The sequence below is a fragment of the Serinus canaria genome, chromosome 7, assembly GCF_022539315.1.
Source record: "Serinus canaria isolate serCan28SL12 chromosome 7, serCan2020, whole genome shotgun sequence".
NCBI lineage: Eukaryota > Metazoa > Chordata > Aves > Passeriformes > Fringillidae > Serinus > Serinus canaria.
In genome coordinates, this window is record NC_066321.1 from 25771616 (window position 1) to 25897461 (window position 125846).

At 40.7% G+C, this 125846-nt stretch overlaps 1 protein-coding gene across 1 annotated transcript; it reads right to left on the minus strand.

Annotated features, from left to right (window-relative positions):
- Window positions 1-463: 463 nt before the first annotated feature.
- Window positions 464-105787, minus strand: BMPR2 (bone morphogenetic protein receptor type 2). Its single transcript, XM_009088075.4, has 13 exons — window positions 105126-105787; window positions 53068-53241; window positions 51647-51826; window positions 25653-25763; window positions 25045-25136; window positions 22813-23043; window positions 19694-19808; window positions 18058-18218; window positions 16744-16891; window positions 15664-15800; window positions 11890-12062; window positions 9560-10821; window positions 464-7879 (listed from the first exon to the last, which is right to left on the minus strand). Exons 1-13 carry the CDS (start codon window positions 105199-105201, stop codon window positions 7629-7631), a joined length of 3111 nt encoding a protein of 1036 aa, XP_009086323.2. The 5' UTR covers window positions 105202-105787; the 3' UTR covers window positions 464-7628.
- Between the last annotated feature and the right edge of the window lie 20059 nt (window positions 105788-125846).

A 125846-nucleotide genomic window follows, 5' to 3' on the forward strand; every position in this document is an offset into this window, starting at 1 on the left:
ATCCCCAAGTGCCAACCAAAACTGCAGGAGAAAAGCATTTCCTTTAATACCTCTTTCTCCTGTTTTTCTTCTTTTACACTTAGCAAGCAGACAAAGCGTGACAAGAGGTCATGCAAGGCCTGCTGCCCTGAAATGTCTGTAAAACCTTGATCAGCTCCAACACAAGCACCTGACCTGGCTGGACAGTGAGAAAGGGGGCAGAGAGGAGCAGAGGCACTGCACTAGCCCAGCAAGGGCAGGCCCCAGATTCCTAATGCACAGGACAACCTGGGAACAAGGAGGGTGGAACCTGGTCATGCCAAAGGTGCCTGGAAGTCCTATTCAGCCCTTAGCAATCAAGGAATTCCTTATCCTCCAACCAACCAACCCACACAGCTGCAAGGGGGGGTTTCCTCTTCCTCTCATTCCTGGAGCATGTTAATACTCGTGGCCAATAATGATATGAACCACCAACAAAAGACCATGCTTTTTGTCATTAATATGATCTTTAATAAATGGAATAATGCACCATTTTTACAGCAAGCCTTTTCTCTCAGGCCTAAAGAACAGCCTTTTAAATGTTCTTATCCAATGTCTCTGTATCAATACAATCTCTTTATTTAGGTTTATATATAACAAAGCAATTCTTACAAGTATTCATAGAAAACTCTGTAGTGGCTTTAACAATGTCAGCTTTCATAGTGGCATCCACAGATGATTAAAAACCAAAAATTAGCTTTTTATTTCATACTCACACTGTTCCATGAAACACAACTTATACAGCATAGCAAGGGTATTGCGCAGCTTATACAAAAGAAATAACTGAAAGCAATTATTTATAAATTCATACATGATATTTCCTCAGTCGTTTGAGAGGAAAACCGAAAATACCCGTTAACAAAAGGGTTCTGATGAGACTCCATATTCTAGGATTTCTCCCCCTCTTCCCCCAGAAAAGCTCGCTCAGAAAGTAAATGCTCTCTTTACAGTCTTTCATAAGGAAAATGGCAGTTTCACATCTTCTTACTTCAGCCTTTACAGAAGACCAAACCCTAAAAATTCATTCTTGCCATGTTTATTTTCCTCTTATACTGCATTTGGGGGGGAAAATAATCAACAGCGATTGTAAAACATTATTCCAGCTTATATAAATGTGAATAGAGCACGCTTTCCTCTAGAGACAAAAAGCAGACAAGAAACATATACATACAAACCGTTTTAAATACGTTTCAACAGTGTGAAAGAGAGAGAAGAGTCACCAATCAGGAAATTCAAAAGTGACAAATGAGTCAGCTATAACTTGGACTTGCCTGTTTGTTCTTGTGACTTCTTACAAACTACAAAGACCAGAAACATTAACTATTTTCTGAATAAACAAGACTGAAGTGTAAAACTTCATGATACAGTTCTGAAGCACAAAAAAAGAAAGTGAATCAAGTGCTCTAGAAATAAACCTCACACATGTTTTTTCTGTCTTAAAAACAAGTGAATGGGCTACAAAAGTGGAGGTTTGGGAGACCTTGGAACTAGAAAGTTAAAAAGGCTAATTATTTCTGCTTTAAAAGTTACCAGGTGAGATGCTGTGCCACGATGGACACGCTCCAGTGATACATCTGCAGAAGCCTGTAAGGACTGGGAAGAAATCCTTCCTTCCTGTGCTGTGGAAGCATGGTGTATGCACTGAAGTTAACCAACTGAATGACTTGCAAATTCAAACAATTGCTGATGAAAACAGCAATAGGCTTTGAAAAATAGCTGATGATTGAGCTAAGAATTAGCATAACTCCAACTAGTTCCTGCTTATTGTGCACATGTGTGTGTTAAACCACAGTGAACTAAACAGAAATGGCCATGAGAAATAACTTGTATTAATAATGCACTGCTAACACAGAGCTGCATGGAGCCCAGATCAACATTAAAGGGCCTTGGTGTAAATGAGGATTTATCTTGAACCTTCCATTCCCACTCCCCAATGCAGTTCCACTTCTTGACAAAGCCACAGCTGGCCTGTGCTGACCCAGCTCCACAGCCTGAATCCCCCAACTGCAACACCCTGCAAGGCTCAGGAGCCAGGGCTGCCCCTGCAGTCCCACATTCCACAGCAGCTTTCCCAGGGCTAATCCTCCCCAGAAATGTTTCACAGCAGGGCCAGCAGAACCCACCCCCTCCTCTGCCCACTCCAAAGGCAGACTCGTGCTGGATTCCAAGAGCACTGGGCTCAGCCATGAGCCCTTGAGGTGCCCATTCCCTTGGGAACACAGGTGCTGAACATAACATCCATTTGGATTTGCAGGAGCACCAATCTGTTCTTGCAGAAATGGAAGTTCTGCCTCCAATTTTACTCAGTAGAAACCCCAAATGAGAAATCTGATTTGCTACTCCTTTATGTCAAAACTGAACCTACTTGGGTGATGGATGAGATCAAAAAGGGATGTATTTCTATAGCTACAGTTTCATATGACAATATAGAAGCCTAAAATGTAATTTGATTTAATGGACTAAAATACTATGTTTAAATGGCAACCACACATGTAACTATAGCTACTACATAAAAAAGCCTTGTAAAAATTATCATCTTTTAAGTGTTTTGGGTTATTTTTTGATCTTTGAGAGAGGTATCTTAAATTACACAGCTTCAGATAAAGCTTGTCATGTGCATTCCCAGGTTTCTCTCTCTCTCTCTCTTTCTCTCTCAAATCCATTCCACCCAAACAATCAGTGACAAGTCTGTCACAGGAGATCCTGAACTACTGGACTGTGTGTCACAGTCTGATCCCAGCTTAACTGTGATGCACTACAGACAATTTTAAAATGGCATATGAAAAAACCCCCCCACGTTATACTTTCTACCAGTGCTACCATCTGATGCTGTAACTCACAGAATTTAATCCTGGAACTTACACACAACATACATATGCATCTAAATACACACAGAGTTTACATAAAAATATATATATATATATCTGGCTTCACTGCAATATGTATAGTTTTTTCACTGAAGAAAGGCTTGAGGTTGAACGAAAATTAGTAAGCATTTTTTAAAAAGAAGGTTAATAAAGTCACCTGTTAAAAAGGGTACTGGGAGACCAGACAGAAAAGTTCAAGTAATTCCAATTTATGCAAAATATTAAGTTGCCCAGTCTATGATCTTTCAAAAACTGATCAATCCAATTTCATTTTACTTTGATGAGCTGCTACAAATCTTCCAATTAGACATCAGGTCATTTATATGCTACTGTGCTTGGCAATTATTATTTTTATGGCTTAAACCCAGCCTATTTCAGCAATGGGAGCAGCCATCATTTTTATACAAGTAAAAATTACAGCATAATTAATTTCTAATGTATAGACTAAATATACCAATTTTAAAATTCACCCTAATTAGGCAAGAAATGTCCACAGTAAACATTTCCATGGAAGAATGGTTGGGAACTTTTGTGTTTTTCATTTAAAGAAAATAACAATCTGAACATCAACACGGTAATGTTGTATTAGTGGATATTTTTTAACATTTAAAAATGGAATATCATTAGAGCAAAATGCACTGAACACTGGAACTGGGCCATATACAATGTATACATATGTATTTTTAAGTAAGTATTCATTAAGTAAGTATTCATTACTATTAAATTTGGGGCCAATAATTTATTTCATACAATTAAAGAACTTCCTTATTCTCCTCTCTTAGGCAGGTAGGATTCCAGGTTTCTTTTAGAGAAAGCTGACAGGTAGGAGGATGTGAACTTTCTGAACATATTTATGAGGTGGGAGTTTTTTGTTGCTTGTTTCCTGAAAATTGCCAGCATCTATCTTGCATTGTTTTGTGCCCAGTGCACTGAAAAAAAAAAAAATCAAAATGTGTTGCCTTTGAAAATCAGGTAATTTTCTATATGAAAACTAGAGACAAACGAGTGACACTAAGAAAAGCAAAACAAGAAGGGAAATGTTGTTTCTGAAACAGCTGTGCAGTGTGAGTGCATCTGGAGTTCCAAGAAAGGCCTTGGTAATACTAACTGGCTAGCACATCCAGCTGTAAAGCTCAAGAAGCAAATCCAGGGAAGTGTTGCAGATAATCTGCAATTTTAGAAGACTATGAGGCATGTCTGTTCAAAGGGCTAGAACTCAACAAACCACGTTATGTTGGTATCTCTATTACAGGAAACAAACAAGAGACAATGCATTAACCTAAACAACTGCCCTGCCTTCTGCTAGCAAACCATTTCCTGTACCCAGCAGGATGGTGGATTCTGTCTTCTACAGAAAAACACTTGAATTCTCCATTATAAATTATGTAACAAATTTTCTACTATTGCCTATTGGACAGTGGCACAATTAATAGGTATTTACACTACCATTCTATTTTAATTTTGCTGTATTTATCTTGTCTGCAATATACATGAGAAACTGACAGAAAATTATCAACTTTTAGAACTTTCCTTTTTTTCAAAATCAAATATGCAAAACCATAACTCACAAGGAAATAAATCACATTTGCTTTCCTTGTTTATTGTATAACAACCATCCCTGTGTTGGATTTGTAGAATTCTTTCTCTTACATGTATTTTGTTTGGTTAAGGACAGTTCCCTGCAGCATGAAAATTCAATTTCATTTAACTTACAGAGATAGTATTCTATGGACACTGGATTATGTGCTGTGAAGAAAAAAATGGCATTACTAAATAAAACATTAAAACCAAACTCCTAATCTGATTTAATCTAGCTGTGCAGAATTACAGTATTTTGGTACCTACTTTAGAGTTTGCTTTGACTGACCTTTAAAATCAATTCTTTTTTAACTGTTTAATCTATAGGGTATTTCCTGATAAAGTACATTTTTCTATCATGTTACAAATTATATTTATCCCTGGTAGATTGCACAGCCAATCTTGCTACTAATTATAATTAATTCCAAAGGCCCTCCAGCAACTAACAGAAATAGACAAAGGAAAGAAAAAAAAGTATTGTTTAAGAATGTTGAAGGAAAACTGCAGAATAACATCTTCATCTGGTATTAAAGTTTTGATTGCATTGATCACAAAAAAGTTGGATTTCTTGCAAAGGCATGGCCTGCAAAGAAAGGCTAAAAGACTGGTGCAATTCTGTCTCAGCAGAAAGAAGCAGCAGTCAGAGAAGTCATTTTTCTCTCCCCAGAATAGTCTGACTTAGTAAGAGTCCTAAATATTGTTTTCAGCCCACATTCTGAAATGCTGATGGATGATCCAACACAAGGCAAAGAAAAGTCATCGGGACAGGAGTGAAGAATCCTCAAGACCACAATCAGTGCTCACCAAAAACCACCACCAAGCCCTCCAAATGGAGACTCCCAGGAGGCCAGAGGAGAAGAGAGCCCAGTGAGCAATATGAATAGAATGCCAGAAATTCTGATTCAGGTCTTGAAACCCAGCTGAGCAACTGGCAGGTTTTCAACATCTGGGACGTGAGACTGCAGCAGATGGGAAGCCAGAGAGTGAATGGAAAGTCAGACCAGAAGAAGGCTGTTTTTAAAAAGGGGTGATATAACTGCATTATACAGGGGGAAAGCATAATTATGCCTCAGAGACAAGAGGTACTATTTGAACTGGTGCTTAAAGAACACAGGGAGCTCAAAATGTGCCTTGTGTTTCTACAACTACATTTACTCACAGTCTGCATTTATAGTGCTATCTCTTGGAGATATATAGGAGAATCTAAGAAATGTTAAGAAGTTTTATGAGAGAAAATCATAGCAACCAAGAACAAGCAAGGAATTTTGGGGAACAGCAAGAATCATATGAAGCAAGGCATGTATTAGATTAGCTGTATCAGCAGATAGAGAAGAACAGGGTTGGCAAAGTTTACCTCAGGGGGGAAAAATGGTAAAACAGCAAGGAAACAAATGAGCTTAAAAGCAGAGAGCATCTGCTTCAGTCAGCTGAAAGGAGACAGGCTGGGGGAGGCAATTGTTTGCTGCCAGTATCCTGCCACAGGAGTCTGGCAGGCTGACTGAATTGATTTTCTTTCTTTGAACATCACCAGTTTTCAGATGAAGTGATAAATCTTTGCTTGTTACCAAAGACTGATGTGTTACACCTTTTTATATCCAAATAGTTTTTACTGAAGTGTTTTCAATTGGAAAGAATGCTTTTCAGGTGGAAGGCTATTTCTTAGGTGGAGGGAGGTTCTAACTAATAAGAAAATTATTTTCTTTCAGTAGACAGTAAAACCAATCATTCCAAAAGAGGGAAGGGTTTACTTGAGATAGTGAATAAACAATTTATCTCAATACATATTACATTCACATTCACTGACAGCTAAAATCAATGTGCATACAAACTGAAAGAAGGGACTAAGCAGAGGGGAAAAAAAATCCCCAACCCTTCCCCACAAACACCCATGATTTTTAAAAGCATGCAATAAACTTTAACAAGATGAACGAGGGCCTCTAAGAACTCTGAAGGGAGGACAAGTTTCAACTTGGCAACAACAATCAATTAGGATGCACCTACCTGCATAAGTAATCAGGCTCATTTTTACCCCATCCTGTCTGTAAGGAGGTAAATCAGGAAAGACTTGTGACTCATCACCAAAGTGTTTTGTGCCAAGTAAGATCGATGGTTTTTTTCTTCTCTGTGTAAACAAAATACGTTCACAACCTATCTTCACTCAAGCTTTTAAGTATGACAATTATTAATATTTCTGAATAAAATGTATTTTGCAATGTACATCATTAGTGATCTAAATAAGGTTTTACATAATACAGGGGGTGAAACTGCACACAAAATAAAATGGAAAAAATGGCTGACACTGTCTCCTTACATTTGTTCAACATTTTGTTACTCAGCTTCATAGGCTGGCATCTACTACTATAAAGGAAACACATTTTGATTAGGGAGGATCAAAAGAAAGGTACAGAGCTCAGATTTTTTTTTTTTTGTTCCTTTTTAAAGCCCTTTCAAGTTGGGGAAAATTCATGCATCATCACCTCTGAGCACAATGTGATATTGGCAGCTGCTTCAAGCTGGCTACGATGTGCAAAGTTCACTGTCATGACCGGCTGACTGCTCAACTGTCAAGGAAAAATTAACAAACACAAAAATGGGAACATGTGGCAGTTTTAGAAACACACTTTTCAATAAAGCCTACTGTGAACTACAGACTATTGCACATTTCAACATGACACGAGGAAAAGAAGGGGTTCAAAAGAGAATACGCTTTGTAACATAGAAATATACAGACTAGCTTGTGCACAGAAATCAAAACATGGTTACAAGACACCACTGCAGTCAAACCTGTCTTATAGTCTGCTTATGTTCTTAGTGACCTTAAGAAACTGGTCCAAACTGATTATCAGCAATACTTTTTTTTGTTACTTTTTTTTAAAAAAATATTTTGAGACCACATCTTTGATACACATATATATATTCCGTGGTCAAAACAGACAGACTTAACTTTAGCGATACTAAATAAAAGTGCAAAAACGTTCAAAAAATAAAACAAAATAAAAAAATATGGAAGCATAAGCTAAAAATTTTCTGCATAGCTGAAATCTATTTAAAGCGAGTCCTTGGTAGGGGTTGCTGACAGGAGGAGAAAGCAGTTTTTTTTTTTTCAAATGTCTTCTGCAGGTTTGTTTCAAACAACGCAAAACAAAGGTCGGCTTTTGAAGCACTTCACAGGCAGTTCACCCCTGCGTCCTTGGAGACCATGGTGGTGGCAGTGCCCCCCTCTGCGAGGTACACAGCAGTGCTGGACTTGGGGGGCACTGCCAGCTCGCTGCCGTTGTTGTTGACCTCGCAGGGCAGCGGCTCCGTGGAGATGACCCACGTGGATGGACGCCACCGCTTGAGCGAGTAGGGAGTTTTCACACGCTTCTTGATCTTCTCTCCTGAGCCTGATTTGCCATCCTGTGAGGAGTCACCTACTGAAGGGAAAAAAAAACCAAACCAAAACAAGAAAACAGAACAGAAAAGAGTATTATGAGGAAGGCGAGATTAGACTGGAGTCCAGGGTTGTTACTTGTGTGAAACAGAAAAAAAAAGAACAAAATCTATAAACACGGAGGCAACTGTGGGGCAGAGGCATGGCAGGTGTATCAACTACAACAGCTGCCACTGAAACAAGGGCTCTGTTCTCTGTGAAGTAATTTGTATTACCTGGAGTACACATTGGCACCAAACAGGAGAATCAGCACTTGACATTTGAAGGGTTTTTGCAATCATAGTATCTTATATTACCTGCTATGGGAGGTACAAAAGAACTGCTACTACAGGACAGCAAAGGCTAACACTTAAATACTGCAATGTCAGGCTTCCTAATCCTACTCCACCTGGCAAAGCATTTGACCTGAAAACAAAATAGTCCATTCTCTGTTAAGACATTAAGTCAGGATTTGGAATGCTGGGTTGTAAAACTGGCAACCTCAACTTTAACTGTGATAAAACTTCTGCAGTTGAAGTCTGATTGTTAAAAAAACTTTACACAACCCCTTCTTTTAACTTAACCTTCAATTAAAGAAAGTTACTGCAATAATATTTTTTCTTTATCTTGTTAAGATTTCAACTCACATCAACATGTTAAGACAAAATTTAAGGTTTGCTACTTAAAAGGAAGGCTTAAACATTCCATTACTGAATATTCAACTACATTTCTTGAAAGATATGTTCTCGTTTGGTTTTAAACCTTTTATTTCCAAAGATGCCTGGCATCCCAGTTTACTCCACCAGTATCACAGCATCTTCCTAAACACAGTCATGAGATTTGCAAGCACCTTCCAAGGCTACAGTGACTTCTGGAAATGTATTCTCTTTAAAATGCACACCAGGAGATCTTTCCAATAGCTCAAACAGGCTCAAATCCAGAGGATGTACCTAATTTAACTACAACTATATGATTACATTCTTACTGTAAAAAGGAGAGCTCCATTGTAACCTCTTAGACCTCTGGCCATAAAACCCTCAAGGAAGTTATTCTGAAATAAGCTATTAAAATCAATTCCTTCTCTAATTACTTAGATTAATTTTTATGTACATGGCAAACTGATGAAGAATTGCTCTAATTGTTGGAGCTAGGACAGCAAAATAGAAAATGCCTGACCCTCCATTTAGGCTGGGCTAATCCAGTAAAATCAGTTGCTTTAAAATCATGTAAGTAGTTACATATAGTAGTTCAAGCATATAAGTAGTTACTATAATAAATTATTTTAATCAATGCATTTTAGAGACACCTGCTCTTGAAAGAATGAGGAAAAGTAAGGAAAAAAAGGTTTAAAGTGCCCCTGCAGAAAAAAAAGGACACTTTTCCAATATGTTTTGCAGCTATCAAAGGAGGAGCCTTGCAAGGAATAATGAAAGTTAGGAGTGGATGGGTTAGAAAGAGACAGATTTTTTATTCTGTGTATGTGGAAGGATGATAGTGATCTAATATACTGGAAATGATGAAGACAGGACTTGATCAAAAAGACTGAAGCTGTGCTGAGGGAAATTACATTTATATGAGATTTAATGAGTATGCTTTGAGGAGCAAGGGGAGAAGGAAATAATGTCTGTTCAAGCAGATATATGCAGTTATTAGCTAGAGAGGTGTCAGCCCTGCAGGCACTTACACTGCATACTACTGCTATCCAAACTACTCGTGGCTGACAGATCCAGCGAATTGGGCCTCTGTGCTCTTCTGCTCTGGGTGTGCCCGGGATTTCTCACGACATTCTGGACAGCGGCCGCAGCAGGCTCTGGACACGGATTGCTGTTGTTGTTGTTGGCGTTTGTCCTCCCGCTGTCCAGCGCTCGCTCCCTCCTGTCCACCAGGCGGTCCAGAACGCCTTCATCGTGCCCAACCTGCTGCTCCCGCCTCAGCAGGGGCTCGTGCTCGTCGGGACTGGAGTTGATATTCAGCCGGCTGTCCTCGCCGCTGAACTGGTTCTGAAGCATTTCCTGGGCCCTCTGCGCTACCGAGCCGCCGCTCTGGCCAGAGGGCACCGTGCCGTTGGCGTACTGGGCTGTGCCAGCGTGAGAGTTCATGCCGTGGCTCCTCCCGGCCACCCCGTTCATGGTCACTGTCACCACGTGGGGCTCTGCGGCGTTGATGGTGTTCATCTTGGCAACGCCCGTTTCCACTTGCTTCAAGTTGGATTTGTGCTTGCCGCCAAATTTTAACCGCGGCTCCTTTGTTGAATTTTTGGTGTTTAGAGGGAGGCTGGTAGGCCTCTTGGGAAGGTTCTGCTGCTTGGGGAGAGGATAGACCTGAGCAGATGGGACGTCCGGAATCAAACATGCCTGACCGTTGGTGGCTTGTGTGAAGTCCTGCTGCCCTGTCACCTCTACTGCCAGTTTTATCAGGGGATAAAGCAAGCTGGAACTAGTGCTGCTCAGCGGATCTGGCCCACTAAACTGCTTAAGCGAATGTTCCATCAGGTTCTCATCAGAGCTTTCTTTCAGGTTCTTATCCACTTCTTTTGGATCCAATTTATTTGTCTCCAAGTCCTCCTCTGTTAGCTGCAGACAAACAGGGGTGGGCCCCCCCGGCTGCATGACATTTGTCGTGTGTAAGTTTGTCTCATCCGAGTAAGGCATTTCGGAGATGGTGGTCATGCCGGTGCTGGGAGTGAGGCCAGCTGTATTGGTGGTGGACAAAGTGGTGACGCTTGTCTCGGGGCTGGGGATGCGAGCTTGTGCTTGCTGCCGCTCGTAGTTAATGGAATTTCTGTTCTTTTCCCCTGAAGTCAACGGCGTCGTGGACATTGAATGTTCAGAAGAAATGTTCTTTACTATGCTGTCAGTGTGGTGGATTGAATCTTCAATGTAAGAAGAGGAAGAATAATCTGGATACGGCCTTATCTTTGATACGCGTCTGTGATGCGACAGATTCCTTCAAGAAAAAATAAGGGGTATTAAGATCATATATGTAAAAATCACCTCATACTGTAACACCTCTCATTTAAGAGAGCTGCTTGTCTTTCTATTTATTTTCATGCATAAACTAAGGATAGATACAGTACAAACTGAGGTATTTCAGCAACTTCCTTGAAAAGTGCTGGGGATAAGAAAATTGGTTTTACTAGGGCAAAATTTAATCAGGGATGTTATTTCCTAGGAGAACAGTAATGTTCTATTTGTCCAATATGCTGTTTGTCCAGCTGGCAAAGTACTGCTAAGGTTCTGCTCTAGATGCAGGGAAGTGATGCTGAAGAAAGTCAACAAAAACGCAACAGACTAAATAAAGAAAGAGATTCTGGGAAAATGTCACAAGGTCCTAACCCATGAAAACACTACTATTTTGACAATTTAGGTATTTTATGATTTGAACATAATATTTTTTTCATGACAATGAACAGTGTCATGTACAGCAACATTATTCTTCTCTCAAATCTGGATTTCTAGAGTATACTATTAAGCACTGAAGTCAGTTCTGCAAATTCTCATTCCCTCTGGATCATATATAAGGAGAGAACATGCAGCACTTCTCTTGCTGAGGTCAGAATAACAACAACTTAAACAATGGCCCTGCACTTTGTTAACTGAAAAACCACAGGTTTGAGACTTGGTAATTTCCTGAACTCATACTGACTGCAAATTCAGTTTTTGGCAGAACACTTTAAACAGAAGTTTGATGCATCATTTAGCAAGTGTACTTAAAGACAATTCACTCTCTCACTTCCCATCATGGTAAGCCTGCTGAGACAGTTTGCCTAAGCAAAGGGCCCCTCTGAGAGTAATACAGTTGTATCCATAAAAACTGCCTGACTTCTGGGGACACACAGGAGATCTTAAGAACACAAGCAATTTGGATTATGCCATGCAGTACCCATATGCAGACCAGGTTATGTAACACACATCACTTAATGGGTGCAACAAGCTGTAGCTTCTGCCCTGGAGTGAGCCAAGCGCTGCACTGGGCATTTCCTGCTGACTAAACCCAAATGTGCTCTCCTCTTACCTCTCATTTTGCATGGCAGTTGACATAGGATTGACTGTTGGACTAACTGATTTATTCCTCTCCCAAATCATCATGAGCTCTGCCATTCTCTCCTCAGCACACTGTGCTGTTAGTCGAGCTTCTGCATCTTGATCCCAACAATCTTCAATTGTTTCTTTAAGTGACCTCACAGCCTGCCAGGAGACAAAACCCCTTTAAGTTATTTTACCTTTATACTGTGCTTCTAATTTACTGTTCTATGGCAGCATTTTGCATGCCTGAAAGCAGTCACAAGCTGGTGGAAGAGAGAAACAGAAGATACACAATTTCATTCTAAGGTAATTTAACATAATCCTAGCAATGTGCAATTTATTATCACCACACCTCACATACACAGATGGACTGGGAAGACACTTAGCAAAAGCTACATCCACCAATGTCCATACAACCTTCAGCCAGCCCTCTGATGGGATGGGTGCTCTGCTCACTCTCCTGGCCTTATGAGAGCTGTGCACTAAGGACTGCTGATGTTGGAAATGCTGCCATGGTTATTCTCACAGTTCTGCTAATGGTCACTGCCTTGCTCCCCTGCACTGTGTGCAAATAACAGCTGTGCTCACTTCATCACCCTTGTCTTCCTGTTTAGCACAGTGACATCCAAACGTCTTGTAAGTATCAACGACTTTGTCTGCGCCATGGGAGGAGATTTTTGCTGCATTTGTTTTACAGGTGGAGAAACAGAAACACACACGTGCTCCTGGCATCACACTGTGGGATGAGCTGCACAGTCAGGATTAGAGCTCAAGACCTCCAAAAGGTGCTGCCATATGTTGTGGGAACTGGAGAGGAAACAACTGAAATGACGAGCACTGAACACTTCTGTCTGAGCTCCATCTGGAGTACAAAAGCCAGGCAGACATTTATGGGCCCCTGCTGCCAGCCCATGGCCAGGGAGAGGATCTGCTTTGCCAGCACAGCTCACATCAAAGCCCAGCTCTAACCTCTCCAGCACTGAGGACTGTGCAGAGTCCCAGCTGGGCACTAAGGCATTCAGTGAGTCCTGCTGACTGTCTGTGTGCCAGAACTGCCTTGTGCCCTTCTGGCAGTGGAAGCCAGGACCAGCTCTGAGCGTGAGCCAAGAGCTCCTCGCCCACAGAGCGAGCTCCTGGCATGGCTTGCATCTGGCAATCCCTGCTGCTTGGTGATGCAGCTCTGGCTGCACAGGTGGGGATGAGCTCCCCCACAAGCAAACCTTTCATCTCCCTTCCCTCAGCAGATCCCACGGGGGATAAGCCAATACCCTCCCCTTTGCTGAGGGACACGAGTCAGGGTACTGGCTCAATTTTCTCTCCCACAATAAAATGCTTTCATTCAGCTTTTAGAACTTGCTTTTGTCACCATTCAGACTAAGTCAGTGGGCACTCTAATCTCCTGCCTTCCCTCTTTGCAAGACTCTCTCTACAGGTTTCATCAGCAGCAAATTCAACCAGTGTTTAATTGAAAACTCTGTCCTGTAGCAGATCCTTTCCTTCTGATGTGTTAAGGATCCTTAAAGGACACAGCAGTGACTGTACAGACAGTTATCAACACTGGAGTTCTTCAGTGTCACATTTACCACAATTATCTGTTTTCTATGAATTTCAGGTTAAAAGACAACTATGCTAAAATGAATTATTTACAAGTACCAGCACTCATCCAAAAGACAGAAGGTACCAGAAATCTGCATGATTCTATTATTCTGTTAATATCCTTCAGTGCTGACCCCTGAAGTCAAGCGTGGCCCCACTTTGGCAAGTGAGACAAGAGTATAGCAACATCTCAACACAGTTTAAAGCCTTTTAATTCTTTTGTGTACATTCTCTGCTCAGGTTGTTGTTCTATACTATGAAAAACAATGCTGCTAATCAAGGTCTGTAACATAACACAGATGCTTCCAGAAGCAGACTAAGACTGCATAGCTAATCACAAATGAGGATTCCACATCTTTTGAGTACCTTAATTATGTGATGAGAAAATAAAAACATTATTTTTATTTGTATTTCTCAAATGAAAAGGACAAATGCATTTGTTTCATAGATGGATTTGCATGAAAGTGTTATAACCCAACGTAACAGCAGAGCTTTAAATAATGGAGAAAAGTCTTTTATCCCATGCATTAGATACAGGAGGTTAGGATGTGGGTCCACAGTGAGGTCATCTGGAGCTTAATTTTCTACACAATCTGCCCTAGAGTGCTCATTCAGATATTATCCTAGACTGGCACAGGGTGCAGGAAGTTGCTTGACACCTGAGATTATTCTTCTTTTCTCTTAAAGCAATGGTGTAGATCAATTCTTAAAGCTGGAGCTATCATCACCATTTTGATTAGACAGAACACAAAATTAGTAACACCACAAAGAATGTGCTAGGCATTTTAAATATGGGGATCATCTAATAATGCTGGAGTCTATCAGCTTGATAGAATGTAATTAACATTTAAAATGGCAGTCTGCAAAACAAAACAAACCTCGAACTGTTTCAGTTTTAACTGTCTTCAGAAACAGCTGTCAGGCTTGGTTCTTCCAACCCTGCATTTGCCAACATGGCTATAGTTAAAACAGCTGTTGTTTGATTTCCTACATAGTTAGTGCACGGATGTCTCTTTTTTCCTCTTCCCCCTTTGCCCCTAAGATGGGTGGCCAAAGGTGTGTAATAAAAGCACCTCTCTTGGAAGCTCAGCTGGGTTCCAACATGTTTTACTGCAGTGCATCACTGCAGGCTATGCTCCTCTCAGAGCAGGCTCCTGCCTATCCACAAGTACCAGCACCAGGTGAGGCCTTGGGCTCCTCCTTGTCTGCACAGCAGCTACAAACTTATCAACCACCAAAGTCTCTGAAGATTGAAGGGCATCCTTTCAACATGGGAATAACAAGAAGTATCTTTCTAAATAACAGCCAAGCACACCATTTTCAGAATTCAGCTGTGTTACCCTGTATCAGGTGGAACCCAGTCACTGTTCACACCGCACTTTGCTTGTAATAAAGGACAAACAGCCCCCTCTAAGCCAAGGGGATTCACATTGCCTGAACTCTGCTGCAGATGAAAGCAAGCACAGACTCTCACCAGAGTTCAGCTGACTTACTCCAACTTGTTGGCCCACAGCAGCAAGGCTCTAAGCCATTAGCTACACTCACTCAAAACAACAAGCAATGTTATAATGTTTATAGTCTTGAAAAAAAAAATTGCAGATCAAATGAAGCCATATAAAATCTTTTATGCAGTTAAAATGAAATTATTTCTAGAAGCTTTAGCCTCTGCAAATCCTGAGGTCTATACAAGTTCAAAAAAGTTTATTACAACGTTTACCAATTTTAGTTTTGGAAGAGGATATTGATGTTTTTGCCAGCTATTTTAGTTGGTATCCTAGTTCAGTTTTATTAGTTTATAAGATGTCAAAAGGCAAAAAATGGCTGTGTGTTTCTCATTCAGCACACAGAGAACACATGGGCACTTCATGCACAATGCTACAGAAAATGTCTAAAATAAATGTAACAGGTTATCTTCGGTACATCACACTGCAGCATGCAGCAACAACCACAACAATAATAGCATTTTTCCTTAAAAGAAATCTGTCTGTCATGTCAATAACTTTTAAAAACTGAATTCAGTATTTAAGAAGTCCTTGCAGAAACAGCTCTCAATCCTTAAATATTAACAAAGAGGGAAAAACCCCCAAATCTAAAAAATTGCTTCTAAGAAATGAGTACACCCTAAAGCTGGTTAAATCACTGTTTCTTTGAGAATATTCTCTCTCACCAGGCTGTTCTCCTTCCATGCTTCAGGGAATTTTGGTCTTTGCTTCTCTCTAGACACCAAGACTTGCATATCTTCAAAAGTGGGATGGTTTCCGACTTCAGTCTGGAAAGCCATCTGGTACTCTGGCACAGATTCTCCTGTTAGCAAAAGAAAGAAAGTTAAAAAAAATCAATCACAGATTAAAAGGCAGAGCAAAGGCTTCCAGTTGATGAAAGGCATTATCAAAGTTGCTGTCTATCGAGATGTTCCCCACCTTCCCCAAAGTCTAACTTCCAAAAAAAGCTGAATTAACTGCAAATGAATTAAGTGCTGTTCAGCAACCTTTCAAAGGACAGCATCCTGAGACTGTGCTGGTTCAGTGGCACACTTGGAATGACTTGGAGCCTGAAGATGACACTGACTTTCTGTGAAGTGCCACTGACTGATCATGTTCATGCACTTCATTTGGGGGAAAGCCCAGCAGGATTACAAGCCTCTGCACACAGAGTGCAGCTGTTTGACTGCAGACAGCATGCTGCATTTCAGATCCATTCTACATGCTGTAGCTTGGGCAGAAGATGGTGCATGTGGCACAATCTAACATGCAAATTTTAAGTCTACTTCCTTTTTGTTTATGTTACAGGTAGGGAGGATTTCCCTAAATTTTCAATGTCCTATCATAAATAAAAGCACAACTGACTAAAGGCTACAGTAAGTCATAGCATTTTTTTTCATGGTGATAAGTCTGAAAGACACTTCAAGCACTTCAATCAGTTCTCAGAACTGGAAACACTGCCTTTGCCATCAGCCTACCTCTCGGTGTTTTTAAACTCTGGACAGTAATAACAACAATACTAACGCTCAAATGGCACCTGAACTGCCTGAACAGGTCGCACTGAGCCTTTGGGCAGGAAGCACCGCTGGCCCCAGCTGCACCGTCCTGACAAGCACCCCCTCGAACACTAGGTGGCACCGACTCAATGGCACAAGCAACCGAGGAGCTGCTTCCCTCCTGCACTTTCTAAAGCTCGGGCTCAGCAGTAGCTGGGGGTGCTGGTGCCACTTCCTTCTGTTATGGTTTTCTGCAGTTCTTCTCCTTACCTGGGAAGAGGTCTGTACATCTCATGAATATCTCCCAGTAGATCAGGCCCAGAGCATACATATCTACTTGTTTCAAAGCAGATTCACAGTCCCTCAAGTTCACTGCTCCTTCAAGCACTTCTGGGGCCATATAGCGGATCGTACCCACCTGGGGAAACATCCAAGCTGCACATCAGGAAGGAATTTCCAAATTCAGTGAAGTTTTTTAGTGCCCTATTCTTGTATTCTCTACAGTTAAGGAAAACACACCTCGCTCCTAATCAATGTCCTCAGTTTCTAGATTCTTGCCACTCCAGTCATAACAAAACCCTTCCCCTACTCTGTCCCTGCTTTGTATGTACCAAAACAAAATTATTTTGTCCCTTACTTAACCTTCTCAAATGAAATATGATATAGCTTAAGTGTTTCTTTTTCCAAGTTGCTCTGTTGAACACCAAGGTATGTATCATAATGGAAGAGGATCCTGCTGAATAAGAAACTTGTTCTCTATTCCTGGACTGTCAGCAAGGTTCCACCCTACAACTTCCACAGTCAAAGGTTATTAACAGTCTTGGAAAATACCATTTTCACTAGAACATGTGTTAGATTAGAGCACTTACTCATCAGTATTTGTAGGACAGTATTTTGTCAGAGAACTATTCCACATCCCTGCATTTTAACCAGCAGTTTCCCTGTTTCTTTGATCAGTATGGAAAGATCTAGATGGAGCTATTCTACATGAGGTATTTTCAGTTTAGCCCTTGATTTCTAAGGGAGAGTGATTAGCACTGTGTAGCATGTTCTTTGAATGACATATGAAGTTATTCTGGAAAAGCACAGATAACAACTACACTGAACTATCAGGCACTCTTTACTTAAAACAGTCTCACTGTATTTCAGTAGCCTGTATTAGATGTCAAGCAGGAGATGCAGAATGTGGTATGTCACCATTTCAGAAAAATTAACAACAAAACCAAAAATTAAAAACAAAACCAAAGAATGTCTGGTCTTCAGTTACCATTTGCAGTACAAAACCAAAGGGACCTGTACCACGTAATCACAGAGAACGTGGCAACCAAACTTACCTTCTGTCTTCTCATAGCTCACACAGAACCCTCAGCCTGCCAATCTGCACAGAACTCCCAGTCTGCCAATCTGCACAGAACCCTCAGCCTGCCAATCTACTGCCTTTCAAAATGGCAGGTTTGTGATGAGCATTCTGAGAATAAAACCAGTTTCTTCCTGTGGAGGCTCCAGCCCCTTCTCACCCACACTGCAGTCATTCCCATTACAGAAACTGTACCCCCTGAACCCTGACCCAGCCATGGCACTCACCTCACTAATGGCTGCATTGTCTTCCTCACCCGGCCGTACCAGTCTGTTCCCGGTGAGCTTCATGGAGAGCCCAAAATCGCTGATGACACACGTGCCATCGTTCTTGACCAGCACATTGCGGCTGTTCAGGTCCCGATGGGATATTGCAGGTTTGTAGTGCTCTGTTTGGACACACACAAGGCCTTGTTACCATTTGAGCAATTCTACTGCTTGGCAGAATGAGAGAACCTCATTATGACTGCTCAGCTATTATGAAAAGAGAATCAACCTATTTTTTAGAAAGCTGATGTTTTTGTTTCTTTACAATGAGCTCCAGAGGACTGGCACCCAGAATTCCACTGTATCTATACGAGGCTACTGCCATACACAGTTCTAATGTTCACCAACACTCTTCTTCCCAAGGGATATTTCAGCATGACTGTGGCAGTGGAGACATTGTACACCCAAACACAGACCTGCTGCCACAGCCCTAACAGCCATTCCAAACACTCTGTCACTTCCACGCTCCTGTGTCAAATGCAGCATCAGTTATTTACATGACAATTGGAATTACCATTAGCACTTATTCAGAAGGTGTGCAGACAATATTATTCCAGAGAGTCTGAATATGTTCATCCTGCAACAGATCTGACCTTTTCCAAAGAATAATCTCACTTGCTCCTATTATTTTTTATTTTGTTAGTAAAGCAGCCAGCAGTACAGAACTCATTTTAGTGTGCAATTCATTCTACTCCATGTGTTCCTTTCTAGCATTCACAGACTGTGGCTGTCTCTCCTTTATGATGGAAAGCTTACACATTTTCTGGTTGCTAATGGACACACCTGTCTGCACATCTCAAAATGATGAAGTTAAGATGATTGCTGCAGTTTCAATGGCACACAGGAATACTGATTTGGGTACTTTCAGCACTTTTAACAGCATCTTCAGTTGTCATTCTTTGCTAGTGCTCATTCTTAACATTTGAGATATATAGTTTGAAATTTTAATCCAAACATTAGCACCTTAATGCAGATATAATGAAACCAGCCTTTTTTTACTGCCAAAACCCTAACAGTTCAGTGCCAGGCCATATTCTGCAGCCTGATAGATCTCAGAATATCTCCTTTATAATTATGATACTTCAGCTGCTGAAATACTGGGTGTAGCATGCACACAGACATAGATAGATCCCAATCAATACATTGTCACAGCCAGTACTATAATAAAGTACCAGAAAAATCCAGAGACATGATAAATAAAACTACAGTGGGGTTAGAATATTTAATTTTTATAGTATACAGTTCACACACAACCTACAAATTGCTTTGGTGATTTGATTCTAATCTGCAAAAACAGACAACACCTCATCTGTTTACCCTCTGCCAGAGAAGCAGCCAGTGCTTCAGCTCTTCAGCAATCTGTTGCCATGGTACAGCAGCACTGCACAGCTCTGCCTCCTCCTGCCTCCCCCACCTCGGACCCTGGGCTGGCACACAAGGGCCACAGAGCCCAAGGAGGGAACAGAGCAGAAGTTCTGAGCAATCTCTATTTGCATTCATCAATTCCTACTCACAGCAGGATAAAAGCAGGGCTGGAATCCATGACCTGACAGGAATAAGAATGTCCTGAGACCTTTGCATCCCTTCCTGGCCTTACCTCCTCGAGGCAGCTCCGTGTGCAGGTACGCCAAGCCCCGAGTTATCGAGTGAGCCAAACGACAGGAGCTCACCCAGTCACTCGTGTGGAGACTCAAATATTTGCACAGAGAGCCCTAAAAAGAACCCCAGAAAAAAACAAAACAAAAAACATGGATTAAAATCATTGTCCAGTAGAATAACTCAACATCTTCTGGAGACTCAGTTTTATCCACAACTTCTAACCTGCAACTGCTTACGTGTTTATCCACATGTTTTAAATCACAATATTTGACTGAAGTTTCATTAAGTGCTCCCATTTTATTTCTCTAAAGTGGAACAGGAATTTTATCACAGAATGAGGGACTGCCTCTAGAAAAAATGATATTAATTATGAAAGTCTTGTTGTAGAACAGAATAAAGGTAACTGCTTTGGACCATTATCACTTACAAAATACTCAACATCTCTCACAGGTCTTGCTATAATCTATTTATGTATCAAAACAAAAATACCCCAAAGGCAATTCCAAATAGGAGTGAGTCCACATGCACTGAAGAAACATGGAAAAAAAAGAATGTCACATTCCCCTTTTCTTGAAAGTGAAGTTAGATGTGTAAAATGAGGGATCTTCTAGTGATTTGTCATGGCATCTCTAAGAAAAACAGAAGGAAGTGTGTCCATTATGATATTGAGATAGTCTAGAAGCTGAGACTGCCATCCAGAACAAGAGCCAGACACTGCAAACTGTGACACCATCCATGCACAGTCCCCAATGATTATACACTTAGGTTAAACTAACTAAATCCTCCAGCATAAAGTGCAAGTAATCTGCCTAACTAATTCCTGCTAACAGGAATTTTTTCTTGTTTTTTACAGCTTTTTAAGAAATATACGCCCTCTTATTATCCTCCAAATGTTATCAGCTTGGCTTTTTTTCTTGGCTTAGTGAGATTCCAAGCCATTCTAATGGAGGCCACAGGACTGTTGTTTTAGAACAATTTTTCTGTTGTTCTAAAGTGACAAGAGTGTCTGACTACTGGGGTGATAATTCTGTGGCTATTACATATTTCCTTCCACGTCACACCTCACAACTGACTCCCTTGCTGAGCTGCTACACCTCAGAGTCCCACCAGAGCAACATGCTGATTGATAAATGCACACACCATTCCTTTCACTTGCCTGTTTCCTTCAGTCTGGAGGCATGTCTGGATAAAAACACAACCTGGCTCAAACCTAGCTGTCTTGCTTTCACCAAGGTAACACCAAGAACAATTTTCCGTGTAAAAATGCCCTGGTTTGTGTGTTCTTATTTTCAGGAAGGAAAGTATTATGAGAGAGGATGATGTTTTGGATAGGGAATATTTCATCTGCACATCTTGTATTGGTTAGTCCTTATTGAAATCAGATTTATGGCTCCAGCTTGAACACTGGAATTCCCTTCTAGCAGGGCTGCCACAGCAGGCTTCCTTTTCTGCTGTTAACTCCACATACAACAGAACATCTGCTCACTCAAATACAGATCACACTGTGCATTAATTACACCTGCTGTGCACTTTTTCCAATGACTCCCAAACAACCAGTGGATTGATTTTAGACTAATCTTGCTGTTCTTAATACCACATTGGGAAGGAATCTGATAATATGAAGTCATAAGCTTCATCTCTACATTTAATCAAGTCATTAACAGATCCTATTTACATCAGCAAAGACACAATTTTCAATCAAATTACATTTTCAACTGAAAATCCTTTCATTCAAAAAACAGCAAAACCAGATCACCTGTGAAGACAGTTATGCTGTGCCCTCCTAGGAGCACAATACTCACTTGATTTTACTTAACTTTCATTTGGTTACATGAAAACATGCCACTTTTGTCAGAATCACATGCTTTGCCACTGTCCATCTGGTATGGGCACAACTGACCTTTTTTGTGGTCACTTCCAGTTTCTGCAATCTCTTCTTAGATGCCTGTCTTACAAGCTGACATGGTTGAGTGTGTTCTCACTTAGAAGTTTGAGTTAAGACACTCTTTTGATATTTGTGCTTTGCTGCCCTAAGTTTGTATACAGTGCATAAGTGTGTAAATACACACCCATGTTTAAGGTATGGATTTATGTGGGTGCATTTAACTTGCAATACAAGCATATACACAGAGCCTAAAAAGCCCTAAGACAGGCCATCATTACTGCTATGTAGCACTGTTCTGCTCCTTTCTGCCATTCAAACAAGCAGCTGTTGTCCTGCTGCCTCCATAAAAGATCAGACTTCAGCCATTCCCTTCACACCCTGCAGGAAACAGTTTGCTTACTTGAGACTAAAAAGCTTGTTAAAGAAAATGATTTCATTGAATAACTAAGGTGCTTTCCCATACACAGGCAAAAAAAAAATCCCCCAAGATAAATTGTGACACCATTTTTGCATTTTCATACATATATCCCCCACATACATTTTATGATTTTTCAGGAAAGCTATTCACATTCATACTGTGTATTTTTTAAATGTTTCTGTTTCTGTGTGTACACACACAGAGGATGAAGTACCCTAACCCATGGATTTGAGAAATACAAGCCTTCAGTTAGCTGAGGAGATTTGAAGATATGGTTCTGGAAAGTAAGGCTGCCTTCTTAAGACATGTCCTACACCATCAGTATATACCACAGAAAGCTTTAAAGAAGATAACAGGATAAAAAGGCACCATGATTTATAGTCCCATAAACTAGTTTGACAACAATCTTGTGTCTATTACATTTCACTGTAAAAAACCCCACTATTCACGGCTATTGAGCGATGTCATAAGACAGAGATCATGTCTTAATAGTAAGAAGTTCTAAATTTCTTAGATTACTTTTAAGTAAAAACAACTCTTCAAATTCTGTCATTGAATAAGGACCAAATTGACTAAAAAACCAAGAGCAAATACTCCAGAGCTAGGAATTTGTAAGACTACATTTGGCAGCACTAACCAGGAAATCTAAAAAGATATTACAGTAACCCACAATAAAATCCATTAAAACTGCCATTGATATGGATTATTTTTACATTACTGTGCAAGAAGCACCACCAAACCTAAAGCACATCCTTTTCATGTGGCTATTCTTAGGATTCTTAACCACCCCAACAGATTTCTCTGAAGCACTTACATTGGGGTAGTATTCCATCACCAGTAAATATTCCATCCGGCCGTCTGCGGTGAATCTCTCATCCCCCACGATGAAGCGGGCGATGTTCTCGTGCTCCATCAGGGGAATCCTGTAAATGTTCCTCTCATTGACAAAGTTCTGACGGTTGGCAAAGGAAAAGACTTTCACAGCCACAGGACGTTCATCCAGGGAACCTTTATACACTGCTCCGTACCGGCCCCGGCCAATCAGCTGCAAAAAACACAAAGAACTGGGTCACAAAATAATAGATGAAGACAAAACCTGAGTTTTCACTCCACAAGAATTGTATGCCAACTTTTATCTTGATTTATACTACAATACAGAGAAAATAGCCAGTACTTTGTAACGAAAACCAGAATTAGAATGCTTTCATAGAGGCTATTTTGGAGTTAGAAACCTCAGCATAAGCCAACATAGGCTTTGCTAAATTGATTTATAATTGGAATATTCAGTACATATATCATAAATAATCTATTCAGTACTTTTATATACAGAATCAATAAAACACTGTGTTTTGTACTGCTAATTCTCTTACAGCTTTTGCCTACTAAAGATTTGTAGCTTTCATGTGATCAATTTTGTTTCACTCCAGAAATCACTTTAAGGGAAACATTTGAGGTTTAAGACAGTTTATAAGCTGTATCTTTCAGTTTAGTAGTAACAAAATATTCATTTGTAGTGCAAAATAGATGCCAAAAGACGTAAACAGATTTTAACAGAAGTAAGTAATTAATTCCTGACTACCTGTGAATGTTTATTCTAGCCCCCACTAGATTAGAGAGTCTTCAAGAATGGCCTTTCACATCTCCATAGTAACTGCAGAAGAAAGAAGAGATCTCTACTCTAAACCAAAATGCAGGACTGCCTTCAGGAAGAGCCCTGATTTCTAAAGCTCAAAAAATTCCAACTACATAAGAATTAGCACCTATTTAAAATATTTTTCAGGAAGACCCATACATGAAACTCTAAGGATTTCATGAGCCATTTTTAAAACTTTTTAAATACTTACAAATAGAGAAGGAAGAGAAAAGAGAAGGGATAACAAAAGTAATGCTTCTAAAGATTATAACATTGTCTTACAGGAGAGTTTTCAAAAATAAAGTACCATTTAATTGAGAGACTTGCTGTTTCTCAGTCCTTTGATATCACTGGGTTGCAAAGCAGCAGCAAATCAGTTCAAGGAATGAATGTGGAATGTAATCTACCCACAGAGATGTCTAAAGGCAAGCCCAGGTTAAAACATTTGCCCTACAACACCCTGTGACTGGAGGCAAGGGGTCAACTCCTTAGGGTACAAGAAGCAGGACAGAAGACACCACTGCATTTCTCTCTGCCAAGTTTCAGACTCAGAGAAAGTCACTGCTTTCTCTAAGACTGCATGATCAGTACAAGGGCTTTGCACACTTGTACAACACACACTGTTAGACTCTCCTAAACTCTGCCTCAAGTACTTTTTGGTGTCAGAAGACACCCAAAGCTCTTTGCTGCTCAGTGCTGTCACCATTAGAGCAGCTCATGTCTGCAGTCTGCATCTCTAGGTGGGGCTTCTACTGGGAAAAAGAAGAAAAGCAGCACTCTGCATCTCAGTCGTTCTACTCATTTTTTTCCTGGCTAAAAGGTTTTATAAATTCCATATGTTCCATCAAGCATACCAACTGGAAGCATAACATTTTGCAGTTTTGTGATGATACATCTAACACCAAGCTGAGCAGAAAGCTCTGGTTGGCCTCTAGTTGCCATGGAGCTGGATAGTGCCCCACACAGAAGAATGACTACACAGAAATGCACCACTACTGAAATATCCTGCCCTATCTGCAGTAAATTCTATTTTCCAAGAGTGTTACTAAGGAATTTCAAATTCCTACAGTAGGACACTGTATTAAAAGCAAGCAGTGTCAAGCAAAACAGATGGATCTTTTGATGCAAGGCTGAAATGTAGCACCTTCTCATTTTCCCCACTACTTCCCAGTGTTTCTCTTTTTGCTCTCAAGGTAAAACATGTTCTAGCTAATGCCAACAACATTACAAACAAAATCAGACAAAATGTACCTGCAGCAACACCTTTTTTTTTTAATTTCTTCCTGAAGGTGTGATTTAGAAGAAAATATTACAGGAGCACTGATACATTGATTTCTGTAACCATGCCTGGGATATGACCACAAGCATTCTATTGAATAAAAATGAAGATTAATAACAGAGTTGAATATTTACCTCTAACAACTTTAGATTATCCAGATCCAATGAGGGCTCTGATGCTGCTGCCTCCATCATGTTCATACTGTGCAAACCTTGTTTACGGTCTCCTGGGGAAGAGGGTGAGGAGGGAATCAGTTTCCTTTCTGGACATGCTCCAAGTGAAAAAAATGCAACTTACCTGCAACCTGGCAGAATTACATATTGTAGGCAAGGATGAAATAAGTAAAAAGGAGTCCTGTAAAATCTTCTGAAAGTCAGCAAGATGAGCAGTGAAGGTGCTGATAAGCTACAAACTACAGACACTGCTACACAACTATTTTGATAATTCAAAGTCACTGGCAATAACTATAAAGCATGTTCACCACCTCACTTAAGCTGTGCTGAGCAGAGAATTTGTAGAAGAAAAATGGGTCCCAAAATGCCAGCTTAGAGAAGTCATAACTCTCTCCAAACTGTTATAAAAGGGATATCACCATAAAATGTCAGAGAGGAGAAAGGGGAGCAGCATTATGTACAAGCATGTAATAGGGGCTGGGGAGAACAGAAGACCTAGGTATAACTTTGAGCAATAGCCAAATAAACAATGGGAGAAAAACAAAGCCAAAAATATTGCCAAGCCCTACCTGCAAGCATCCTGTATCCAAAGAACAGAGCAGCTATCAGAACAGCCAGCACAGACACAGATGCCAGGGCAATAACGATGGTCTCATCTCGATGAAAAGAATGAGAAGAATCTGAAAGCAAACAAGATGAGGACTCTTCAATTGCAAATTTGAAAGAATTGACACTATAAAACAATGAGAAGAAAAATGTACTCTGGATTGTCAAACATCCCATATCCTTTTCCCCTCAAAATCTAGGGATGGCAAAAGAGCTGATCAGCCCAAAACTAGCTGGGCACACATTCATCAGCACCTTTGCCCAGGCTTCCCTTGCCCTGGAGCCAGCAGAAAGTGATTCTTCTTTCTAGCTGGCAAAGCTCAGCACAGCCATACAAGGCCAAGCTGATGCAGTCCTCATCTGTTATCTGTGCCTTAATCCAGTTTCCTGGTATGAATCAGGTTTGTCATCTTTACAAGGTTTTTTTGTTGTTTTTGCCAGGACAAAAATCTCATGAGTTTGCAAACAGGGCTGCAAATATGATGAAAATTGAATGTTTCACATTCACTCAAATACCTAAAACATACATAAGTCCACTTATGCAAATATCTCAAAATACTTTGGGGTTTTGATTTGTGTAAGTACTCAGATAATTTTTGGCATAATTCTTAATACACAAAAAGAAAGAAGTATCTCTACAGACTGAAGCAGGAAACCTGAGACAAAAATAAAATCAAACTATTTTTTTTGAGTCTGTGTAAAATATCATTTGACTTTTTATCAAAATGAGTATCTTGCTTTTTCAGGTTTTCTTGGTTGGGTTTTTTATTTTCCCAGACAGGAAAAAAGATTTCCTGAAAACATTTGTTAGTGCCTTGAAATGTTCCTCCATGTCAGAGTCCAGTCTTGCTTCTTGCAGGCATGTAAAAATCCAGCCACTTTGATACAAAAAAATTTTTAGTGCAGACACTCTTCTGGTGTCAGAATCACTGGAATGTGGCGCTACAAGACCTCATTTACTTTGGCTTCCAAACCAAGTTTGGGAACTGTGTTTAAACATGTCTTACATACTGCAAAAAGTACTCCTTAAAAGACTGTAATGAGACCTAACTACGCTAAAACCACAAAATATAAAATGCACACAAGACTTAAACATTGAATAAACTTTTAGGTGAGACTGAAATACAATTTATCCCAATCTATACTAGCTGAATAAACTGACAAATTCACTTTTCTTGAATTGCATTTAAAAGAAATTCAACATGATTCACTAGTTCATATTCCGAGTATGGACATACACAAGAGAACCATATAAGAAGGAAAAGCAAATTTAAAAGACAACAACTGCCCTTTTTACATAACCACAACGGAAGGGGAAATAATGAAAAGCTGGTAAAATAAAATGCCAGAGAAAATTTCAGCTGTGAAAGCATGTGAAAAATCATCTATCAAAACCAACACACAGCTCATATCTGATACCCCCCTTAAATAAAACAGAGCTTGTGATAAATCACAATACCATCAAATTTACATTTGTTCTGTCAAAAGAAATACCATCACTACTGGTTTTGATAAAATAACTTTGCCATGAAAATCAGTTATTGCCATAGAACACTAATGTGGAATATGAGCTGTGACTTCTGTAGTGAGGAGATTAAAAGATACACATTACAATTGTCATCTAAATTATGTATTCAAAACAGAGGCATACATGTATATTGAAAGCCACAACATCATAAAGGGAACTGTTACATTATACAAAGCTATAGGAAGCATGACAAGTGCAAGCAGATGAGTAACTGCTGGCAGGGAAATGGTAGTTTTGACTTTCATATTTTTATGAATGGAATTTACATTTTATTGGGTTATCTTTTAAAATATATATTAAATGTGGCAGGTTTTGCATCAGTTCAAGACAGTGCCTAGCTGTCTAAGGATTACAAAGGACTAGCAGGTTTTGAGACTGACCCCTGGGTTATAATCCCAGCTGAATTTTCATTGACTGCTCAACTAGAGCACTGCCACTTGCAACCTTCCCCCTGCCAAATAACCAGCAATCATTTCCCCCACGGTTTGCCAAATGATATCTGGTGCTCGAGTTTGACTGCTCCTCTTTAGTTTTCTGTATAATCAAAGGCTTAACAACATGCCTCCATCAGGAGGGCCCTCCTCTACCCTGGAATGGGATTTTGCAGTTCGAGGGCATCCTGAGCAACACGTTCCTCCACAGCTCTGGCTGCCTTGGCACACTCCCCTTAGAAGCCTGTGAATGTTGACATTCTGCAGGCTGAAGAGATACCAGAAAATCTCAAGACAGCATTTTGTTCCCATGAGCAGCTGAAAAACACATAGAGAAAAAGGATCATTTCTCTCTCCTTCCTTGATGGACCATCCCCTCTGCAGCCTTTTTCTGTTTAGTGGGTAGCTGTGCAGCCACCAGGTAACCTCACAGACCTCCCTGGCCTTCCAGAGGAAAGAAAGTTTGAATTTTTTTTAAGCAGAGTTGTTTCATAAGAATTTTAGATTGGCATATCTTGAACTAATTTTCAATTCTTACAAATATTTAAAAATAAAACTGTCAACATTCCAACAACCAAATCAGTCCTACAGTGCGAGTTACTACTGTCAGGGCGATGAGCAATATTAATAAATTTAAGAATAAACACAAATTTCTTAGTAAGGATAAGTGAGCATCTCAATGGAGTGATAACATGCAGCTGAAACCAGCATGAGTGAGTAAAATGCTGTGTGTGACAGCCAGTCCTTTCCCAGCAAGGACAACTTTACTATATTTTGCTTGTAAATCTACACTAAAAGGAAAGCACAAAAACCCTGCCATGACAAAAGGCCCAGACAATCCCTCCCTCTCTCCCAAAATTGTTATTTCTATCAACCTCTATCTGCTTTGTAAAACAATTACTTTGGATGTTGTCAGATTATCAATCTTTCTTAAACAGATTCTTTCTTATGTCACTTATCAACCCAGTTTCAAAACCTTCCAAAACTTAACAGAACTCTTATTAACTCACTGCTTTTATTAATCCTTCTCTGGATATATTTCATCTTTAGTCTTTTACACCATACTCCCCCTTAAATGCCTGCCTAAGAATCATACAGGACCTCTCAAGGCATATGGAGAGGTTCACATTTGTTCTTTTATATACTTCAAAGTAATTCATACAAGTTTTTTATATACATATGCACAAGAGTCGTATTTCTCTTGGTATTATTTGGAGATAAGTTTTAACTAACTCACCAAAAGACACATCAATGTAGTCAATAAAAGTAAACATTAACTTTAAGCAAGGCACTTTCAAAACAAGGATGTAAAATGCACAAGTATAGAAGTTGCTTTTCATGCTTTTGTCCATGAAAAGTCTGGTCTGGGTGAAAACAACCATGACTCATCATGATTAGGACATTCATTATGAAAGCCATGATTTGATATTACATTTTTCTGAACTAACACTTGGTTGGTCTTCAGCTGTTGACAACCCCTCCCTCCAATCAGTGGATTCTGCTTTTCAGGTTTATTTACAGGATCAGACACGTGCCCCACAGCTTCAGTATTTCTTCATCATGCCATTGTACAAACTCACTTAAAACATGTCTAACAGCCACTCAATAATCTCATTTGAATTTTTGGAATCATTACCAATATTTGGGTACATAGTGACAAATATGAACTGATTTAAAACCACTGTTTTCAAATCTCAGACTGGGAGTGCTGGTATCTCAGTATTATTCCCAAACCAATGTATTGCATAAAAAAAAACCAATGCCATAAAGAGCAGAATTAGCTGCAGACTCTAGAAAATCCAGGAGTTGGCTGCTAAGCTAAATTATACCTACAACTGTACACAGAAGAGCTTGTCAGAGCTCTCTCCTACATAGGTTATTGAAACTGAAAAGAAGGCTAATGCAGGTGTGCTTGTTTCACTGCTACTTGTAAGTGAGGCTTTTATTTCCAACTTCAACTTAGGCTCAACTTGGGCTCCCTGATCTACACCAAATGTGCCACAAGGAAAAAATGAAACCAACAGAAACCGCTGTAAGGCCCAAACAACCTTAAAAGCCAATTTCTTATCCCATTGGAATGGGAAGGGGAGCACTGCTCACAGACCTACTGACTCTACCAGCAGCAGGGCAAAGATTCCATGTGGAACACACCCAGCATGTACACACTTCTGTCTTGAAACATATTGCCAGTAATTCTTACAGTCTACCAATCCCATCACAAAGAAATATCAGGGCAGAAAGTGTAAATTGTTTTTTTCTTTAAAGTAAGAAAAAGAAACAAAGCACAGCTCATCAAAACAGAAGGACAACCTCCTTCTGGCTGGGGAGCAGCTGGTAACCAACAAGCCACCATTCCCAGAAGTGTCCTGACCTCATCATCAATAAAGGGCTTGTTTTCAGGTTCCAAAACCCGAGTACAACAGCTCCTGTGTATGGAGAAGGTACACACAAATAATTGGGAATGTATTTCAGAGCAAACCATGAAGAGGAATGCTTCCAGTATTCAGTTGGAAGTGAGTCATCTGGCTGAACCCAGCCCTGCACTTGGGACACTCCCTGCAGGCACTTCTACCACATTAAGCACTTCTCTCCCTTTTCTCAGACATTACTGCCATAAGAGTTTCCAAGCACTTATACAGTATCTTTGATGAATTGAGGATTTTGGATTAAATTTCCATACTGCCACACATGGAAGTTGTCAAACTGCAGCTTTCCTAACCTTCCCCAGGAATGACATACAATGAAGAATACTGCCAGGGCTAATGGCATCAGGAAGAACAATGATTTTTCTTCCAAGTAACTTCTCCACTATAAACATAAGCTTGTAATATTAATTAATGCAAAAGGTATTCCAATCTGCACCCATGCTTGAACAAACTTTTTATTTCTCTCTAATTTAACTTTCAGAAATTAAAGCCTCTTTTGTAGGCTTCCTGTTTCCATAATTCAAAATTAGCATTTATCCTATGACCAAAGAAAGTTGTGAGAAATGAGAGAAAAATGAGACAAAGCCAGGAAACAAGAGCTAATGGCAAATGAGTCTGTAAACACACAGAGCTCCTTCCTGGGAGCCAGAAAGGGGATGCACCATTCTTCTATCTTCCTTCCCCTTCAGCAAATACTGTGAGACCTGCAGCCAGGAGGCTGCTCTGGAAAAAACACCAACTAACCCACCACTGCCAACACCACAGCAGCAGGGCAAGCACCCACGTCTGTGCTCTTGGAGGTGAAATAATCCAGCCTGGATGATGAACTGTGAGGAACCCAGGCAAGTTCTCCTATTTCCTAGTTCATCATACAACACATTGTCTCCCCAGTACTGTTACTGAAATGAGAGGGTATGAAGCAAATGGAATGGGAAATGAGAAGGAAGGATAGGCTCTTCCCTATGGCAGCTGAAAGCTGTCCAGAAATCTTCTCTCTAGCCCTATACCAAAGGTGCTACACTGCAATGGCCAGAGAGCTCCCTGGGACACAGAGAGGTCACTATTATGATGAGACATCTACAGACAGCCCTGAGAAGACGCACTAAGTGTTAACCAAGGTGAAAAACTAGGAATTCCAAGGGGGAAAATTTGATTGTGGAATTAAAGGCTGTATCCCAACTCAAACACACAAAAGGATACGGCCTTGAAACCAAGCAATGACATTGCTTCCTTCTAATAGCTGAATATGAAACCCTGGGCTTTGGAATGCTGTTTCCATGCTATGTATTTACATATGGTGGTGATCATATAATAAAGGTCATTTGCACATAAATTTCCACCAGATCTCTATATTGCTATTAAAGCTTTTCATTCCACTTTCAGAAATCTGCCTGCTCTTCATGTAAATGACTCACAGCTGTGTATCTGCCACACGCTAGTAAATAATTCTAGAAAGTATATGTGTGTATTTAAGTTTAGAGAAGCATTGTATAAAAACATTTTAGACAAACATACAATTATTCTATATAATCAAAACCAGTTTTAAAAGTAATTACCTATGTTCCCACAGAATTTCTGGCAGCTATGTATCAAAAGCCAAGTGATCCTAAAGCTGATTGGTACCAAAATATTAACATTTATTTCATTTGCCATATCACACATAAGTAGCAACATCAGTCTGAACAAATAAGGAAAACACCATCCTTTAACCTCCACAGCACAACAGTAACATCTGATTGTTCAAAACAACTACAGCTGCATGGACTCTGATCAAAGTCAGTAAAATTACACAGGGATTCAAAAGATCTGCCCATACAGATCACTTTGAAAAGAAGCTGAGTTTTCACGCCATCCTACAACTATGTCTTTGATGTGATAGATTCAATATGTTCCTAGCCAATCTGGTGCAGAAGTTGCTCTTCCATTAAGGAATCCCAGTGATAGCGAGGATGAGATCAGAAGGAAGAGGGAAAGCTTTTGGTTCTGTCACCAGCACAGCGCGAGATGGAAGGCTGCAGGGTGGGGGCAATGTGGCCTTCAGCTGCAGATAACTGCAAATATGCTCTGCAGATCAGAAAGAGGCCTTTCAAGTATATTTAATTCAAGCTTTTTAAAGTCACATTTCTTTTCACAATTTTCATGACATTGATAAGATCTCGATCCTTTGAAAAAAGATGCAATTAGTAATCTTTTCCAAGGGCTCACAGACCTCCATTCCAATCTGTTTATCTGTTTTGTCTACACAAAGCTTGTATCAAACATGTCCCTTCTCCACAACCAGTAAAATATGCATCTCTTACTGCATTCTAGCAGCACATTCCAACCAAACCAAAACACTTCTTAAGGTCTTTTCTCCTCTCCTCCTTTCTGGACAGGAATCAGCATTTCTTTCTGACCAAGTGACCACTGCTTCATTCCTGATCCACTGTCCTGCAGCAAGAGAGGACAGTCTTCATCACATCAGAGCAAATGACAAGAAAGCCTCTGATATAAGCACTGTGCCAGAACAGCCCAAATTGTTTTATGTAAATCCTAAATTCATTCAGTGCAGGGAACAAAACATGTAAGGGGAAAAAAAGCACAAAATTTTAACAAAAAAAAATGTTAGTAGCCTTTTAGATACCAGGGACACAGGTCAGATTATCATCTAATGAAAACAAGAGTCCCATCTACAAAGATTTAATTAAAAGCATTTAAACCTATATTTTTAGTTAAGTTGGAGTTACAAGGTTGGAATACCTTTAAAATATGGTCTACAGACATTTACAATAGACTCCAGCAGGAGCTGTTCCCAATTTTCTATTAAATCTATGTATAGCTGAGAATGATGAAAGGAAAAAAATAGCATTTCCTACCAACTTCTGCTATTGACCTAAGCTTTTATAGGTGCATGTTTTAAAACAACTGTTACCCTAATTCTGTTTTATGAACCCATGCATAAGAGGTAAGGTTACATCTTTCTGTGAGCATTTGACAAATTATTAATAAAATTAAGATCCATGTCCAAATTTTGTAGTAGGACTATAAAAAGTTATCAACATGACCATCTTCAATACTTAAACCAAAGTTAAGGTAAGGAACTACTCTTTCACATAAAATTTTGGAGGCACTTGAAGGCACAAAAAAGTTAGCAAGATAATTTCTATGGAAGAGGACAGAGCACAGTGCACACACAGATGGAAAACACAATGGGAACTGTACTTTTTGTGGGAGATGGTGCAACATTCTTTAACAGAATAATGCTGCCAATCCATAACCCTAAGGCAGTTTTCTTTCATAACTGAAAATGGATGCTTTCCCTGGACTTAACAGCAAGTCTCTGGTTTCTAGTCTATTGGCTTAGATGAAACAGATAATTTGCACTTGCTTCCAATCATTGCAGTGTTTGAAGAAAAGATTTAAACAGTCACAAATATGTTTCCACTTTGCACTCAGCATCATCATATTTGACTGATTTTAACTTTTTATATAAAATTTTATATACTTATTGTCATAAGGTGCCCTTTATGACACATCTTTTCATATTTTTCTCCACACCAGGAGAGCTAAAATTTTAATGCACTTTTCACATGATCACATCACTGTGTGGAACATGGATGTCAGAAAGCACCAGTCCCTCAGGAGACTTGCAGTAACATCAAAACCTGGCACTCATGTATCAGAGATCCATCTGCCTCCTCAGTGAAAGCCTCAAAACATCATACAGCTTGGGCTGTAGAATTTATTTCCCATAATGTGCTCCAGAGGAATCCTGCTATAGCTGGAAGTCAGTCATCTGTGGTGGCAGAGTTTCAGCAGGCAGATCTCTCTTCAAAAATCTGCTGCTGGAAAATGCAATTTGGATGTAAGCTTTGTCTCTAAAAGGAGGACTCCCTCACTGTCCCTGCAGCCAGGCAGTCCCAGAGACTTCAACAGAACTCCCCTCCTCTGTCCTCTGGTGTACTGGCTGCCACCAAGCTCCCAATCTGGAGCCAGGCTGGGGAGTTCAGATTGGCCTTTTTTGTTCATTTGGAACGCCGAAGATTGCCGTGATACATCAAAGTTAAAAATGAAGCAAGAGTGGTAATGTCTTTGGCAGGAGAGTGGGTTATGAAATCCCTAAGTGCTCTTTCTTTGATGACTAGATACAGAGAGGTGAATTAGCAGCTTGTCACATGTGTGCAGAAGAAATTAATGAGTTCATCAAAACCCAACAAAACTTTTCTTCCTGCCTTTTCTTCTGGGAGTTCAGGGATCTTCAGTATAATTTCTAACACTACTGAATTGAACCTTATAATCATGATGTATGTAAAATAAAGAGCAATCCTAACACAAAACTAAATCTAGGTTAATCTTTCTGAAGTTCCCTATATACCAATAAATATTTGATTACTAGAGAGATAAAAGAAATATCTTGCTTCTATAGTCAAACTGTTTTTGAGTACACCTCAATCTTACCTTCAAGCTAAATGGAAAGCTAATTTGAGCACTTAACAACATACTGCAGACAACTTCCATATTGGAAAAAAAGTCAGAAAAGTGTTTTTTAACAAAAAGGCTGAAAATAACATTTACATTATCCCCTTATATTCATCTTGGACCAACAGGACTTCCTGCTTATCAAACCAAATGGTACCACCAGCTTTAACATATGGCACACTTCCAGCCTCTGTAATGCACTGGATCAAAAATTACATGTGCTGCAATGGAAAAAAATCAGTGCTTCAGAAAGCCTCTTTAAAGATATTTGAAGTTATTTTAATTCCAACAGGCTCAATAGCCACATATTCCATGTCTGTAATGTTCCCAGGCACCAAAAATAGAGCCCAAAAAATTACATCAAAACACTGCAACGCCTGTTTTTATACGGATGAGCTAACAAGCAACCCATCAAATCCTTCAGAAAAGGCAGCTCAGACCCCTTGTGCTGCATTTTTCATCTCTTCAAGAGTGCTGGAGCCCAACAATGCTGTCTACCAGGCAGTCCTGCTGCCCCTGCTCCTAGAGAAAGCCAGCCCCCCTTGGCAGCCCTGTCCTGGGTGGGAAGGCGAGCCAAGCGCAGGCAGTGTGGGACGCTGGGCCTGTCCCAGCAGGTTCCTGCTGGGCACACCCCAGGGAGGGGCAGTGCCTCTGTTCCCAGGCACAGCACAGGGATGGAACACAGAGCACTCATGCCCTGTCAGCAGAGCTGCACACCTCTCACTGGCTTTCTGCAATAGTTCTTTTTTTCTTGCCAACCTCTGCAACAGGCAATGAAGAATGAACTGATTTAAAGGACGTGATTGTACAGGGTGTTTATTCCAAAACATTTCCCTAAGCCTGCAATGAAATCTGAATTATAGCACAATTTTAGGCAGCCAACCTGTTTCAAGTAGAAGGCCAAGATCAATACAAACAAAGTTTATTTGTTGATTTCTGACAAAATCTTTCCTTATACAGTTGGTTTATGTGCTGGTATTTCAGATGTAATACCCTAAATCAGCTTAATATTGTAATCCTCAAGTGTAATCCTCAAGTGTAGCAAGTATTTTAGTACTAAAACTTAACTTCTCCTACTCTCTTGAATTCAAGAACATATTTCTATACTTCCAGTATAACTCTGTAGAGGGTACATTCTTGTACATAATAGGTTTTGTGAATTTAAATGTGAAGGCCGACACTACAGAGTTGTGAGTTAAAAGTGTCTGATATTTTAGAAACATTCACAGTTAGTAAAAGATTGTGTTTGTCTGGCTAATACAAATTCAGACAATGCCTGTATTCTGCCAAAAGGTACACATCTGCTCCAGCTCTTGCTATCATGGTTTAGAAGGAGAATGTAACATGAATGTACATGTCCTGTTTTCCCATTAATCCTACCTACTTACTCACCTATTTTCCCCAATCATCTTCTCTACCTGGCCATAGAATTTCTAACTTTAGCAAATGCTTTTTCTAGGACTTCGAAAATATTTTAGAAGTCTTCTGTAATTTTAAAATGAAAATAATCATTACATTTCTCTATGCTCTAGCATTGTACTGGCTGGTCTTAGCAAGTATGTCCCAGCTGAAATGGTTATTGGGAGGAACTGAGTGATGAAGCAGAAAGTTGGGATCAGACAGAATTCCCCTCCTACCTCACTCCAGGGTGCCTGCAGAACACTGTGAACAGCACCTCCCCTTCTCTTCCCCAGGACCACTGGCAGTCTCACTCAGTCTGCATCAGTGTCTCAGAGTCTCAGTCCTGTTCCTCACTTGGTCCCAGCCAGCACAGGCCATCCCTGAGGACACTGCTTGCCCTGAGCAGCTGAGCCTCTCCTGGTTCCTGCTGAAAGCCACCTCTCCTTCCCAGCTGAGAGGCCTTAGCAAGGGCTATTTCCCTCTGCTGCCCTTGCTTAAATGGAGATTCAGATGGCTTTCAGGAAGGAAGAACCTCTCTCTCAAAGATACTTCACAGATATGAGATGCAGTTATTTGGGGACATCCTCAAGCAGAAGGAACTAAAGGACAGAAAAGGCTGTGGGAAGCTGACAAGGCAGTGAGGAGGAGGCAGTGGCAGGGCAGGAGCTGACACAGTGAGAGGCCCAGAGAGGAGAAAGGCTTTAACCTCCCGAGGACCCCAGCAAAATCAATAGTCTCCTCTGCCACACAGCTTCTGTTTCCAAGGCACCAGCTGCAGTGACCTTCTTTAAACAGAAAACTGCATCTTGTCTGAGGGCACACAAGTGCACCTTAGATATGTGTAAATGCATTTTCTTTTCCTAAAGGAAAGAAAAAATTTCCAGAACTTGAAATATAAAACAAAGAGAAACTTAGATTGTGTTTCTGGCTCTGACACAGAACAGCCTGATCTTAGGTAGGTTACTTCTTAGTGCTTTATGTTAGTTAGTTATATAATGGGAAAAACAGTACCTCCCCTAACTTCAAAGGTTATTCTGATCACTTTAAAACAGCATGAAGATGAAAAAGGCAATAATGATAAATAGCAATCCTTAGTTTGCACTTATGCAAAATCCCTCTACAGATCTAAGTACTTGATTTCAGATGAAATACAGACATCTTTTGATGTTCAGCTCTTGCAGCACAAGTGCCAGCTCAGGCATCCCTTGCCTCCTACTCCCAGGTGCTGTTCCAGCCCAGAGGTGCCCGACAGCTGTGCTGCACAGCCACAGCTCTGCTGAGCTAGGGCAGCCAACAGGGAGACCATGGGAGGGAGGAAGGACCATATCTAAGGCAACATCCCTGCCAAAATAAATATACATCCATCAAGTACAAAGGCTGGCATCAAAGCTATCAATTCGTGTTACAGCTGACTTCACTTGTATAACATGTTCTGTCTGCCCTACAGTAACAAACTTGTTTCAAACCAGGAATAAATATTTCAACACAAATCTGAATAGGTCATGAGGAGACATTTCATAATCCTATGGAAATGACTTGCAAATGATGTTGGAATCTGCATGATTGCTAGATGGATTTCACAGACTAAATAAAACATACTGAATGATATGGCTTCTGTAACTCTTCTACTTAAACATATTTTCCATGTAATAAAAACTTTCTTAAATGAATCCCTGAACTGGTCACAGCCCTGAGTATTTGCTTCAGCTGTTTTAATGATGCTGTACAATTAAACAGTAAGTTTAAAACAGGTACCTTCACAAGACACTTATTTACACAGATGCTGTAGAAATTAGAATGGAAAAAGGAGCCTTTTAAAAAATGAATATAAAGAAGTCTTCTGTCAATCTAATTTACTCAAATCCTGACCATACCATGAAATCCTATTAAATGAAAGGCAAAAACCTCAAGTCCCATTAAGCAAGTAGAAATCTTTTTTTTTTGCAAAACAAAAAAATCAAAATTAAACTTGTGACAGACTCATTTCTGACAGGTGTTCCCACTTTAACACATCACAAAATATATGCAGTCACAGGCAAGGTTTTCAAATGCTTCTTCTGGTTCCCAACTGGTCACCATCAAAGCATTGCTAAAGTGTAGAAATGAAGACACTTTTAACACATCCTTGTTTGGTCACTTGAAATTTAAGACACCCTCAATCACTAGTCTAGATTTAGGAATATGCAACTCTCTAAGCCTCCTCAAAGTGAAAATACATAACCAGGACAAAAATGAGGATTTATGATTGCAAATCAACTTCATGCTTTCAGCCTTAACTATGATTTCATAGCTGGGTCTTTTTTTTTCTTTTTTTCCTTGCTTATTCCTTCTAACAACTCACAGGTACTCACACCAGTTATGCCTCTGAGCAGATATTGTCTTATTATTGTTTTAGACAAGAGTTCTAATTCCCAATCTATTGTTTAAAAAAGGAAATCCAAGTGTTCTGTGAGTTCTATGATGCTTACACAACACACTTTCTACTTTTCTTTCTAAGCTGCCATTTCCTGAAAGGTTTCAACACCTGGAAGGGCCTGTCAGGAGCTCAGCTCACTGCAAAAATGTAGGAGGTTGTCAAATTCTTAAGCACATTTCTACCAAACAATCAAAAGATAGCTCCATTACAGGCAGAAGCTGATGGCATTTGCAAGGACATATCTGCTTCTCAGAAAAACCTGCATCTACCTGGTAACTGCTTCATTCCAAAACCATCTAGAAAGAATGGAAAAGCCTGCCTTCCAATCTCATTGCAAGGGCTCTATCATAACACAGGCCAGCCTTGTGCCAACAGCACTTCTGGGGATAAGACATAACCCATTACAATGGTTACCAAGAGAGTGCAAGAAATTCATGTCATGCTTCTGGTATCAGATGTGCTAGCCTACTCATCAGGTTTGGCCTAAGCACTATAAAAGCCTAAAAAGTGGCAATTTCAATTCTTATACAGGTAGGAAAAACTAGAAAAAGCTCTAAATTGACCTGCTTATGTCCACCTACCAACTCACACTTAAGTGTGCAGGCATAAAATGAACATGTGAACATTCAGGTGACACATGATTTTAGTTAATCAAATACTTAGTGCTGTGTCCCTTTATACAACAGGAAACTTCTGCTCCATAGCAATTATGGCACAGTGACCACACAGCCAGAGTCTTCTCAAAGGTAGGACTGTGCTCTCCTCCACTCCCTGCTCTGAGTAGTCTACTACAGACCATAATGTTACACACCAGCTCAGTGTAGGAGCAAGCTCAGCAGAGCTGGGAGAACCTGCTCAGACTGGTATCTGTAGTACCTTATTTCACTTGGTCTATTCTGGAATATCTAGTGAAATTAAGGATTTACAATTTATGAGTTTCCCCTCCCTTAGCAATATTTAATTATTATTGTCTTCATCACAGGTATTTAACATTTCAAGACTATTATGAAAATTTTCCCCTCCACAAAAGAGCTTGCTCTTTTCAGTTTTAATTGAAATCATAAAAACAAAAGCACGCCAAGCAAACAAAAAAAAGCCCCCTCCCCAAAAAACCCAAACCAATAAACATTCCTGAAAATAACACTTAAATGTAGAAAACAAAGGAAAAGTAATGTTAGCACAGCTGAGCTATACACTGAAATCTCAAATTAGTTTCAAACCTTTTCCTTGATGCACTCCCTCCCACTGCTCTCACTCACTAACCATTCTCTTCATGCCAGACAGAAATCTCCTATTTAACCCTCCAAAGCTGGCCAGGGACAGCCTACACCTCCCTGGGCTCTGTGTCCCTGTGCCTGGGGACAGTGCTCAGAGGTGTGTGTGCAATGCTCCTGCCTGCAGCCTGTACTTATGTCACCCACACACAGCTTCAGTTTGCTCCAGAGATGCTCTGAATGGCCCTGCAGCTGGGAGTGTCTCCCACAGGGGTGAGCAAACCCAAACCCAGCCCAGCCCCACCTGCAGGTAACAGGGACAGGATGGCTCTGCTGACCCTGCTGGTACAGGCAGAGAAACTCAAGTTACTCCTCAGACTCACTGAAAATGCTTCTCAAAAAACCAGTTAAAATATTTGCTAAAAGTTCATCTGTCATTGATTTCTCTGGCTTTCCATGCCTTAATTTGCAGTAAGTTTTCACCAAGTTCTCTCTGCTTTCCCACAGCACTGTGAAACAGCAGTGTCTGGACCTGCATCCAAAATAAGAACACTGCTCAGTGCAATTCACTGAGGCTCAGCATCATCCATTTTGCCTTAGTCACTGCAATTATATCCTCAGAGAACAGAAATGGAGAAAAACAGAACCACAGTTTGAATATAACCAATTTGTATTTGCTGCAGTCTGAACATCTACCCTGTCAGGAGTTCATGTTGGTGTGAATGTGGGTATTTTCTCCATGCTTGGGGGTTATTTTGTCTGGTTTTTCTATTGGGGAGCAGGGGGTGGATTTGGGTTTTGCTTCTTTTTGAAGTTTTTATGTGCATATTATATTGGTTTTAGTTTTCTTAAATAGGAAAGCCCTCCAGGTCAAAGGAATACATACATAAAAACTGTGCTTCTGTTTTATTACACTAGTACTAATTGATTGGGATTTAAAGCTCAATTTCTACCTGCATCACTACTTTTAGAACAGGTTAATGCTTTAGTGGGAGAAACAGAGCTACAACCAAGCAAAAATGATCCCAGTGGCTCCATTTAGTTGGTTCAGCTGTTTAGAGCACATATCAGCAGTGTATTCCTTCAGACAGACACATCAGCTTGTGAGCAAATCAACAGACAGTGCATTGAACCACAACTCAAAGAGAAAAAGAAATAACAGAAAAAAAAGATGTTTTTATTTGGCAAAAGGGGAAAAAAAATCCCTTTCACTGCTACAGCTCCAACACTTGTATTTCCTGTTCTAGCATTATGAAAGTGAGAAGTGTTTTCACACAGGATGCAAGGATACCTTACACCCTTGCTCCAACTATATATAGCTTTAAGTCAATACAAATGCCTGAAACAAGGAATTTTTTGCTGGTCTCAGAAAATACTTACAGACCTGCAAGCAGATCCTCAATGAGCCTCATGCCACCAGGCTGGGGGAAGGCAAAAATCCAGGCCAAAGTCAAAAGCTGTACAATATCATTCACAGGTACTCCAGAAGCTTTTAGGAAATAATAATGCCAAGAAACATATATGCAGTATTTTGTAGGCTCATTTCAAAAAAATGCATAAAACTGTAGTGATTAAACATTTGAGCCCACCTCACTGGAATCTCAAAGGAATTTAAAAGAACTGGATCACAAACTCCTATCTCACTGCAAATTGATATTAATGTCTTAGAAAAAGAAGTCCTTGCTCACATCTCAGAAAATTATAAATCTTTCTGCTTCAAAATAAGAGAAAAAAAGCTAAAGCACAATTAAAAAAAAAATAAAAACCAAGTGAAGGTAATGGAAAATCTTCACACTTCCCTCTTTCAGACATTCCTTACCCTTAAAGATTGAATTCCTAACTTCCCCCTTTAAGACATATCTATACAGCCAATGTTTTTCCATTAATTGATTCTGCATGGAAGTACACTACACAAACTGAAATAGGGTGAAACTCAATAAGTTATATTTTAAGGCTAATTAATATATTGATTTCTTTCAAATTAAGAAATGTGTTACAGAACAAAACATCTTAGTATCCCAAAAATAAAACACTGATAAACAAACCAGGACTTCTGAGAAACAAATGTATGGACTGTCTAAATGAATCTGATGTTTGGTTTTTCAAAAGATCAACACCTATTCTGATATTGAAAACATGGAAGCTAAAAAACAAACAAAAAAAACCCCTGCAAACCTCTAACAACTGATATGAAAAATCAGATCTCCTACCACAAAATTCAGTCCTAATGAGAATTGCAACACGGGAAAAAAGGTCTGTGTCAGACAAAAATAGACACAACACTAATGCTTATCTATTAATGTCCACAGCAACACCTCACCAGTCATTTTATTTATTAAATACAAACCAGCAAAATTAATAATAGTGAATGGTATACATCAGCAACAGCTAATTCAATGCATAAGGAAGGAAGAAACATTCCCAAACCTATCAGAGAAAAAAACCAAAACTGCAGCATGACTAAGAAAAGTAACACCACAAAATACCATGGTAAAATAAAAAGAGACAAAGAAATACTCAGTATTGGTATACAAAAGTAGTTATGGATTGAGGAACTCTTTTCTTTATAACTTCATTTAGGTCTCCTCATAACTTTTTCAGGAACTCACCACACCCTAGTCTGACCTATTAGTCACAGTAAGCTTTCTTCATTATACAACCAACACAAATGTAAACAGACTTGGGTATCAACTTGAATCCCTGTTTAAGTACAATTACATCCACGGGACCCTTCACCAAGATTTTAGTGAATACACTGCCATCATCTTCCATTTGGACAGCAACAGTAGGAGTTATTCCACCTTAGAAACCCCAGCTTTGAAACAGCCTGCCATTGGTGTACAATCAGGGATAAGGTGATCAGGAGCACATGAATGCAGTGCTTCCTGCACTCCACTGCCTCACCTGCATGCTCCAGGAACTCTGTTTTCCAAGCACGTGTGTTCTGTTAGCCAGAAAGCCAACACATCACCTCAGGCAACTTCAAAACAGCCCTGACATTTCAGTTCTTTAGGAATAATGGAGATATCTATAGCCAGCATGACATATGTCAGGAGCTAGATGCCCAGTTACGAAACTTCACATTCAGAATTCCAGAGTTAGTCACACGATCACAGTCCAAACACTTGAGGCACTTGGCTGATTTGCCATTCACTCTTCTAATAAGAAGGATGTGAGCCTTCCCTTGCAAGGAAAACTAATTTAAAACACTGATCCCCAATATCCATCCCCATGCAAAGATTTTGTCTGATATGATGAAAAGATGAAGGGAAAGAGACAATCCATAGCTTCTATCAAGTATAGCTCCTAACCCTTTTTATACTCCCAACAGAAGATGGGTTGATTTCTTTCACAACCAGCACAGTTGTGAAAGAAACCAAATCCACAAAGAAGAGTTTCTTAGTGCATATATACAAAGACAGCAGAGTCTCAAGTTCAGGCTCTGGCTGCAGCACCTGCAAGCCAGATCCAGCCCAGCACAGGGCTGCCTGCAGCCTCTGCTCTCTGGTTTGGGGGCAATGCTGCCATCTCCACCCACAGCCTGCTCTGCACCAGCCTCTGCTCCACAGGAGCCACCTGGCAGCTAAGCTACATAACTACAGGTTTTCTGTCTAAAAGTAACTCAAGTGTCCTTAGAAACAACATCACACTGTTAAAAACCGAATGCTTTCTTTACCTAGAGCTCCTAGGATTGTGCCAGATTGAAAGGGCATTAGCATTCTCTCTGAAGATACACTGAATTCTGTGTCATAAGGAAAGGAGCCAGAAATCAATGTTAAGTAATGTATTGGATTTTCTGGACCCCATTATTTTTCAGATAAAGAAAAAAAATATCAAAGATGGCTCAATAAGGAAACATGATAAATGACCAACTTTGAAGGGCCAACGTATTTTAAGTGTCTGTCTGGACTTTCAGTCTCCTCTGAGGCATTGTGCTGAGCTATAGCTGCAACTCAGGTAAGACTGAAAAGTAGCTGGGCTGAGAGATTATTTTAAGAGTAAATCAAATGCCAAGAACCTAAAGCTTTCTTTATAAACTGTATCCATTTCAAAACCATGACAGAGAATCAGGTTTTTGTCAGCAAACTAGTACATAGTGCAGAAACAAGTGAGGCTTACTGAAAATGTCTAATTAGGGAGCAAGAAAAAGACATGAAAAGTTTTCCATGATCTAAACACTGCTCTACACAGATGAGCCTAATAGCACGGAACACCAAATGACCCAATATTTATAAGTGATCTTCTGTTTTGCACTTAACAGCTCCAGTCCCAAGTCTGCCTCTTCTATGCCAGTAGGCTGAGGACAAAGACTATTACTGTGCTGGGCAGAGGGTAGGAATTTATTAGTAGTAGCTGGCAACACCTAGCAGTGCTTTATAATCAAACTTCACAGAGCTCTTGTGCCTTTTAATCTTAACTCCATTCATTGCAAAATTGTTCAAGAAAACCAGAGCAGAGCCATGCTCAAAATCCTGAGCAATGCTCTGTGGGTAACAGGGCAGGACAAAGGGGGTTATGAGAAGCAGAGTTCCCAGCAAGCCCAGCAGCTCCAAGCTGCCCAGGGAGACACAAGTGCAGGACTTTGAAGCTAATGCCCTCTGTCAGGAGCTGGAGCCACAGAGCAGCCTGTGCACAGCCATTTCTGCCATTCCAGCTCAGAGCAAGGAGCCTCTAGCATGACAAGGCAGGGAAAGCAGGAGATCAACTCAGCCAACGTGAAAATAAACATTTGAAAAAGCACAGGGACACAGACAAGCAGAACATCCACAAAACATAAACAGTGTTTCCATTTTGTTTGGCAGTGACTTCAATGTACACCATCTTGGCTAATTCAGTGAGTATGCTTTGTTGAGCATAGTTACCTAAACAAAATTCACAAGTCTTTAAAGGAGAAATGCTTCCACAGAGGTGTAGTCTTAACTCCCACTGAAATATTAAAACTTACAGCACCCAGCTTTAAAATATTTGAGGAATAGTTACTGAAACCTATCAGCATTGGAAAGCCTGTCTATGTCACCCAAAAGTGCACTGACACATCAATCTGCCTTCCTACCTATTTCTCAAATTATTTGTCAGAGAGCTCCTACCTATTTCTCAAATTATTTGTGTTAAGCAGTAGTGTAGGGTCTGTTTAGAATAATGAAGATATTGCATACATGTATTACACTGCATATTGCAGCATGTGAATAAAGACATAAAAAGTACAGCACCCTTGTCTATTCTCCACTTTGCCTTGAGATGAGGTGAAACAATTCCCTATCTGCTACATTTATTATTTACAGTCCAGCTTTCCACTAGTGCATTCTGAGAGAGCATCATTCTTAGGAGCCTTATCTGCTTTTACCTTGTGTCTGTAAGGCATTCACAACAAAGCCCCAAAGCACTCTGTCACAAAAGGTATCAGCTAATGATGACATTGAATGTATCATGCAACAACATAAAAGTCTGACAGTACACAGCATTCCCATGAATGGAAAGAGTATCTTTATTATATTTGTATTACCCAAAGATATTTGCAGATCTTTAAACTCTTAGAAGTGCATAAAACATAAGCAAGTAACTTCCAGCTGAGATGCAAATTAGTGCCTCAGGAACTGCACATGATACAAGACTGTGAATCACTTATTTACAGATACTGGTTAACTTAAAATGCACATTTTCACTATTACTGAAGATGGCAAAACCAGTGATTACACTACAAAAAATTTGTGTTTCCTTTCTTAATTTTAGGTCTTAAATATGAATAAAATATTTGCTGTGGAGTACTAGAAACAAGCAGGCCACTTCAAGGGTGACAAAGATGCAGATCAGGCAATTGTATCAAATGAATGAGCTAGAAGTTATGCTCACATGTACTTGAAGAATTGAAATCTCTAAGGACTCATGAAAAACATGTTTAGCCCTCTGAAACAAAGCACAAATACAGCTCTAGTATTTCACAAACACACTATATTGCAATGTCAAGATACAGAAAAAATCCCACCTTGCACCCCAAAAAAAGCCCTTTTTAGATTCCAGCATATTTTTAAGAGAACTTTGCTGAAGATCCTTGCTCTTGGCCCTCCAGGTCATAACACACTACTAATTCCTGCAGTTCCCTTTCCCACCAAGTGTGCTCCAACAGGAGGCTGACAAAGCAGTAAGGAACATACTCATAAAAGGGAAGGGAAAAAAAAAAGTGTTTGAGTTTTGGGTTATTGGTGCTTTTGTAAAAATAATATTTGAAATGTTTCTGCTTTTTCAAACAAACATGTTTGCTCTCTTAACATGGTCTTCAGCATTTTGTAGGTTTGGTGCATAGCAGAAATTTAAAAACATTTCCAAAACATTGCAATGTCAGTGCAAGTAAAACACTTCAATTTCATCTTCCTGATTCAATGTTTCTGTAAGAGAAAAAATTTACACATCCAGTTTCCTGATTATGTATGTTTTGCCTTCACAGCTAACATTTCATATGCAAGACTCCAATTTCACATCAAAGCTTTACTTTTAAATTCAGTAAAGATTCAAATTTCATCTCAGGAGACTATGATGTCTTAGAAGTCAGACCAGTTAAGTGCTGCTACCAACAATCTCTAAGAGATTCTGCTTTTGATAGATTCAGTTTTAATGGGAAACTGAAGTTACTCAACGAGCATTACCAGTTATCTTGAGAGATTTGCAACACATTGCACTGGTTCTACAGAAGTTAAGGCTTTCACTTGAATTTATTTAGAATATTAAAGCAATTGCTTTAATACTGTGCCTCCTGCAAAAACTTTCACTTCTACTCTTTCTCCCCTACCCTAACCCACAACACCCTCACTTTTCCCTCAGTTGCAACCACACAAGACACAGCCTTAATTAGCCCACAGTTCTGAAATCTTATCACTAAGCATTTGTAGCAATGTGTACCCAGTGTCACAGCCCCCTCCACTGTTAATTAATTTCCTGTAACCAAATAAACAGCAAAAAATGCCCCACACTAAGCACTAAATTTTAGAAAGGCAACTGAAGGTTCATGAAAATACACATTTGTAAACAGCTGGCTAAAAATCCAAATATTTCATAATGAAGCCAGTATATTAAGAAATTGATAAAAAAAGCCCTGAATTTCATTCCCCCCCCTCCATCAGCTGCTCCACATCCAATCTCTTAAGAGAGACACATACTAAGAAATGTCCCTGCACATTCACTGTATCTCCTTCAGCAGCCCTGCAACTTAATTTTCTACAGCACCCTAAAACAACTTCCTCAGAGGCACAGTACCATCCTCCTGCATCAAATGCTTAACTGTCTCCAAGTAAATTTCTTTTTTTAGGAGGTATTTAGGCTCTTAATTAGTGTCTTACTATTTCCTCCCCTGCCTCATAACACAGTGAAGGTGCACTAATGACATGGAATGACTCCTAAATGAAGGAAGAGGTGCCCACTGCCTCCCAATCATTTCAGGGGTACAAGTTTTATTCCTTGTGTAGATCACTTCATCTTTTAAAACCTGAGATCTGCCACCTTGCAAAGGTTTGTCATTTCCTCTTTACATCTAAATCATCTGAAAACAAAAAGAATAATGCACATGAAGGAAAAAGTTTATTTCCAGAGTGGTTATTTAGATTAGGAAGATCAGAAATTAACAACCAGCTGAAGCAAATGCATTTCAATTATAAATTAATATCGGATGCTGTTCTCTCCAGAAAAAGCAGTTCAAGACAACTGAGAGTGAGCAGGGTTAGAACTTTCCAAAATTAGCCTGACATGATCTAATTCAGCTTCAGTGGGAGTTAGCTTGGGCCACTTGCCCACAGCTACATGAGTGTAACTGCTGCCTCTCAAAACAATAGTTAAATGAAAACTGTCTCATTACTACCATCATTAACCTGCCCCAGTCACATGCATCTGTAATTACCTTTTTTTTTTTATGGTAGCTTTTGTCTAAGTTTCCACACAATTCCATGAGCACTTCAAGACAGACTTTTATCACCTATTTCATATACAGAGCAAGAAGGCTGGCAAAGAGAGGCAAGAATGTTACACTGGAAAGATAAGCCTGTTATCAGTATTTCAGAGTGAAGAATAACTTCCTTGACTGTGTGAGGTGGTCTCTTTCTATCCACAACTCAGTGCTTTTATTTAACAGAGGTTTTCTAAATACTCTAAAAATTGCAGCCACCATTTGCTGTTATGAGATGAAAACCCTATATAATATTCAACCACAGGGATCAGTCACTGCTCAACTGTTGCTGCCAGGGATTTTTTCCACCTATCACACAAATACATCACCTGTCATAGAAAAATACATTCTTAACACCCAGTTGCTGCTCCATTAATTTATTTGCAGCACCAGGAAGCAGCCTTGAGGGAAAAAATAATTAAAAATTGCTCTTTCATCTTGATGTTATTTTAATGTGAATGTTTCATTACAGCAATGTATCTATGACCAACAAGAGAGATCATTTAAGTCTTTAGCTACTTAATTTCTATTTAACTGGCTATTAGGAATGATTGAGGAACTAATAAATTTGTCTTCTGTAGTCACAACAGGCAGATATTTAGCATGTCAAACTAAATACTTGACAAGGCCAAAGAAGTAAACACATCTCAAAACACTGACCCAGGAAGCCACAGCTGACCCCTTTTAAATAGGGTTAAGGGGAATATGAGTATTCTGGCTGAAAATATAAGATGGAAGAACAGTGAATCTATCCATGAGAGAATTATCACAGAAGAAGAAAGCAGATATTTCCCTTGTCTTGCAAAAGTGCAAGTTAAAGATAGAGGCTGAGTGGTTTCTGAATGTCTGCATTTGAGCAGCTCCAAATTCCACAGGCAAATCTTGAAATGGGAAACAGACACCATGCTCCAACCACCACTTCTCCAGGCATCAGGAAACAGTTGTCTTCATCTCTGCCTTCTTAAAACCTCCAGACTGAGGCTCCTAGACTATCACCCATCCTACAGTATTTGCAAAATTCTAGCTGGAGGGATTAGCAACCAACAGCTACTCAAATCTGCCTGGATTATCTTTGAGATAGAAGAGATGAATATTATGACTACTCAGATGCATGATTGTTTTAAATTACCAGCTGCACGTTAGGAAGCAGTAAGGATTAAATTTCAGGTTTCAAGAACCTGTTTGTCCTCAATCTTGTATTTCATTTTTATAAAAATTTTGTTACAGGACAGGTTGGATTACATATATTTACACCCTAATCAAACATAAATTAAAAAAATCCAACAAGCTGTTCTGTTCTACACAGATACAGTTGTGAGATAAATGTTTTGACATCCTAAAAACAACATTATCTTAAATGTTACACCTAATTTTTCTAATTGCTATATGTTAAAACAATGATAATTTGATCTATCTAACACGTATCTTAAGTTAATTTTGTCTTCTTGAATCATTTATGGTCTAGCTGAATCTTTTAACACACCACTGCTCAGTATCATAGAAAAATGGCAACCAAAAGATTGTATAAAGTAATTGTTTTATTCCATTCTTTTTCTGGGTGGATTTAGCTCAAGGGCCTAACAGTATTCTGCTGTTTCCACAGTTCCTTCATAAAGCTGCAAGGAAACATCTTGAAAAGAACAACTGCAATTTTCCTTAAAAATTCAGCTTTAAATTGATTAGGGTCATCAGCAAGGTCTCCGGGTTCCATTAGTTTTTAAACTACAGCTGAATTTCTGCTTGTCATTGCAGGAACTTTTTATTCTGTATGATTTTACTGGAAATGAGAAAAAAACCCCATTTACAAATACTTAGTTAGCTGTTGGCTAAATGAATAATTGTATTAATTCAGGCTTCACATAATTGGGCACCAGTCACCTCCACTTCCACATTTCCAGGATCCTAAGTACAGTTCTAGGAGGTCTCACACCTTACTTTGGGCCATTCAAGAACTTTATTTACCAAAAATACAGATGAAAAACAGTGCTCTTACAGTTCACAGGCAACAGTGAAATAACCTTCTGCAGAAGATTTCCCATGTGACTGTGACCTGTTCAATTTAACAATCTAACAGGTATGGAAACACAGATTGCCACAGCCTGTGCAGCTAACCTTGCTAATGTCCTTACAGCAGTCTGTCAGCTATAGCAGAAAGGCTGGATCAGTGCCCAAGAAAGGTATCCAGTAGCTAATACAAAGCTTCCCAACAGTTCTATAAAGACTCAACCTTGCCAAAGTAGGAATTCTGCACTTAACATGCCAAAATATCATCTTATAGCACAAAAATGGGTTCTGGAAGGAGCTGAGAGACCATGAACACTGCACCACCTGGAATGTGGGTCAGAAACAGTGCAGGGGTCTGTGTGCTGCAGCCTCCCTGCTTTTTCACACCTGCAGCTTTCTCAAGTATCCTGTACTTCCAGAGTGCTGGATTTGAACAGGAGCAGCCCCATCACTGTCAGATGCAGCAATGGTAGAGCTTCCCAGATAAAACACCAGAGTGGCAAATGAGGCTATCCTTGCTGCTGGAATGGCCCATCTCCAGCTCTTAACCCAGTCAAAGCAGACAGACAACTGTGCTCTGAAGCAAGCTCCTTTGCTTGTGCTTATGCCTAAAGCCAAATTTGCCTATTATGAAAATGGAAGGTGACACAATAACACAAAGCAGTTTGAGTCAGTAGAAATGTATGCTGCAGCACTCAATTACAGCTGGGTGAATTAAGGACTGTGTTACAGATTTAATCACCCCATCCCCTCCACCCCTTTGCAAGTCAAGATAGATCTTTCAGTATCAAAAATTCCATTTAAAATTATTTGAAGATCTTATCACTCAACAGCTGAATTAATTTATCCTTTGACAAGAACAAACACAAGTCATTTGGTAAGATCCTGGTCTTCCTGTTTTGGGGGGACAGAAAGGGACAAGAATTACCTTTACAGCTGTTTTTCCCTGCACAACACTAACTCCAGTTACATTTGGGAAGCCAAATCTGACTGTTACCAAAGTCAAGCAGAGTCTGTTCTGCACTGTACAGTTGACATGATTCCAATGGTGACTGTTTACTGGTGCTACAAACAGTACTGTCAACCAAATGTTTTACAAACTTCTTCACCCATTCATACTCTACACATTTTGCAAGTTAAAGACCACTGCTTTTTAGCATGCCAAACCAAACCCTCATTTTGATCCAACTTTCTTAAAAATACCAGACCCTACAGCCATTTTTGAAAGCACCAGTGATAATATTCAGCATCTTCACACTGAAGTTAATTCAAATACTGTCATTCCTAAACACAAACTATTCTTTTTGCATTCTACAGCTGTAAATGCTCTCCAATTATACACCTTCATCTCACAAAATACTTTCCACTGATAAAGAACTCTTAACATACAGAACAGTTGTGCCTCCATTTACATACCTAATTTTCTTCAAGTTCCCTTTCACAATTCTCATTTAGAAAAGGCCATCCATGTTTAGATTGGGCACTAACTCAGCTTCTTTACAGGTTCTTAACTTTTGGAACACAGCACAACAGTGTACCTGCTAATTATGATCTTGCTTTGTCATACCAGGTTAAGGGGTCTGATCCCTTGATTTGGATCTCTATGCTAAGCTGATTTGATAATAAATAACTGAAAAGAAAATTACATTGCTCAAACTAGCATTCTTTGAACATTATGTCAAAGTTAGCCAGATTTCAGAGACTGTTGGAGAGAACTTCTGATACAAGACCAGTTCTACCACTCAAAACTACCTGTGATTCATGACTGAACAGACAGGCCAAACTTTCCAAAGGTGTTAATGAAACCACTGGCCTCTTCTCAACAGAAGTCATCAAGCTTCTGAATACCTCCACAGGCTTATGAAGCTGAGCATCCAAATAGCAAAACACACAAGATCAGAGACCATTTTGAAAAATATCATCTGTATTCAGCAGTTGCCAATACAAACAACCCTCCTGTAAGCATTTCTTTGTGGAGCAATGTGGAATATGAGTGTGACAAACTTCCTAAGGGAAAGCTCTGCTCTGTTTGCCCCCTCTGTGACACAGAAAGATCACAGGTTTCACATTTAACAGTAGCACAAAAAGAAGGTTCTTTCCCTGAAATCTTTATACCATGAAAAGACAGAAACACAACCATCTGACTTACTGTAAGGTGTTGTATCAGTAGGGTCAGGAGGTGGGAAGTTTTCTGTGAAGTTGACATTACACAGGTCTGTACTACAGCAGCAGAAGCGATATGTTCCATTCTGAATCAAGGAAGGGGTGGTTGTAACTATGCACTCTTCAAAGTGACACTCCTGGGGGTCTCCTATATGAGACCAACAACCTGCAAAAAGAAGCAAATGACTTTTCTTTTTCAAGTAACCATAAAATTAATTCTACTGACTGGATAAAGACACCTACAGAAATCCATACATGACCTGATTAAACATTACAGAGTGGGGTGAAAACAGTTATCATAATTTGCTTATCTGACTTTACTATCATCTTTTAAACCAAAACCTGAAGAATTTCTTTTAGAGCTCCCCATAGACAAGGAGAAGAAAATGTGTGTAGGGATGAAGGTCAATGTCCAGCTGTTGCCTTACTATGATAAAATCTGATTTTCTGAGCCTTCTAAGCAGAAATATGCTATTCCTCATCTCTTTCTGGTCCACAGACTAAATGAACTGTGACCTAATCCCTTCCTTAGGCCACAAGACTGCATCTACAGCTTGGTGCTTCTTGCATAATTTTCAAAATTCTGCCCTTCCTCATTGTCAGCATCACTGGACTTTTCTACAGGACCACAACTCATTGCCTGGTTCATACCAGGTTCTTTGTCCCTGCAGCAACTGTTCATTCCCAAGCATGGTCAACAGCAGTTAAATGTCATTTATTCACAAATACCTAGAAGGGAAAGGGGCAGCAGTGGGGCAGAGGAGAGGAGCCAAGCTGCTCCCTTCAGCAGATTGCCAGATCAAACAGGAATCATGGACTACAACTCCACAGGCTATCTGTAAATACCAGCTGCATTTCATTCAGCATTATACTACATTAACTTGCATCCAAGTAACAAAGAGAAGATTCCCTGAGAATCACAATCAAAACATATCTCCAGGAACTGCAAGGCCCTCCACACCTCCTACCTTCATTCTCCCCACAGAACAGCACTGAATTACAGCGCTGATATCTGAACTATAGCTGCAATTTTCTTTGTAAACAAACTTCCAATCAATATGAATATACACTTTTTACTTAATAAGACATGGTTAAATGTATCATTACATCAATATATATACTGAAATTCAAGAAAGCCATCTTCCTCTGACATCCTACGTAACAAGAAATTGGAATGCTTCTTCTTTCAACTGTACATCGATGTCTTTGGTCTCTTTTAGAAGTCATTAACTTCAAACAAACTTTCTGTTCACATTTAAACAGTTAAATGGAATTTTAAAGTTATGCATTTCAACAATGTGCAAGAAGTCTAGTTCTGCAGCTGTGCAGCTTTGTAGGAGCTGGCTAGATCACAAAGAAGGGAAATAAGTAACAAAACTACTGCACAGAAACTGAACTGCTACATACCTTGTTTTACAAGATGGATGTCTCCTTCTCTTGTTTTTTCCCAAAGTCCATAGCAGGTACTACCTTTCATGCACAAAATGGTGCCATTCTCCTGGGAGATTCGGCTCTCACTGATGCCATGGTCCTGCTGATACGGGTCTTTAAATGCACACAGCCGCTCCTCACTCTGGGTAGCTTCAGCCAAAGAAAGAAAAATAATTTTTGTCAGTGATTCCATGCATAAAATATTAACTTTAATAAAGAGATTATTAATGTCTTCTGTAAAGATACATTCAAAAAAAGCTAGATGAGTAACTACAAGGCACTTAGATGCTATTCAGAAGTACAGCTCAGCAAACATCCAATCACAGTAAGAATCTGTAATACATTTTTCAACAACTAGACTTCATCCAGTTCTTTAACTCCCATCAAAGCATTGGCAGCAAAAAGATGCAAGATGAAGTAGATTGGTCTTTTGAGTAAAAGAGATTTCTGAACCTCGAGTAAAATTATAGCATATGTAATTGTAAATTATTAAAGGTACTGTATAAAATAGCTTCTCACAGATGGTTCATTTGTTTCTTTGATCATTCTTCGGCACTGGCCCCAAAGAAGCCATGTTTCAGCAAGGCAGACTGACTGCAAGAACACTGCTTCACTGTGTCACCAGCTGGGGTGATTGGGTAAGAAAAACCAAGAGACCTGGATACATGTGTCTCACTTTTAAGGCTATTACTAGTCATTAGGAGTCAAGATTTGTAATTCTTTTATGCTGAGACAGCTGTAGATTGCTGCACTATTCAGGCCAGCATTCTGTCAGTGTTTCCCAGTTTATGGTGTGGCAGCAGAAATTAAAAGAGCACAACTTAGCTGATTTTTCTACTCGTCTGGTAGAGCATGTGTGATCAGTTGAGCTGCGTTCAGCTCAGTGGGGGCAAAACTCTCAGCTGAGGAGAGAGGAACTTCTTAAGGCAGTGTAATTCAATCACTTGCAGCTCCCCACACCAAGAACCTGGCTGGCAGTCCATACCTCTCTGAACCCTGGTCAGAAAGTCAGTCGCCTAAATTTCATACCCGATTTTTTAAAAAATCTCTCTGAGCAGAGTTAGTCAAGTTACTGAGTACAAAAAGGTCACACATGAACAGCCAGCACATGCTGCCTGCAGCAGAACTTGCCAGTTGCACGCTGCAGTTTTATTCTCAGAACAGCTGAGTATGCCAGGCGTGAAGCATCTGTCCTGCATTCTCTGCTCCATGACATGGGACTGGCCAAGAGACAACGTATGAAAGGACAGCACCCCACTGCTGTAAGGGAACTGCTTCTGACTCACTTTTTCAAAAGTCAAAGAAGAAAAAACTATCACAGAATTATAATTTTCAAGACACAATGGGACAAAAGTATACAGCCTTGTGGAATAGGACACATCTGCTCTGAGGGACAGTAAGAAGGTTTTAAAACCTCTTGCATATGATAGCTGAGTGGGGCTAAGGCCATCCAAGATCTGGTTGTTTACAAAATGCTCAAATTGCTGCAAGATAAGCCCTTTCACAACTTGCCTTTGTGAAAAACTGATTTAAAACAGAATTTATGAAACAGCCACACAAATCTGGTTTCCTTATTTAAAAAGAAAAGTAATTCCAGGAAAGTTCACTTTAATAATACCTCAATATGTTAAAAAAGGAAAAAAAATTTTTGAACCCATGAACTAATAGAAGAAGAAAAAAGACCAAAACAAACCAAAACCTTTTGAGTTTGCCTTGGACTCAGACAAAAAATAATGACATGTATCATGTCTGTGCACCACTGACTGAGACAGCTTTAATTGCTTACTTTTCAGGTTGCTTAATCTTTTTAAAAAACTCCTAGGATCAAGAGTGAGAGGTAAGAATATCAGAAGATACTCAAAAAAAGAGAAGCTGTTAAAAGTCATGCTAGATGCTGTCCAACCACACATGTACTACAGAAAATAAAAGTAACTACCAAAGGCTTTTCTGATTTAAAAAGACTGCATTGGCCTATAAGAATATCTGCAGAGGGGAGGATGGGGCAAGCATGAGAAAACACAACACAGAGCTAGCAACCTGAGTGTCTATCAATTTTCTTGCAAAGTAATAAAAATACAAGTGAACTTGACACAATTTAATGTCAGATGATCTCAGTGGGAAACTTTTCCAACAAAAAAAATAAAGGTTACTCATCCAACAACTAGAGTTTTCATGCTGATCACTGCACATTCCTGCTTCGATTATAGCTCAGAGAAGCACGGCCCCTGTGGGAGCAGTACCCACTGCAATACTCTGCTGACCCCTGCCCCTTCCCTGATGGCGTGGAACATCTGGAGAACAGGGGACATGGAACAAAAGCTACTTTATTTTTCTCTGTGGCCTCTGTATGTTCATTGTTGAAGTTGTAATGCCGAAGAAAATTGGGTAGGGCATTCAGATGTACAGAAACCATCTCGGAGAACAACAGAATAGATGAGCTGCTTCAGTTACTGCTCGTGATTTCAGTACATTCCTGCTCTGAGATTTCTTTCTTCCAGGCAGTGGAAACTAGTCAGATTTAAAACCTTTTAGTACTGGAATACTTCTAGGTCAGGTCTTGAAAGCAGCCTCTAGCCTAGGTGAGTATGCTTCTATGCCTTCAACCTCGTCCAAAGGAAGTACTACAAAGTACTACTACAAAAACCACACAGAAGTGCTAGACTGCCTCTTTATAAAAGCTGACCTATTTCAACAGAAATCTTACTCTTCAAGGGGAAATACCATTGCTCATTTGGATTTCCACATGTTCCACAGGAATGATGCTGTTTGTCAGTCATCAAGGAAGGCAGCAGATATGCAGGGTGCATGCAGAGCTGAAACATATCTCCCTGTCCCTTGGGAGCTGTGCACCTGCAGTGCTTCAGGGCAGCCACTAACACACTCTGTAGCAGTTTAGCTGGAAACAGTTCCCAAGCTGCTTCTCCATGCTTGGACATAGCTGATACTGTCTAGATACGGTCCCAGGCTCTAGGTGACCCTGCCTCAGCAAGGAGCTGGACCAGACAACCTTCAGAGGTTCCTCTCAACCTCAACCATTCTGCAATTCTTGCATGTCTCCAATGTGCAGCAAACAAGACACAAAAATTACTTCTCATCTGGGCTACTTGCTCTTTTTGTCTCCAAGGCAGGCAAGATGGAAGGGTAAGACTAGAACTACTGGATTCTCTTGCTTGTCTTCAGTTAAATAGATCCAAACAGACCCGAGGAAATACGTTAATGTTAAGATCTTCATTAAACAACAAAAGCAATTAAAATAAATAACTTCGCTTATGAAGACTGAGGCTGCTGAACCACTTTATTTGATAGATCCAGTTCATTTGCTACCTGTCAGAAACATGAAGGGCAAAGTCCCTGCAGACATGTGTGCTCCCCAGATCCTAGGGAGCCATGAGCAGTTCACTGTTCAGTGCCCTTTTTCCTTACAGATTTCACAGACCCTGCACCAGCAGGGTATCCTCAAATCAGCAAAATGCAGAAGCCAATTACAGGCCAAGCAATGCAGTGTATCTGCCCAGACATGAAATGCCCCAGCACACAAACACAACCAAGACCTAGCACCAAAGTGGCAGCATAGGTTTCACAGGACATCTGCTGCATGGCTGAAGCCATCCTTTAAAACCCTAAATTTACCTTTATAACATAATTTCATAGTAAACTCTGTTCATCACATTGAACTCATTACACATGCAGATCTTTTCTAATTAACCCTTTAATGAAATTTCATGAGAGATTTTGAAATAAATAAATGGCAACTGAATGCCTACATGTCATACACCACTGAAAAATTTGCTAATGGAGAAACTGTAGAAGCAACACATAGGATGACACTGAAGAGGACAAAAAGTAAAACTTAAACAAGAAATTATGAAGGATTTATAATGAAATGTCAATTTTCCATTCCTCTTGTATTTGCATACCAGACAAACTATGTCAAAATACTTCAATAGAAACAATAAAATGAACTCAAGCTTCTGTTCTCTCATCCTGCAGAGATTTCTAACAAAGTCATGAAGGGAAGCACCATTCCCACAAGTTCTACCAAGGAAAAAGCCAACAAGAGCATGGCAAGCTCTTCAACTCCCTATCATGAATCAGAAAAAAACCCAAACCTCAAAAGGAGTCTTGCAGCTCTTCAGCCCATTTTACATCTCTATGTATACAAAAATACACTTTTCTCTACAGTTTCAGAAACAAACATAAGTGGCATTTGGATTGAATATGGGTGCTCCAAGCAGTCATCTAAAAAAACACTAAATGTTCTCAGCTTTCCTGCTTGGCTGCCACTCCTGGTGAGTCTGATCACCACACGCACTTGTAACAGACTTTACTTGAATCAGACTGTGAAAACTTGCTGTCATTTTCCAAGGATGGGTTAACAGACTACAATAAATTACTCTCCTGGAATCACAAAGGAACTGGGAATTGCCCATTGTTTCCCACGTCCATCCTGTGGCTCACGCTCACTGTCTCAGTGGTCTGGAGGCGTAGACTTCACCCCCATACCACTATACAGCCCCCAAAAAGAGGACCAGGGCTTCAGGAATTTCCTTCCAGCACACAGCTCAGGTTTTTATGAGATTTACCATCTTAGAATTAGTCAGTTCTACTGTCAACAACAACAAAAAAATCTGAATGTTATCAAGGAAAAAACACTAGATATATTTTTTCAGTATTTTCCCCTGTAATCACGATGATATTTCCAGCTGCTCAGAAACAGAGAACTGATTCACACTGATAAGTGAATTCTGTCTGCTCACCACAAAAACACCCTGAGATGTTTACTATCTGAGTATTTGCCTTTTTCCCCCACTAAAGACATTTCTGAACAGCAAAGATCAGAAGAAAATTCCCAGTGCATCTACTATGACAGAAATGCTGGATGCGACTAACACACCGTTCATCCACACCAGGAGGAGTTTAAACACATGAATGCATGGCTGCTGGTTTTAATATAGTAATTCTTTCACCATCACTGCATGTTCTAGGAAAACAACTACTGAAAACAATGAAAGAGAAACACCAAAAGTTACAGCAATCCAACTGCAAATCCTTAGAACATGAGTCATATTTTCATTAATAGCATCGGAAGTCGCTTCCATTAGTACTTAACTGGAGCTTCCTGACCTTGCATCTACTCAATGCAGCACACAGAATTCACATCAAGTGCAAAGCAAGGGGGAAAGAAACAATAAAAAGGACTCAAATGTTACTTGAATGCTACTCCATGGTCTAATCATTGGAATTAAAGATAAATAACACACTTGCCACTTTATGATTAATGCCAGGCAAAACATTTTGTGACTCAACAGTGACAAATAAAAGAATGAGAAGAATCTGAAGACAAACCTGCATGCAATCTACAAGAACAGACCTGCTGGCATCACAGACCACACACAGGGGTACCTTGTTGGTAATGACACCAACTGCCTTTAAGTCCATAAAGGTGATGACTTAAAAAAAAAGGCAAAAAAAGAAAAAGGTTTCTGAGCATGTTTGCCTGTGATGGAATTTCTTTACATACAGGCTACCACACATTCAACTGGAAATCTCAGTAGGCTGCAACAGATTTGTTTTCAAAGATCGAGGGTTTTTTTCTGTAACTTGTCCTTTCAATTAGTGAGATTTTCATCAGAACAGCCATAGACACAAAACCTGTTTTATTCTGGCTCTGTCAGCTTTCTGTGGAACTCTTTTATTTACACAATAGGGGGAAACATCATTGCCCTCGAGACAGGGTTATGAGACAGTTTGCATCATGAAGACATGCTATTCTAAGGAAGGTACACACCAGGAAGCTCCTCTGAGTAATCTTTTCAAATACTGATAGCTGAATTCTCGTGTGATGTACAGAGAAATAGAATCTTGAAGAAAACATCACTTAGCAAATACTTTGTTGCTTTTTTTATCCTTTTCTCCTCAGAGGCTTTAATAAAAATATTTCTAAATGTGTATCCACTTATAATATAATATATCATAAGCAGATGTCTTTTGAAGGAAGTTGTGCTTCTCCAGACAGACCACCCTCAATACTAACTTAGAGTGGGAGGAAAAGAAGTTAAACTACTGGTAATCTTCCACATATTTATACTTCCAGTATTCTGTTTTGTAGCATGTTTGACCAACTGAACAGCAGGGCTCTGCACTGACTAGTTAGAAAAACAAATAAATCATCTGCCTAAGGATTAGGCATGAGGACATGAAGGTCTAAACCAACCTGAAATGGCCTGGAGACTTTCTGAGCAGGAGGTCAGGAGCAGCACAGTGCAACACAAAGCCTGGCAATGTTTGGTCAGGCAGGCTGCACAGCCTATTGCTTTACACAACCACTGGACTGATATTTTAAAGACATGAAGATGAAATAATGGAAATTTGCACATGAGAATACAGCAGAACTTTTGGGAAGGAGGCAGGAAAGTAAAGAAAAATGCTTCAGAAATTTACATCTGTGGTAAATTTACATATTTTCCTCTCCTCCTCAGAAAAGGAGGGGAAATAAAAATCACCATAATCATTAACTCTTTTACAGGACATAATATGTACCTCAAGATATACTGTAAAATATATTTTGACAAGAAACCTTTTACAGTTTATACTTGGTGTTAAAATCTGGAATAATCTGTTCCCAGTACACTGCATGTCCTTAGCCTTCGTTGATGAAAATTATTTTGGTTTTGTCTGCTTTTGCTGACTAACATCACAGTTTCAAATGCTGGCAATTACACAGAGCCAGGCTTTGATTGAGAACTAGTGCCAAAACTAAAATGAATGCTTGTACTGATACCCATTTCAAAGTGATTGACTGCACATGCAGATGACAAAATAACTTATGTTTACTACAAGGTCCCTTGCCCTTGAAACAGACTAGAAAATTCAAGTGTCTTTTTTCTGTACATGGATACACATGGTCTTTCTTTCTCACTTTAGCCTGCAAGGAAGCAAGTAAATTTGAAATCTGTTTCCCTTCCTTGCTCACTTTCTAACACCGTGTTGAGGGCTGATCAAGGCTACCAGCAGCAATGGAGACACCAATGGAGCCTTTTCCTGTCGAGTTTTCTTTAACAGTCCTTGGCTATCTTGGTGTTTCAGCTTCATTCTGAAGAACCAGTGCTCTGCCAGCACTAAATAAGTGCAACAGAGCCAGATGATGTGGCAACTGCATTGGGTCATGCTGTGCAAAAGGCTCACATTTTGCTTTCCACTCAGGCACTGCTGTCTCAGACCACTTTGGTACATAGTCCCTGGCTTCCTCTGGGACCAGCTGCCCCTCCTGGCACAACCTCACTGGCTCCTGGCCACCAACACGTGCTCCCCTTGCAGCCTTACATTAGGATTGTATACCTCTGACCAGATGCATCCACCATAGCAGCAATCTCACTAATTGGAATTAAATGTAAATAGCCATGTATGGAGAGGGCAAAAAGTAAATTGTCAACTCAAACTCTGTACTGAAGGCCTTTTTCTCCTTTTACCCAATTAACTTCCAAAAGAAGTGTTGCCTTAGAAGAACCCAGCTTATGCAAGAGAAGCCAGGCAGCAAAGAACCAGGATGGCAGAGATTTATTGCTAGCAGCTGACGAATTATGTAGTTCCCAAACGCTGCCAGATTTTATGAAAAAATACCTGAGTTTACTGCCAATAAACCATGTCACTGCCTTATTTCTACAACTTTCTAAATGTTTCTGAGGACCACCAGACCACCTTGCTGTGCAGACTTCATGAGAACCAGACATTACCACAGATGCCAAGTTTTATCTGTCTAGTAAGAGAACAAGACACGGTGGCAAGAAAGCCAGCAACACCTGTGTTTTGGGGCAAAATTCAAGAATGTCAAGTGAATTTGAACAGTTAATACTGCTTTGCATGAAGAGGATGAGCATTTTTCAGCTGATATGGGAAGAGATTCAAGCTGAATCTGTAATGAGGATATTGACTCAGCCAGGGTCAGAGAAGGACAAACTGCAGAATTAAACCCAAGTGTCCTGAAGTCTCCACTACAGCCATATCAGGTTGACCTTTGACTACAGGGGCCACTAATCAGAGCTTCCTCCACCTTACAATTTCTCCTCCACCACGTATACAATTAAACAAGAAAAAGAGTCTACCTCTCCCAGTGACTCAGCATTTTCCTTAACACTGTTGTATAGATGTGCTCAGCCAGTATACAATAAAAACAAATGTCCCAAGTGTGTCTGTCTAGTTCAGCAGGTTTCCTCCTTCCATCTTTTTCCCCCCTCTGCTAAAGTCCCACTAATTTTTGACAAGACAGAATTAAAACAAAAGGCACGTAACAAAAAGGCAGTGGGAAAAGGTTATCCATCTGACCAATATGAAATTCCCAAATATATCACCTGCTAACTCTTAAAAACCCCTCTGGTATGTTAAAAAAAACTGTAACAGTATCTTAGTGCAGTGATTACACAGGACTGATGACATTTTATCACACAACTTGGCACTTCAGAAATAGCTGAAGGCTTTAGAGCAAGAGACTGCAGCAGGTTTCTTGGTGTTATAAAAACAGTAAAATGCCATGGCATTTTAGCATTCACTTCATTAAGCTTTAAAATACTCATCTCTGTCATCAGACTTCAATTTAGAGTAATTTCCAAAAACTTTTCATTTTGTATTAAAGCAAAATCCAGTCAGTGTGTTCTATATGGAAATGCAAGGGTCCAAGCACATTCAAAAAGTCTTCTGAAAAAGCTGTTAAGCTCAAATACTCCAAAGGAGAAGCAAATTAGCATAAAACATGATTAAACCATTAAATACCATAAAAGTGTCAAATCATAGAATATGTTTGACACTCACTTAAAGGAGAACCTAATCAACTAATCTAAACACATTAGTGGAGGACAAAGCATAAAAAAATTACCCTCAACTCCAAATGCTTGTTTAAAAAAATCTTAGAGCTTCCAAGAAATTAATAAAGTTGAAAATGATGATTTTCTGAGAGGATTCACATGGCAAAAAGCATCCTTGTGGCTGCAAATCACACTGACTAGTTTGCACTGTCTTGTCTCTAGATGAAATTATTTTTGCTTGTTTTACTCCATGAGCAAACAGGAATTCAAGTCTTTACACAAGGCTGAATCACCTCAGAGAGAATCTACTCACAGACTCACAATGTACAGCAAAAAATAATTCAACAAGATGTATTTTGCAAGCCAACTTTAAGTGTACCTTCCACTTCATTCAAGAATTAGTCCAACATGCACTAAAGTTCATTTAAATGCAGATTTCTGGAAAAGCACAGGAAAGGGAGTAGCTGGCTTTCACTGACTCGACAGGATTTTAGACATCCAACTTCTCAAGGTCTCCCTGAAAAATCCCAGTCTACATTTAATCTGAAAGAGTGACTAAATTACAGGATTTAAACAAGTCTAGCATTTTTCCAATTATTTTTTATATATTTTTAACTTCCTAAATGACTCTGTCTCCATTCAAAGAAAAAATAAGTAAGTTCATGTTACTGTTTGGCAATTATGTCAGAATAGAAATCACCACAGCCTTAGTCACACATAATCTTTTCCAGTGGCCAGTGTCTATTCATGGAACTGAAAAAGCCTGAATTCTTTATCTTTGCCCTAGACTGGAGTTCAGGATTTTTTTCTGGGTATGAGCGTCTGGCTTTTGTTTATCTGGGCTGTCAAAGTAAGGTATTTGCATGGAATAACACAGGAAACTCTGCAGCAAAAGCAACAGTAAAGCAAACTAATGATGTGATATTTATCCCCCAAACTCAGACTTCCCACAGCAAAATTGCTTATTTCAGAGTCTGCTTTACATTCCCTCTAAAAAAAGATCTGCTACTTGGTAATCCCCCAACACATGTAATGCACTCACTTTTCTACCTAGCTGGGGTGCCATTTCTACTGCAGATATTACTGAAACACTTTCTGAAGAACTTTTCAGTACCTTAAATCTGGGAAAAGATAGAACCCATACAGCCTGTGCCTTACAGCATATTACAAAAATTTTTCCTATAAACATTTTCAGGACGCTGTGAATATGCTACTGTGAATATGCTGAAACATTCAAAAACTGGCAAACATTCTTGGACCTGAAGCTACAAGGAAATTGTGCTCCAGAATCACAATCGTATTTTGCCCTCAGACAGAAGCATGGTCTATTTGGCTTTGAAATCTTAAACCCTGAAGAAAATGACAAGAGCAGCAAAAGGCAGAAACTAGCTTCTACCCAGACATGCTTCACCAGGGTTTGAAGCTTCTCACCTTTCCAAAATTCCTCACTGAATATATGTTTAAGTTCAAAAACATCTCAAGTCTTAATCTTCAAGACATTTATTAGCATGCCATGGAATATCCCACAAACCATTGTTATCTTGAGTCAAGAGCAGAGTCAACATGAAAAACCAGCGCAAGGTGAAAGGCAGCTCCTGCAGAGGACAGGCTATCAAGGACCTGTGAGAGATTGTGGGCTGCTACAGGAACTTGGGAATTACTTCAAACATTCCTACTTTGTGTTCCTTAAGTGAGAGCAGGAATGGAAAGAATTGTCAGCTAAAGGTAGTTCTGGTGTTTGTGGAACTGGTCAAAACCAGAAAATATTGACTTTTGCTTCTGTTAGACTTCAAGGTTATCAGCCCATTGAACAGAGATCACTGTTCATGTATTTCTTGATGTTATGGTGCTTAAATTGTTAGAAATTTATGGGCACAGCACTGCACTATGTAAAATCAACTCATATATTTTCTTTATGCATTTATTATTTTTCCATTTAAATCCTTGTACCAAAACCAACTTCACTGGCTAAGAAAGTTGATATAGGCACACTTTTGCCTATTTTTGTATAGTCAGAAAAAAAATCAGTGTCTAGTCAAGACAAGCTCTTCATTAACTTCTGATTTCTAAATGTATGCAGTTAAAAAGGGCATGGTTGGTACATGCAGACAAGCCCAGGTTACTGAGCACACTTGTTTCAAGGACTGCCTTTCACATACCGAAGTACAACACATCACACCAAGGAAACAAACTTCTGGGGACAAGGAAACAAACAAACAAACAAAATAATTAAAACAGAAGGAGATTGTTTTTAATTATCTCTGTTGATGCTAATGACAGGAAACATGGAAAAGGGCACTCCCAAAATAGACACTCAAGGAAAGGACTGTGATCAACTTGCTTAACATTTTGCATTACACACCTGAGGATGATGGCTAGAGCTCTGCTCAAAAGACCATCTGAACTCCTCACCCTGCACACATACTTCAGGTAGCACAGGTTAAAACATCTCTCAAGACACAGCAGAAGTGTGAGCAGAAAACATCAGGTTCTTCAGGTCCCAAGCCAGCCTAATCCACCAACCAGCTGCTGCAGGAGTGAGGCAGAGCCAGACTGCAGGGGCTGCCCCACACACTGCAGCTCTCTACCACAGACACAGACACAGACAAGATCAGCATTTCAGTCCAGCAGAGTCTGAACTTCTTCTGATTCAGACCTACTTAAAAGGAAGGAAATAAGCACAAATAGCATCTTGGCATTTGGGACTAGTAAGGAAGGAACAATGCCAGATCTCATTATGACAACCAAAAAACCACAACAGCATAGAGGCTTTGCAATGGCAGAATTTACCAGTGAAGAGCTGGTTTCCTCTGGTTTCACTTTTTAAAATGACTTTGGGCTTTCAACACCACAAAGTGTTATATACATTTATTACAGGGACAATGAAAAAATATTACTTAGTTGATTTGGTGTCTTTTGAAACAAAATTGTGATCAAGCACTTTGTTAGCCTCTACTGAGAACATTTTCACTTATGACTGGGAACATAGTTTAGTGGTGAGCACAGAGGTGCTGTGTTAATGGTTAGACTTGTTAATCTCAGAGGCCTTTTCCAACATTAACAATCCTCTGATTCTATGAACTGATTTTTTTTTTCCTCTTTAATATGAACTAGAAACATTAGAAAGCAATATAACTTGCAACAAACATTTAAACAGCAGCTTGAAATAAATTCATATCAGGTTTATTAATTCATGTACTTATTTCCTAGCAAACTGGCTCTAATTTATGAAAATTCAAGTGCAACATAAAAAAAATGTTTGCACACACATTATTCATGCTTTTTTATTTAAAAAAAATGGTTGTACAGATTACTGCATATTTTAAGTCATCAATATGCACCTACAAAGTAGATTTTCTATTAACAGATTTGTATAAAGGAAAACTTACTGCAATCTCTCTGTAAATAAGAGATCCTGATCCGAGCCTGAATTACTTGGCAGGGTGATAAGCCAGATAAGGACAACTTCTGATGATTAAAATACAAATCCTTCCAGTGTTAAATGAATTTAAGTTCAGTATTTTGCTAAGCAGTTTTATGACAGACCTGTCTCTTTTTTTTCTCCTTTAAACATAAACATGGGTATCACAAAAGGGAAAAACCCAGAAAAAACACAACTCATAACCTGAATATGTGTTTTAGAGTCTTAAGGCAAGATATAATTTATTCTAAAATATTCACTAAACACATTTACAGGATCAGACAGGTTTTCAGAATCTCTGAGACAAACTAATACTGCAATCAAAGGATTAGCAAACCAGCTGCCTATGTGCCATTACAGCTGATTATCATAGACTGTAGACAGCTAGCTTACTTGGAAAGTGCTTTCAGGAATACTCCATTGTTGCCAGAGAGAAGGGTACAGAAGGATAATGTGATAATAACTCCTGATTTTATTTATGATACATAAAAAGGGAACGTATGTAACAGGAATTGCGTGAGGTTTTTGAAAATTTCCTTCTAAACTACATTTACAGTAAAACCTGGCAAAATGAAGAACTGGAGGCTTACTAAACACTGCCATTCAGAGCTAAGGATGCCATGCAGTGAAGGTTTGACTTTTCAGCCTTCTCCCCCAGTCTCACTAAAAACTAAACCTATGCCAAAATTCATCTTATCATGAAACCTTATCACCTTATACATGCTAGAATAAAATCATGGAAAGAGAAAGAACTGAACAATTTGAAAGTTACAGGCTTCTCTTCAAAACGTTTTCAAGTATCTTTTCAGTTCACATGTAGAAAAAATTGTGAAATAGAAACTTCCAAGAGCTCTCAATAAAAATAAAAGTCCTTGCTATTAGTCCTCTAATAGTTTGTTATGTCCAAATATTTTTCTCTCCCTGAGGCTGTGAGAAAGAATTATTGTTCTTAGTGGAGACTGAGCTACTACCAAACAGGAAAGCAGCAGAACCCAGCATATTTAAAGAGATACTGATGTGTTTATAGCATTGCTTACAAAAAAAAAAATAGGAAGTGTATTTCATTTTCTGCTGACACTAGTAACCAACTTACTTCATCCCTCAGGTAGTTGGCAAAAAAAAAAAAAAAAATGTTTTCAGAGGAGAGCTGTGTATCTCTATCAGAAGTATGGACATGGCATTCTTTTTGCTGCATATGGTTTACTTTGACTAGAACTGGTTTTAGTCTATGTAATTTGAAATTCAATATTAAATCCTAAATTCCTGTACAGGGAGAAAAACCGGATCATCTTGATCACAGTATCTAGCTATTGATATGGCTTCTATATCTCACAAGAGGAAGCCAAAGGCAGAATTTCACAGCCAGTCAAAAGAGTACAGACTGCCTAGGGGGAACTACAGAAGTATAAATATGCACCAGTTATTCAAAGCACAGCTTTCCAGAAAGCTTTTAGATTAAATAGATTAGTCTTTCCTACTTGCTTTTTCTCTAGTTTGTCTTTTCTCCCTCACCTTCTGGGGATTTAAAGGTCTTTGAACATCCTGTGTTGGAGAGGAGATGAAACAACAGCCACTCACAGTTTTTAAATGCTCTGTCTGAACAAGGCAGAGTAGTTAAAGAAAAGCAGCTTATCATAGTTTTATCCTCAGCTTCTTTGTTTACAACATGGTTACTCTGCAGATCTTGCTTGCTGTCTCTATCCCATAATACTGAAAGGTAAACCTCTCAGGTTTGCAAGCTTTTTTTCACTCTTACATAAAATCTCTTGAAATCCACCTCCCTACCCTTTTATCCAAGTGAAGATGTCTAAGAAGATCTAAACACAAGTTCATCCTCACTGCCTTTGTCTTCTTTATTTTCCATTGCACCTTTTTTTCCTAAATCACAGTTGCACATCATTGAGGACAATGAGGATGAGAAAACAGGAAATATTTGATTGATGTGGGGTTTAATGTTACCCAGCCACTGTATTATTCAGGGACCAGAAAACACTAACAGAAATTAAAGTGAAGAAGACCCCAACAACAGAATCAGTTGGATCTCAGAGGAAATATAAAAGGAACTCATGCTCAGCTTCATTAATCCTTTCCCCCTGCCTCTAATTAGTATGTTGTAAGTGCTCTCTGAGAACACTGGACCATAAGGATGTATGACACAGGTATCAACACTAAACTGAAATTAAAATAATGAAAATGTTGGCAGATAAATAAGTCTCTTCTCTGTGAAGAGGAAAACAGAACACAAAACACAAACACAAATATCCAAGCCAGGTCATCTTTGTAGAGTAAGAGCAAAGTGAAGAAAGTCCAGCAAAGGAAATGTGCAACTGTTACCATGTGACAATAAACCAGTGACCACCAGTTACAGAAAAAAAGGAGCAGAAAGACACCATTCCTTTCAGCTGAAGCTCTCTTGGTTCAACACAAAGCCAAATGAGGAAGCAAAAGACAAATGTAAATAAAGTTCTAAACAAAAATAATTGGTTTTTTCTGTACATGAAAGTCAAGTTTCAGGGTATTTGCAATACTACAGAAAAACGTTAACTGGACACGACAATTCTCAAGCTTTGAAAAATACTAACTTGTACCTGAAAACACAGGCAAGATATGTACAATGACTTTCAGCAATTTCTGAACACATGGAGTAGCTTACTCATAAAGATACTACCACTGTAATAGTAGTATTAGGACTTTAAAAGCTAATGAAACAGCAAGTGCAGAATCTGTCCCATGACAGTCAAAGTTCCAGGTAGGTTTCACACTCCAGGTAGAAGGCATTATTATGCACCTTTCCACCCTCCTGCTGCACCCCTGAAGCAGTAAGGTTCTCTCTTGCTATTCCTCCCTCCCCTTGATGTTTAACCTCGTTACACCTTACCTTTCAAAATCCCACCACATTCAGTCCCTACTGATTTTTTTTTCAATCAGCTTATCATTTCCATGCCTGCTCCTCCCCTGATGCATTTGATAGCAGCTGCCAGTTTCTCTCCTAAGCACCACTATACCTTTTCTAGGTCACTCTATCCACACAGCACAGTTCCTGTGAACAGCTGCCAAGTCACCCTCACTCTCACCTAATTTTATCCAAGCTTGTGCAGATATTAATTCCTACTACAATATAATTTCACAAGGAAGAAATTAGTTCCTCTATTTTAAACTATTAAAAGAGTATCAGCAGCAAAACCCCCACACTAACAGAAGCATTAAGTTGACACATGGCTCCATTGTGACTGTCTTTGGCATTCTTCAGCCTGTGACCAGGCCTCCACACTTCAGTATTTTTTGCCCTGAGTCATTTCACTGTCTTTATTCTGATCATTAATAAACTGAGACAGGATCCAACTCAGGCTTTCATCCAAATAAATATCAAAAACATTAAAATAGGAAAGATAAAATCCATCCTGGTTACTATCATGTTGCCTGTTACCATAAAGTTCTTATCCAAGTCCCTACTCAGGAGAAGCAATTTGTTCTCTCATTTTATGGGATAACATATGTGACTCCAGAATCTGAGGGAGGGAAGGTGAGGACATTCCAGAGACCCCTCTGGGCTCTGGTAAATTGACTGGCACAAGTGCCTACTGTGGAGGATTCTCTGGGTGACCCAAGGTGAGCCTGCCAGCCAAACCCACAAACTGACCTGCAGGAGCTCGCACTCACACGCACCCAGCAGTGATGGACACAGCATGCAGGAAGAATGACAGCAGAGGAGATTTCCCCCACTCATTTGTTGCTACCCACACAAAAAGGAGTCTCTTTCTTAACCCTCTGTCTGCTCCATAACCTAGAGACACCAGATACCAAGACAAGAGAAGTTTTTTTACAGACTCAGTCCTCCTCTCCCACCCATCATAAAACATTGCTCACTTGCAATTTCCAATGAAATTTGACAGAAAACTAGTAAAGATCTCGTGGATATTCATTTCTGCAGAGTTCAAAGAAAGCATGCTGGCTAGAGAGCGGCACCAGAACCACTCCAATGGAAAGAAAAGGAGGCACAAGAGATTTTACAGCTGAAGGAAAGATTACTTAAAAGTGCCTCCTACTCAATCCCTGCACAGCAGCTCTCAGAGGACCTTTGGCAAACACAGCACTCCCAATTTGGCCAGAAGTTTTCCCATCATCAGATCTAATCCCCATTTCTCACTTCCATACCCTTTTTAGCATACACATGTAACCATTTACACCTTACTTAAACGGTACTGAAGTTCCTGTCAAGTGCCAAATGGCAGTGTCAGAGGCAAATACCACGGCAGTGCCTGTTTTTAAAGCAGCACAAACATCTGAATCCTGTAGGATCTACACACACACCCCCATCTCCTTCTGCTGAAGCACACACTAACATTAATCCTACACTGGCACAAGCAGCATTCTAAAAGAATTAAGAGTTTTGTCTATCAAAACCCAAAAGTTACACTTGGCAGTAGGATGAACTGAGCAGACATTCTTTTAATTTCATACAGTTTTCCTGACATGCATAAATTGATTTAGAAGATTCCACGCCAGACACCATTTAAAGCTAAATGAATCTGAGGCTGGCAATTTTTTATTTTCTTAAGCTTTACTTTTTATATGTGTTCAAAGAAAAGTATTGAAAAGCATCACTGCAAGCATCACTATAGCAACTGCAGCTCTTGAAACTTCCTTGATGCAAGACACTCAGATTCCAGATGGAACAAAATGCCATGTCTATCTTGCTTTTTTCTAAGGAGCCTCTCTTTCCTACAAAGCCTCCAAAGACTAGCAGGGACATCTGCTGCAGAAGTTGCTCCTGCAAAGACCACACAGACTTGGATAAATTCACCTATTTTCACATTTTTGAAAAGAAATAAAGCAATCAATACCTGCACCCAAATGCCTGCAGGAAATGCCACTAGAACAAGAAAAGAGTTATGCAAGGTATTTTTTTGAGTCCCTTTACAACCCAAGGGTTGACCTCATTAAAGTCAGAGGCAGTTTTGCCACATATTTCAGCAGAGCCAGAATTCCACATTTACAGGAGATTTCTCTGGTAGCCCAGCTCTTTGACTCACCATGCTGCATCTAGGGTATTTTGTAACATTTCATCCCATCTGCTGCAAACCAATTCTGCCTAGCTACCCGGATGCAATTTGCAGAAAAGGTTGTGTATCCTTGAATCAAAATCTTAGAAAAAACTAACAGCAATAGTAATTTTTAAAAAAGTACTATGGAGACTGTAAACAGATCCAGGGTTGTATGACCTCTAGGAAAAGACAAAAGACTGGAATAAAGGCACCACTGGCTTATCTTTTTTATGCAGCCATCCAGGGGTGAATAACAGACATTGTGTATTTTGTTCATTGGTTCCACTGTTCCACATAAAATTCAATGTTATGGAAGCAAAAAAACCCAAAAGATCCTTTCAGGTGCCAGTGCAAACTATAAGTGCCATTATCATATTCAAGTAAAAATTAGAATACCATCAGAAGGCATTAGTTCTCCACTGCACTCCCATTGCCAAAACCACGTGGAATTAATGAAAATTCTGATAGTTTCTCTGGTTTGGCTCCTAGTCTGAAAAATAATTACCAAGGCATTCACCAGGCTCTGGGCCAATCAATTTTTTGGAAGTGGCCCCTCAGTTGCAAGGTGAACTTGTGATATTTATTGTACCTTCAGTGCCAAATGAAGGCCCTGGGCAGGACTGTGGTGCCAAGAAAGATGAGTAACTCACCACTGCTACCAGCAGGCACAATGCCAGCATCTGCAGGGGGCTTGCAGGCCACCATTTCCAAATGGCAACATGGTCCTGTACTGGTAACATCCTTCTGCCCTGGAGAGTCAGCCCTGTGTCCTCCCATTCACATCAATGAAAACAAGTGTTACACACCAAAGAATACTGCCTATAGTTCTTATTGCAAGTTTCTGCTAGAGCTGACAGATGGCTCGGCTCTTATGAGTGGAAGAAAAAACATTTCTTAGCAGACATCAAATATTTGTGCTTCCTTGGCACACCTCTCAAAGAATTCAAGAGTAGAAAAATAGGGACAGTATGAATTCCCATTCTGAAAGGAGAATGAATAATGGAAAGAAATATACAGGTCATGAAATTAATATTGTGCAGGCCATATGTGAAAAATAGTAGACTAAGCAGGTATCTGTACCTCCCTTCTAGAGCCCTGGGCATAACACTCAGAACAACCTCAGCTGCCAATTGACTGGAGTCCCTACAAAATCCATCTATTGCAGTGAGGAGTCTGACAGTCACTAGTGGGGGAAGTACAATAAAAAGGTTTAAATTACCACTGTCATTTGACAAATGCGTAAGTAATAACTAAAATTTTTTTTCTTCAATAATTTTTCGTTTTTAAAATCATAAATGAGGGAGTGTCTACAATTTCTGATGGATATCTTATGCATAGAGTTGAGATCTGAGAAAAAGTTCAAGTAGGACCCATATCTAACTGGCAAGCAATGATGAGAAGTCACCATCGACAGCAATAACAACTGAAAACATTTCTTAAATGGTTCTTTAAATTCTTAAACCAACTACATAACCAAAAAATATTTTCTAAATTACATACATGGAGCTTTAGGTACTAAATACAAACCCAGACATGCAAATTTGATTACACATTTCTGGCACACTATCAAGGCACAGAAAAACACCACATATACTTGTCTGCTTAACTTTAACAAAAAATGGTTTTGCTCATAATTATTCAGAATCTTTAAAACTTTTTTTTGTGAGATAAACAAGTTCAAGGAGATCACCTCTCACTTGTGCGTATTTTGTAGGGGGAAAAAAGGTAAAACTTCAATGAAATTACTTCCTTCTATCTCAACTACTTTTAAGCACAAAGATGGCATGCAGGATCTATGGCTACAGAGCTCCCATGGCTCAAAATATGGCTCTAAAAACATCCAGCATTACTTAGACTGTGTCAAGGGAACCTACAACTTCTAAATTTGCAAATAGATACATCTTTCACATCTGTCTCAAAATATGTCATTGTCAAGCTGGGGGGGGGGGGGGAAATTAACAACAAATGCTTTTGTGAGGATTTTTACATTTGTTTTCACCCATTCTAACATTACTAAACAAATAAGCTGCAGTGGTCAGTTACACTTTTCCTGCATACTACTATCAATAGCTGTGTACTATTAACATAGTAAATGATCCACTTATCTTTTCCAGCTGGGGGGGAACTCTGAGTTTTCTGCTTGGTCAGCAATATTTGCAATATTTTTTAGCTTTTGACAGTGTTGTTTTAAATACATGTAGAACTGCCATTTCTTGAAAAAGAAATCGACAAAAAATAATAGCCATTGGTAGATCCTCCTCTCTCTGATGCTACATCCCCTAAAAATTAAATCAGTATTTTACAAGAAACTGTAAATCAACTCCCCTGAGGCTCAAGTACCAACTATATGTCAATACCTGTGTATCAACTCAGTGATTACTCCTCTCACACATAAGATTTACTAGCAAAAGACAACCACTTCACTGACTTCACACCAGTTTGTTCAATCCTTACAGTTATTCTAAATCCCTGTGAAAAAGCAAACAAAAAAAAAAGAAGTACATTTTCTTTCAGACAACTTATCTGCATTGTAAACCAAATGTTGGTTTAAAGGTAACTGTAACCACCCAGCAGCACTGCCCCTTGCACTGCCCTGCTCCCAGAAAATGATTAACACCACCGTATGGGACAGGCTGCTTCCCTCCCTCATAATCAACCCTGTTAAGTTTTCAGACAATACAGGACTATTCAGATCCCCATCCTGGCCTGCTTCTTTATGTCTCTATTAACTGACCTGCAGCTGTACAAACAGCAGTGTTTCACCAGCATACAGTCCCCTTTACTACGATTTATCTCCTTCAATAGCACTTCCTAAAGCTTAAGTAAGTCCAATGTCTGAAAAACAGTAACAAATACCTTCAAGACATACTCCCTAGTCTACAAAACTATACATACAGGTCCCAAACAGTAAATTGCATGAGAGTCTGTCTACTGCATCTCCACAAAGGGGTTTTGCTGAAATCACAAGTCCTGGGGAGTCTGAGGGGCCATGTGTTCGTTTTATGAATATTCTGACTCATTATCAGGTTCCCTTCTCCAAACAGAAAACAGCACTGTGTAAGCTTTGCCAGCACAGCCATCAACAAAAGCCACCATTTATTTCTTCAGGTAGAGGAGGTTTCCCCAGCTGTGCTAAGAATGCCATCATCTTCCTAAATAAACTATTAAACTGATGAGGGGAGTGTAATTTCTAAAAAAAAAAAAAGTCTGGAAAGAGTTGTTTTTTCAAATTTGCCAAACAAGTCAGGAACACGAGCAAACAGTCCCTCTCACAGCTGACATCCCTGGCTGGCAGCAGGTTGTAACTCATTTTCATGCTTCCCACCCCTGCTCCCCCTGCAATCTTTCTGGGCACTTCTGGATAAAAGAGAAAGGCAGAAGAGAGAGATCCAGACACATCCAGGCAACACACATCCAATCCACTGTTAAAAGCAATCCACATGACAATGGCTCAGCTACACTAAATTATTCTGGATTGTCTTTGCTCAGACATCTCAGGGCACAGTTTTTCATCTTAGTTGTTCAAAACATTCAGCAGGGGAGCACTTAAATGAAAAGGTTTTTCTATTGGTGCTGCTCAGAGCTACTGTGTTTTTTAGAAAGTCTTAAATCTTACCCACATCAAAATCATAGGTTCAATATAGGAGGTAAAACATGGCATCAGAGTTGAAAATCCTTCCCTCATGCAGAATTTCTCAGATTGTGTTTTTTCTTGACCTCTTACAACAGTTCCCCCCCATTACTGAGTATTTCAGAAAATTTACAAATTACCTGAAGCTTTTGCCATAACTGATATAGAGGATATACTTTTAGTATTAGCAAAAAAAAGTGTTATGCCTCATAGAAAGTATTATTTTAATCATTCACAGTTTAAGAAAACGGATTTGAATCTTTTTTTTTAATAATTTACAGATTGCAAAGAATGGGACATGTGAAAATAAGATTGTACTTTTCTAAGGTGGTGATGTTTACATCTTTAACACATTATTTCTCATTTGATTTTGAGTATGGAACAAGAGTAGGACCAAGAGCAGGGGGAAAACCTTTGAATGTCCTGTTACAGCTATTGTGTCTCACTAACACCAAGGCAAAAGGCCAGAGATAGGAGGGGCCACATTCAACTTTTACAAGAGCCAGCAAAAGTTACGGCCAGGAGTTTATTTCCAAGAACTCAGCTAACCCCTTCAGCACAATAAAACGCAGCAATTGATGGGTGAAGCGGTCTTTTCTTTCTTCCCCTCCCTTTCTGAGCTGGGAGAGAAAGCGCTGAGGCTCCCCTGCCCTGAATGCCTGGCTCTGCTCCAAGCTGCGCTTAATGAGCTCCGGGCAGCTCCCGGGCACTGCAGACGCTTCTCAGCGCCACCAACAGCCCCCACCAAACACAGGGACCGCAAAGGGCAAAGCCGCGCCTGACAGCAGGGCTGCTTCTTCCAAAATAAAGAGACAGACAGACATTCTAGAATATCGCACAGCCCGGACTTCATCTCAGCTAATCCGATGTCACTTCAACTCTCCTCCAAGAAAAGCAGGCGCTAGTATCTTGAAACAGTTAACAAAGTTTACATATAGTGCTGTTCAAGTCACCTAACATTTGATACCTTTAAGAAACCTTTAACTATCCTAATTTCAAGTGCTTGAGACTCAGTTATGTATTCAGTATTTGAGGGGAAAAAATTCATTTGTCGAGAAGTTCTGATTTCTTTTCTAAGCATCACTGATAGGGACAATAACTACAACAGGAACCAAATTCTACAAAGCAGAATGAGATTAATGCTTTAAACAAGTATCAATTAAGGAAACACCTCAGTAACACGTTAGTGTCACCATTAACTCACCTTGCTCAAGAATGTAATGCTCACTCAGACATTTTTTAAGTGACAGTGATTTTAATGTTTCATATCCATGTTTTAGATTATCTCCTTTTCTGACTGACAAGCTTGGTTTAAAACAAAAAATATTACAAATAGAACCTAACTACACAATAGAGAACAGTTTCTCTGCTTCCCAGTGGATCTACATTAAGTTTCAAGTGAAAAAATTAGCTACAATACAATGAATTGTGCACAGAAAGTGCTGCCTGTTACCCATTTATGGAGTAGGATTTTCTTGTTTGGCTTAGGGGTTTATTTACTTGAAAAGAAATATCACTTTTCTCTACAATAATTTGCAAACTTTATTAAAACTGTAATTTGAGTTTGACTGACTATCATGTTACAGGGTATAAGCCAAATCCCTGCTAAAAAGGCCCAAAACACATCCTTTCAAAAAGATCACTTGTGCACAGGAGGGACAGACACCCTACAAGAAAACATACATTCAAACCCTACTGGCAGCCAAGTTCCATCTGAAAAGGGAATAACTTCTGTAAATTACCAGCAGTGAACCAACAAAGAATCCCATCTCCTCAGGCTCAATGCCAGCACTGCCCAAGCTCAAAAAAACCACCTAGGAGGTTTACTCCCATTACCATCTTGTGCTGAAAGCAGTTTTCAGCCCCAGCCTTTTGTTTCAAACATAAAAATTACATACACGCTGCTTAGCAAAGGCATTTACTCTGCAAATCTTACATCACAGACATTCTGTCAGTAGTATTTAACGAACACACCAAATACATCCTAGGTTAGGACCAGCTCTCTCCAGCCAGAATGGAAGAAGCTTTTCCCAAAGGGAAGGGAGAAGGTTCCTGCTTGATCGTGTATCACTGAACAAGGAACAGCAAGAGACTGCACCCAATAAAATACATTAATGAGCTTTAATGAGCACAAAGTGAAGTTGTAATAAATGTTACAGATAAAACCTAATGCCTCCCCACTGCTGAGAGGAAGAAGGGGGTGCAGGTCTCTCCAGATGACACTTGGCAACGAGACATTACTCTCTACAACAGGCATTTCCTAGCGTGCTGCTCAGTAAAGCACTGCACTTGGGCAGATCTGCTAAGGAGAACCATTTCATTAAATAAGGCAGTAACAGCACACACAGGGTGTGGGAAATACACACAGCAAACAAAAAGTACAGATAAGGAAGATTAAGGGTGCAAGAGAAAAGAGTCTACAAGACAGCAGGTAAGTCCATCTGCCCAAGAGGGGCAAAGCACTGGCTGGGTTACCATTGCATGATAATCCATTCCCACATTCATCACAAATTATATCTACATTGGTCATAACCCAGTGAAATGTAAAACCATTTTTATGCCTAAATAATGATCTAGTGTATTAGTTATCACTTAATTTGAAAATTAATTAGCAATCCACTATATGGTATTGAAGGAAAGGGTTGCAACTGCCATCATCCTCTCACTTTGTTAATTCAGATTATGAAATACATACAAATGAATGCCTGTGAAATGCAAAAATAAGAATTTATACATAAGAATATTTGAGAAGAGACACTGATTCTACATAATTAACAGGATGGAAGAGACGGAAATGTTTGCTCTTCAGCAACCTGTAATTTAGCAAGCTGCTATCACGAAAAACCTGTTATTCCATTTATCGTTTTCTCACCCAACTGGACTAAAATTTCAGTCTGGATTCCATTTAAATCTTTGTAACAGTGCAGCTGAACACGGTTCCATAATCACACCACGGAGTATTTGCTAAGTAGGCTATGTTTTGAGAGAGAAGGAGGTGAAAGACCTTTTCCTTTAGATACACTAAAGTAGCCTTTGAATCAGACTGAGGGACAGAGTGAAAAGGCATCAACAATGCCCACATCAGGGTAATGAAGCAGAAAAGCAGCAGGATCAGCAGCAGCAGAGGGAAGGAGCTGAGAGGACACCGGACCTCCCCCACCGCGGGCAGGATGGCACCAGTGCCTACGTGACAACACGGTGACAAAGCACACACACCACAGTGAGGATGAAGCTTCAGATGAAGGCCATTGCCCTTCCACATACTCCTTCAGGAGCAGTTATGTGCTTTGGAAAACCACACTTCTGATTTATTTCTGCCACTACGGGTGTGCAAGCACAAATCCCCTGCATGATGCTTAACAAGGAGATGGGAAAATGCACAATATTGGCCTTTCGCCATTCTTAATGGATGGGCAAAATTATCAGAACAGCATTATTTCCAGTATGAGAGAAAAGGTTTTTCCCAATGACCAAATGCACATCATTTACAAGGATTATCCTGCTGGTTAAAAGGCATTTCAGCATTTCACCTCACTGCTCAGGGTGTTACATGAGTTTCCCTCCAGCTATTCACTTGGTGCCAGTAACAGAGCACAGTACTTCTGAAATCCAACACTTACATTGCATATGTTTTTTGGATGATTTCCAGTTCTGACCAGTTTCAGATGTTAGACACACAAACATACAACACTTTCCAGTACACTTTTCTGGTTTCTAAGCAGCAGCAGTTTAGGGCTCTCTAAGTCAGAGATTAAAGCATTTTGTGTAAAAAAAGAAAAAAAAACTCTAGAAATTTTTCTTCAACAAATATGAAATGAGTATTTCTCCTTTTCATCATCCTGTTCTATCCTGCACATCTACCAAGTGTCTTTAGAAAGAGACCAACTGTATCAAATCACAACTTCCATGGAAAAGCAGCAATGGGCTTTACCCAACTAAAACGCAAATATGGATGTTAAGCAATGCAAAATTTTAAATGCAATTCAATACCCTTTAATGTCATTAATCAATATTCTTTTCAGGAAGGTAATGGCATGAAACAGCTTGCATTAAAAGCAGCAAAAAACATTTTGCTAGCAATGACCTCCTTCAATCTCGGTAAGATTTACGTCTTTCTCTAGAGTTGGAATAGACAATTATAGCATTAGAACATGAAAGCTGACATTTAAAATGTCCATAACTGACTACCAAAAACATTTGTTTACCAGGTCACATAAAAAAATGAATTATCCAATTGTGTAAAAGTCCATTATAAAGTATTACTTTATAAAAAAGCAATTAAGCACCAAGAAAAGTCTGACTTTATGCAAACCCAAGCTGTTTATTATGAACACAAGATAAATACCTTTGTTTGGCTTATCATTCAAGACCAGTATTCAGCAGAAGATTTGTTAATTTTCTATTGTACATGCCCCAGGAAAGTACGATTTTGAACCTGGTATTTAGCAAGTTTGCAATAGATCATAAATACAGTGGTAAAATCAATGGCCTTTGTATCCTTCTTTTCTTGCAAATGCTAGTATCCCTAAAAATCACAGACTAACATCAAGTATCCATCCTGTATTTACTTCAAAAATGAACATTACTTTCTAAAAACCTCAAGCAATATACACATTGCACATTCTTCTGTGTGTTGTGCTTACAGCTAATCCAAACATGATGCAGAGCCCCACAGTAAGAGCTCGTGTCCATAATGCAGCTATCACTTCATCAAATAATCCAAAACAGCAAGACGAAATGGAAGAAGAAAAAAAAAGACCCCAGTCCTAATCAACTCTTCAGTATGAAATATTTAAATTATAAATAGTTTAAGTATAAGGTTATGCAAAATGGAACTGATGATTTATTTAAACAAGCAGGTTTTCAGAACAGCAATAATTATTTTAATATTATAATAATTTATTTTATATTATTTAGTATTATTTTAAAAGACATTAAATGTGATACAGTAGAAGAGCAAGAAACAGCTCCTCAGAGCTCTCCAAGTTTTCTGTTTCAATGTCTCATCTCTTACTTTCTCTCCCACTATAGAAGTCTCTCAATAACCAGCTATATCCACACTATAATTTTTAGACAAAAATATCCACATCATTTACATATCTTTATTATTTACATTTTCTCATTATCTTAAGTAACCAAAGGCTCACAAACCCTAAAAGTTTATAAAGCCTCTACCCTCCTTCTGCCAGGGATTAGCATAGTTAAGCATTCTAGGGAGGCCCTCATGAAACAAAAGATAAGGGCTGGGAAGTACCACAAAGAAATGCTTCTCAAGTAGAAATGGGTGCTCTAAAATAAAACAAAAGGAAAAAAAAAAAAAGGGAAAAACCCCAACACTTAAGCATTCACACCACTCGCTATTTACCCAGTGACAGAAACAGAGGTTAAAAAAAAATCAGTGCAGAAATTCAAAAGACGGTAACAAAAGTCGGTGTATCACACACAACCAGCTCAGAGTTATTCAGCTCCTTTTTCCTTGCAGCAAAGGTCTGCTCCAAAGATCACTAAAAAGCACAATATAGTCAAGCCCCAAAACATGCCTCCATCTCCTATAAATCAAGTAAACTATCAAAGGGAATAGCAGAAGGAAAAATAAATCTCTCTCTCCTCATGCAAGAAGTTCCCAAAACATCAACACTTAAGCCAAGATTTTCATTGAGACAATGCAGTTTTAAACTGTTTGATGTGTTTTTTTACACACCAGTAGTGAACTACTGGGTCTCTTGTGCTCCACGGAGCAGTTGTGGTGAGACAGATTTTTCTCCTAATCGGCTGCTCAATAACTCCAGACAACCCTGTTATTCAGTAATCCAGGAATAATTCTCTCTCTCTCTCTCTCCTGAGGCTATTACACTGCCTCTCAACCCACACTGAAGCAGGATTAGCACCATTTTGCCTCTTCTCCTCCACTTCTTGCTGATTCTCTTGAGACAGAGCTGACACTCCTGGAACTGCTCAGAGCACCAGTTTGGGGATGCTCTGGGAGCAGGGGGATGTCAGTTCTGAGCAGCCTGCTCTCCCAAGGGTCTCACTGAAGCCCTGGGGCTGGCAGGGGAGAGAAGGCAAGGCCAGCAGGCTACTAGTGCATACTGGAGGTGGGTGGAAGCCTACAGAGGTAGTCCCTGCCAGGTCAAGGTTCAGACCAACTTCAATCACCACAGAACTGCACCCCAGACTTCACTGCTTCCTTCAACAGCAAACCAAACATCCAAGAATTCTACAAATGCAAAGAAACCGGTATTTTTGAGCCAGTGGTCGTATCACTGAAATAGAAATTTGTACTCATCAGTGCTGGCTGGAGGCATGTTAGAAAACTGCTGTTGTTGTCTGATTGTTTCAGTATTCCACTGTGTCATTCCTTCCACACATCCACAAATTAAAACCAAGACCTTTATCACGGGAAAATTATTTTTAAAATCACTGACTTGTCACGGTGCCTTTATGGGAATTTTACAGAAGTTTGTTTAAGCTGCAACCTCGTCCTGCACCGAGTAATTAACAGTACAGAATTGTACAAAGAACAGTAAAACACTAAACCTTTGAGCACTAAATGCTACTGCACTGCATTCTTTGACCTCTGTGGAGCTAAAATGTAACACCATCTATTTCCCAGCAACCTATTACCAAGTACATCTACCAGTTGATGAAGAAATTACAAATTTCTTGGTAAAGAAATGAGAAATGCAAACAATCTGCTATGTAACTGATAACACTTCAGGATCGCTTGGTTCAATTTTTTTTGAAGCACTTTCATACATTTTTGATAGCTCAGTGAATGGATTTCTGGGTAGTCAATTTGCATACATTTTGATAGAATATGCAAAGAGGTTCTCTGAACATTCCTTTAAATAAACTATAGAGAAAACATTCATTATTTCAGTAACTACGAATGATCGATGTCCCTGTCCCAGAGAAATCAGACACCCATACATTCTCTGCATTAAAATTTAATTGGATTATTTACTAACAACATCATTTCCTTCCTGAAAACCATTTTATACTCATCCCTAACAAGCCTCTAGAAACCTCTAGAAGTCAAGCAAAAAGTTGAAAAATTTACCACAATAATATATTTAAAACCAGATTTTTTTGAAATAAACAAATCCACATTGAAATACCCAAAATCAAAAGCAGATTGTTGGGCAACCATCACTCAAGTTGAAGAGCAAAATCAGCAATGAGCCTGCTAGTCACAGGTGCCTGGATTCTCCCCAAATTCTGTAACTCATCAGTTTTGGCTTTTCAGACTTCTTATTCCCATACAGCTTCCTGTGAATAATTACTCCACACAGACATTTCCAAACCATCTCTGAGCAGTAAATCTGGTACCTCCTTCTTTGTCCTGACCCTGAGTAACTTCACTCCTGGACAAACACCAGTGGACTGTGGAATTTCAAGTGTTGCAAATAATAAAAAGTGTTGCCTTTCCTTACACGCAAGTATTCATGAAATTCAAGACTACTTGTCCAATGTAAACATCTCAGGTCTTCCTCTAGGATAAGGCAAAGGCACTGGGAAAAGGGAGTGTTTCACAGAGAGATGATGGATAAAGACAGGTTCACCACACAAGACAACTGCACTGTATCACAACAAAAATGACCTTAAATTAGTTTTATGAGAATGAATTTTGATAATAACGGAAGATAAAAAGGTGTTTGATTATTCAGAACATCCTTTTAATTTCCTTTATGTTAATGATTACTAAAATAAGGAAAGATAAGCAGGCAAATAGCTACCAAGCCTTTCAGCTTGGAAGGCAGGTGAATCTATCTGCAGGTAAAAAAGTTCAAAGATTTGTTGTTAGAAGAAAAAATACACAGCAACAGAGTCTTAAAAATTTGTACCTTATGAACTTTGCTAGTTAATCACCCAGATCTTTCATAATGAAGCATTTAACTGCTTACAGCTTGTAAACCATTTTGTACAGCACATAAATATTGTATTTTTCTACAGAATTCTACAGCAAATTTCACTTTTTAAGTGTTGTTGTGACATTATAATATTTCACATTGTTACAATCATTCATCTCCTCTGCAGAAGAGTCCTGCTTCACCAACAGACATGAATTGTGTTATCAGTCTGATACATAAAGGGTAAGTTTAGATAGCTAGCTATGAAACCTTGCTCCAATAACATAAAAGAAGAAATACAGACCATTCTGCACCAGAGGGAAGTGCCATAGGCTCTTCAAATTTAGATTTACAATGGGATATAGATGTAGGTTATTAAGAAATCCAGACACTCAAAGAATCTAAGTACATACACAGATTGTGTTTCACCATCCAACAGCCCGAAATTCCTGAATAAATAGTGAGCAGGCAGAGCTAAATTTCTTTCTCAGAATAATTGCCAGAAACATTGCAAATTTCAAAGCAGAATACAAAAGCACTGCACACTCCCACTATTTAACAAGTGTTGGAGCTGACCCACAGCAGGAGCCCCACGAGCTGCAGTAACTCACCAGTCTGGCAGAAAACTAGGTCAGTAGCCCCACAAAAACACTGCTTAAATTTCTGCCAGTCAGAGACTTTAAGCTGCTTAATGAGGGGTTCCAGATGAGTACAAGGGAGAGGAAGAACTACATTGCTATGAGCAGGAGAGAAGCTGGGAGAGATTTCCTAATGGATTGCTGCTGGAGAAGGATGACTAAATCATCAGCTCCAGAAGCCTCAGTCTCCTGCCTAGCTCCTGAAGGCTCTTGCCACAATGCTTACTTGTGTCCCATTTGTCTCAAAGAACTCCAAGTACCCCTCTGCCTCTCCCTACCTCAAAGGACACTCACTCACCAACTCCAACAACTGTTAATTGCAGACACTTCTTCAAAAATAATGCCATGCAACCCCCAAATTTGTATTCATATGTATTCATAGTTACAAATTTATACATCATCTTTAAAAACACATTAAACACCATCCCCACAGAGAAATTATTTCTGTTTGCCCCAAAATAAAAAGAAGAGAAGAAGGGTGGCAGGGGAAGGGATAAGGCTGAGAGAAATGCATTTCTTGATAAAAGTATCTACATAAAAGAAGTGCAGCTAGTATTTTGTAGAATTTAGAACAGAGTAACTTATTATCTCATGGGTTACCTATTTTCAAGGTAACCAACCCCACTAAACCAAAAATTGTATGAATGGTGACACTGTAGCACCATTTGCAAATCCGAGTGCACTGACTCTGGCAAGCACCATTCTGCATCAAATTAATGACAAGTGAATATTACCCTTTGCTTCCAGCTGCCTAGCTTACATACCAGTCCTGAAGTTTCCACTCTGTCCTACCTGCTCAAAGAGCATCAGTAACACAGATTACATTTCCAAAGCACTGAAATGCAGAGTACATCCCACCATATGACTACCTGCAGCTGAAAGGATTTGAAGTATTTCTAGCTATGGTGCACTACCTCTGTGTATGTTCAATGAACACTGCTCAGTTGTAGTTGTTAAGAACAACAGATAATTAATTCATAAAAAGGTAACTTACTCAGAACTCTTCAAAAATTTACTATTTAGCCTTACCTTAAACAGGAACCATGAAAAGTCAAAAAAAAAAAAAAATTTCTTACAGTGGTATACATTAGCTCTAAAACCATTTCCTGTGGGATAATGGCTTGCTTCTAATGAAATAGCAATTCCTAACAGGGACTAGTTAAGAATCAGAAAAAGAAATGAGACATCTATTACTATTTATGAACAATATTTACAAAAGTTCAGAGAATTTGTCTGCTAGCTTCAGTGACCATTGGGGGTGTGTATGGGGGGAATCTACCTTTGAAACTCGTTTTTCTCAGTTCCACACAACTTTTGAAAACTTATCATATCCATAATCACTGTAAACACTGTAAAATTAGGAATTAATTATAGCAGTAAATATTGTAATGTTGGTTAATATTTTATATTGGAGTTAACACCAAATACACACCTAAAAACTCCCACAATCTGCTTTTAAAGATGTGCTGACATAACCTAAAGCCTGTAACTATTGTACTACAGATAATAAATTCAAGTTTGTAGTAACAATATTTGAAAGCAACAAGAATCCATGAGATATTGAAATGTAAGGTGTTCTAAAATTTCCCTTAAAATCCAACTGCTTATTTCTGCTGAATTCCTCCCTGATGTCCATCCAAGACAGCCAGCTGCCTCAGTCCCCTGCTCAGACGAGGCTGTGGACCTGGGAGGCCGATGCAGTCATGCTGGATGGTCACAACAGGAATTTACCATCTGCTAACAAGTCTGTTCTCAGTCAGGCTGTAGTCAGGGTAGAGAGAAAGAAGTGTAGTTTTGTTGCTGTTGTTTTAAATATCCTATTTCTGCCATATCAAGAGTGGTCAGCATGCTCTTCTCAACAAGCTTGAACTGAAGTGACCTTGTCCACCCAGCCTTACTAACAACACCTGAGAAGAGGATCTGTGAATCCCTTACAGGTGTTTGATCAGCAAAGCCATAGCAGCTTATCAGAAGATGGTATGCCAAACACACATTTTAGTCACCTTATAAACAAAACCAGAAAGCTCTACAAACTTCCAGGGCTGCAGTATCAGATTACAGAGACAAACCCAGCCAGTACTTCAGAAAACCCCATCTGACCTTCTGACTGGCTGCCACACAATCTTTACTTCCTTTAAATTCTGCTCCAATTCTACTCACATTGTTTCACTGCTTTAGGGAGCTTTCACTTCACAATGAGGGCATCTCTGCCAATGCAGCCTTGCCTCTGTAAATAATTTACTGGTTACACGATTTCATCATAAGCAGTGACTGGAACTGCAGCACTGGGGAATTTAAAACACGAGTGTCAAAACATGCACTTACCAGAATCCCCCAACAACCAGTGGCCTATCACCTGCAATGCCTGGCACACCTGGAGCAGGTCTCCCCTTGCTGCAGGAGCCACCAAGTATGTTTCACCAAGATGGGGATGAAAAATTCCCTCCAAGAAGGGTAACTACTCCAACACAGCCACAGTAAGCTTCACCTGCTGTACACAAAAGTAGGGGGTACTGGACACTGATTCCCCCCTATACCTTTCAACCAGTCTCTCATGTTCCTTTTAATATTCAACACATCTCATGGCCACAGAAAAGTCTTGAGTCAATTAGGAAACATCAAACCTCCTGCTGGCCCCATCAGAATACTACACTGCCTCGTGCAGGCTCTCCAAACTATGGAGGGTGTGATAAGGTACCTCAACCACACCAGCCAGCTGCTCACCTACACCTGCACCACCATTACAATGCTGTCTTCACAAGAGGGACCATGACAACAGTTATTTCTCCTGTAAAGGACTCTAAAACAATCTCTCATATATAAAACTAATTGTCAGACACACAGTTTATGCCACTGGGACTTCCAAGAGACAGAACACAAAAATTTCTTTCTATTGGGATACAAGGTTTTGTTATTTGGGAGCCTGATTGTAAAAACTGGAGCATGTGCAGCTCTGAAGAGTTTTATGCTCTTGTGAATAGGTCCATTAAAAACACTCACCTGAATACACATTCTTCTGCTTACAGAGCAGAAAACAAGCTTGAGCAGTCCCTAGAATACTGTCCTCCACAGATGGTAGCTTGTTTGAGAAGCACCAGGAGTGGGGACAAGCTGCAGAACAGCAGTGATGTCAATTCTCCATCATTAGATAATGGAGTGCTTGCCTGTCTTCTTCAAAAGATTTTGCTAGCAGTTACAGATTTCTTCATGCAAATTTCATTTCTCCATGAAATTACTAACTATTGAATTGATATTTTTTAGAATTTGTTAATAATGTTACAAGACAAATTCAAGCAGAAGGAAAGTTTGCATCAAAACTGCAAAACAGTGGAAGACAGTGGTAATTCAGGTCAAATAGGTTACAAATATTTACATTAACACACTAGGTCTGTTTTGTCACTGGCTTTTTATCATGATTCAGTTTTGTTAAACTGACAACCAGAAGTACTCCTGTTCTCATTTATCTTCACATTATTTCATCTCAGTATGTTCATACACATAACCTGAAATTCAAGTTTTAGGACCTCTTCTAAAAACTAATTGCACTGTTAGCCACCTTTCCAATGTTAGCCAGTTGAGGACATCATTGAGGGACAGCTGGATTGACATTATTTATATTTACTTACTTTTAATTTAAATTGAGAGGGAAGGGAGTAATTACATTTATTATAAGCCAGCCTGGAATTCTGCCTGTAATTAAGGATCTGACACATCTTAGAAGAACTCCATTTTCAGTAGCTTAAGACATTCACCAAACTATCAGTGAGGCCACAGATTTCATCCAGCAAGCACTTTTCTACCGAGAAGTTAAAAACAGACTCTGTTAAAATGATGCTGTCACGACTGCAATAAGACTAGAAAAAATAGGTTGTGAAGTCCATATTAAAATACCTTTTTAAAGTATTCTGTTGACAAATTCTAAAAGTGGAAGAAGCTGAATTTAAGTTGTGGCAGACAGCTGCCTCATACCAAGGGTGTGGCTCCTGGTTGGTTTGCGGTGAGCTTTTTTTTTTCTTGTGGGGAAGCAGAAGGGGAACAGAGAGAGGATTGCTCATTTTCTTGACAAAGTACCAAAATTATAGGCCTCTGAAAAACTTCAGAAGGGGTTGTTAGTTTGGAAACTCAATTTTTCACAGACCAGCAGCACTGGACGTGCTCTAGTCTCTCTAGGACATGGGATTGTTGCACACGCTGCTTCCATAGGCAGGGAAAAATCTGGTGCTTTATGAATAAGCTGAGGTGAACTTCAGCTCCTCATCCAGCAGCCAAGCACCTACTCTGGTAAAGATGGAACTAAAAGCATGACCCTGTCTTCTAATCTTGCTCTTCCCAGGGAAACATACAAAATAGAAAAAAAACCCCAAAAATAGGAAGAAAGCTGGTATGTGGAAAACAGTGAAAAGGCAGAATGCAGGTCAGTGGAAAAAGCAGCACTGGAACCACTGCTCAGAAAAGCAGACAAAAGCAAAGGAGGTCAAAACCAAGTGAAAAGGCCAAAAGCCAGGGAGAAGATGCAGCTGCAACAGAGAAGAGAAAGACTGGAAATGCTTGTGGTCTCCAATAAAGAACAACTCTGCTTTGTAGAAGCAGCTTTTTTGTTCTTCCCTTTCCCCTGCTCACCCTCTCGGTCCCTGGCATTTTTTCTATGATTCTGATCACAATGTTGTGCTTAGGAGAAAAATATTATTGTAGCAAACAGTAGGAAATAAACTGCTCACTTCAAAGCATACAACAAGAGATTTTTTTTAATAACATCTTGTTTTCACTATATGAAGTATTGAGTTTGTGGCTGTCTTTTTTTCCCTCTTTTTAAATTAATTTCTTCCATAACCTTACAGCAGAAAGCTCTCACTGGGGTTTCTGGATGCAAGACTGCACATTTGTTTTCCATAGTATTTAGAGAATTACAGCAGCAAATAAAAATTGCAAGATACCATGTATTTTTCATTGATTCACTGCAGATTCCTCTTTAGTACCAACCAGACTACATACTCCAATTGAGTATCACCCATCCTGAAAGAAGGAACACTTCCATACTATGGCAGAGACAGATAATTATGCACAAACTGTGTGCATGTGTCATCATCAGAAATCTACTCCTTAGTTTATTTACTAAGAAATCTACAAAGACTTTAAGCAAAGAACAATTCCTCTCTATCCAGTCTTTTCTGGTGACTAACTCAAATAGGGGGTTTTTCCCCACAAGATTAAACAGATCTTTATTCCCTGGCCCCTGTGAAGAGGATTCATTCTTCACACTAGCCTAGAGCCTACCTGGTGCTTCAGCCATTCAGTCACAGGGGAAAATCAAGACAGAAAAAAGTTAATTTCCAATTATGTTATCAGCATTCTTGCACCTCACTAAATTTTCATGTGCTTCCAAGTAGTGAATCATTGAAATAACCTTTTCTGTTAGAGATGTCTGATCTTTCCATCTATTAACCAATACCACACATTCATTTGTATGCCACAAAAGATTGTGATACTTTTAATTCTAGAGTGTAGAGGGTGATCTTGTCCCCCAGTGAGTTGCAGCTGGGTCAGTTGCTGAAGATTGGAGGTGGGGGGCCTGATCTTAACAGGCCACACCTGTAATCAATAAGAACTAGTGCTATATAAGAGTAAGGAAAGAGGCGTGAGGAGAGTTAGATTACTGCGAGAACCTGGAGAAATCAGTGTGTAGAGGAGCTGCCTGTATGAAGACGGTATGAAGCTCTGATAATATGAGATCCTTGTACTATGATAATGATAGAACTCAAGATATCTAAGACAACAAATGGTGACCCTGATGTGATTCAGCACTAAACTATATTGCCCCATGGACTTGGGATGCCCCATGGACTTGGGAGGACCCGTGGATACGGGAGAACTGGATTTGACCAAATAACCCTGAGGATACAGGGAAAACTGGCTTTGACCAAGTAACCCCATGGATTTGGGAGAACTGGATTTGGCCAAATAACCCCGTGGATCTGGGAACAGGACTTGAACACTAAACTATTGGCAAAATATATCAATTACAGCTATTGGTGTTTGCTAAATATGAGTGTAAAAGACCTTGAAGATAAGTGCTTTTGTAAATTGGGAAAAGCTGTAGAACTAAACTAATATTTAGAAATATATATATGTCTGTGATCTAATATGCTGTTTTGAACATTTGTATAACTCTTAATTCTAAACAAAATATACAAATATGTAATAATGTTAATTTATCTGAATATGTACTTCTGGAAATGCTGCAACTCTGTGGTTAAAAGAAAAGGGGGGAATTGTAGAGGGTGATCTTGTCCCCCAGTGAGTTGCAGCTGGGTCAGTTGCTGAAGATTGGAGGTGGGCCTGATCTTAACAGGCCACACCTGTAATCAATAAGAACTGGTGCTATATAAGAGTAAGGAAAGAGGAGTGAGGAGAGTCAGATTACTGCGAGGACCTGGAGAAGTCAGTGTGGAGAGGAGCTGCCTGTATCAAGAAGGTATGAAGCTCTGATAATATGAAATCCTCATACTATGATGATGATAGAACCTTTGCTAACTAAGACAACACTACTGTACTTTTTCATTAATATAGTTTGAAATCTGTGCCTAGTCAGAATGTTTCTCCCACAGTAAAGAAACTATAGCTCATTTGTCATGTCCACTTTCATAATGGCTTTCCTGTGGCCATAATGTAAGGTTTGGCAACTACATTTTAATTCAAGAATCTAATAACACTACATTGTCCATGTTGGAATTTGGATGTTCAGAGTTCCCACTGTCCAAAGATAACTTAAAATGTCTCCTAATTCCAAAGCCAATAATTTTATTTAAGACCACAATCATCCTGAGCTTGCTCTCTCTCTCTCACATACAGAAAAAGCCTTAAGGAAATTACAAAGCTCACAATTAACAAAAATAAGGCTTGTTACAAATAGGAAGGGATTGGAAGTCAAAAGATAACAAGAAAAAAAAATAGCCACAATTACAAATTAAACTAATTAAAAAATAATTAGAGTTTCACCACAGTATGTTTATCTTTAAATTCACCAAACTGCACTGAGAAGCTGGCAATACCTGAGTAAATCCATGTGATCTGCTTTTACTGATTCTCAGACACTAGCCCACTGGACTCCCTCATCCTAAACTTACTACTTGTGATGCAAAAATTAATAGTTTCAGAAAAGGTTAAACAAAAACACTCTTAGGGTTTCATCTGTTCATTTGAATGTTCTTGGAGTCTAGGAATTTCTTGGTATCTACAGAGAAAGCAGGACTCAGAATAATTCCACCTGTACTAGTGTTAGACACCAAAGCATTCCAGCACCATAACAGGATAATGCTAAGGCTCAAATTACCTCTTCTCTCTTCTACACAGGCAGAACAGACACTTGAAGAACACTGGGCAGAAGAGAGAAACAAAAGTGAAAAAAACCAAAGGAAATACACAAATATGAAAAAAAAAGAGAAAGTAATGAAATTTTAGCAATGTGTTCACGTCTCTACAATGTGTTTTTTCTCGCAGTATAGAACCCCAACTAGATTCACTCTCAAAAGACAAGGAAGAAAATAAGTTACACAGGGAACATTCTAGTTTCCTGCTGCTTCTAAGAAAAGCAGTGAAAGCATGTCAGAGTAAAGAGACTTGGAACTGCTAATTTAGATGCTGCTTAAGATTAGAAATTCACTTTCATCTAAAATAAGGAACATCCACCATGTGTCTACCAAATAAAAACTTTTTGCTGAGTCATTAAAATATATTTAAGTAGTTGGGCAATTTTACACACTACCTCTTTAGTCATCTGTTTCTTAGCTGTTTTATTAAATATCTCAGAAGCAGCTCAATCAAAAAAGACAAAGAGCATAAGTGGATGATAAAAAACTACAGATGTTTGGAATCTGTGGCTTGCTTGGCATAACAAGTTGAAAAAATGTAGTTATCAGGAACGATTATAAAAAAATCAGTTTAACTAATAAGAATTCAAACAGCAATAGGGTAAGGCACAAAGTAAAACACTCCAAAATATATTTGAAATGCCAGCGTTTTCTCTTTTGAACTTTTTGTATAGAACTAAAATACAGCAGTTAACATTGGTGAGAAAGTAATAAACTAATTTCTAAAACAAAAATTTCCTTTTATAATTGCCATCTCTAATAGTTGTATGTTTTGCAATAAAGCTGCCACTTTTCATAACTTTTCTCTCTGAGAGCAGCTTTACTTAGTACAAAGCTATCACAACCAGCTTTCTACCATGCTAAATCTCAAAAAATCCTTCAGTTTGGGACTGTAATGAACAGATGCTGAAGTGGATGACAGTGCACTCCAAAGCAGCACACCAGGTATGTGCTCTCTTTGCTGGTAGCACACTAAGCAACAGCAAGACACTTCATCTCACTGTGGTCCTCCTCCCATCCACTGTGTATGTATTTAAGTCCTGTCATGCTTTTGCTCATTACAATCACAGTTGGGCCTCAGTGTTTGTTTTTTCCCTTTAAACATCTGTCCTGCAATAATCAATGTGCACAGAGCAAGTTCCCAAAACACAGCCGGAGTTTCAGAACACAGCACCCAGGGAATGAGACTTGTCTCCAAGTCCCAAGAAAAAAAACAAGATTTATGGTAACTTAGACAATTGTTTAGAGGGGAAAAGAAGCTATTTTTAACTATCCTTCTTAGTGGCTGCACTTAAGGGAGGCTCCCATTTCCTTTCTTCATCTTATACAGCAGCCGTAACTACTACTTCCTTTTCTCTCAGCTGTTTTTACAAAATATCAGGGCTTGCAGGTTGGAACTAGGCACTGTCTTCAATACTGTCACAGGTTCAAAGCAAAAGCCAGATACTGCTTCCAAACCAACTTCTGCCCTGAAGGGCAGCAGGCAACTTTACCTTTGAGCGTATCTATTTCTGTTCCACACAGAAATAGCAAGCCTGAATTAGGTAGGGCCCTGAGGCCAGCCAGGGGATCCAGATTCAAGCTGCTGTGTAAAGAAGTGTACAAAGGGATGCAGACCTCACACAAACTACTACAGATTGTGATTGTGCTGCTCAAGCACTGCTACTTGGTGTGATCATATGCACTTGGGACAATTAAACTCCAGTACAGCAATCTGAAGAGACAGACAGCACTGCTAAAACAAGTCTTCTGCAGTCCTTAACAGAACTAGATAAATGCTACCCTATGCCAAATATGGGACATGAGAAAGGAACTCTGTCTTTGTCCTCAGATGGAGACATTTGAGACGAAGACAGTATTTGTGTTCACATTTGTGTACATTTGGGGAATAAAAACCGGAAGGATAGGAAGGGCAGAGCAAGCAAAGGCTACAGCAGTTCTAAGCTAACTTCCAAAGACTGATCTCATCAGTCTTGCACAATACAATTCCAACACAAAGATGAAAATTCAAAATAAATCCAGCATAACTACAAGGTATCCGCTATCACACTAATGACCAGATACAGATCTCCAAGAAAACACGATCATTTTCTTTTTGAACTCTCACACCCACCTTCCCCTGCCACACAGGAGTTTACAATGCTTTGGTTTTTGTCTATGCAGTGATGAATTATATTACCAGCTTGCCTCTCAAAAGTCCTGGAACCTTTTAATAAAATGCACCATGAGAGAAATAGTTTGGAAATCTATGGAATCCATGGTGGCATGGAACCTGTATATTCCTCAAGGACTAAAATAGCCCTTCCCACAATTTTACCTTAACTGCCCCTCTCCCCAGATCTTAACTGAAGCTTCTTATGATTCTTCTGAAAGCCTTATTTAAATATATATCTGAAATCACTTCCTTAATTACTCACTCAAGCTCCTGCATGTTTAAAAGAAGTTTAGTAGGTGAGCCACCTCTTGTGAGCTACACTGAGCCAAGTTTAGGTGGGCAATGACCGTCCTACACAGCCTCTAATCTCACCCCAACAGCTTCTCCCCCAGAACAAATGCTACATCCACAGTGGATCTGTCAATTAAGAGTCTCAGAATTTGTGTTCTGCAAGACAAAAAAGTAGAAAAATAAAGGAGCCTTACTTTTTGAAAGCATACCAGAAGTCAGAGAAGCTAAGCATTCCTCTAGGGAAGAATAAACTTCAGTCTCTTGCACTTCCTTTATGCACCCCAGTTGATCTGAGCACTTATCAAAGATCTCTTTTTAGTAACATGATACAACTCGTTTCTTTTCATTAAAGAGAAGAAATGCATAAAACAGCAATGTTCAAGTGGAAATAAAAATGTCTTTCTACAATAACTGAAATAAGGGCAGTAAGTGAAATTTAAGAAGAGATAGTATCAAGAAAGAAGCACACATAAAGAACCAACTCTGAGCTGGAAGATACAGCATCCATGGGGAAGAGAGAAGCAGAAGAGTGTGCAACTGTGAAAGTTTATTCCCTGCAAGGCCTTGAAATTATCCCTTTTTCACCAAATGAGGCAAATACCCTGCAGAGAAACACCTCATAAAAACCATGATAGTTATGCACAAAGCATCTGAATTAAGGTCAGATAGTTGCTATAATGATAGTTTAGGGGTTTATATGACTCGTTTCATGTTTATTTATAATGCTCTGATTTTAGGTAACTTTGATTTTGTGAGTGAAAACAAAACTACAGAACTGTGCTCATTCTCAGCTAAGAACATTTGCATCTTCCCTTCTTCAAATGCTCCACTTGGATCTTAATCTGCAGGATTACAATCTCCTGCTCAAGCAGAACAATTGACAAGGGAGAAGGAAGGATGTCCACAAAGCCAGATAACATAAAATATGCAACTACAGTGTTAATTTACTTAATTTATCCTACAGCAAGTCAGCATCTGCATACTCACAACTTCTTTCCAAGAGCTGTCTTAACACTTACCACAGGTTAGGAACATGCACAGAGTTAATCAAAGCACAGCAGTTGGCAAACTAGTTTCCATCTGAACTCACTCTCTTCCTTTACATTTTCTTTCTTTGTTAAGAGTTCTTAACAATTATCCTCAAGCTGTTATGGTGCATCTCACTCTTTGTGCCTCCTGTGCTATTAGGGGCATCTGTATTAACTGTTTGTCCTCACATAACCAAGAAAACTTGAAAATTCCTTTCCAAACTTTCCTCAATAGCTCCCATATTTTTCCACTCCTAAGTCCCCTCCAACTAATTCTGGTAGTGTCTATGTAGAGATAAGGCTACCAAATCCAGCAGAAATATTTCACAGGGCTCACTTTGGGCCACATCACACTTACCTTTTAATTTTGCCATGCCTTAAAAGTAGACACCATCCAATTTCATAAATAAAATACAATAAAAAAAGCACTTTTCCTGTAGATGCTGTTTGAAAAACCCAAAGCTCGCTCTGTTCCTCTTCAATTAAAGGGCGCTGAGTTTCTGCTGGTGTTTTCTAATACTTATTGCTATAAAAATGCACTTCAAACTTCCTCCCACCTCAACTAGATAATAAGCTTTTCCTTCAATCAAACATAATTAACTGTACAGCAATTCATTAAACCATTTCTTTCAAAAACCACCACCCCTATAAAATGAGGAGGAGCCAGCATTCTGCAATTCTGACCACATCCCTTCAGGTGAGACCCTCAGCTCCAGGACCTGTGCTGTTGGTGATGGCACTGAGCTCCCCAGTTGCCTTTGTGCCCACCACAGCACATTCTTCAGCTGCAAGGTCACTTTTAAGAAGGTGATTAGCCTGCCTTGTTTGCTGCAGGATGAATGATGCTCTCGTGCCTGTCTAGACTGAGACTGGATGGAATGCAGTTACCTCTGCACCTTGTATTCCCACACCTCAGGGAAGTGAAGCAAGCTTCAGTGTTATCAATGAAGCCCTGAAACAAACTGCTTTATGTCATTGCCACAAAGGAATTTACTATCGCATTCCATCGCGGACGTCATCCTCCCGTGCTATTAAATGTTTCAGCTAAATGCAATAACTGCTTGTTTGTGGCACTCCTGCATTTTACACCAGTCTGCTGCAGTTACATGTTGAAAGCACATGTCAGTAACAAAGGTAAACCCGTGGCATGCTTATTCTAACCATCCTAAAAAGAATAACAAAAGCGAGGGTGGAGAAGGATGGACAAATCTAGGAAAGAATCAAGACACAAATACCTTCTTCTGTAATAACACTGGTAAACATCCAGCCAGGATGTCTAGTTTTATCTGGGGAAGCCAGGATATTGCAATAGGCTTACTTCTCTGTATTTCCTGGCAGTCTCAATAAAATGCCTGATCTCCAAAACCTCTGTCAAGTTCAAAGAACTACCTACAAATGTGTACAAATGAATAAAGTATTCAGAACACAGGAATACTAAAAAGGCTTGTGGGATTACACCAGCATCTTGTATAATAATAATCTGGAAACAGAATATAACTGTACTGGACTTCATTGTCCCAAAGTGATTCTGGGTTTAAGCTTATAGCATGAACACAAAAACACAAAAAAAAGCAACATTGAGAGGCTCAGAACTGGCATCACATCAACACAGAAAGGGAAAAGTGACTTACTTATTAAATTTCCATTTAAATAGAGAAGATTCATATAAATGTTCATTTCCCCCTCAGCAAAGATATAAAAGACAAGTTAGTTGATACAGTAAATAAATTCAGTATGTAGAATTATCTTGATTTATCTTCAATTAGAAGCCTGTCTAAAGGCTGTTGATGTCTTTGGGTTTTTCTTTTGCATTATATGCATGAACATATTGCAGGAAGACTGGAAGTGATGTACAACAATGTCGTTAAGTGTATGCTGAATTCTGATGTCTGAAAACTATGGATTTAACTACATTTTCAGATTTGAACTTGGCAGAAAAGATACCATATGCACAACAAATAGATTAAACCAGCACCAAAGTAAAGTTGGATCTCACCTTGCTGTAGTAAAGCAACACTAGAACACAGGTACTCTGTGGAAAACTCCATAGCCTTTCAGTCACTTCAATTAAGCACTAGTTTTCACTAATATGTGACAACAAATTTATGGAAGATTAATCACAATCAAAAAGACAAAAACATAAAAAAGGTTGAGATTTTAAGCAAATTCTTATTTCAGTTAGTACAACTGTGGATTATTCAGTCTCTCTGTGAAAAGGTTCTGTAAATTTCTGGATTATATGCCACATAAAAACTTTGTTGAAATGTTCTTTAAAAGTTAAAATTTTGCTTTTCATCTGTTTCTTTACAGGTCAAACCAAAACCTGTTGCTGATATTATCATGAGCATTGGCTACACACAGTGCAGTTCAGAGAGAGTTCTAGGGCACAGTCTGGATTTACTGGCAATTTCAGATGCTTTCTCACTTTGCCAGTGCAAGTCTCCTTCTGAAACAGGGCATGCAGGAGAGGACAATGCACATTGCCCTGGTGCTACACACAATTCACCCTTCCTCACAGTGGGTCTCCTGGTGTTTAATGAGAACCTTAATTAACTGCAGAGCTTTTTTTTCCACCTATCTTCTTCCCTCGTTATTGGATCACCAAGTCTGTTCCTAGTTTTGTTTATACCACATTAAAAGCCCATTCTTTATTTTTCTCCATCCCTTATTATGTTCTCAGCTCAGCTCTTTTGTTGCTAACTCTTCTCCCACTCTTCCAAACCCAGTCAAGAAAATCAAGTTGCTGGCCATGATATCACTTTGGCAATATTTGCTTCCTTCACAATATTTGCAGACCTTCACTTCTTCAAGATGAAAGACTTTGTTTTGATGACTACTTCAAAGTACATAACATCTGAATGGTTGTTTCCACATTTAACTCTTCCATTCCTCAACAGAACTCAATGCAACATCCCTTTGAGTACATTCCCTCTTAAATGCCCCTAGATTTCCTCAGTGAAGTGACTCCTGCTCACAATATTCTTACCAGTCTCATATATTATGGCACCACTTATTATTCAGTTGTCTTAGGACCTCACTGATTTTTTCCTCTGCACATTGCAAAATGAGAAAAAAATGTTCTTGCATTCTCCAAGTGAAACCACAAAGTTGAGTTGTTATATTACTACTGTATCACTAGTGTTCCTTACTTTAAACAACCCCCCTTCTTCCCATTTTTAAAATTAATTTACTCTGTGATGTCATATTTAGATTGTGTATTCCTGTACCCAAAGGCCACATCTTCAGTTTTAAGCAGCTATACAGTCTACATACAGATTAGTAAAATAATGATTTGGGGGTTATTTGTTTTGCACACAAACATTCTATTCCAGTATTTCTTAAAATAAGGGAAGCTAAATTTTGCTGACAGCTTCCTTAATGCCACTACTTCTCTGACAGGAAACAATAAAAGACAACAAAGTCTCTCTATCTGCCACTTTAGATATTTCTAAGTCAGTATGCAAAAAAAAAATCAAGAAAAATACTAGTTTTGAAATTCTTGGCTAAAACAGTGAGAAAAAAAACTGTGACCAAATAATTGTGTTCTGCTGCAACAGCATTAACTACTACAGATTAAATTTAACTAAAATTTAATTAGGTCATATTCATCTTAGCATAACTAAAAGAAAAATTATTTAACAGGTCCTGATAGAATCTGGATGTAATTAATAAGTGTAAAGTTTATCCATCCCACAAAATAAGCCATTTATGAGGACTTTTTGGAAATTAGGAACAGTAAATTTGCTAATATTAAAATATTAGGTTTTAGCAGCAGAACATACTGAATTTGGTAGAATTTTGGTAACATACTGAGTATCTAAGGATACACGCAGACACACACACACTCATATATACATGTATGTCTTACAACTCATCTTCACTGTATCCATGTCATATACATTAGAACTGAGAATGTGCATGTTTTCTATATTAAAAGGTTTACAGAGATCCAAATAACGCCGCAGCGGGCATGAGGAGTGATTTATCCTACTGTTTCCACATCTTTTTTTCACTCATTTAAATTCACTGAGTCATTCATCCCTGCCTGCAGAGCCGAGTAAGAATAGCACAGAAGGCTGGAACGAGTTCTTCCACTTTTCAGCAGCCGAGTCGCGCTGCGGCAGCCCGGGAGGGGAGCGGGGAGCGGGACCGTGCCCGGCTCCGGTTACAGCCGGGCCCGCCCGGGTATTTCGGTCCTGGCAGCTGCTCCCCGGCCTGCGCCGCCTCAGCCAGAAATAAAGGAAAAGAACTTCAAACATGCAAACAGAAGAAACCAACACCGTGGTGGCATCCAGACGGACTTCGTTACAGGGTTCCTTTTATCCTTCTCTGATTGCAACTGAAATTATTTTAATACAGAAAGCTTCTTCTTGGGCTAAGTGACTGCTTTGCATCTATATGGCAGGGCCACTGTCTAACTAAAAAGACAGCTCCTGCAAATTTCCTACTACAACCTTCGTTTTCTTCACCTTACTATATTGGTTTTACATACCATTCATATCTCAGGTAAATATAAAAATTTATATTTAAGAACTGATAATAATTTAAAAACATCTTAATTTTCAGCTAAGTCCCTTCTCTACAAATAAATATAGAAAAACAATTTCTAGTGTTTAAGGTTTTAAACAAATAAAAAGAGTGACAAAAATTCACAGCATACAGCACATTATCTTCTGTAAAAAATACATCCACACCAAGATTTTTGCAGCTTGGAAGGTATAGGAACACTAAGCCTCCCAAAGAAATCAGCTTTACTGACTTCTCACTGAAGGACAGCATCAGAAAGAAGGACTAATTTCCAAGTACATTCAGCAACAATCTGACTACAACAGAACCACTACACTAACAAAAGCAAGCATTTTTTTACAGTGGATAACTAAGCATACTGCTGTGAGATCATTAATTTAATATAATCACTACTAGAGAAAATGGCTTTAATGGTATCACAACCCACTATTTTTCCTGATACAAGTTTGTGAAGTCTAACAAAGGATTGCGGATTAATTTTAATTCCTGGAAAAATCTAATTAAGGTTCTTTAATATGGATGGTCTAGGAGTCTTGTGTCAAGTATCTGCTGCCTTAATTGTAGAAATAAAATGTTTTATTTTTAACAGAAACCAAACCATACTGAGGAAGTCTCATAAGGGAAAAGCAAGAGCAGAAGATCACGTTTAGTCAGTTGCTCTTGTCCTGAACTACATTAAAGCTTCTCACACCAGGTAAGCCTGACCTTTGTGACTTATGGAGAGGGAAGTGCACTTCATGCCAAGAATGAGGAGCTTGAGATGACACTGCCAACACCCAACACTTTGATATTAATTAGGTGTTGCATTCTCCAATGTATAAACTAAGGAGCCCAATTAACATACGTGACCTACGATCATACTTACAGCCATCTCACCACCACCAAAAAAACCCAAAAAAGCCTCTTACCCATCTTTTCTTACACCCATCCTGCTTACAACTCAAAACAGTCAAAAGATATATAGTAGAAGCAGCAGCATAAATGTCAGCTTTTGGCTGGACATGATAGTAAGAGCTCCTGTACTGACTTGTTAGTGGCATGTGGGCAAGGTAATGCAAGGTTCCCTGTACCACTGCCAATGTCATTGTCTGCCACTTCTCCAGCCCAGAAGGTGACAGTACATGCCTTCCCATTACTCCTGCTTAAACAAATAATAAAACTACTTTTCATGAACTTCACAGATTGAAGCAAGTATAAAAAACATTCAAAGGGACCACTGGAAAAGCCTGAGTTACAGCACTGTTAAAAAGAAAATCATAAGGAAACCTGATGTGTGGGATATCTGAACTACAGAATATACACAGGACAGTCAGCTAAAAGCAGTTTTCAAAGTGTGAAAAACAATGCATACCATTTAAGTTACTCATACACACTGTGAAGTTCATAAATGGATGATAAGCATTCAGTAAAATGATTTGGGCATTGTTTTGCAAGTTCAGTCAAAAAAATTGGCTACTACATTGTCTCAGAAACACCAGTTGTTCCACAAGCAGCAAACTAATTGCCTAGAAATGTGACTCTTCTCCCACACTTCTTAGCCAACTCCCACATCTCCCACAGAGGGATCCCTCATTCTCCCCCAGATCTCCTACAGCATGCCAAGTGAACAGGAAAAAAAAAAAATCTTCTGTGCATAGTCCAGAGCAGTGTATGCACCAACTCTTACATCCTGGGCTGAGTTACGTTCCTCTTTCCCCTTGAAAAACCTCTACCTTGGAAATTTTTCCTCTATTCCTCTATTCAGTTCCTAATTTTTCATGAAAATGGTGGCAAATTAATCTCTTGAGACTTTTCTCATCTTTCACATATGGTTGAAATTGGCTAGCAGATTACAGAGTTAGAGGTGGAGACAGAAGGGTTCACAGATGTCAGTCTTCTGGGTCCATAGTTTTCCTTCCTTCTCTCACAGAAGAAACCAAAGAGAGAATACAGAGTACTGAGAGATGTAAAAGGTAGACACATTTACAGTTCAAAACAGAACACACGATTCGAAGCAAACTCAGTAAGGCAACTGACAAAACTGACACATCCCAGTGACTTGAAACAAAATGCCACCACCACCCAAAAGCTCGTGGTTTCGAAACTTACAAGACTGAGGGAAAAAGAGAAGAGTAAAGGCATCATCTGAATGACTGTGTGTCTCATTCATTCTCACAAGAAAGAACAGAGATCTTCTGAACTGCTACCTAGAACTGTGCTTTCTCTCCCTTCCCAGGGCAAAAGGTTCATTCCACTCATTCTCCAAGGAAATCTGACAAATGCTCAGACACTATCTCTGTCTGGCTGTCTAATACGCCTTGGTTCTCATCCCACAGCAAACCAGACCAAATCCTTCATCCTTTCCAATCTCTCCTGCCCCAGCCTTTCTTCCTGCTCACCACACCCCCCGACTGACCTCTCCTATCAGATTCTCAGCTGCTCAGCCCAGCTCCCAGCTCTGCAATTAACACATTAACAGACATCTCCAGGCAGGAAGGCACCATCAGGAATCGAAATTCTGGGAAGAGCACAGCTCTCAAAATTTTTAAAAACTGAAAAACTGCATTTTAAAACACTGATGATCACCTCAAAGTTTTCATCACAAATTACTGTAGCCAAGGTCAAGACATTAAACTTAAACACGGGAACTTATCTAAAATGGTATTCCCTGGCAATGGCCTGTGTATGTACACTACACTACATTTTCAGGTGGATTGCCACATATTAATTATGGCATATCTTAATCTTGCATGATAAAAGAGACAAAAAAAAAAACCTACTAGTGTTGCATTATGAAAAACATGATAATTAAGTTCTGTAACAGGCCAGACTACTAGACAGGCTGTGAAATCCCTCTTCACTGGAGATTTTAGAGATGTTAGACAGACATTATTATCTTATGCATGATATACTTATACAACCAGGCCATGGAGGAAACAGAGAAACAACTTCCAGCTTTATACTTCTGTGAACTTACACTTCAGAAAAAAAAATAAGAGAGGGAAAAAACACCACACCATCAAAAAACACAAACAAGTAAAAAACAATCTACCAAAAAAAACCCCACAAAAAATCCCAAAACAAAACACCATAAAATCCACACTGTAGAAAATCAGTTTGCATACTAAAATGTTAGTCTTTTGGGGAACAGTTCCTGTATTCCACTTGTTCTTAAATTCAAAATCAAGCAGTGAGTAGCTCCACTGAGTCTACAATCTCAATAAAATTAATAGTTACTGCCTGTAAGCTATGCACAGATTCCAGTCCTACCCAACCTAAATCATCACCCAGCCTGTTTTATTCAGGGCATAAACATTTTTGTTCCAATTGAAACTTTACACTCAGCTCACAGCCCTGGCTATAAAGTTATATTCTGCCCAGAAAGTGACAGCACATATTCATAGCACAGCCAGACTGAGTCCAAACACAATGCAGCTCCAGTACCAGGCACTCTGTTGTTAGGAATAAAACATTGCTGAAGAGCCCAATATAAATTTCTTGTCTCTCCAGGGAGAAAGGCAGAGGAAAATGGTATCTGTGTAATGTCTCAGGGCTTGAAATTTGGGTTCCTTGGCCACCAGATGAGCACAGCTTCCATTTCCTCACAGGCTGTGCCAACACTGCACAGTGAAGTACCCCAGTACTGAAGTCTGCTTGGGAACTGGAAGCAGCTGAGTAAAAATATCACAGAGGGTCATAGAGGCTGATGTACCTAATGAAAAAAAGGCTCTTCCCAGCAGGGTGAACGGCTTGCACAGCTACACAAGTTCTTTACACAAGCACACAGCCCATGAAGGCCCAGCCTGGCGTCCAGGCTGCACTTGTGCTGTGGTTATCCTTCAGGCATACCAGTGTGCACCTCAAGCCAACAGCCTGGCTTCCCTTTCCCAGGCCAAGATTTCTGAGATGACTCCCAACACAAACAGAAAAATAAACAGAATTTTTAGGTTACATTTGAAAAAAAAACCATAAACAATGGCTGTAGCTCTAGTAAATAAGTAGAAATTGGGGTGCAGGTAAGTTTAAAAAAAAACTCACTGTGTAATATGCAAGATACACAGGGTCAGTTACTAATTTGAAACACTGAATTAGAAGAACTGAGTTGAATAACCAAAGGAGATTATTCCTCATTCCACCCAATTCACATTTCAGACAAATTATGTTGAGATACCAAAGTAACTTAAACGAGCAAGACAGAATTAGATAAAAATGCTTCAGTTCACTAATTTTAATTAATAATTAAAATTATAATTTTAAAAAATTCAATCTCTATCCAATTCCTTTCACGCTTTAATTTTTTTCAGCCCTGTTGAACTGCACAGATACAGAATTATGAAAATACTCCCAAAGATAAAAGGATATTCTGTTTGCTTTAATTTTCACCTTATACTTTCTGTAAATAATTTACACATCAGACAATGGAATGCTGTCTACCCTGGACATGCATGCAGAAGGAAAAGTGGTTCAGTATTGCATATCACAGAACGTAAGCAAGTGAAATGAGGTAAGATTGTATCTTTAATATCTGGTCCATAAGAACACCCAAACAAAATTCTTTTGCAATACTGAGGAACAGCTCAAAGGTTCACTAACCACCTCTTCAGGCACAAACCCTCATGATTAACACACCAGAATCCTCTACAATATAAAGACATATATAAATATGTCTCACAATTCTAAACAAAAGATTTAGAAATAAGTATTTCAAATAACTTGAAAAATAAAGAACAAAGTGTTGCAAACCATTTTTGTCCAATATTGCTTTTTAAACCTCTACCCAAGACTGCTGTCAGTAAAATGTCCTCACTAAAGCATTTCCCTTTACAAAGACTGATACAGTACTTAAATGCAGACTTATCAGATAACTGTTAAGATCTGTATTTTATGGAGGAAGCCAGTAATATTTTGCTCCTAATAATCAGCAAATATTTCTGCATCTAGAGCTAATTGTTTATTATATCCTCAATTAGAAAGGAGAAGGAAGAATCACTGTCTTGTTTCATTCATATTCCAGAATATGAGTGGAACTATCATCTACAACCCCACAGTAAGATTTTTTTGTGTCATCTTCTTCATTCATCATTTTATCCTCCCTTCCCTGTCCATACTAAGCCCAGGTCCTTGTGGAGCTTTCCCCAGAGAGGTCCAGATATTCTCCTCCAGACAGAAACTTAAAAACCTGTTATCAAAATACTTTCCCTCTGATGTCATGATTTTGCATTTATAGGCACTCAATTCTATACACTGCTGAGATATAGTATCTGTTCACTAATCAGAAGAAAGAATTAATAGGGGTTTCAAAGCTACAAAGGCAGCATTTTCACTCTGATGGGAGCATACAGTTCATACTTTGGGGGAGGGGAAGAGAAGAAAGAGTGTTGGCTCTTTCATGAACATAAAAGGGCAGAATTACACATTAGTGTAGCTTCCCCATGTATAGACTTTTTTTTTCTGAAATGCAGTGTAAACTTAAAATCAGCCATTAGCTTCCTTAACTAAAGCTCAAATCATCCATGTAATTACTTTTACAGAGGATTATGACCAAGTTTTTTTTAAATGTGAATTGTTAAAATTTCACAATTAAGAAATAAATCACAATGGGAAAATAGGTTCCTATTCACAAACCAACGGACCAAGCTGGCATGGTTAATACCCTTTTAACAAGGCAGAACTGAAATACTGGGAATGCTGTTGCCAGGTCAGAATTGAAGTGAATTGGGTAAACCGTGCAAATGGGCTCTTACAGCACCTGCCCAGCCCTTGGCCTGGTACAGATCTGTACTTGCTCCTTCACTGACCCTTCTTGATCAGGGCACAGAAATTACCAACTCACTGAAGTTTTCACAAAGGCAAAAAAAGCCTACATTTAAAAAAAATATATATATTTGAAAGAAAAGTTGAGATGCTGAGCATTCTTGATTCATATGTGCTTTAATACCAAGATTTTTGACCTTCAGAAGTCCCTTCTCCCAGGGGAAGAAAAAAAAAAAGAGGAGAATAAACCAAAAACACTCCTCAGAAACGACCACAGAGAGACGCTGCAGACATCCATCTAAAATAATGGCAGTCAAAGGTCAGGATGATATAGGGAACATCAAGCTTTTCATTTATGAATCTTCCTAAAGAGACCTCTTAGTAAGCAGAAGCAAGAAAATCAGGGAGTATCCAGTCAGAGAGACGTAGAAACTGCCTAAACATGTGTCATTTACAGGATTTTCCTAATAATGACACCAAGTATCTTCAACTTTGACAAATTAATTTTAAGACTTCACTGAAACATAACATGGAAACCACCATCAGCTTGTTGGGTCATCTTAGCAAGATTCAGCAATTTTCCTCTGAAGATCTGCTTATGAACTATATCCAGAAGATTACAAAATATCACGAAGGAAGCACTGCAGATTGGATCCGGATCCAGTAAAACGACAGAAAAGTCGTAGGAGTCTTCCAAAAGTGCTGGAAAACGCATACTGCAAGAACAATCGGTATTCCTGCCTAACAAAGCTGGGTTACACTCGAAGGCTCCAACATGTTAATCTGTCACCGTGACAGAAAAGCAAAGGATGCCAGACCAACACACAGCTCTTTTCCAACACCCTGCAATATCTAACACTGAGCTTCCGAACACAATTAAAAATAGGACTAGAGCGTCCAAATATATGAGTAAGGATGCTCTTAGCATTTCTGCTTCCAACTTCTTGTTATAAAAAAAGAGTACCCTTCAAGACCTTTCGGAATTCCTTAATAGTGTTTTTTGCGTTCTAAAATCACAAGTGACAAAAGAAATAGCTCCATATTTGCTTCAGATCTCTCCAGGGGGAAAAAAAAATACACATTACAGTAATTCTCTTACAAAGCTACAGCACATGTGTAAGGCCCCGAGAAGCACCGATGCTGATAAAATTAAAAATGGCTGTGCCCGAAGATCCCACAGCGAAACAGGCACAGCTCTGCTGACGATTAAAATATATATTAAAAATTCCTGCGTTACCTTACAAAGGGCGAGGTATGCAAAACAAAAAGATTATATATATTTCCAAAACTGAAGTAAGTTATTAGACAAGAGATGCAGATCTAAGCAAAGCATTCTTACTGAGTGCAGGTCGAGCTCATTTACACAATAAAGCCGATTTTATTCCCCGAGACACTCAACGTATCACGATTTCAAAACTTTTATCAGGCTTCGCCGCTAAAACAGAGGCACAGCACTTTGTAAGGAGGCACAGATGTGCCCAAATACCAGCGGACCCCACCCCCTTCCCGCTGCCAAAATGGCCAGTTCGTTCCACCCAGTGGCTACTCACCAGCCGCAGTGCCGAGCAGCAGGGTGGCACTGGAGAGCAGGAGCACCAGCACAAGGTGCTGCAGTGAGGAAGGCATACCTGGGCAAGCCACGGTTCGAGCCGGCAGGAGAAAAAAAAAACCGGGGGGGGGGGAAAGCCAAACCCCGAAGAGAGGAAATTCCTCCTGCTTTCGCACAGCCTTCCTTAACTCTCTCGGTTTACAATCCCGTCTGGAAGGGCAAATGGCAGATGAGCGGAGCCGTCTTCGCTCTTACTCCATTACAGCCGCCTGCCTTCATGCCTCGGGAGCCGGCAGCGCTCAGCGGACACGGGGGAAGCGCCTGGCTCTGCCTCCCAGCCCCGCGGCATCTCCCCCGCCGGGGAGGACGGCGGCACGCTCCCGACCCCGCTGGGAACCGGGCTATTTCCCACGCAGCTTCACGACATCGAAGAAAGCGCCCGGTTGGGAAGTGAACATATCCAGACGCGCCCACAGCGTTGTCAGTCAGCGCGGGCCCTGCGGGCTGGCCGGGGCACGGAGGGCGAGCTAGGGGCTCACGGCGGCGGCGCGTCCCATCCCGGCAAAGGTTTCTGTCCTCTGGCCGCCCCTCCTCGCTGCCTCACGCTCCGGGGAAGGCGGCGGCGCGGCCCCCTGTTCTCACGGCTGCATCCCGGCCCATCTGCCTCCCGCGCCGGGCGGGATCCTCCGCGCTGCCCCGGCCCCCGCCGCAGCACCGACGCCTCCCCCGGCCACCCCGACAAAGGTGGGGCCCGGGGCGACGAGGCCCCTCCTCGGCGGCTCCAGCTGCGAGCGCACCCGGCTGCTCTACGCGGGCAAAGGCCCTTCCCGTCCTCCGCCTCCCGCCCCGAGTTTCCACAGCGCCGGGCAGCCTAGCCCGGCCTCCTCACGCCGGTCTCCGCTCAGCCCGTCCGCGCTGCCAGCGCCTTCCTCCCCCCGCGCCGGGCTCGCCGGCGAGGGGCCGCTCCGCCTCCTTCCCCTGCCCGCCGCCGGCTGCGGGCGGGAGCCGAGCGAGGGCCGAAGCTCCGCCGCCCGCGCCCCCTCTCGCCCGCCCGCCCCAACAGCACGGGCGGCTCCAGACACAAAGGGGAGTCGCTGCAGCCGCCGGCCCGGGCGCCCGTCCCGCCGCGCCGCCCCCGCCGCCCGGCTCCGCCCCGCACCATAGAGGTGGCTCCAGGTAGGCAGAGCGGGACGGCCGGGCGGAGCTCCGCCGGCTGAGGGAGGGGGCGCGGGGCCGAGGGCATCGCCACGGTGGGAGCTGCGGGCGAGAGGCGGCTCCGTGAGAAGGGGAAGGCCCCGCTAGACCTTGCCGAGAAGGCCGCGAACGGCCCCCCCACCCCATGCAGGCTGTCTGTGAGGGAGGCTGGCAGCAGGGAGGCGTGAGCTCAGGATTCACAAAAAAACGCCTGTAACAACAAGAAAATAATGTTTAGCAGTCTCCGAGATTGCGTCATGTTTGAACTCGGTGGCCTGCCTGTCAGACACCCGGAGCTTCTGCCTCGTCCTCGGGTTCAAGTCCCCGTTATCTGTGTCCCTGTGAGCTCCCCGAGCAGCGCTGGCCCTACCACCTACCGCTCTCCCGCGGTGAGCCCGGGCAAGTCACGGAAACACAGATCGCTGGGGTTGGAACAGAGCTCTGAGATCATCGAATCCAGCCTGTGACCGATCACCACCCTGTCAGCTAGGTGCCGCATCCAGTCTTTCCTTAAACACCTCCAGGGACGGGGACTCCACTACCTCCCTGGGCAGTCCATTCCAATAGCTAATCCCTCTTTCTCTGAAGAATTTCTTCCTAATGTCCAATCTGAAATCCATTCAGCTCATATGGCTTCAGCCACGTGACTCTCTCAAGTAAAACCATTATCTACGTCTCAAATTAAAGATATTTTATGATTTCAAAACACAGACAAAGTGAGCCCACTCAGCTGTTTGTATGCTTTAACCTTTGCTGTATTGTACAGGACCAAAGAGATAAATTGAGGGCAGCAGCTGAAGGGAGAGCTGTGACTGGAACATAGTGTCTGATGTTCTGGCCTAGCAAGGCTCTTTCAGACAAGTTTTACTGGCTGTTACATAGAAAAAAAGGTTCTTCAGATCACCCTGCACACCAAAGGCACCTTCAAATCTGAGCATTACCAAAGGTTTGGTTATGGGAAATGCTTCCCTGTGCCAAAATTCCTGTACCAGTTTCAAGAGTGGACTACAAGTTCAGAAATCCAATTCCACACCTCAAAATATTGAATGCTACTACATAAAATGGTGTAGTTGCAAGTCAGAGTTGCAATTTTAGTGGTAATAAAAGCTTTCTGCACAATTCCATTCCTCTTCACAAGCCATAATGGATGAAATAGATGTAATCTGATACTTTGATCATCGAGAGAATTATTAAATTGTACTAGGATTTTCATCGCCATGATGCTTTGGCCAGGGTCATAGTTTGACATTCCTAAGGTCAAGGTGAATTTACACTGATAGTTATAACATATTTTTAAAGTTTCCTACAATATTTTTACTTCCAATCTATACAGATCCAACATGAATATTGGTGAGACAATAAAATATAGAATTACAGACTGTAGTTTGTATTGCCACTTTCCAGAATTGCAACCACATGTTAACCACAGTATCCTTCCTGTTATTTGTGAAATGTGAATGTCAAGAAATAACCTTTAACAATAGCCTTTTAACACCAACACCAACTCTCCCCCTCAACAGCTAGAACAATTTTACCTCCAAGAGAGGGAAAAAACCCCAACACTGAATATTTTTTTGCAGCACCAAAATCCAATGTTCTTTTCTGGGTCCACAGACACCAAACTATGCAACACACCTTCTGTCCAGCTGTACCTACCAATAAAAGAAGCAAGATCTACTTTGTTCAGAGAAAACAAGAGCCTGCCATGTTGGTTGCACAGCACTGCCACTGTTTAGATGGTAAAAGAAAATTACTGTAATTGTTTATGATGTGTATGAAAACCTGCTCAGCCTGAAGTTAATGACAGAGGTCTCACTTGTTTCAATAATTCTAGTTTTGGCCCATTAATAAATACTAGGAGTTCTTCTCCACAAGAAATTGGACAAAAACATCTATTCTGCCTTAAAATACTTTTCTTCTCTCCACAAAACGATTTGAATTTTGTTCTGTTTTCCTAAAATGAAGGAAAAAAACATGCCATTTTTAATTCAAGTATTTCTTTTTAGTTTCACGAAAAACCCAGCCCTGATCAAGAGAACACCCTACTGAAGGGGAGGGTGCTGTGTATCTGCTTTCCTGGAGCTTCTATCAGCCCCCTGGACTAATCTCACACACTTGCAATCACAGCAGTTTGCAAGAATTTCCCCTGCTTCCCTAAGCTGTGTTGAGTCCTGCGGATGCTCTCTGCAAGGGCCGGGTCCCCCCTGGCACGGCGTGGCTGTGCCCAGCTCGCTCACCCCCCGGTGCCAGGTGGCGGGGCAGGAACTGCGGGGCAGGAACTGCAGGGCAGGAACTGCGGCACCCCGGTGTCCCCGGAGCTGGCAGCGCCCAGGAGGGACTGACCCCCACACCGACGTGGAAAGCAATCGCTGCTGTCTAAGCACAGAAGCAGCTTCCTTTTCCCACGGTGGTGGGAGGAAACCAGAGATCCAAACTGTCACAGTGAGGCTCACTCATTGTTATGTGCTTGGACAAGAACATATTTATAATTCTTCCTGTGATATTGTTTTATCTGTAAGCTAGGATTTCGCTCTCCTAATATTCAGCAACACCAAGCAAGACCTACAGAAAAGTAGTCAGCATAATGAAAAATTGCAGAGCTGCAGGACAGTAAATCTGAGGTGCAGGTTCAGGTAAAAATAGCGGGGAGACAAGAGAAAACATGTCAAATTTACCAAGATTTAAAAGCCAATATTCTGACTGAAGCACCGTATTTCCACCAGCAAGAACTCTGACCAATGAAACAACACTATTGAACTTAGTGGAGATAAGACTGTTAAAAAATATGAGGAGGAAAGGCCTTAGGAAGCAGATGGTTTTTTGCAGCTGTGTTCACTGTTCTCCCGGCCAGGCAGAGGCAAGGTTGCACCAGCAGCACGGTCATGGGGCAAGGACAAGGAGGAGAGTGGCAGAGGAGCCAGGGTCTGGTGGCTGGAAGCTCCCCAAGATGAGGGTCAGATGCAGCAGGGGACGTGTATCTTGCCCTTGGGGAGGGAGCTCTGAACAGCACAGGCACAAACAGCACGTGGGGGTTGCCCTTTGCTTCAGTGAGGCACAGAGAGGAGAAATGCAGCTGATAGGAGGCTCAGGAGTGACTGATGCAGACACAAACATGTTGATATCACTGCACGTAAGAGAAATTAAACATGTCCTTGTTAGCAGCATCTCCTTTAAACAACACACATCTTTATTTTTAATTAACTGGAATAAGAGAAACTATTTTCATGCTACCAAGAGTGTATTCCAATCAGTGGAAAATAAGATGAACAAAGAATTAGGAAAACTGAAATGAACTATGAAACAATAGCTTGGGTTTCATTTCTTTTCAGAAAATCCAATGTTCAGGCACTTTAAAAAGATTTCTCAGGGTAGGTTCACTGTTATCCAAGAGTTTTTCAGCGCTGATGCAATATAACTGTTATCATTGTTAGGACTCAGGGGACTGTTCTTTTTGACAGGGCCTTTCGTGAAGTCAACAAATCAGTTTAAAACAAGCCATAAATTATATTTGGCTGCCTGTCAGCTTGGCTGGGGTGTTCTCCCAGTGCTGCTCTAAGTGTTGGGGAAGGAATACAACAACATGTCCAGATATTTTGCTTTTAGGGGATATTTTGTTCCTAATTTAAAAAGAAAGCACCCCCCTAGCATTGCCTCTGATGCATAAACATATGTTAGAACAGCTATCAAGATTTTTACAGACTTCCCTACAAATAAATACACCCGTTCTGGATCCTAAGTGATAGCTTAATAAATAATGGACTCGGTGCAGATGTCCCCAACAAATGCCTGGCACTCATTGCTGAACTAGGGAACTGTCAGCAGGATCATCACCCCAGTCTTGCTCCTGTATGTGGAGAGAGAGGTGGTTCTTGATAGATGGGATCCAAGCCTCCTATAGCTCTCTAGATATTATTAACATCCTGAATTGCAGCCAGAACTCACAGAGAAGACAATAGTGTCTACTTACAGTCTGCTGAGTTAGCAGCTACAGCTTCAGTCAGTGCAGCCAAACAAGTAATCACACACACGTCATTACCTTTGGAAGTGTTTGGTTCCTTGTTTTATATGGATTTTCCCATCAGTGTCCCATCCTGGCTGCTGCAGAGTGGCATTAACACACCCCCTCAGAGTCAGGGCAGGGAAGGTGGCTGTGGGAAGACCACATGTACAAGGAAGCAGGCACATATGCATAAGGAAAAATGATGAAACCTCTGGAGACTTCAGAAGCAATCTGAACACAGAAGTACCTTCCTCAGTCATGGACATGTTTCCTTGGGAATGGGGAAAGGCACCCTCTCCTTCAGAGCCTTTTTACAAACTACCAGCAGCACTTTGATCTTGTCTGTTGGGTTTTGCTCCTTTTCTGGGGCTTGGTATTATCTTGGGAAAACAGATTCTACAAAGGAGGGAGAGAGGGACACCAAGCCTTGACAGAAATCCTAGAGAAATCCTTTATGGGGTAAAGTCTGTTTCTTTCTGTCAGGCAGGAAAAGCCCTATCCACAATGGTCAGCCTGTCCTGCCAAGATGTGAGTGGCAAAAGCTCCTGTGGCATCACATTCCAGACCAGGCTCTTGTGCTCCCAATTCTACCAAAAGCCTTAAGGAAATGCTAAATCAAATTCCCTAACTCAGAGGGAATTAATTTCCCCTTTAGTCCAGTTAAATAATCTGTGCCAGACATTACTTTTGGCTTTTAGACTCATAAAAATCAGTCTGAGGGCTGTTATGACTTCATTTTTCTTCACCTCTGAGGCAAAGAAGAGAGCACCTACTGTTGAGCTTTTGAAAAAAAACCCCAATGTAGAGGGTGATTTTATCCCCCAATAAGTTGCAGCTGGGTCAGTTGCTGAAGATTGGAGGTGGGCCTGATCTTAACAGGCCACACCTGTAATCAATAAGAACTAGTGCTATATAAGAGTAAGGAAAGAGGAGTGAGGAGAGTCAGATTACGGCGGGGACCCGGAGAAGTCAGTGTGGAGAGGAGCTGCCTGAGAGGAACATCAAGAAGGTATGAAGCTCAGATAATATGAAATCCTTGTACTATGATGATGATAGAACCTTTGCTAACTAAGACAACACCCCAAAACATTTGTGAGTATGCACTAGTGTTTTCAGACCTGAGTGTTTCTAACTCTACCAGGCTGTTGTGTAATCTACTACAAGGTGAACCACACTGTGCAATGAAGTCATGACAGTCTTTGACACCAACATCCTAAATCAGAAGAGAAGTTTTGTGGCAGCTTTGTTTACCTTTCGATAGCAGACTCTTAATAAATTGAATTCAAAAATTAATTGCACTGCTCTTGTGGCAGTCCCCAGAAAGATCTATTTTGATGCTTCAAATATTTTTTTTTGTGCTGGTCTCACATTCTCTGGTTTTGGTGTAGCAAGTGGTTTCCTATGGGGAGCCCATAATTGCATGATCAAAGGATCATGTGTGAGGATCAAGCCTGGAAACATAAGCAGGTGGGTGTGGGACAGGTCGGCCTTGAGTATGCAAGGAGAAGGAGTAGGAAGATGCACACTGTGGGATAAACAAAAGGAGTATTTTGTTTCTAAAAGGATTAGCAGTGAAATGGTTAATCACCATTTTTACATTTCATAATACATTATATTTCCCTGTGATAATGAACTACCAACAGTGTTGGTAGCAGATGCTACCTTGTTTTAGAGATAACGCTGCTTAGTCTGTGGAAATCTTATCTCCACTTTGGGGGTGGAGGTGAGAGAAACTTTCAAGTTAGCTCTGAGAAGCACCTCCTACTTTGAATTAAGTCTGAAATCATATGTTAAAGGCCTTTTACAGCTTGTCTGAATCTCTTGGCTTGTTCATCACAACATAAAATGGGAAATTTGCTGCAGGGTTTTTATCAGTTCAAAACATCACTTATTCATTAAATCCAACAATGGACGTAGTCAGAAATAGAAACGTAATGAGCTGTGTCAGAATCATCCTCTGGTCTGCAGCAGATGGCTATGTCATCACCACAGACCTGCAGGGTTTCATTCCTGAGAGCTACCTGAGCCTTCTCAGACTCACAACAGGCAGATGGGAACGGAGCTCAGGGAAACTCCAACACTCTCTCCTGCTACTGTTACCTTCCTTTGCCTTATGGTTCTGGGTTGTTGGGATCTTTTTCTTTTCAGTTGTTGGTTGGTGTTTTTTTAATTACTCACTACACAAGATAGATAGCAGTGCAAGTCAGGTTGGTTTCCAAAAGCCAGCCTTTCCTTTTTGGTCTTTAATTTCTTGCAGACAATCAGGATTTGACATAAAAATATTTCTCCAATCAGCTCAATACTATCAGGAAGCTAATAAAAATGCTCTCTGAGAACAAAATGAAAGCCTCTGATAGACCTGCACTCAGTTTGCCATGGTGGGGGTCAGGAGGAAGCAACTTCTGATTGTGCTCATTTCTGGCCACCCTTGAACTTCACATCAGCTTGACAAGTGCCAGGCATTCATCTAAAGGACAGAAGTGGTGTCTACAACATGCATTTGTTCCTTGTTATTTTAAATGACAGTGTGGAGGGAACCCTTTTTGCTCTGACTTTTTAGAACTGTTGCCCTTTGCAATGAGAAAGGAGGCATCGACTATGAGTTCAACAGCAGAGCTTCTTCAGGTTTTGCCTTCTCTTGCAAATGTGAAAAAGAGTAAAAACAGAGTTGAATTGAAGCCCCTTTTAACTCAGATTTTGTTGCCACTGCAAGGACACTGTCAGAGGGCTGGCCACTCTCAGATCCATAGCTTCTAGAGAAAGGTGCTGCTGAGTGTGCCTGCCCAGTGTTCTGGGAACATTACCTGGAGCAAGATAAAAGTAAAATTTTTCTACCTTTTACTAAACCAAACAGGAGATTTCAATCCCTTCTGCTTCTGCCTGTAACATGGCATCTGTTGCCTGACAATTTTGAGACATTTTTATCTAAGATTGTTCCTTCAGATCAAGAAATGAGTCAGTACCTCTGCACACCCTGCTTTCTTCTCATGGATTGATTTAGAAACATGAACCCAACTAACTGCTTCCCCAAAGTATCCATCAGGAACCCTCTCCTTGAAGTCATGCAGGCCAGGACACCAACTCCAGCCACGAGCATCAGTCCTGGTTGCTGGGGCCTGCAGCTAACATTGAGGGCACAGTTGCTTCCTATCCCTCTGAGCTGAGTAAAATCAATGTCTGGGCAGGGTTTCCCCTCTCTAGCATTTTTGCCAGTTTCACTTTTGTATTTATTTACTTTCAATCATTCCCTCAACTTTGGAGAAGTTGCCTTTAGCAAAAGGAAAAACTACCATCCCTATAGCTCTGCTCTCATAAGTGCTGAAGCTCTCACATTCCCAGCAACAGAAGGGTGGAAGGGGTGTGAAATGAGGGCAAAGAGAAGCATGGACCCTGAACTAAATGTTGAACAGAAAAAGGGAGGAAGTTGTAGGCAGGAGAGAGAGGATCTGAGGAGTGAAAATGTTACAGGAGAGGGTTTATGTTTGAATATGGATTTAAATGAAAATGCATTTTGATTTAACAGGAAGGAGGGTGCTAAACTCAGGTCTCTATGATGAGCCACACTGACAGGGACACTGGCTTGGAAGTTTCACAATGCTCATCTGCAGGAGTAGGTCCCTGGGACAGGCTGGCAGATAGTCCTCAACTCAGAAGGAAACAGCACGTCTCAGGTTTCTCTTGGCTTAACCAAAAACTGTAAAGCACATTCTTTCTGCCCTCCACTCGTATTCAGAACTCCCCTGCGTATTTTGTTGATGAAATCTCTCACCCCAATTCAGGAGATAACAGCATTTGCTAAACATACTCTGCCTTGCTACCAGAAGAGCTTCTGACCTTGTCCTGTCTTCTCCTTAGCGTTTGGCAAATACTTATCTGTACTCACTGTGACCTCCAGCCAGCTGGGTAAAAAGCTTTGGAGCCAAACATGTGCACAAATAATTCCAGGGGCAGCTGTTACTACTGGATTATCTCTTCCTGTGGTTTCTACAGATAGAAATAGTTAATATATGTTGCAGTTTACAGCTCCTTTCCCTTCAGCAGACCAAGGACCATCTTCCTTCAACTCAGGGCCATTAAATCCATCTCAACAAAGAGGGCCTTCAATCTGGTACTCCCCTGTTTTGCCAGATGTATCCTATCGGATGAAACGGAGCCCACAACAGCCAAAATCACAAATCACAACCCTGCCATCTTTAGCCAAGAAGGTCTCCATTTAATCACTCCTCTCAAGTTATGTGGAACAGAGGCCATTCTGTGTGTATCCAAGCACAGCACCCCCTCTCTCCAACCCCTCCAGCCTCCCACAGCCCAGACATGAGATGTTTTTTCACCCTGACACATTGAGGTCCACGCCTGATCAGAGTTCATTCAACCTGAAGAGCAGCAATGACTCGCTTCCAAAAAATGAGACTATTATGGCTAGAGACCATTATGAAAGCCTGCGTGAAGCTGAGACCAGATGTGTGCTCAGCTCACTCCAAATATTGCTTAGAGCAAAGCCCTGGATTGTTTTGGTTTTGTTTTTTAAACAAAACAGGATTGACAGAATCTCCTCTGTAACAAGAAAGATTTTCTGATGTTTTTCTGCACTGCTGTTGCAGATGTGTGGCTGGGCTGGGAGCTCACACCCACCGACAGAGTCCACAGCAGCTCTCAGGAGTGGATGAAGATGTGGAAGGAGCCCTTATGTGATAGGATGGAAGTGAAGGCGATGCCAGCCCATTTAAGTTCAGCTCCAAGAGTCAGCTTGTGGCCATTGGGACCATGTTATTCTTTCAGTAGGATGTTCTGTATGAGCCCCTGGAAGTGAGAGCGATAACATGGCTCTGATCACTTTTTGCCTTTACAGCAAACCTTTCATCAGAGGAACCTCAAAGCAACTTGCCAGCAAAAACGGGCACAACCTCACACTGTGCCTGTGAGATAAGCAAAGGATGGAATAGATTAACTGCCTAAAAGCACACAGCAGCTCTGTGGGATGAAGGAAAAATAAGAAAAAAACCTTATATATATACATACACGTTTGAAACCATACAGGGTTTTATGGAGAGGCAGCCTGGAAGGCTGCCAGGATACTGAAATTGCCACCCCTACACAACCACGAGTACCATGGAAACCAGTGGGGCACTGGCAGGCAGGAAAGGAAATCAGCTGAAAAATGGCTTTCCATGAAATGCAGCCAGGCTGGGACACTGCTCCCCTCCTGACTGAGGGAGGCCTACGTGCCTAACCACCAGTGTTGCTGCCAGTGGGAGCTGGGCTCCAGGAGGGAGTCATTCCCAGTAATTTCCCAGCCTGGGGTAACGCTTTCCTGGCGGCGCCCAGTGGATGACAGCAAAAGAGGGATGGCTGAAAACTGCTACATCATGTCAGCTGTGGTGTGGAGGTAATGGAAACCCTGAGTGCCTAGTAAAGCTTCAACACATGCTGGGAGGTATAGGAAGATCAAAGTCAGTTGACATCTGAACGAGGACAGGGAAGGAACATGTATGTGCAAGCTCCTGCCTGCCCTGTCTGGTGAGGTACACTTAAAAAGCACAAAACACTCGTCAGTTTTCCCTCAAAATACTAAGAAAGCAAAAAGAAGGATTCCTTTAACCTGAGTGAAAGTAAGTAGAGAAAGAGGCCTGGAAAACAAAGCCAAAAATAACAAATGAAACTGAATATAACAGGAATAACAGAAATAAACAAACCCAGACAAGCAGTGGAGGAGGAATGAACACATTGTTAATCTGTCAAGTACACCGTGCCCACATCAAACTACAGAGTAAGCCCAGAGAAATATCCAGCCTCCCAGCTGGGCAAGGGCACCTGCTTGTTACCAAACAGCACACATCCCTTAAAAAGTCATGCTCCTGGTAGGCCAAGGGAGGAGGAATTCAAGCATAGAACAGCTGTACTCATTCAAAATATTGCTAAGAGGAATAGCAGCACCTTATGAGTAAGCTGGATACGGCGCAACCAGCACCAGGCTTGAACAAAAATAGCCCAGTGGAGAGGAGAGGCAGGTAGAGACACCAGAACACAGCTCTCCTTCTGGCTCTCAGCAGCTACACGAGGGTGCAGAGGTGATCTCCTACAGAGCCTAGATTGAATAGAGGCAGGGGAACATTTCTACAGAAAAGCAAAGAGGGCTAGGAAACCAGAGAAGCAGCAGAGCAGCATTTCTGCTACGCTAAAAGGCACAGAGCTAACAGACCTTCCAGTGGCCACAGGGGAGGGCTGGAAGGGGATGGGAGCATTGCCATGGCTGGCCCTGATAAGGCTCTATCTAGGAACAGGAGAGGGCTGTGCAGCTGAGAAATGGGTCTGGAGGAGTGCGAGAACAACAGGATAACATCAGGCACTTCTCACACAGCTGAAGGACCGCCACTGGTCATCAGGAGACAAGTGCAGATGGGAGACTTTAAAGTGGTGCCAGAAAAAACAAGCTACAGCCAGGGTCGAGGAACATGGGATCCAACTCCTAGTTGTCAGCAATTGTGGAGTATACATTGCTGAAAACAGATGCAGTGCCAGGAAAATCCAACTCCCAGCATGAAAAGAATAACTTAGGAATGATAATGAGAGAAGCCAAAGCAACTGCGACTGTGAATTAGTGATTACATAAAAGTTTTTATCTTAAAGTTATGTTAGGCCAAATCCTGAAGTAATTTTTTCATCCAAGAATACTCCCTCGAGACCCTGTGATTTGGCCACAAATTTCTACATTAGAAAAAAAAAACTAAACCAAACAAACACCCCCCCCAAAAAAAAAAAAAAAAAAAACCAAACAACAAAACAAAGACAAAGATTTCCTTTTTATGCTGGCTGGAAATACATAGCAGGCAATAGCTTTGACTGGCATCAAAATCTTCTCCAGCAGGTAGCTGAAGTCCTCTGCTTTATGCCACCATCCAGCATCACCGTGAGGGACAGGCCAACCTTCAGAATTTGCTCTCTTATGTGGCTGCTACCTGGGGAAGAGGGAACTGTGACTGCTTGGTATGAAGACAAGTACATGTTATTCAAGCTCCCTGAAACGTCAGGTACAATCCACATCACAGTTCCTCCCACCTGGACCTAGCAAAGCTACTCCTGAAAAAACTGAACATACAGTAGCCTGGGTACTGCCAGAAGGAAACGTAGCAATCATCACTGCCCACCACGTGCTGAACAGCAATGAAAATGTTTTTTAAAAATAGCTGGTCTGAGAAAAAAACTACTGATGGCTCAGTGGCAGGCTCAAAAGAACAGCAAAAGGATTCCCGCTGTCCCATTCCCTGGGCAGTACTGAGCTCAGCAGCAGCTCTGGGCTTCACACCTGGAGGACTCTGTGGAGTTTCAAATGGGGCATCTGCAAATCCCAGAGCCCAGTAAGTCCCAAAGAGATGCAGCCACAATGAGACACCTCTCACCTCCCAGAACCTCTCCCCATTCCAGTTGGAGATCATCACATACATGAAACTTCCCTGCTCCTTCTTTGGACTTGGCTTACCAGGAGTAATATGCTGCCAACCTGCAATTGCTAAGGAGGTATCAAAAATAACATGAGAAAGTGAATATTTGGAGCAGGAGACACACCCTTCCCATGACAGATGACCTGCTGTAAAAGCCCTTACAAAAGCAAGGGAATGTGCTCCAATACCTGTCGTAAAATCCGAAGCTTGAATGCTGTGCAGCCAAAAATCCTAGAAATAGTTCTTTCAAATCATGCAAACACTTTGGAGATTCTGAGAGAAGAAATAGCTGGGAATAGTTTTAGATAAAAGAACCTTTCATGCCAGCTGGCAAAAGGCAAACAGATGGATCAGATAGATGGATAGATGGGGCTTAAAGCCACTTTTGTCTCAGCTTGTGTATGCAATGTCTGAAGGCAGGATATCTCATTATCTGACCCTTAAATGTTAGCTTTATGAAATCATATCAGATGAAGCTGCAGCCTTCAAAAGCATCTCTCAGCTTGGCAGGACTCTCACCTTCCTCCCAGCAGGCCTTGGGCTGGCTTGGTGCTCATGCATACCCCCCAGGTTCTCCCCTGCTCAGAGCATCGGTCCAGGCTCTGACAAAGCTCAGGGAGGTTTGTTGTGGTACAGGGAGTTTCACAAATACTTGGTCAAAGCTCTTATGTTCCCATAGTGCAACAGCAGCAGGATGACCCCAGAGGGTGAGAAATGAAGGATGCTGTGAAGGCTGAAGGGAAATCCCCCAAACTGTGTTTGAGATGTTTAACAGAAACTCAGAGAGCAGGATGTGATCCACACAAAACAAACCGCAGTAAGCATTCTGTATTTTTCGTAGCCTGTGCAGCTTGAGTAAAGAAGGTGTTTAGTTTTTGCTGTGCTTTTGATGCATGAATCTAGAGAGGCCAAAGTGAGCCACCTCAGAAGGGGAATTACACCTTGTTTGATGGGGATGGGCCTGGGGCACAGCTTTGCAGGAGCCCTTGCAGTTTGCTCAGAGCCAGACACCTGCTCCTCACCCCTCACGTGCTTTTCTCATCGGGTGACTGAGATGGGGGGGAGGGCTGTCCCCAGCAGTGGCAGCTCATTGCCTGTGATGTTTGTCACAAATTGCAAGGACCACAGTCCCCACAGGCTCCCTCCAGCGTCTCATCCCCTGGGATTTCAGTGGGTCACTGCCACTGAAGTCACGGCCCAGTTCTGCTGGATCACCAGCCAAAGTGAACCAGGGTTTCTGCAGTATCTCAACTGGTGTGAAGAGATTACAGAAATCTGGATAGGCTAAAATAAGTACATGGACCAGGAAGAGTTTAACTTTCCTTTAGAAATGCAGTTTTTGCTGTATTTGAACTATGCATCCCTGAAGATTTCATGTCAAAATGGGTTTGTGTAATGAATATTAAATGTTTATCAAGAAATTCACAGTTGGAAGTGGTCTGCAATGACAGATCAAAAAAGAAAATCCCCTCTGCACCATTTCTATTCTCATTTTTTATGACATATTAATTCATCCAGAAGGACTTTAATACTCACCTTTATAGATATTTTTGCTTTTCACATCAGACATTAAACTTTGCCATCTTGTTCAAGAAGACATCGAGTTACCAAAGACGTGGCAGGATTACACCATCAACGTTGCAACACTGAAGCCCTGGCATGACTAATCCCCATGTAAATGGAAAAAGACCAAAGATGGGCAGTCTGTGCAGTGGGTAGGTGCAGAGCCAGACAGTCTCCTCCAGCCCACAGGTGCATGGGAAGCATGTCCCATCCACACAGGAACAGCCTTGGGTCTCTGCCACCCTTTCCCTTGGGTGCCTTCCCAGGGACAGTGGCACACAAGTGGCCCTGTGGGCACAGCAGGCCTTGCCTTGTGGTTGTCCCCCTCACATCAGGAAAGTGCCTTAGGATAAGGGGGTTGCTCCTAGGATGAATGCTGGTTCTTTGTTTCCTTTCATAGGCATGTTCATGGGAAAAATCCACCTTTGCATAAAGCATAATACCATTTTTAACTATGGTCTTTGAAAGACAAGCAAAGCTGTCTTCCCTGTAGAAATGTCACCTGAGAGAGCACACAGACTTTGGTCCATCTTAGAGAAGTGGCTGCCAGAAGAAGACATCACCAAGCTGGCTTCTCTTTCCTGTAGCCATCATCTTGTGATGATTCCCAGAGCCCAGCTGAAGGGCTTTGATGATGTGTCTGTGTGATGCAACAGCAGAGCTGTGTCAGATCCAACCCCAGAGCACCACTTTCCAGAGTAAGGACACCCATTTTTTTGCTTGGCTGGACAGTCTAACCAAAAACTTGTATGAAGCTGGCCCAAACCCTTCCCTAGCAGAGAGCAGGGGTGGATGATACAGGCTCCCACAAGGGTCACTGTGGGCTCATCTCTCTCCATTTGAATTCATTAATTAGGGGGAGATGAAGGCAGGACTTGCTGTTTCAAGGGACTTGCCCTCACAGGGCAGCATTTCCTGTGGTTTCTTCCATTGAGCTGACAGCACAGGGACCAGAAACAAGAGATGGGAATTAAAAAGAGAGAAGAAGAAAGACCTGCATCTTTTGCAGGCATGAAACTTGACTGTGGGTGGGCAAAACAGTTCATTGCAGCAGTTTCTGAAGGTCAGAGCATCATGAGGGGATAGCAATCAACAGCTGACAGCCAAAGGAAGCCCAGATGTTTAAGCTGCATGTTGAGCAAATTTGATTGAGAAATCAGAGAAAGCACAGATTCTGTTATTCTACATCCAGAATATTTTTTTAGGTTAAAAATGCACTCAAAGCTCTTTTTTTGCAGCTTTGACCTCAGCGAACGGCAGTTGTTCAACTGTCAGAGTTGTGAGCTCCAGTGATTTATTCAACTCTCATACTAGCTGGTATTTCTGACAGCTTGGAGACTCATGTGAATAAATCAGCATTTCAGCTATCATCAACCTAAGTTTCTACACATTCTGCTAAAACAAAGGAAAATGAACTGGTCCTACCAATGTGTATACCAGGAGTCAGCCAAACCCCAGAGGCTGCTACCTGAAAAAACACTCTGTTTTTTTTTTTACTTGATGGTACGGTGTGGGACATAACAAGTCTTGTTTCTTAATGCCTGGAGTTACTTTTAGATGACACCCCAGATTGTACCTTCAGATTGCTCAGGCACACTTGGACTGTGCTGTTACACTGTCACAGGACCTGCACTTGTGACTCAGGGCAGCACCACGGGGCGTTGGAGGATCAGCCACCACCACTGGCATCCACTCAAACCTTGTGCAAAACCTTCACCAGGATGGGCAGATGTGCCTGCTCTCACTGCCTGCTGCTGGAAGCTGTCAGGAGTCTCCAGGGAATGCCAGACAGAAAGGGCTGGAGGCAGCAACAAATGAAAAAAATCAGCCTAGCATATTGGAGGATATTTAGTACAAAGGAATATTTACAAGTCCTGCTTTGTGCTTTAAGCACAGCATTTGATAAAAGTGGTCTTCTCAGCCTCTTTTATTGGCAAAATGATGCACATCAGTTGGACTTCGGAAACAAAAGTTGAACAGTCTGGTAGAACAGATGCCTGGTTCCTGAACAAGGCTCTGACCCTCACTCCAGAACAAGTGTCTTGAGTGTTTGCCTGTAAGACTGAGGCCATTCACTAGTGCCTTTCAAAGCAAACAGAAAGGTCACCACTGGCCACAGTAAGAGTTGGATCCAGATGAAATGCTGCACCCAGCAACTCAGTTTTCTACTGATTTTTCAAGAGATAATAAGCTTTTACAAACCTTTGGAGAATGAAGACTTTCCCTTGTAGCTCCACTGACTTCACCATCCTGCCCCAACAACATAAACAAAGCAAATTACCTGAGACTTGCAGACTACCTTGGCCAGGACAGCAGAGTCTTCCTGTTTCTACATAAGTGGAAGTTTTTCCTGGTTTGCAAGGTGTGGTCAGGCAAAAGGAACAGCTCCTTTTCTTTAATTAATTTTGTTGCTATTTGTATCTGCACTTTTTTTCATAGTTTCAGGTGCACTAGCTATCAGGAATACCTGCTGCAAGACATAAGCAGTGACAGTTCTCAATTCTGCCTTCTCCCCCAAAATAAGTGTGAGGCATTTTCCCACAGATGCTCCAGAGCATTTTGATCACCAAATATTAAACCTACAAACTCAGGGTGGTGGAAAGACTTTCAAATCAAGTGAATAAGCCAAGGGGGAAAAAATAGACTCAGTCATTTCTCCTACCCATTTCATTAATAGCATTCCACTTCAGAAAGAGCACACGCAGAGCCAACCTCTCCAAGTGCCTGTGTACCCCCCAGCCCCTGCAGTGCCCCTCTCCTGCCCTCCCTGCCACCCTCTGGGTACCTGTGTACCCCCCAGCCCCTGCAGTGCCCCTCTCCTGCCCTCCCTGCCACCCTCTCCAAGTGCCTGTGTACCCCCCAGCCCCTGCAATGCCCCTCTCCTGCCCTCCCTGCCACCCTCTCCAAGAACCTGTGTACCCCCCAGCCCCTGCAGTGCCCCTCTCCTGCCCTCCCTGCCACCCTCTCTGGGTGCCTGTGTACCCCCCATCCCCTGCAGTGCCCCTCCCCTGCCCTCCCTGGCTCTGCCGTGCCCCTGCCGGGGCCGTGCTCCCACCCGGGCCTTGCTCCAGCCAAGTGTTTGAGCAGGCACATAGCCTAGTGAAAGGAGCAGGACTGGTTGTGCTTCGAGATAAGATTGTCTGCCAGGGCTTTGTTGGAGGCAGCCTTGCAGATGCAGGAAGGAAAACAAGCTGTAAAGATGGCAAAAGGAGAAGGAAAAAAACACCCCAAGGGAAGCAGCAGCAGGAGACAAAGTGAAGGGCACAGTAAGACTGAGACGAGTTGCACAGCACAAGTCATGTCCTGCATGAAGAACCCCCCTCGCCCCACTCACTTGTGTGTTCTGCACCTCCCGGGGCAGCCAGTGCTGGGGCAGGGTGCCAGGGACCTTGGCAGGAGTAGTACAGTCCACCCACACCCCATGGTGCCTGCAAACTGTCCTGAGCAAGCAGCAGGGACACAGGCTGTGAGGCCACCTGCAGCAGGGGCTGCTGTGCTCACAGTGACAAAACCTTCCTAGGAAACAAGTTTTGGGGCTGCTCACCTTGTAAGAATTTCAGTGGCAGCAGGAGAAGCATTTGTTGGCACAATTTGGAGGAGGATGATCAAATGGTGACAGGTGAAGTACAGCAAGAAGAGCAGAGCCAGCCCTGCAGCCCCTGATGCTCACAAACCAAGTACAGCACTCAGGCTCTCTGCCATGTTTGCTTGTTTGGGATGCCTGGTTGTTTTTCCAGATTTAGCCTCCTATTGCACCCATGGGTGAGGCCCTGCATTGAGTCTGTCCTGTGGATGTACAGAGAGAACAAGGACCTTCACAGAGGGTCCATAGAGGCCCAGCACTTCCTTAGAGATGAAGGTTTTACTGCTTGAACATCTTGCTTCCAGCAAGGCAAGGATTCAAGGGGAAATCCTAGTTCCAGTTTAGCTCAAGCTCATCTTGTGCAGCCCAGCCTTTTGCATCCACCTGCCCCACAGGTATTTTATTCAGCATAATTTCCTGGTTTGCCATCCTATGGCCCTTTCTCCAGTGCTCCAATCCACCACAACAGGAGGATGGAGTCTCCAGCTGGACAGTGAGGATGGTGTGAGGGCAGGGAGGCCAGGGGCGGCTGAGTTTTGCATGTTGAAGTGGGAAACAGCACTGCACAACATGTGGTTTTGGTTCTGTGCAGTCTGGAGGCTCAAACCAGCACCTGCAGCCCCAGAGGAGCCCTGCTGAGAGCACAGGGAGGAGCTGTGGGGTTGGGACCGGCTCAGTCCTGTTGGAATTCAACTGACTGGTGATAAACTCTGTGAGCCAGACAAGACCCGAGACAAGACCCAAGATAAGACCCAAGATAATCCACACAGTTTCCTGCTGCACTTTTTGGCTTGATGCATGTCCAAGTTGAAACAGCACCTCGTTCTCACAAGTGGCTGAGCTGTGGTTGCTGGCACACACTGGACCTGGAGCACAGGAGAAACAGGACTGGGCCAGAGGGTCCACAGCTGTGCCAGAGCACCGTGGGCAGTTGCACAGCCCCAGGGACCCCAGGGAATGGCAGGGTACTTAGAGTGAAAGCCACAGCTGCTGCCTTGTGCCTGAGGGTCAAGGTCATTTCTTTTTCCAGAACAAGGGAACAAGACTTGTGCTAAGTAACTCAGTTTGTTTAATCCACCGTACAGAAACAAAAGCCTGAGAGGTTCAAAGCTCCAGTGTTTATTCTATCAGGCTTATTTCTGAGCTAAATAAACCATCAAAATCTAAATCTCAGCTGAAAACATGTAAACATGCTAGCTGAAGCTAATGAATAGTTAGTGTTTGGCAAAGAAAAAGCATGAATCCATAATTATTGTGAGTCACCTGGAGAAACCAGAGCAGTAGCCAACCAAAAACCCCCTTTGATTAACTCAGTGGGAATGAAGATGCCTAAAAACGTGCACATCATCAACACCACATCTTCAGCCCAGGTGAGGCCAGAGGGGGGCAGTTCTGTAGAGGATGTTTCAGATCCCCACTGGTCACTGACCAAGGACCCCATGCCAGTCTCACCAGAAGCCCATCCCTGCACACAAGGGCAGTCTGACATCCACATTCCCTCCGTGACTCATAGGACTGGACAAGTCAGGCTTTTGCAGACAACAAAAAAAGATAAAAATCATATTGCTTGGGGGAGTGCCAAGCTATTATTTCACCCAATTAGAGTCTTGAACTGCTGAAAGTTAAAAGGATTTCCTCTGCAAAGAGAACATTCCCCAGCCAGAAAGTCTCCAGAAAGGTACAGGCACAATAACTCCTGGCATTTGGTGTTAGGAAACAAGCGTCTAGACAAAGCTGCCTTCTTTGGGTTTGTTTTTGATGACATTTCTAAAGGATGCTACAGTACAGATCCTAGGATTTGAATTTCTGTTTTTACACTGTGGATACCTGTGACAGCTTCACACATCCAGAACATGCTGGAAATGATTTCCACATCTTTGGTTGTTTTATTTAACCACTACACTCTAGAAGTACTCTACCCCCTGGGGTTCTAATGGATGGGTATCACTGTTTGCATGGTTGGGCTGTCAGGCAGGAACAAGAGCTGCCTGCACTGAAACTGCCTCCTGGGGAGACCATGAGTGGGTCTGGCCCCATGTCAGTCCTGCCTGAGAAGCCTCGGTTGATCTGAGGAGCACAAGGGGCAGCACAGGGGTCTCACAGGAAAAACCCCACACTCTGGTGCAAAGGTTCAAACACCCCCTCTGCTCCTGCACTGCATGTGGCATAGCTGGGTCTGGGCACAGGAGCTCTCTCTTGGCATTCCTTACCCACCTTGGCACCTCCTTTCCCAGGCCTCCTCGCTGTGAACTGAGCAAAGCCATGGAGAATTGTACTGAGGGGAAGGGTTTTACCTTGTTCTGCTGCTCCAGGTGAGCACAGGCAGGCTGGCCATGGGGAGGAAGCAGCTTCCCCTGCCACAGCACTGCCCATGGTTGCTTCAGCACATTGCAATACACTGATGGAGCAACTGGCAATTATATTGCATTTATCTCTATCTGCAGTGTTATGGTGTTACAGTCACAGCTGTCTAAACAGGAGCCTGCCTTCCATCCACAGTGACTTCCATTTTATGTCACCTTGCTGATCCTGCAGCAGAGAGCTGCACTAAAGACTGAGCTCATGTTTTGGTGCTGCCCCCCCACCCAACCAGTGCCACACCAGTTTTTTAAAACTCATTTTAAAATGTGCTTCCACATTGCTGCAAAAGCAACCTTATTGCCACCCTGCAAAAGGAAATGGTTTTTGTTTTGGCACAGCGAGCTTTAGATCCTTTTCAAGAAGTGGGAACTCAGTGTGGCTGCCCTAGGACTGGAGATTTATCAAGAGAGATTTCATCATGGACTAAGACAACCTCGCTGGCAGCCATTGTGCTGTCAGACAGGTTTCCTTCCTCTTCTTCCCAACACTTCTACATCACATCCTATTTAGAGCTCTTAGAGTGCTTCATAAATAATGTGATAATGAGAGCCCTGTACACTTGTGGGATTTGGGAAGCATTAT

What these genes read in the sequence shown, in the direction of transcription:
- BMPR2 (XM_009088075.4), bottom strand. Translation starts at nt 105,201, where the DNA reads ATGCCTTCCTCACTGCAGCACCTTGTGCTGGTGCTCCTGCTCTCCAGT. An exon ending in TGATGGAATACTACCCCAAT is followed by an intron (nt 19,809 to 22,812) that starts GTAAGTGCTTCA and finishes GGTTCTTTTTAG; the next exon opens with GGCTCTCTGTGCAAATATTT. An exon ending in CATGGAAGGAGAACAGCCTG is followed by an intron (nt 12,063 to 15,663) that starts GTGAGAGAGAAT and finishes GTCTCCTGGCAG; the next exon opens with GCTGTGAGGTCACTTAAAGA.